This window comes from Peromyscus californicus, unplaced genomic scaffold (genome assembly GCF_007827085.1).
Source record: "Peromyscus californicus insignis strain IS unplaced genomic scaffold, ASM782708v3 Scaffold_24__1_contigs__length_46423439, whole genome shotgun sequence".
Lineage (NCBI taxonomy): Eukaryota > Metazoa > Chordata > Mammalia > Rodentia > Cricetidae > Peromyscus > Peromyscus californicus.
Window position 1 is genome coordinate 11,932,207 of NW_026294535.1, and position 140,711 is coordinate 12,072,917.

The following is a 140,711-nucleotide window of genomic DNA, read 5'->3' on the forward strand; positions in this document are numbered from 1 at the left end:
CACTACATAATAATAGTAGAGGACTCCAATACCCAGCTCTCACCAACAGACAGGTCACCCAGACGAAAAACAATCAGAAATATGGGAGCTAATGCACACCATACAGCAAATGGACCTAATATATCTACAGACTATTCTATCCGAATAATGTGGACTATACATTCTTCTCAGTAGCCCATGGGAGTTCTCTAAAACAGACCACATATTGAGGCACAAAGCAAATCTCAACAACTTTAAGAAAATTGAAATAACCCCATATATTCTATCTAGCAACAATGGATTAACACTCAAAATCAATAGCAAAAGAAATACAAGAAAAAAACTCATAGAGATTAAACAATACACTGTTAAATAATGAATGGGTCATTGTAGAAAAGAACTTGTTGGAGTAAAATGAAAATACAAAGTACTGTCAGTCCCTGCCAGCCGGCAAAGAGGTGAGAGACCTGCCTCCAGGTCTGTACCACCACCCCCGCCACCCACTGGACTCTGTCCCTCCAAGACCCACTCTGCCACACAACCCCACACACCTGGACATCCTCCCCCTGGCCAGTCGCAACCCCAGCGACTACATAGGCACAGGTGCAACCCACACCAGTTGGAAGAACAGGTACAGGAATGAGCCACACCAGTTGGAAGAACAGACACAGGCATGAGCCAGCCACACCAGTTGGAAGAACAGACACAGGCATGAGCCACACCAATTGGAAGAACAGATGAGTAAATGCCAGTGTAAATACATTCAACAACCAAAAGAGCAAGATGGCACCACCAGAACCCAGTGATCCTACAACAGCAAGAACTGAACATTCCAATGCAGCTCAAACACAAGAAAATGACCGTAAAAATAACTTTATGAGGATGATAGAGGCCCTTGAAAAGGAAGTGAAAAATTCCCTTAAAGAAATCGAGGGAAAGAGAAACAAAAACTGGAAGAAGTCGATAAATCCCTTCAAGAAAGCCAACACATGCGTGGTCATGGGGGCATGGCTAAAATTCCTATCAATGGCTAATGATGTTCTGAACAGAACCCTGGAAATAAGGCCAACAATTGACAAATGGGACCTCATGAAACTCAAAGTCTTCTGTACAGCAAAGGAAACTGTCAATCAAATGGAGTGAAGAGGCAACCTACAGAAAAATCTTTGCTAGGTATATATCTGACAGAGACTGGATAGCAGCAATACACGAAGAACTAAAAATCCTTAAACACCAGAGAACAAACAACCTCCCCCGCAAAAGAGCTGTAGAACTTAACCACAAATTCTCAAAAGAAAAAAAAAGAATGGTTAATAAACACTTCTAAAAATACTCAACATCCTTAGCTGCTAAGAAAATGCAAATTAAAGCTGCCTTGAGATTCCATTTTACCCCAGTCAGAATGACTATCATGGAGAAATCAAATGAAGACACATGCCGGCCAGGATGCAGGGAAAGAGGAAGTCTTTTTCGCTGTTGGTGGGAGTGTAAACTGGTGTACCCACTGTGGACATCAGTGTGATGATACCTCAGATAGCATGAAATAGAGCTGCTATACGACCCAGCTATTCCACTGGGCATAAACCCAAAGGCCTGTATAGTCTAATAGGCACTTTCTCATCCATATTCATTGCCATTCTATTCACAATAGTCAGGAAATAGAATCAGCCTATATGTCCATCCATTGATGAATGGGTATTGTAGACGTGATACATACATCTGTGAAGATAAAAGAAGTGATGTAATTTGAAGGATATGGTTGGAAGTGGAAAAAAAATATTGAGTGAGGTAACCCAGGAACAGAAAAACAAATGCTGTGTGTTCTCCCTCCCCTGTGGATCCTAACTGCTCATTGTTAATTTTGTGTGCTCAACTTGGGGTTCCTGTAAGAGCTAGGGGAGTAGAACAAGGCCATTGAGAGGGACTATCTTAAGGGAAGGGAGATCATGGGATGTAGGTTGTCTGAAAGTAGAGCGGGGGATAGTGAGGATGTAAAGGTTTAAGAAGGGGTGAGTGAGGGGGAAGGGAGAAGGGGGAAGGAGGGAAGGTCGACTAAAAATAGAGAGGGTATTAAAAAAAAAAACATGTGGGAAATTTTGCAACCAAATCAAAAAAATATAATTTGGAAGTAGGGAGATGACTCATTGGTTACAAGCACTTCTCATTCTTCCAGATGATCCAAGTTCAGTTTCGGGCAGCCATGTTGGGTGGCTCACAAACACTTGTACATCAAGCTCCTGGGGACCACATAACCTCTTCTGGCCTCTGTGAGCAGTTGCACACAAGTGGCACACACTCACCCAAATACACACACACATACACACACACACACACACACACACACACACACACACAAATAAAGCATACATGTATATATGTATATATATAATGTTGTTAGGAAATAGTTTGAAGGGAGATGCCCTGCATGGCTGGAAAAAGCTGATCCGTATAAGCCCTGGGTTAAAAAAAAAAACAAGACCCCAGTGCCAGGCATAGGATACCTCCTTAGGAGTTGTTGGTCAGGAAGGCCCCCCCAAGCCCCCAAAACATTATAGGCTCTTGCCATTCCTCTTGCACACACACACACACACACACACACACACACACACACACACATCTTAGTAGCATAATGTAGAGAATTCTAACTAGAACTGAGCTGGAAGCGTCCTCCCTGCCGAGTAAGTAGCTTCATAATGCTGGAAGGTGCTGTGTAGGCTGCTTGCAGAGAAAAAGCATCAATAGACTTGTCCAGCTGTTTACCTCACAAACAAGAAGCCCAACCTGCCAATGACAATGTGCCCATTTATGCAGTCGTGGCAACTGTGTTATGGGGGTAACCTGCTGCTCTCTAATTGGATTTGAAAGCCACGCCACAAGAGGAAACCGTGCCTGGTTTTAAACCCACGCCCCAAGATGAAATCTATGCCTGGTACCATAAACCTATTCAAAACCCCTGGTGGAGGAGGTCCTAGGTCCTAGAAGGAAACAGAACACTGTGGTTTAGCTAAATTAACTTAGCACCAAACTGCCTTCTGGATATTTACGTTTTTATCCACAGACAAATGCTACTCTCAGCCTCAATCGCGGAAGTCTTTCTTTCTGTGAATGATGGTGAATGCAGAGACTCCCGAGGTGCTGAGAAAAAGTGGCCGATGAGTGCTTGGCCCTAAGTAAAGCATCGGTACCATCTCCATTAAGGGTCTAATGGGACACTGAGGAAGAGGGACAAGGAGAGGGGCTGCAAAGACCATCTTCTGGGCAAGACACATCCATTGCAGTCCTGAACCCATAGCAACTGCGGATGCCTGCACTGCGTCTGCGCATAGGGTCCGTCGAAAGTCAGACGCGGCTGAAAGAGGAGCTGAGGGAGCCGCACCCCTCACGGCTTAACTACTTGTTCCTGATAGACTCAGGAAGAAGGGGAGTCATTGTCTTCAACTGTGTACCCACTGGTGATCCCACCAGGCTCCAATCCACTACTCTCACGGGTGTCCGTCCCCTCGTACACTAAATGGGTCACAAACCCAAACCAAAGGTCAAGAATCTGGGAGAGGAACTAGTAGGGAAAAGGAGGGGTTGATGGAGATGCAGCAGAGGATGTAAGAAAGGGTGTGTGTGGGGGGGGGGGGGCAGAATGTTAATGCATGTATAAAAACCATCAGAAAAGTTAATTGAAAGGTGGGGAAGCAGAAAAAGGAAACACGAAGAATAAGAGAAAACATAAACCAATGACCGGGATTTGGGCATGCTTTAGAGTCTTAAGCTGAATAGCAAACTCAGCCCCCACTTTCCTCATCCAGGAAAGGGGAAGACAGGCTCCCCCAGATTCTCCTGTGAGGCTCAGACGATGGAGAGGAGTCCAGAGCGATGAGGGGCCTCTGAAAGGGCTAACACTTAGAAGTGGGGAAGTCTTCTTATTAGGAGAAGGACTGTGGGGCATTGAACGAGCCACACCGCTGCAGCAGCGAAGATTACCAGCAACAGGAAAGGGATGGCTGGGCTTCCACTTCCGGCTCTGGGTCCAGCCCAGAGGTTCCTCCCTGACCGAGGGCTGGGGGGAGAACAGGGAGGGGAAGGGAGAGGGCCGAGGACTGAGCCTGGTTGAAAGGCACCCAGCCATTCCTTTTCCTGTCAGACGGTACATGGACCCCGCTTGGTGTATGCCTTTTCCGGCCTCTCTCCCAACTTGTTTTTGCGTTCCTTTTTTTTTTTTTGTAGGCCATCGGCAGCCCAGTAGCTAATAGTCACTGAACATTTATCAGCCTTCCCCCACCACCTACCCCCACACCCCTGTGACCACAACTTTTATACATCTCATCTCTACTCAAGCTGTCAAATCCATTCTCCCTACAATGACCTTCACGGCCTTGCTCCAGAGATCTCAGGCGGATCTCCAGCAGCCACGGAAGAGCCAAGAGCAGCCGCAGATAGCTGTAACCCCAGACCTGGGGCCTGGAGACAGCCTGTTTCCAGAGCTCAATGTTGGGCCAGTCTAGCTGAATCAGTGAGCTCCAGCTTCAGTGAGCGATCTTGTCTCCAAAAAACTGGGTAGGAAGTGATTGAGGAGGGTACCCCTTTGTGTTCCTCTAGCTTCCACATACACAGCATAGGCACCCGAATTCACGTGTGCACACCCACACACACACCCACACACTCATATATACACAAGAAATATCTGGCAGAAATAAAAAGAAATTCACCATACAGCATGTATGTAACTTTTATTGCATTTACTGATTTGCCCATGTGAGTGGGCATGCGCACCCTGCAGCACACGCGTGGAGGTCAGAGGACAGCTTTGCGACGTCAGTTCTTTCCTCCCATCGGATGGGTTCCCGGGATCAAAATCAGTTATCAGCCTCGCTGACGCACACCTTTACCTGCCGAGACATCTCTCGGTCCCCAAAATGCATCCTTAAATATGTAAAAACATGCGGGGCCTCAGGATGTAGCTCAGTGGTAGAGCACACACTTAACACATCCAAGGCCCCAAGTTCTATCCTCAGCACCAAGAAAACAAAACAAAAACAAACAAAAAACATTCAGTCACAGCTACACTAGCCAACACAAAGCATCTCCATGAAGTTCAGAAACATCCCCCAGAAGAGGCACGACTCTCTTGAAAATTTTTCCCCTTCTGGGCCGCCCTCCTCTCCTTGACCTACACACAGAACACCGTTCACTTCTCACGCACGAGGCTGCTGCAGCCTCACTGACTTCTGGGTATTTGAGATTCTGAGAGGTGGCTTTGCCTGGGGTCTTTGCAATCAGACAGTCCCCTCCCATGAGTCTTCAGTGTTTTTCTCCAATGTTCCTTTCTCACAGAGGCTGTGTCCCTGATCGCTCTCTTTAGAAGAACAACCAGCCTCCCTCATCCATCCCAACCTTCCCATAAGTATGTATGCCTAGCCCGTATTTTATATGCATACACGTATGCATGTGTGTGTGTACATATGTATGTATGTGTATATCAACTTCTGCAGACAGCCTTCCCTGCCCCATTCTCTGTCCCACTCTTTTCTCTGGACTTGTCTGGTGTTAATCCTATTTTACATATATGGTCTTATCTGGATCTGCTGCATGAGGTCACAGATTTTTCTTGTTTGACCTCTACTGCATCCCTAAATGGGAACCCAACGCAAGGTGACTACGCAGTGGATGCTGGTTGAATGAAAGCAGTGAATGAGGGCATAAGTTGGGAGACGAAACAAGGGACGTCACAGATTCTCCTTGACTTCCATAGGGCTGTGTCCTGGAAAACCTCACCAGTGGCAATATTCTAAGTCAAAACCGCACTTAATCCACACAAGCCTGCCCAAATACACAGCTTGCCCTATCTAGTCTGTATTGAACATGCTCCAAACACAAAGTCCATTTTTATAATGAAATGTTCAGTACCCCCTATAGCTTACCGAATCCTGAAGTGAACATGAAAAATATCATAACTACACAGGTACTGTAAAATCAAAAAACTTGTAAGTCAGAGCCACCACAATAAGTCAGGGATCCTATGTGTTCCAAACTTGCTAGGAACACCATTCTTCTGCCAAAGCATGTCTTCCCTCAGATGCTGCTGCTTTCCTCTGGACACGATACCCCCACCCCCAGCTTCTAGACCTCACATCTGGATTATGGATTTAGTCTCCAGGTATGATAATATTGTGACAGCTTCCTGGAAGCTGTGATCTTTATTCCCCTTCCTGCTCTCTCCCGTGGCTCCTTGACCTCTACCCCCCCAACACTCCAGAGCTTTGTGTACAAACACACTTCCATGAATAGGCTTGTCAAATCCTGCCCATCCCCCAAGGGTGATTCTGATGCCTCCATCTGGAACACTACCTGTGCCCCATGTTTCTAAGTCTCATGCTTCCAAGACCTCACTATTATCTGTAATTCTTACAACCTGCCCCTTCTCCTATGGCGTATAAAAGCTCTGTGTGTTTGTTCACAGAGTTTAGATTGTTTAAGAGATGGCAGTTAGTTACGCACCTTATAATGGATATTTAATGAGATGCCTTTCTATGAATCTCTTTTATTACAGTTCCTTGTGTTGAGTAATACCAATTCGGGCACAATACAGAATTGAGTTTTGTGCAGTTGAAAGTTACAACCTGTGGCGCACGCCTTTAATCCCAGCACTCGGGAGGCAGAGCCAGGCGGATCTCTGTGAGTTCGAGGCCAGCCTGGACTACCAAGTGAGTTCCAGGAAAGGCGCAAAGCTACACAGAGAAACCCTGTCTCGAAAAACCAAAAAAAAAAAAAAAAAAAAAAAAAAAATCTGTGTAATAGAAAGTTACAACCTGTGAACTAGGTTTTGAGAGCATGTGATCCAGGTCCTTATCTGCCGGTTCCTGCGTGCCTCTTCCCACCCATGGGGGCACTTCACGTTCTCTGGCTACACCCGAGTTCTGTAGCTATGGACAAGCTCCTGGAAAAGGAGATTAAGCTTCCCATCCTGCGTGCCTGCATGCGGCTTCTTACGCCTGTCACAAGAGCTTGTTAGACCACATATAATAAACACAGCCCGTAATGATAGAGAAGGTGCCTGATGGTCCTAACGCTAAACTTAGATCAGTCTGGAGTGGAGCCGTTGGATAGCACCCCGGCCTTGCTGTTCTACCTGGCTGTCCAGGAAACCATAACCTGGGCCTGTGCTTTGTTCATCCCCTAACTTACTTGTCCCAGCTCCCTGTTTGTGCTTCCTGGGATTGCTCTCCCAAGTGCCCAAGTCCTGCTTTGGGAAGGAACCATCATCACCCCACATCCCTAATGAAACGGCTACCTCGAGTCTTAGTCCAATAAAGCCGCACGTGCATCCCAGCATTCCTTTCCTACGGCCCATCATTATGAGTCTCCTGGCAACGGATATGTCAATGCAAGAGGCAACAGAAGGAAGGATCCTTGGGTTAACTACAGGATCAGTGACATTTGGAGTTATTCTAGGCTTCCCCGTGTCCTTTCAGATGATTTCCTCAAGGAAATATTACATTGGTCACCAATTAAAAGCAAGGATCAGCCAAGTGGTGGTGTGGTGGTGGTGGCACACTCCTTTAATCCCAGCACTTGAGAGGCAGAGGCAGGCCGAGTTTAAGAGGCAGGCCAGCCTGGTGAGTTCCAGGACAGCCAGGGATGTTATACAGAAAAACCTTATCTCAAAAAAGAAAAGAAAAAAAAATATACAAATAATAAAAAATAAAAACAAGGGTGCTGTGGAATAATCCTTCCGTATGCTGTGAGAATGTGTTGCTCTCATTGTTAATAAAGAGCTGATTGGCCGATAGCTCGACAGTGCTGTGGGATGTTCTGTATGGCAAATGTGTTGCTGATTAGTCAATAAATAAAACACTGATTGGCCATTGGCTAGGCAGGAAGTGTAGGCGGGACAAGGAGGAGAATAAAGCTGGGAAGTGGAAGGCTGAGTCAGAGAGACACTGCCAGCCGCCATGATGACAAACAGCATGTGAAGATGCCAGTAAGCCACGAGCCACATGGCAAGGTATAGATTTATAGAAATGGATTAATTTGAGCTGTGGGAACAGTTAGCAAGAAGCCTGCCACGGCCATACAGTTTGTAACCAATATAAGTCTCTGTGTTTACTTGGTCGGGTCTGAGCGGCTGTGGGACTGGCGGGTGACAGAGATTTGTCCTGACTGTGGGCCAGGCAGGAAAACTCTAGCTACAAGACAGGATTTTCAGGGCAGAGAGAATGCTGGGAAGAAGAAGGGCAGAGTCTGAGGAGTCTGGAGCCAGATGTGGAAGGGGCAACATGGGAAGTTCATAGATGAGGTAAACAAGACCTGCGGCAGCACATAGATGAATAGAAATGGGTTATTTTAAGTTGTAAAGAGCTGGCTGGAGACAAGCCTAAGCTATCGGCTGAGCATTTGTAATTAATAATAAATCTCAATGTGGTTATTTGGGAGCAACCACCGGGACACAGAGAAACTCCACCTACACAAGGACCACTCTCACTCCCAGATGTGATTAAACACTTGGACTTATCAAAGCCCTTACGAAGACCATAGTGCTATGAGTGTGTGACTCAGTGTTCTTGCACTGTATAAATTCATCCAGGAAGTGACTGGAGTTTGCTAATCCTGTCTCCTCTTCTCACTGAGCCCATAACTAGGTTATAGGCTTTGGGCTCCTAGCATTGAAGGAATCAAATGGAATGTGGACAGAATGGGTGTCTGCCTCCTGGATTTTACAAAATGGGACCACAGAGATTGTCAGCTGAAAATATGCACTGTCTATCAAGACAAGGGAAGAATGCCTGTAAAGCTGACTTCGGAGGTCAGAGCCGTCTCTTTGATTTCAAAAGGTGGAGAGTGGAGAGTGGAGACTGTCCCATCAGGCTGAATCAGCCAGAGGGCAGAACCTTGGGGATGTGACACCTGCCTGGAAGAGTTGTGGAGAAAGAGCCCTTCATGGGCCTGGAAATCAAGATCTCTGCCTATTGGCTCCTGCAGCTCTGGTTGATGGTAGCTAAAAAGTGGAGCAGAGAGTCGAAGAGGATGTTTTTTGTACCATGACTTCTCATGGAATTTTCCTTGCTGGAGTTTGAATTCCTTAGACTCCATCATGCCATCCTATCTTGCATGTCCCTCATAGAAGGGGGCCATCTGTCCTACCCCTGTCCCTCACTGCATTTTAGAAGCACACAAGCTATTTGGTTTCATAGCTTCACAACTGGAAAGGATATTGGGACCTCAGACATTAGAGTTCATGGGATGGATTAAGATTCTTATGGCTGTATGGACAGAGTGAATGTATTTCACATATATACATGGCATGAATTGGGTATAGGCAGCCCAGGGGCAGAATGCTGTGTGTGTATCCCAAGTTCATGTGAACTAAACCCCACGGGAATGGGTTTGGCATTCAGAACCTATGAAAGATCCTTAGTTCATGGATGGTCATTAGTTCACTAGTCCAATGAATGGGATTCGGACCCTTACCAGAAGAGACATGAGAAAGATGGCCTGTCTCCACCAGGAGCCGTTTATGAAGAAGGAGAAGGCACCCCTGAGGGTGGAGCTGGATTGGAGAGCTGGGAGAGGCCCACACACATGACACTGTAGCCATGATCCTTTATGGGACATTTACATAGACCTGCCTTCTCCCACATTTACACATCTGGAATTCTTTCTCCCCACTCTGTTTTGTTACTGGTGGTGGTGGTGGTGGTGATGTGTGTGTGTGTGTGTGTGTGTGTGTGTGTGTGTGTGTGTGTGTGTGTGTCTATCGTGTGTATTGTGTATGTCTGTGTGTATTTTTGTGTGTATGTCTGTGCTGTGTGTGTCTGTGTGTATGTCTGTGTCTCTCTGTGTGTGTGTATGTCTGTGTGTGTGTCTCTGTCTCTGTGTGTGTCTGTCTGTGTCTGTCTGTCTGAGTGTGTCTGTCTGTATGTATGTGTCTGTCTGTGTGTGTCTGTGTGTGTGTGTCTGTCTATGTATGTCTCTGTTTCTGTGTGTCTGTGTGTCTGTGTGATGGGCAGTTGCTTTCTTTCTTATGTCAATCCTGATGCTTGTTTTTGTACACTCCACACTGCTGCCGCAATGGTCAGGGTGTGGTCTGGTTGGTCACTCACTGTCATGGCTCTGGTTCTGTGAGGTGATCAAAGGAAGTCCTTATTTCTTGAGGACACAAACTCCTTCTCAAGAGATGTTCCTTGCCCTCATGTATAACTGTCCTCGTGATCAAAGGGAGTCCTTATTTCTTGAGGACACAAGCTCCTTCTCAAGAGATGCTCCTTGCCCTCATATATTACTGACCTCATCTGGAGGGCAGTCTGTCCTTCCAGACTTTCCTGTTCCTGGAGTCAAAAATGACTGCAGCTTTGGCCCAATGGCTGTGGGGTGGAGGGGGCTGGGACAGACCATTGGAAAACACAGTAAGATGCCTCAGTTATCCTTTGTGCTGTCAAAATAAAACTCAGTGAGGTTTAGAAACATGCTCACAAAGCAAATGGGGGCAGAGCTCAACTCACATTGTTTAACTTTAAAATATACACCGTGTTTTTAATGAAGGGCACTAGAATTAGTTATCCATGATGCAGAATTCATTCAATATTCAGGACAGTACAGATATTCCTTGACCTACGATGGAGCTGTGTCCCAATAAATTGATTGCAGGTTGAAAATGCGTTCAATAGTCCTAAGTGCTGAATGTCACTGCTGAGCAATACAATACGCTGTACAGTATTGGTTGTTCAGCTTTATAATCGGATGACTATGAGCTGTGACTTGCTGGGTGCTCAGTACCATGAAGGCGTGTGATATTGACTATCAGAAACCTGAGAAAAGACCAAAATTCAAATGAGGCACAGCAAAAAGATGTCTTCTGGATATAACAATGGCTGTCACACTCCTGGCTCACTGCAGCTGTGAGATTGGGCCTGTCAGCATGTCATCCTAGATGGTGGAGGGGCCCAAGAAGCCCCACCCCTCCCTGAAGGCCTCCTGACAGCTACTACAGCCCGAAGAGGAGATATCATTTTCTTCAGTGGTACATATATAGCCAGTGGTCAGTTGTCCACGCTGCAGGTAATAACTGCAACCCATGCTCATGCGGGCAACTATGTAAGTTTGGTGGGCCCGGCGTGCACAAAAATAATGGAGGTCGAAGTGTGGATTGTTGGGAAAGAGAAGGATTTCTGCAGAAGATGGGGGTGGGAGGGGTCAGAGAGGGCAATGGAGGGTGAAGAAGGCTAAAAATATGAAATGGTCAAAGGATAAAAATAAGTAAGAATTGAAAACTCACAAGAAAAAGATCAAAATTCAATGTACAGTTCCTGTGGCTTGTCCAACACTCTCATATCAGAAAGTGGAAACTATCAAGGAAGACCATGGTAAGTTGGGGCCCACCTTTGCTATACTTGAAATTAGGTCCTTACTTGAGTTTTTTTAGATCAAAATGCCTGTTCTTCAACAAAAAGATTGAGGTTGTAAGTGAAAATGTTTTACTGGTGGGTAGGAGACCAGGAATGGCATCTTCAGGAATTCCTTCCCCTGTTGTCGGGAGACAGGTAAGGAGGGGGCAGAGAATGGCTGTGGGTGGGCCCAGGAGTGGAATCCTCTGTGTACACAGGCAAGCCAATGCAGTCAGCTCAAAAAGTAATGAAGGCATAATTCCCCTCTTGGCATGAGGTATACATAATGGCAACCTTGTGCAGAGTATGGTATTAAAAAAGGGAAGAGGAGAGAGAAAGGGATGAGAAGGGAGGGGAGGACTTTTCCAGTAGAGAACTCAGCAAGCATGACTCCAGCCATGTGATAAAGGTCAACATCTACAGTCAGAAATCAAACCAAATCATAAATCACAAATCCATAATATGGTGCTGTGAAAACACAGTGTCTCAGTGAATTACACACTACAAAAATCCCTGTTCTGGACCAGCGCCAGAGAGAAGAAAGGAATCTTATAAGAAAGTGAATATGACCAAAGTAGACTCGATGTGTGTATGAAAATATAATAATACAACCCATTGTTTTGTACAGTTCATACACGCTAATAAAAAAGGAAAATAACCACTGGCCTGTATTCTTCCAAACTGCCAGGGTCAGCAAAACCTCCCCTGAGCCAAAAGGACCCTGAGCAGGCATAAGACTCTGGTGCACCAGCCATCCAGAAATGAGGTCCTGGGATGGAGGGGGGAAAAAAAGGTCAGGTGGGGAAGCTGGGAAGTTGGCCACACTGATGGGGTCACTCTTGTCACCAGAGCTGAGAGTCCACACCCCCCCTTCTGTCACCTCTGAGGTCTGACAATGGACAAATAGTAAACAATATGATCATTGTAGAATAGTCATGCATATACACAAGTGTATCACACACGCGTGGAAAAAGACGAAGGATAAACTATTCTTTAGTATTAGATTCAATGGGTATAAAATCATTCTGTTGAATTAATATGGAAGTTTTTGAATAGTGCCACTTGAAAGACTGTCTTGTCATGAACTGATAGCAAAGAGCTGGTGAGCAAGCGCTGTGGATCACAGGCTGAGTATCACGAGTCTAGAGACTGGAAGAGTCAGAGCCGATGGGCAGAGGGACCCTGGGTCCCTGAATGGCTATGTGGAGCAGAATCATTTATACATGCCACCTCAATCACACCACCCTCTACAGCCAATACACATGAGACTGTAACACCAGTGACATGATTAAGAGATAAATCTGGCCGGGCGGTGCTGGCACACACCTTTAGTCCCAGCACTTGGGAGGCGGAGGCAGGCTGATCTCTGTGAGTTGGAGGCCAGTCTGGTCTACAGAGTGAGTTCCAGGACAGCCAGAGTTACACAGAGAAACCCTGTCTTGAAGAGAAAATATATATATATATATATATATATATATATATATATATATATATATAAATCTATAGTTTATGAAGTTGCTTAGATGTGGGAGTCACTTGGCATGAAGCCAGCATAGGAAAGAAACTTTACCACCTCCCCTCCTGTAAACCATTTGCGAGCCCTCTCTGCCTTCACTGAACACTTCCTCAACATATTGTCCCCTGTCTCCACCTTTACCCTTCCCCCTGAAACTGTTCTGAGCTGAGGGTGACCGACTGGGGGTGCTGTGTACCAGTTCAAGAGACATCTCTGTCCCTGCCCCTTTTAGGAGGGGGCAGATGGCCTCACATCGGAGGCTCTAGGCCACTGATTTTCTGTTAAACCATATTAAACAAGTGCAGGCAGGGGCCGTTTGTGCAGAGTGAAGGTTCTGTATAATATGAGGGATATTTCTTTGCTAACTCAATAGACCTACGAGGCAAAAGGCCTTGTGGTCCCCTGAAGACAAGAACAGTAGTCCACTCTTCAGACCCTCCCGGACCACTCACACCTGTAACTGTGTCCTGACACTTCTTCCTAAGTGTTACTGGAACACCCACCTGCTTGCTCATTTCCTTCCAAAGAACACACTAAGACATGTTGTATCTGCCACTCTTCTAGTTACTATGACCAAATACCTAACAAAAGAACTGAAGGAAGAAAGGAGGAGTCTTCTTCGGCTCCCAGCTTGAAGATGCAGTCCATCTTGGCAGGGAATTCCCGGCAGCAGGAGTGTGAGGCGGCTGGTCACATTCCATCCACAGTCAGGCAGCCGAGAGACTCGAATGTGGTGCTCGGCTCTCTTTTTCTTTTTAGTTGATTTCATGACCACAGCCCATGGGATGATGTTGCCTGTCAGGGACCAAACATGGACCATGGAAAAGTACTAGCTAGGCCAGAGAACAAGCCACAGGCCCTAAACCAGATGCCCTCAAAGATAAAGAACATTCCTCGGTCAGGTAGGTCAGGTAGCATAGCAACGGAACTATGGACCCTGACCAGTGACCTTATCACCTAGCACAACATCCTGCAGCCTCATGACCTACAGGTCTCCCCTCAGCTGCACGTCCTGCCCCCCTTCCCTCCTTCCTGCCCCCTCCCCCTCCCATGCTATATAAGCCTTGCTGAGGAGAATAAAATTTGCAGCTTGATCAGAACCCTGTCTTGCTGTCTTCTTTCATGTCTCCCCCATCCCTTTCATTCTCTCCCGCAGGTGGGTCACCCCCGTTGAGACCCCGCTGGCCGGGGCCGTTGCCTACATTTAAGATGGGTTTTATTGCTGAACATAGCATGATGGCACACGCCTTTAATATCAGCACTCAGGAGACAGAGGAAGGAAGATTGCTGTGAGTCTGAGGCCATCCTACTCTACATAGCAAGATCAAGGCCAGCAGGGCTACACAGTAAAGCCTTATCTCAAACAATGAAATAATAATAGTAATAACAATAACTAATAATAATAATGGTTTTCTTCCCCACATCAGTTAAACCAATCTAAAAACTCCCTCATAAACAATGCCAAAGATGGTTTCCTAGATTCCGGATTGTACCAAGTTGACAACAACGTTAACTATTGCATATGGTAGCCTTCAAAGTCAGCAGACCTCCTTCAAGCTCTTCCTATTGATCAGTGTCAGGGAAAGGGCAGCCAAGAAAGGGTCTGTTGTTTGTTTTGCTTGCTGTAACTATTTTTCTTAATAGCTATTTAGTTTTAATTTATGTGTATATGTGTATCTGTGTGAGTCCATGTGTACCTTGTGCATGCAAGAATCCACAAGACCAGAAGAGGGCATCAGATCCTCTGGAGCTGGAGTTACAGATGGTTATGAGCCAACACATGAGTGCAAGGAATGGAGCCGTGGCCCTCGGGAAGAGCAGTAAGTATTCCTAAGAGTTGATCTATTGCTCCAGCCCTTTGTTACAGCTTTTAAAAAGGCATTATCCCCTGGAGGAGAAGCATGTCAGTGGACCTCAGGAATCACCGCACCGGAGTGAAATCCTTTGTTTCTCAAAGGTGAGTCTACACGGTTGCTGTCCTCTCGTTTGCCAATGTCTATGGAGCACCTGCTGTGTGCTGGGCCCTGGCTTAGACGCTGAGGATAGAGTGGGGAGCACAGTAGACACCACACCTGCCCTCCCTGACTGCCTATAGCCTGCAGCACAGTTCTGTACAGCCTCATGGTGTTTCAGGCAAGACAAACAGCTTATGAGGAGGGAAGATTTATTTCAGCTCATGGTTCCAGACTATGATCACTCAGCTGTGTTGTCTTTGGACCTGTGCCACAGAGAATTCCATGGCAGGAGCTTGTGGCCAGGAAATAAAGAGGAGGGGATACGGTATATCCCTAATGACCGATTTTCATCTGACTAACCGTGTTGGTGCCACCACCTCCCATAGTGTCACAGGCTGGAGAATCAATCCTCTGCTACTATCCTTTGGGAAAACACTTCAGATACAATCCATAGCAGGGCCCCCTGAAATTATAATGGAGAAAAAAGGAAAGTCATGTCTGCCTAATGACATCGAAGCCAGTCTGACATCATGGCATAATGCATTAGTCACATGTTTGTGGTGAGCCTTGGATGTGCAAATCTATCGCAATGCTACTCAAAGAGAGGCAGGGCCCATGTAATTTTGTATAGCACATTATCCTCAGTGACGATCCTAATCAACTAGGTTACTGGTTCATGTATTTACTGTACTATACTTTTTACTGTTATAATAGCGAGTTCCTTTTACTTGTATATTTAGAAACAGACTGTAAGCCAGATGCTGTGTGGTGCTGACAGCAACTTCATACATCCTGTGTTTGCTGTCTCTCTGGCCTGAAGTGGCTGCCCTAGTCCATCTAAGTCTTTGTGAACACACTTGTGATGCTTACACAGTGAAAACAGCTGTGTGTCTTAGGCAGGCTTCTATTGCTCTGATAAAACACCATGTTCAAAAGCCACTTGGGGAGAAAAGAGTTTATTTGGCTTACAAGTTACAGTCTAATATGGAGGAAACCAAGGCAGGAACTCAAAGAGGGACGTGGAGGCAGGAACTTAAGCATCTGGCTTATTTGCCTGACTTGCTCCGTTCTTAAGCCACCCAGAGCCACCTGTCTAGAGGTAGCACCATCCACAGAGGGCTGCCCCCCCCCACATCAATCATTAATCAAGGAAATACCCTACGGACTTGTCCACAGGCCAATCAAAGGGAGGCGTCTTCTCAGTTGAAGTTTTCTCTTTCCAAATGCCTCCAGCGTGTGGCAAGTTGTGTGTGACTAACCAACACACCATCTGCTCAGACTGTGTTCTCATCACTAAGCGACACATGACCCTATCACAAACGGTAGACATGTGTTGTTTCTAATGGGTTGGGTATCCCAAATCAATATGTGAGCACTGTGCTTCCTGCAGGGAACCCTCTCCTCAAGTCTTGCTAGAGTCTGGTGGCAGTCCTTGATTTGAAGTTCTGTCTCTCCAATATTCGTTATTATGTGGCATTCTCCCTGTGCGTCGATATTTGATGGGTTTTTTTCCACAGCTGTCTTTTAATAAAGCCATCAGTAACACTCCATTCTTGTCCAAAGTGATCTCATCTTACCTAATTGCATCTACAACCACCCTATTTCCAAATAAGATCATATTCAGAGCACTCGGGAGGCAGAGCCAGGCGGATCTCTGTGAGTTCGAGGCCAGCCTAGGCTACCAAGTGAGTTCCAGGAAAAGGCGCAAAGCTACACAGAGAAACCCTGTCTCGAAAAACCAAAAAAAAAAAAGATCGTATTCAGAAGTATCAGAGGTACTTTTACTGCATCTCTTTTTTTTTTAGGGGGATAGGGGTCACAATTCAACTCACACGGAATGGATTGCCTTGAAGCAGTCATGTAGTAAATTGCCTCGTAACTACAGACGTGAGTGCTGTTTGTAAGAAAACACTCAAATGAGAACAGAGCCACGAGAAATGTTAGCAAAAGCTCCCATTTGGAGGTATCCAGAGACATCAGCTGTCTCTCTGAGGGGGACGCTGAGGCAAGGCAGGGGACTAACACAGAAGGGCTGAGAAGTTTGGCAGTAACAGAGAGGACGCACCAGGAGAGAAGGACTGGGGTCTCCCTGACGTCACATCAGTAATTCAAACGTCCCCAAACAGTGTGTGTGGAGGAAAATCCTGCGACTGCAGTGGGTCCCTCGAGGAAGGACGGCTGTGGCTTGCTCGCTAGTTCTTCTGTTATTTAAGAAGTTGTTGTAGTGTTTAGACTTTTATGGGGGTGTGTTTAGTCTTTACGGGACCACGTGGAGGGAAGCCAGAACGCATTTGTGGTCTCCTTCCTGTGGGATTTGGAGCCTCTGAGGAGGTAAATACAACACAGAAGAGTTGAGAACTTGTGGTCGCAGTGTCTCTGGATTAGCGAGCCTCCATCAGAACCCAATTCTCAGACAGTGTCCCTGGGAACTTTCAATATGACATATTTTAAGGGAAGGGAAGGGGAGGGGAGGGGAGGGGAGGGGAGGGGAGGGGAGGGGAGGGGAGGGGAGGGGAGGGGAGGGGAGGGGAGGGGAGGGAAGGGGAGGGGAGGGGAGGGAAGGGAAGGGGAGGGGAGGGAAGGGAAGGGAAGGAAAAAGTCTCCTAGGGGCTCAAAAGATGTCTCAGCTGTTAAGACCCAGAGGACTCGGGTTTGATTCCCAGCACTCACATGGATGCTAACGACTCCAGTTCCAGGCTACCTGACTCTCTCTTCTGGCTTCTGGGGGGCACTAGGCTCACAAGTAGTACACAGACATACATGCAGGCAAAATATCTACACACATAAAATGTATTTTTCTAAGTCTCCAAACTATTTTAAAGTGATTTAAGACCCTTGGGCAGGTTGTGCACTGGCTAGGTGTGGTAGGAAGCGGCCCTCCCTTTTCAGGGACAATGGGTCCCACCCTATGCCGGATGGTGGCATTTCATAGCTCAGCCTCCCAATGTCACCCACTGGCCTCCATTTCCCATGTCGTCTGAGGCCAGAGAGACCCAAGCCAACAGAGGTGACTCCACTGCCCCTCAGGAAGCTAACGCTGTGAGAAGGATATGCCGCCCGGTGCACATCCCTGAGGCGTTGTCGTGGACGGGGCCAGAGCTGCTTCCGGGCCAGCATCCAGCTCTGCTTCAGGAGCAGGTGGTGTTGGGGTTGGCTGACTTAGCCTATCTCCATCACATTTTCCAGGAAGGGGTGGCCAGGGATGGTGGTAGGTAGGGACGTGGTTGGCAATGAGTGTTGGTTGTTTTTCTTTTTTTTGAGCAGAAGCCAATGTATTGTGTGTGTGTGTCAGGGATTCTGGCAGCATGCCTCTGGTGGATGTTTTTGCATTTGTCAGGGTAGACAGGCACAGTGTAGTTATCAAACCCAAATTCAAGTCTGTCAATCTTCTTCATATCATTAAGCTAGTGATGTAGGACTGAGTGTGGACTTGATGAGATAGACGGATGCTCTTTCTTTCTGTAGGTAAGCATCTCTCTCTCTCTCTCTCTGTCTCTGTGCGAGTGCATCCACACTTAGTGTGCAGGTGTGAGAAGATGAACATCCGGTACCCTCCTCATTCACTCTCTGTCTTACTTTTTTTTTTTTTGACATACAGAATTTCACCTGGACCTTGATTCAGCCAGAAGGTCTGGCCAGCAAGCCCCAGGGATCCTCTTGTCTCTGTCTCCTCAGCACCGGGATGACAGATGTGCATGGGTTTCCCTGGCTTTGTATGTTTACTCCAGGAATGGAACTCGGGACCTCGGGCTCAGGCAGCAAGCACCTTGACCACTGAGCCCCTCCTCAGCTGCTTTATCCGGGGGTTAGATGCCAACGGATAGTTCCTTCCTTTCTGTGGAGCACGACTTGAGTGTGGGTTTTCGCTGAGGCAATGGTTGTCTAGCTTCAGCCCAGGGAATATAACCCAGTTGCCTAGAGTTGCTAGCTAGTTACAAAACCTCCCCCACTGTGGTCTGACTTCTCTCTCTCTGAGCTTGCCTTTGTCTGCGAACACCCACAACAAAAAGAGAGAGGAAATGGCAAAATCAGAACGGTCAACCTTTGAGCAGCTGCCCGAGAAGTTCACTAACATAATCCAGTCCCCCACCCACCCCACCCCACCCCTGCCCAGACCCAAGTCTTCTTAACAAGTCAGGTCCCCAGGACTGATCTGAGCTTAGTACCTTCCGCACTGTGGCAGATTGCAGCTTGTTTTCCATCTGGAAGGTTCTGTGAGGCAGATTTTTTGCCACTGTGTGTGTGTCTTTTGCAGAAACTACTGCTGACCCCAGCAGGAGACCGACAACCAAAACCAGGCTCTTGGCCATCGTGACACATTCGAGGCGTTGCGGTATTTGGGAGACTGAGAATTCCACATGGGGCTGATGGAGCAGCACCAGGAGAGACCATTCTCCTAACTCACAACGTTGGCAAAAACCTGGAAGCCCATCGGCCAGAATTTCAGAGACTCCCTTGTGGTGATGACAGACTTGACAAATTAAAACTCATAATTCCATGAAGTTGGAATTCTAAATAAAGGTTGGCCAGCCAGTCTTAGTATACTTAGCATTCTGGATAGTGCATGGGATACAATTGTGCTTTTAAAGTATTAGTTCTTCTCTGCAGACTGTTGGTGGGAACGTAAATTGGTACAGCCGTTAAGGAAAACAGTATAAAAGTTTGCTCCAAGCACTGAACTACAGCTATCTGTTACTATGGTTTGAATGTGTACTTCAAAGTTCCCGTTTAAATGCTTGCAATGCGATTCTGATAACTGAGTCCAATTCCTGGAACCCACCTAGGAAGCTGGATGCAATGGTGCCGACCTGTCCTCCCAGCACTTCCACAGAGAGGTGGGAGATGGAGACGGGAGAGTCGGCCAGAAGTTTCTCCTGGGTGGTGGCAAGAACAAGAGAGACCTCGCCTCAAAAACAAAGTGGAGAGAGAACCCATCCCCAGAAAGTTGTCCTCTTATCTCTATACTTGAGTTCTGACCTGCACCACCCATACTAACACACACACACTTACATACATGCACACATACACACACACACACACACACACACACACACACACACACACACACACACACACAGAGTCAGGACTGGAGAGATGGTCCTGTGCTTAAGGGTACTGGCCACTCTTCCAGAGGACTCAGACTCAGGTTCAATTCCCAGCACCCACATGGTAGCCCACAACTGTGAGTCTGTAACTCCAGTTCCAGGGGATCTGATGCCCTCTTCTGGCCTCCTCAAGCACAAGGCACGCACATGGTTGGTACAATAGACAGACACAAAGGCAAAGTACCCACACATTTAAAAAATTTAAATTTAAACTTAAAAAAAAGGAAAAGGTAAACTCACTAAAGTGGAGTAGAATATTGCTATCAGGGGCCGGATCTGAGGTGGTGTAGGTCAACACACACACTTCAGTTGGACATGAGGGATGTGTTAAAAAGATCTGTTATGCAACATGATGACTAATCGCAGTGATCAACGGTATGCTGCGTGTGCGAAAGCACTTGGGGTGGATTATGAGTGTCCTTACCACAGAGAGAGACAGCGATGTGTACTGACTCACCTGTTAGCTGGATTCAGCCATTCGCTGGGCATACTGATTTCAAAACAACTTGTCAAATGCCGTCAATATAAGTCATTTTGTCCATTTAAAGGACAGAGCATGGGGCTGGAAGGGTGGCTATGTGGTTAAGAGCACTGGCTGCTCCTCCAAAGGACGTGGGCACCCACACAGCTGGTCACAACCATCTGTCACTCCAGTCCCAGGGGATCTGACACCCTCTTCTGGCCCTCCTCCAGCACCAGGCATGCAGGTGGTACACAGACAGACAGACATGCACACAAAATACCCATGCATGTAAATAAAAAAATTTGAGACAAACTAGTTTAGAAGTATTTATTCTTTATCTGAAATTCAAATTTAACACTACATCTTGTATTTTTTTTTACAATCCTAATAAGTACTGATGCTTTGAGAAACTTCTACAGAGAGTAGAAATGAAAGGATCCCTAAGCTAATGCCCTTTCCTTTATATATATATATATATATATATATATATATATATATATATATATATATATATATCTCATTACTCTAGTTTATTTATCTTTCTAATTTGCTATTTATTTCACTTTCTTTTCTTATTTGCAGCCTCTACCTCCAAGCTCCATCCTGGACTTGAGGTGTTTGCTCCAGCTGTAAGGCGGAAAAGCTTAAGACACTCACTGGACAGGGGGTGTGATGGGCGTTTCCCCAAACACACTCTCTGTAGACAGCCCCAGTGGTTACGCAGCAAAGGAAACCCTCACCAAAAGAAGTCGTGCTGTGCTGTAATAATTAAACCTTCAAGTTTCTCTAGCCCAGAGGCGACCCAGTGGCTCGCTGACGGAGCATGGCCGCGGTCCACACAGCCCACAAGTGCAGAACAGTTCACACAGTGAATGTCTCAGCTTGTGTGCCCTTCTGCCCTCCTGGTCTCTCGGTCTCTGCGCTGGGGCTGTGAAAAGAGTAAAACTCAAGCAGCAGATATCTCCTGACATTTCCTCATTCCTCACGCAGAGTGTTTCCCTGAACCTGTTTACCTGCCGTCGGGGGCCAGTATTTGGTGGGGAAAAGTCATTTCCTTTCCTTTCACTGCGATGAAACCCACACACAATTAATCATCTCGAAGTAAACAAGTGAGACCATCGTAACTTCTTGCACTGCCACCTTCCTTTTGTTCTCTGGTCTCCAAAGAAAACTCCTCAGCCATTAAGCAGTCAGTCCCCAGTGATATATGCCTGGTGTCTTCAGAAATGACGAGCATGGGCCCTGTGGGTCACAAGTGGAACAGCAAAGGGAAGGAACTCCGAACACGTGTCTTAAATCAAGGTACATCTTTTGTTGGTTCCTGACATGGAAGGCTGTCCAACCCAAGAGCTCGGGAAAGAGAGTTATGAGGGTAGCAGTTGTCCCAGGTCCACAGAGGAGGGTGCACTGTGTAGCAGAGCTGGCCCGGCATAGTGCAGAAGCCACTGGGCTGTGACTATAACGGCAGGCATGAGAGGGTATGGTGTAGGGTGTGAACTTGGTCACAGAGCACATTCTTGGGGGATATAGTAAGAGAAGAAGTATCAAAAACCCACTCTTCATTGGCCTGGAGTTTCTGGGTTCAGAGGAGGCGAATGAGTCACTTTCGGGAGGTGCCCATCTCTCTCCCTGTCCAGTGAGGGAGTCAATTTCTTCTCAAAGCAACCTGCGACTCAAAGCCAACCTTCCTTATTGTATATAAAATCTGGTACGACCACATTTTTGGAGACCACTGTCGCTTCTTCCAGTGCCCCGCTTAAAGCCATTTCCCTACAATCCGGTGGTTTCAGCTTCCTGTGTTCTTTTCCTGACAAGTGGGGTCATCACAAAGCCAGCAGCTTCGGGGGAGGGAACGAGCCTGCAAGGGTAACCCCGCTTTGTTCAAGACTTGGAAGTCAACTGTGGAGATACCTGTAAGGGATGTGTGAAAAAGATCAAACCAAGAGGGCGGCCCACTGGGAACAGCTGGAGCTGCCTGGGCTGCTCAGAGTTGTCTCTCACTGAGCAGACTTCTGATAAAGATACAGGCCCCGTGGTGGGAGACACAAGAGGTAATATCTGGAATGTAGGTGTCACGTACGAGATGCCAAGCTCTATTCTCTGGGCTTCACCCATGTTAAATCATCCAAGTATGGGCTGCAGAGATGGCTGAGAGATTAAGAGCATTGGCTGCTCTTCCAGAGGTCCTGAGTTCGATTCCCAGCAATCACATGGTGGCTCACAACCATCTGTAATGAGACCTGGTGCCCTCTTCTGGCATGCAGGCATACATGCAGACAGAACATTGTATACACGATTAGTAAACAAATAAATCTTTTTTTAAAAATCACCCAAGTGCAACAGCCCTGATATTTTATGATTTGTGGGCTTTCTTATTTAGAGTGGGGATTGTCTACAATGGAGTTTGATCTGTATCCACCAGACCTCAACAAGACAAATGGAACCTCCTCTTACGGCTTCTCCCCATGTACATACAGTCACCATGGGACACAAAGAAGTTCTGAAAGGAGCAGAGAATGGAGAAACACATGTCCATCCCTTGTACACACTGTGCCCACAATTGTCTTAAAACTCTGTTAGCATGCCCATGCTTCATGAGGTGAAAGGTGGGCACTTTGCTTAGATATCAGCAAAGATACGGCATTCACGTGAGGGCTCTAAATAATCATACCTTCACTGGGCAGGAGCAAACCCTAACACGAATTACAAAGACATAATTGGGGCCCTGAATAAAGACGGAGAGTCTCTGGGGGGCACCTGGAAGGTGAGCGTGTGTCTAACCTTTTGACACTGAGTCATGAAGATGTCACTCACGTTCATGTTGGATAAACACATAGCTGAGGTTTTGAAAATGGGGGTTGTGTCTCATAATGTCTTAAGCGTGTTTTTGTTGGGTCATATTTATAGTCGTCCTTGATATCATGCAATCCACAGCCTGCAGGTTGAGCATGCCCTTGGGAAATACGGAGCTTGCCAGCACAAAGTTACTACCTTTTAGTTTGTAAAATTTTTAAGTTTTGCTGGGCAGTAGGGGCACACGCCTTTAATCCCAGCACTCAGGAGGCAGAGCCAGGTGGATCTCTGTGAGTTCGAGGCCAGCCTGGTCTACAGAGCGAGATCCAGGACAGGCACCAAAACTACACAGAGAAACCCTGTCTCGAAAAACAAAACAAAAAAACAAACAAAACAAATTTAAGTTTTTTTGAAACAAGCTTTCACACATAAGTCCGGGCTGACCTCAGACTCACTACATAGCCCAGGCCCAGAATGGCCTCAAATTTGTGGTAACCTTCCTGACTGAGCCCCTAAAGTACTGGGATTACAGGCGTGATCCACCATCCCTGTCTTTAAAAAAATAAGGCTCTTTTTAAGCAAAATGATAGATGCTGAGCTGTCTCCCCCTTATCTCCTGTGTGTGTGTGTGTGTGTGTGTGTGTGTGTGTGTGTGTGTACATGTGAGCCTGCATGTCTGTGCATGAGACCCTGCGTGTATACATGCATCCTTCAAGGAAGGATTAAACAGCCGTGTGCAAACGAGTGACTGTCTCAAGGGGGCACTTAGAGTCGCAGGGCTTAGAAGAGGAATAATGAGGGGCTGCTGGCTATATTATTACTTCCCTGAAATGCTTCCGGAAGGATGAGGAGCTTAGCTGTTACGGTGAATGATCCGAGATGAGTCCAAAAGCAGGAAGCAGCTGCAGGCAGGAAGTAAGTGGAGAGTTACCTCTGCCTGGCCCTTCCATAGCGGACGGGCAGAAAAGGAGAGGAGAGCAAGGGAGAAAGATGGTGGGGATGGGTGCATCTGCTCTTGCTCCACGGAGTAGCCTTGCTGTCATTTCAAGGTCATCTAAAGAGCTTTCTGGCTTCACAAACTGGTTGGCATGAACTTAGTGGTTTCGGGGAGTGCCCCGGGAACATACCTGGGTAGGGCTGGGGTGAGGCTTTCGTGGAAGCGATGGGGAAGACATTGTTTTAAGGACTGGACACCGGCTTCTATCTGGAATGACCTCAGATAGTCATGCAGGTGAAGCCTTACGGACACTAGAGGGCGCCATTGGCACACAAATGGTCTTCCAGGCCCACCCACCCCATTCCCCTGTGCAGCTCACACACCACACAACTTAAACTACTAAAAAAAAAAAAATGCTCCCCCAGAAAAGTACTCCATATAAGAACACAACTTGAACTACTTAAAAAAAAAAAGCAACTAAAAACCAATGACTCAAAAAATAAAGCATGTATTTTCTTCACGTGAATCACCCTCGATACATGGAAGGTCTCCATCATGCTATCTTGCAATTTTTTTCCCAGGAGTCACGGACCTGTTTAGAGTTGGATTACCAATAATCCATCCCAGCGATTCATTCATTAAAATAGGATCTGGACATGAGACTCGGTATTTTCTTTCATTTCCCACCAGCCGAAATCTATATTCATCTACCAGACCCTACAGCAAGAGAGGCTGGGAATGGCCATCTGTACCTGGGCACACAGACAAGCAGACACATTTGAGTTCCTCTCTAAGTCAGGCGTTAGCACAGTCTGTCATCTGCATTTGGGGATCCAATCAGCAAGAGTTGAAAAATATTCAAGAAAAAAGTTACTACACACAGAGACCCTTTTCTTCCACTCCATAAACAGTGCTCTTCTAATATTAACACTATGGCGGGTGTGATGAGACATCTAGAAATGACTGAAGAACACCTGAGGATGCACATTGCATGAAAACACTGTACCACTATATCCTAGGACCTGCTCCATCTCTGGATTCTGTTTTGACAGGATTTTGCTCTGTAACCCAGGCTGCCCTTGTACTCAAGATCCTCCTGCCTCAGCCTCCCAGACACTGGGGTGATTGTATACATACCGGGGCCATCTGTGGATTCTACTGTCCACCTCTACCCAGGGGCAACTCTGAGTAAGGAACTTATTGTAACTTTTAGGAACAGAATTTTTGTTTGTTTTGCTTTTCAAGACAGGGTTCCTCTTTGTAACAGCTCTGGCTGTCCTAGAACTCACTCTGTAGGCCAGGCTGGCCTCGAACTCACAGAGATCAGGCCGCCTCTGCCTCCCGAGTGCTGGGATTAAAGGCGTGCGCCACCACCGCCAGAGGAATAGAAGATTTTTTTTATAAAGAATTCTTCCCCACCAGTGTTTTGTGTACATAACAGCCCCTTGAGGAATTTCTTCAATGCAGAGTTTGCCTTTTCAGAGGAAAAAAAGACACCCCCTTTCATGCCTCTGCCAGGAGCCCTCTGTACTCCAGTTCCCATGGGTCCCCAGAATCCCACCTCTTTCTCTTTGTCCCCCAGGCCTCAGGTTGGTGACGGCTCTTCCTGATGTGATTTCCTTAGTGATGCCTTTGTGACCCAGACTCCCCACAGCCCTGGGAAAGACTCTTACTAAGCTTTCATCAGTTAAATCCCATGTGCCACCCATTTCCCGCAGGAACCCGGGCCATCACATGACTTATACCATTTTTTTTTTCTTGCTTCTCCAACGAATGTCCACAAACGTGGACTTCGAAAAGCCATAAGCTCATGATCTTAGGGTTCTGGGGGGGATGCACGCACAAAGCGGTTGTAACTTGGTTGGTCAGATGGTTCAGAGAAAACAGAAGAGCATTCCTCATTTGCTCCATTTGAGGGTAGATTTTAGGGCGGGCACAGAGCTTTGCCCTTAAGTCCTTCAGGGACCAGGTTTCCTGTTTCTCTGCAGTTCCCTGACCTGCATGCAGCTCATGGTCAAAGCTGGCCTGCTGTTGCAGTATCCACAGTCCAGACTGGAGAAAGGAAAGAGTGTGGGAAGTGAGTAGCGTCTTGCTAAGGGCACAATCCTAAGTTGTAGACGTCATCTCCATCCACTCTTCTCCAAGTGGATAGAACTGAACCACATGGTCACATGAAACTGTGAGGGAGGCTGGGAAATGGAGACTGAGGCCAGATAAAAGGAAGGGACTTCCAGTAATTAAAGGAAAGAAGGAAAAAAAATGGAAACCAGGGAACAAAGGGGAATTTCTGCCACATTCTTTGCAGCTTCCTTTTCTCATCTGGAAAACGAGAAGGCTGTTTTAACAATTGAATGTAACACACAGCAGGGGACAGAACCGCGCACCTGTGTTCATAGAGAACAGCTGTCACATTGCCTCTCCTCTCCCGGGACCCTAGCAGCTGCCCTTAGGTTAAGATGGAGCTGGAATGACCCAAGGAGGGTGAATGGTCCTTCCATTGCGGTGGTTCTCAGCCTTCCTAATGCTGCGACCCTGTAGTATACAGTTCCTCAAGTGGTGGCGGTCCCCGAACCATAACATTATTTTCCTTGCTACTTCATAGCTGTAATTTTGCTCCTGTTATGAATCGGAATGGAAACATCTGATCTGTGACCCGCAAAGGGGCCGTGACCCACAGGTTGAGGATTGCTGGTTTTTTAATTACTTAGCTAGGGACTAACAGGTCCCAGGCTCAACACAGGCATTGGGTTGACTGTCCTTTGTCAGGAAAGGTGATAAAATACTCCCGTATAGCACACTGTGACTATTGACGTGTTAGGTAGTATTACTACTCATATGATCACTTATAACAGTGGTCCCCACCTTCCTAACGCTGCGACCCTTTAATACAGTTCCCCATGGTGTGGTGACCCCCCAACCATAAAATTACTTTCGTTGCTACTTCATGACTGTAATTTTGCTACCGTTAGGAATCATAATGTGCCTATCGGATGCTTCCGATGGTCTTCGGCAACTCACGTGAAAGGGATGTTCACGTCCCCAAAGGGGTCACAGCTCAGGTTAAGACCCACTCACAGTTCTGTTGCATGCTGAGAAACTGAAGATAGAGCGCCCGGGGAGGAGGAAGGGAAAGGGACTCAGAGAATGCAGGGGCCAACACCATGGTGTGGGTTCGCCGTCTCCCCTCCTCATGACGGGGTACTGCCGTCTGCCTTGACATTATCAGAACACGTGAATCTACGTTACTGCTACATGGCGGTTTTCTTAGGCTTTCTCTGTTGACGACCAATACAACTAATTGGGAAAGTCACACGAAGATTGAGAGGTTGGCAGGACGGGACTCACGGGGATTAACTCAGAGGAAGGACATTGTCAGGAGGTGGGAGAAACCAAGGACTAGGTTTACATGGCCACTAAGACTGGCTCTGAGGGGTCCTATGTGGATGTCTCAGTCTAATAGGACCCTCTGGGAAGGCGTGAGGGTTAACTGAGGTCAGAGGGCATGCCCTAAGCCCCTAGAGCTGGCGCTCTCTCAGAAGAGCAAGAAAACCTAGAAATGGTCTCTTTCTCTCCCGGTGTAGCTGAGGAAGCCTGTGAGGAGCGTGGCAAAGGTGATTCTAAAGCAAGGAGGGAGGCCTTGCCAGACACTGCTCGCCCTTTGAACGTGGGTGGTTGTTGTTGTTGTTGTTAACACAAACGGGAGTCGTCTGGAAAAAAGAGAACCTCAATTACGAAGATGTCTCCATCAGGCTGACCTGTGGGCATGTCTGCGGGGCATTTTCTTGATTAATGACTGATGTCATTAATCGAGGATCCAGCACACTGTGGGCAGCGCCACCGCGGGGTAAGGTGGCCTTGGCTTCAGATTCTGCCCTCAGCTTCCTGCCTGGGGTTCCTGCCCTGACTTCCCTTCACGGTGGACCTGAAGCGGTGAGTAGAAATAAACCGTTTTCTCTGCAAGCTGCTTTTATTATGGCGTTCATCAGAGCAGACTAGGACAATGGACTTCCAGCCTCTAGCACTGAGAGAAAACTTAGACTGGTGTATTGTCATAGCAGCCCACATGGAGAAATATGTCCATGACAGGAAAGAGAGGGCAGGGACAGGAGTGAGTGGGGAGTGGCCTGAACGGGTCAGCTCCCTTATCTGCCCTTCAGGAACAATCGCTGGTTGTTTTAGTTCAGTCCTTACAAGTGAGGCTCTACCGCCATCTAGTGGCCACATACTTATTCATTCATTCCTTCGTTCTTTCATTCATTCAGGGACAGTTTTGGACCGGCAAGGACTCTGTTAAGTAACTAATATCGGTGAATACAGATTAACGCCCATTGACTTCATCTTTTTTTCTCCACACCCACCCCTGCCTTTTTCTTTCTGACCAGATCTCATTATGTAACCCAGGATGGCCAGGAATTTGCAATCCCATCCCCGCCTCCCAAGTGCTGGGCTTCCAGGCCTGGGCTCCTCCATGCTTTGCACGGAGAAATTATTTAAGCTCTGGTACAAGCCTCTGGCATAAGTACGATTACTTCTGTCTCACAGAGGCGAAAACCAAGCTCCTGAGAGGTTAACGAGCCAACCAGTTGACAAGCCGACTGCCAGGCAGCCAGCCAGTCAGTGGGAGACTTGGCCCTGACCACGGAGCCTGGCTCCAGGACGCTTCACAAGCGTGTTCTTTGCCCCTGAGGCTCTTAGAGTTTCTTTTTATGACAGACTAACTGCTTTAAAGGAGTTGTGTAAAAAAAAAAACCAGTGAGGACAGCATGATTTTTTGTTTGTTTATTTGGTTGGTTGGTTTTTCAAGACAGAGTTTCTCTGTGTAGATGGATTTCTGGTTTTGTTTCACCATCAAGAGCTAACGGAGGCCACAGTTGGCTGATGCTGTATATCCGTGGAGCCTGCAGGCCAGTGATATGGCCCGAGGGCTGAAGCACAGGAATCTCAGAGCCAAGCATCTGGGACTCCCTTTTCTGCCTCTGAGACAGGCTCGGGGCAGCTGTCTAGAGCTTAAATAAGGTCTGGCTGCCTTTGGGGGGATGTGCAGGAGACTAGGAAGGCCCCTGCTCCTTCCTCCCTGCCACAGTCCTGGAGCTGGCGGGTGGGTGCTGAGCTGGCGGGTCTCCTGAGGGATACCACCTTGGCTGGTGCTTCGAGAAGGCGAGGACGCTGTTTGGCCTGGTGCCTTCGCTACGGCTGGTGTTCCGTTATGCTCTGCCCCTGCAGACCCCCCCCCCACACACACACACTCCCTTCACTGTGAGCTGACTTAAGGCCGCAGCCCTAGCCCTGGGATGAAGGCCTGAACTGACAATGTCACAGAAAGCTTTTGGCTTTGTTATCTTGCTTACTTGAACATGCATGAGCCCCTAATTCACTAACAGTAATTTTTGCCTTGGTGATAAATTAACAAAAATGGGTGGTTTGGACAGGTCACAATCAGCTAGCAAAACAAAATTTGGATTTATGCTGGCTTCCAAAGAGAAACTTACCAAAATTAACACACACACACACACACACACACACACACACACACACACACACACACATACACACACTCAGAATAGTGCCTCACTTTAATCTAATCATTGCCCCGCCCAGCCCCTTCTCTTCAGTCCCACACTTCAATCGGACTACGTCATTTGATCACGTTTTGAACTAAGTTTATGAGACTCCTTAAGGATGTCTACCATCAGTTCAATGCCCTGTGAATGCCACCCACACCCACACCCTTCCCAGTTAAATTCACTCCAAAAAAAAAAAAAGTCCCTACCATCCTCTGCCTATAAAGAACTGTAGTCTGTGAGGTAGATGGTAGGTAGATAGAGAATACAAATCTATCAATACCTAATACTCCTTTGGTTGCAAATGCTAGGGGAAAAACCCGTGTGTGTGTGTGTGTGTGTGTGTGTGTGTACATCACATATGAAGGTCAGAGGATGACCTTTGGTATCACTCCGCCTGAGGCACAGCCTATCGGGTATTCTCACCGGAACCCCAGGCTCACCAATTCGGCTAGGGTGGCTGTCGAGGGGTCCTTCTGTCCATGCCTCCCCCGGTGCTGGGATTCCAAGCATGCCCCGCCACATCCAGTTTTTTACAGGAGTGCTGGAGGTTGAACTCAGATCCTCACACATGCACAGCAAAGCACTTTACTGATAAGCCATCTCCTCGGCCTACACTGGTTTTTGTTAGTGAATAAAACACTAAGCTAAGGGGTTGGGGATTTAGCTCAGTGGTAGAGTGCTTGCCTGGCAAGTGCAAGGCCCTGGGTTCGGTCCTCAGCTCTGAAAAAAAAAAAGACAAAATGCGAGACTATATCTTAGATGTAGGTAGCACCCTATCGAGAGGATCGAGAGGATCGAGTATCTCACTGGCAGGCTCTGCCATGCTCTCCTTCCCCTCAGGGCTCGGTGGATTCGGCTTCATTCTCAGCAGCCCACGAAGACAGGTCTGCTGGCAGCTTCCGGCCGGCTCTCTTCTGCTCTGTCTCCCACTCAGGAGTCACCACAGTTAGCCGGCCCTGGGTCACATGGTCACTTCTGAACTGTGGCTGGTCCTTGTTCTCCTTGGCCTGACTTGAATCACTCGAGCTGCCTCCCAAGTAGGGATGTGGGTCACGGAACTGTTACCAGACAAGGGAGGCTGGAAGCCAGATTGGAAGCTACTGTTGAAAACTTCAGGCAAATTCGATTCAATATTGTTTATTTGAGCGAAGAATGCTCCATGAATCAGGCAACAGTGAAAGAAGAACTTTGGGGAGAGCCTGGCCAACCAGCTCTACAAACAGCGGGCTTTCAGACACTAACAAAGAAGAAACGTCTGTCTTACTTGGGCACGGCAAAGTGAGAATTCTGCCAGGCACTGGCTTATGACTAGCTGTTACAAAAATATATTCCTAAATTAGGTTTCGGTGTATTTAAATACCTTAGGTTGCTGTTTGTTGTAGAGAAACTCGGAGTACAGAGACAGCCTCGGGCCAATGACATCTTGATTGCTTTATTTAATACTAGAAAGAAAAAAAAAGAGTAAAAAAAAAAAGTCTCTACAGTGAGAACAAAGTACAGACAAGAGAGCACACAGGGCCCAAGTCTGTACCCAGGTCATAGACGTTGTCCTCCCAGAAGGGAAATCTGAGATGACTCAGAAGCTTGCCCAGTAGTGAGAGTTCAGGGTGAAAATGAGAAGGAGTAGGTCTCAGGGCAGAGTCACAGAAGAGAGGGACTTCTGCCTTTCTGTGCCTAGTGAGGCCTGATTTAAAGCAAGGCTCTGAGCCAGGCTGGGGAGGCGGCTCATTTGGTAAAAGTGCTGAAGCATTAAGGACCTGTGTCCCGGACCTGAGTTCAGAACCCAGAACCCATGAAAAAAGCCTAGCCCCGCTAGCACGGGGGAGTGGAGATATGAGGGTTTCCTGGGGCTTGCTGGCCAGTCTGTTTAGCCAAAAAGTGAGATCCTGGTTCACTGAGAGACCTTGTCTCAAAAAAAAGGTGAAGAGTAATTGAGGAAGACATCAAACATCAACGCCTGACCTCCACGTGCACACACATCCACCTACACACATCCATGCACACACACACACACACACACACACACACACACACACACACACACACACACACCGCCTACCCCTTCTCACACAAAGCTGGCTTCCCACCTGGTAGTCTCAGCACTTGAGCCACTGAGGCAGGAGGATTACTCCAAGTCCTAGGCCAGCTTGGGCTGCATACCGAGTTCCTGGCTGTGAGTAACTGAGTAACCTGATCTGACTGTTAATTCTCCTGCCTCAGCCACAGTGTTGAATTTACAGGAGCACGCCTATTCCTACGGTCCTTACCAGGCTTAACTGAATGATATTGATGTGTCCAGAGCACCTAGAACAGGCCCTGGCACACAGAAAGTGCCAAAAATGTTAACTGTATATAATAAAGCAAATAAGTATTGCTTGTTAAACAATGCACTGCTCTGACCTCCTCTAAAATTATGGCCTACAATAATTTGGTGCAACACACAACAAATTTGGCTAGAGGTATCCAAACAAATGAGGAGCATAGTTTTACTCTTTAACGGTTACTGTAACACAGGTAATATCATATGTAGTTTATACTCCAGTTCCTCCATTGTGCCGTGTGTGTGTGTGTATGTGTGTGTGTGTGTGTGTGTGTGTGTGTGTGTGTGTGTGTGTGTGAACAGCCATGCAGATATATCACAGTAACACAGCTTCCAAAACTATCATTTCTCTTTCTGGCCCCGGTTTCCCAAGGTCTACTCTTACAGACTTCATTGAGCAAAGTGTTGCTCTACGTGGCCTACGGGTTTTCATGTGACGAAACAACCCAAAGAGTCCCACACAGAGTGACAGACTGTGCATACGGACTCTTGGGCCTTATATTCATGTTAGGAGTGTCAAGCGCTGAGATGGGGTCGATGGTCTTCCTCTTCCTGGTGTGTTCCTAAGTGTGTATGTGTGAGAGACCACGGCCAGATGTTCTCTGGATATTTCAGTCTTTGGAAACCCTCCAACCTCCTCCCTTAAGGAACAATGGCTTTTGAAACGGTCTAAGTGAAAGGAAATCCATCTCATTTTCAATTTTCCATGCAGTAGGGAGGAAAGGAAGTCAGGGGGAAAACAAAAGCCTGCGGTGAGGTCAGGGCACAGGGCTGTGCAAAAAAAAAAAAAAAGGATGTGGTCTGGGGTCCCTTTGTCTGACTTTCAGCCCTACCTAGCTCTGCCTGTTCAAGTTGAGTGATCTGAGATAATTATTCATTTATTGGAGCCTTAGTTTCTTCCCCTCTGAAATAAGGTTGTTGATGATGATGATAATAATAATAATAATACTTCACGGTACAAGTTTCCAAGTACTTCTAATGACTATCTCGGTCCTTCTGTGTCGTTGTGAAGTTTCCACCTATCAAATCGGAATTGGTCGATGTAACTAAAGATCTGATGGAAGTGGTCACAAGGCTAGAAAGATCACTTTCCAGTGGCTTCCATTTCCTCCACTTCTGGGGTCAGGAAACCCCAGGGCCTCCTTGTACAGATCACCAGCCACAGTAGACTCAAGAGCCGCAGTGTGGACAGCCGTCTTGTGTACCATGTGATGGATCCACCCTCCAATATGCCTGGGAGGTTAAAGTGTGTCAGCATCCATCTGGGCTTCCAAAACCAAATGGCATGTGCTACATGCCTTGGGAAACACAGAAATGTATTTCTTATCATTCCAGAGGCTGGGGAGTCCGAGCTCCAGCTGCCAGCAGAACTAGTCCATTTCCACGCTCTTAGCTGGTGCAATCTCACTGTATCCTCACACGATGGAGGGACAGGGAAGGCTTCTTCAGAAGGATGCTAACCTCAATGATGAGGGCCCCACCCTGCTGACTTAGTGATTTCCCAAAGGTACCACCCTATCAGTACCTAACCCTGGGGTCAGGAGTTCAGTGGATAAATCTGGGAAGGACAAAACACTCAGACCAGAACAAAGTGTGAGTTCTTCTGAATTTGCCCTTTGTTTCCAAAGTTCGCTATCTGCCATCAACCGCATTGGAAACATTTTCCCTGGCCATCACTCACCCAGACTTCACACATTTGTTCAGGAGTGGGTCCCACTGTGTGATAGACACATGTATGCAGCAAGCACCCAAGGGCTTGCTCGAGATGCAAAGTCCAGAGTGTTATCTGTGTACCCGGCCTGTTGCACAGGCATGGCTTATGAGATGTCCACACAACTGTATTTTGTTCACCATCCCTTTATCTTCTCTCAAGGGGCCAGCTCTTCCCAGGCCCCCAGATAAAACCATGTGTAGGCTCATAATCATCTATGGATACTTGGGAAACTCAGAATTCTATGATCGTGCTTCACAATTGAAACCCCAATTTAGTGTCCGGAACACAAGCATAAGAGAGTATCTCAGTCCACGCAGGCTTGTCATGATAGAACTACAAACGATTATTCTCAGTGTTCTGGAGCCTGGGAGGGCAAAGATCCAAGCAGATGTGTTATCTGCTGAGGGGCCCCTTCCTGGCTAGAGTCTTCTTGCTGCATTTTCATTAAGCGGAGAGGAAGCTCAGGTCTCTCTTCCTTTTCTCATAAGGGAACCGATGCAGGGTACCACCTTTCTGACACCATAGAGACATAATTAGCATTCCCGCATCCTTATGCCATCATCTTAAAACTCCAACATACAAAATCGGGGTGCGGAGCTCATTTAGTCCGTATCATTCTGCCCACGGGACTCTCAGATCCATGATTTCCTTGTATGCAAAATATATATATATATTTTTTTTCTGCCCCAACAGTCTCCAAATCCTGCTCTCAGGTCTCGTCAAAATGTGACCTCAGGGGTTGGGGATTTAGCTCAGTGGTAGAATGCTTGCCTAGTAAGCGCAAGGCCCTGGGTTCGGTCCTCAGCTAAAAAAAAAATGTGACCGCAATCAAACATGTGTGAGACTTGAGACTCGTCTGGAAACAAACTCCTTTCCAGCTGCTCAAACGTTCTCTGCAGTCTTCCAGCTGTGCACCCAGACGAGTTCTGTTCTCCCTAAATAAAACGGCAGAGAAGACCCGGGCCTTTCCTCTATTCTAAGTATGAGAAATGGGAAGGGAAAGGGGGTCAGGGGTGAGTCCAGTAGACCATAAATAACTCGAGAATAACCGTTTCTGACTTCGTAGATGCTCTAAGGCATTGGTCCCATCTTCCGGAGGCGCTGGTACATTAGCATCCTTTGGGCTGGCCCTGTCCCTTCAGCTCTCTGTGAGGGTTCCTCCCCCAAGACTCTGCTACCTAGCAGAGTCCTCTGAAGCTGGGGCACCCAGGGGTGCACGCACTCTGGATCTGTTGTGGGAGTGGCGGTCACAGTTGCTTTTGGGTCCTTCCCAAGGGTCCTTCCCCCCTTGTCTTGAAGAGGTCTTTTCTTTTGTTCACCAACTTGCCTCCTCCTGTTTGGGTTTCTCTGCTCCCTTTGGTCCCAGCTGGTACTGTTTTTGCTGGTATTTTCCCGTTGCCTTTCCTGGCTTCTGTTGAGATGTCTGAGTGAAACAATGTTTCTCTTTCACAGTAACCTCCTTATCAAGCCACACCCACAGCTGTTTCTTCAAAACATGCTTTCTGAGTTTGCATTATACAAAGTTGAGTTGTTTTTTTTTCACCTGCAAGTCCTGGCTCCTTTTTTGCTTAATAATTTCTTCTTTAACTCACCTTTTCTTTTTCTATTTTCTTGTCAGGAGGAACCAAACTGCTCTTTCAACACGGTTTAGACATTGCCTCAGTCCACCACACAATTTCGTGGCTGACAGGTCTTACCTTCCACAGAACAGTAGCGTCTACACACAACTCAGTAAGCAGCGGGCTCTTTCCCACTTATAATACGATTTTTATCCATCCCCCCAATGCTACGTCCCCCATTCCCACCTGAAGCCTTCCCTAGCACTTGCTTATAATTGAAGATGGGGAGGCTTGCTCTCCGACTTTCTCCTCTTCATTCAGGACCATTATCATCTCTCCCCCCCCCCCCAGCCGAGGACCGAACCCAGGGCCTTGCGCGTGCTAGGCAATCCCCACCCCCACCCCATTATCATCTTTACCAATCCACTTATGTCAATCTTCGCTGTTGCTCACTTCTGCCTCAGAACATCTCCCCCAGCACCAAACCCGCATCCGCAAATGTATGCATTTGTTCGAGTGGCCCTGCTCCTGGCGTCCCTTTCTGTCCCAGTCAACAGAGGCTTCTGTAACAGGAAGGGAGCAACAAGCCAACCGTAGGGGCCGATCATTCTGCTCCAAGGCAAGGTCGGCAAAGTAACAAGCAAAGCAGTGTTGACAAACCTCAGCTCATCTGACCAAAGAGTTGTGAGTCTGAGGCCAGTCTGGGTCTTTAAAATAACTCTTTTTAAGCTCCCAGCCGAGCGAACACCAGGTTAAATAACTGACTGTCCACAGCATACTGTGTTACAAGGCTGGGCGTTTGTTGCGTTACGTGTATTGTCCGTTATTTGTATTGATGCATTTTTTTCCTTATATGATTTTTTAACTCGTGATGGGGTTATCTGCTGTGGGATGGTCTGTATGTCAAGTGTGTTGCTGATTGGTCAATAAATAAATCACTGATTGGCCATTGGCTAGGCAGGAAGTATAGGCGGGACAAGGAGGAGAATAAAGCTGGGAAGTGGAAGGCTGAGTCAGAGAGACACCGCCAGCCGCCATGATGACAAACAGCATGTGAAGATGCCGGTAAGCCACGAGCCATGTGGCAAGGTATAGATTAATAGAAATGGATTAATTTAAGATATAAGAACAGTTAGCAAGAAGCCTGCCACGGCCATACAGTTTGTAACCAATATAAGTCTCTGTGTTTACTTGGTTGGGTCTGAGCAGCTGTGGGACTGGCAGGTGAGAGAGATTTGTCCTGACTGTGGGCCAGGCAGGAAAACTCGAGCTACAGTTATCTCTCTGGATAAGTGACACAGTCTCCCATACTGGTCATTACTGCTTTCACACTGTGGTCCTCATTTCCCGGGAAGCTTATAAATGTTCAGAGAACAAGTGGACATCCAGACTGCTTAATAAACGCTAAGGATGTCTGATTCTTAGTGAATCTCACTAGGGTATGCTTACCCTGTCACGAATGCCCAACTTTTTGTCCTAGAGTTTGAGGGTTCTAGAGCTAGCCCTCGCCAAATAAAAACCAAGGGGTGAGGGAAGAGGGAAAAGTTGAAAACCTCAAAGGAATCTGGGAGGTTGCTGAGTTGGGGCCATTACGAACAGACAAATGGATCATGAACGATCAGTTAATTTCTGATTTCGTAATTTTTTTTCCTAATCCAGTGATTTTCCTTAGAAATAAAGAAGAGATGGGAGAGCTGGCCCCGCCCCTCACGAGATGTGATACTAGGGAGAGCTGGCCCCGCCCCTCACGAGATGTGATACTAGGGAGAGCTGGCCCCGCCCCTCACGAGATGTGATACTAGGGAGAGCTGGCCACGCCCCTCACTAGATGTGATACTAGGGAGAGCTGGCCACGCCCCTCACCAGATGTGTTACTAGGGAGAGCTGGCCCCGCCCCTCACTAGATGTGATACTAGGGAGAGCTGGCCCCGCCCCTCACCAGATGTGTTACTAGGGAGAGCTGGCCCCGCCCCTCACCAGATGTGGCATTAGGGAGAGGTTCCCCCCCTCATCCCTTGCCTGGGCAGGGCGGGAGAGCTGGCAAGCTGACCAACTCAGCTACCAGCCATGCCCAGATCCAGGGCTTTGAGTTGGCTCACCCCAACATCTACTCCAGCCAAGAACTCCTGGGACATGTGAAGGGGCCAGTCCTGCAGATCTTCAGGATCTCCACGACACAGGGCAACAGCAGGATGTCTGAGAGGAGCCTTGGTGAAGATCCAATATTGATGGCATTGCAGAAGGCAGAGGCCTTGAACCAAACAAACCAAGGACTCATTGCAATGACCATTTGCAAATAAACTTGTCTCAGCACCCCGTGACACACCACCGTTTCTACGGCAAGACTTGTTTTGTTTTTTTAATTTTAATTTTCCATTTTCTTTTGGGGGAAGCTAGGAGGTTGGAGGGAAGGGATGGACGGACTAGGAAATAAGTGAGATTGGGGTGCATGATGTGAAACTCACGAAGAATCAATAAAAAATTATGGGAAGAAAGTCGCTGTGAACACAGTTAAAAATAAATTTGCAGAAGTTAAGATTATGGCTCATACAAATATAAAATGAGCACATGTTAAAAAAGGAAGGAAATAAAGAAGAGAGTGTGCTGGAGAGATGTCTCAACAGTTAAGAGCACATCCCGCTCTCCCACACAGCCTGAGTTTGGTTCCCAGCACTCCTGTAGGGCAGTTCACAACCACCTGTAAACTCCAGCTCCAAGAGGCCTCTTCTGACCTCCATGGGCACTTGCACTAACATGCACACACTCCCAAAGTTAAAAAATAAAAAACTTTAAAAAAAAAAAAAAAAAAAAGAGGAGCCTGAAAAAATTACTTGTGGACGTTTCCAGGAAGTTGTCCTCTTCCGAAAAACCACCACTTCTGTTTTTGGGGTGTTTTTATTTTCCTGCCATCCTCCCCTCCTTTGTCCCTCCCTCTTTCCACCCCTACTTCCTTTTATTCATCTTCTGGTGAGGGTCTACTGTGCTGTTTGCATCAAGCTAGACGCTGTGAGAGGATTAAAGCACCTCTAACTATGTAGCTCCACTCTCATTATTCACAGTCGCTATGGTTGGTAAAGCTGCACTAAATGCTAAATTAGTGGACACTGAGCCATGGCTCTCAAGGGACATACAGGCTCCTGTCACAATATTTTCACCAGCTAATCCATACATACTCTCATTTTATATGTGTTTTTGTTTAAAGATGCATTCTGCAATAGAGCGCCGGCTCGTTAACATTGGACTCACAACCAACAGACTAAGTTACGCCTGACCCCAGCTTATGGAACACATGCGTGTCCTCTCTAAAGCACTTTCTAGTCTTGAACAGATGAGCACCAGACAGCAGGTTGGCACCCACCATCCAGCCCTGGCTGGCTTAGAACTCTCAGTGTAGAATAGGCTGGACTTGAACTCAGAGATCCACCTGCCTCAACCTCCAAGGGCTGGGATTAAAGGCGTGTGCCACCATGCCAAGCTATTGTGGGATATTTTAAACAGTGAAATCACCAACTAAAAGCATAAAATTGGGATGTGACATAAAATTATGGGGGGGGGGGGTGACATAAAATGAGGGGTGGCATAAAATTGAGAGGGTAACATAATACTGAACTGAAAAAAAAAAAAAAAAAGACACTTGCTCACAGTAAGAGAGCAGAAACAAACAGGTCAAGTGTACCTGTGTGACCGTGGTTGAAACTACGACTCTGGTGGTTCCATTTTTCGATTGTCAGTCTGGAGCGTCTAACTGTGAAAGCTCTGTGAGTGTTGGCTTGGGAGAGTAAGCTCTAACGAGTAGGTGCATCTGCAAAGGCGGAATTGGTGAACAGCGGGGAATAAATATTTATGCACGCAGGGGTCCATAAAGGTCACAATCCGGATATTAAGGAACAAGGCTGGGAAGATGCTTACGGAGAAAGAGCTTGGGGACAGAGGAGAGACAATGGGCTGCTGGGAGCCTTCTCAGGAAATGGCCCTTGTGGAGGCAGCAGAGAGGTTCGGTGTCCCGAGACAAAGGAAGTAGAATTTGCCTGCAGGAACAGCTTCTCTATTAAAAACTCATAGCCTCCATTTGCACCCCGTCATTGTGAGCGGCTATAATTGGTCAGTGGGTAAAGGAGAGACAGAGACACGTATTGTGAGAAGGAGAAAGGCCAGGCCACTGAGGGCTGGGGAGGTAGGGTTCAGCCAGGTATGAGCTTGCCGGATCTGTGGATCTGTGAGAGGACCTGAGCTCAGACCCGGAATTCCCATCCAAAGGCTAGGCACTGTGACACATACTTGTCATTCCAGTACTGCAGAGGCACAAATCCCTGGGATTCACTGGCCAGCAGGCCTCGCCCATTTGACAAGCTCCAGACTAGTGAGCAAGATAGATGGCATTTGGAGGGACACCAGCGGTTGACCCCTGGCCTTGACATTGCATGCACACAGGCATGCCTGCATGCAGCATGTGTACCCCCCCCACACACACACACACACAGAGCCAACTGGATTAAGTGTTTTGTTTGTTTTTCTGGATTGAACCCAGGGCCTCACAATTTCTGGGCAAGTTCTCTGCCACTCAGCTGTAGCCTAGCCCCCATGGGTTCCTTGCGTGGGTTTGTTCAACTCTGAATCAAGGAAGACTGGCCCCGGGTGAGAAATAACAAAATCGTGCTTCCTCAGATGTGGATTTGCGGACGAGAACATGCAGGAGGAAAGGCTTCCACAGTGGGTCCTTCACCCGTACAAACATGTCATGAGCAAGTAGGAAGAAACTACCCTGAGGACAAGAGAAGCCGAGCTCAAAGCCCACAGAAATCCTGCCCTTGCTTGCCACACTCTCCTCAGATTTCAGGTGCTTGGGACAAAGGCGTAAGTTCCTGTTCTGATGAAACAGCCCTGGATAGTTACAAGGAAAAATGTAAGCAGAGCTGAAATCTCTGAGTCAGACCAATACGGGTAGAGCTGAGCTTGCAACCCGGCACACCTAGATAAGAGACAAAAGCAACAGGTAAGCCTGGAATCCCAGCGCTGCAAAGACCTTTTCCCTGTAACTCGACAGTAGCTGCTTCCCATACTGTCGCCTCTCCCCAAGCCAGGCAGCTGCTGGGTGTGTAGAAAAACCACACCAACTCGAGTATCCTTGCTGCATTCAGTGTTCTTGTGTGGTGAAGTAGGCCCACAGGAAAATTCCCAGATGCAGCTGCAGCTGTCCCTTCTCCAAAACACCACAGCAAAATCTGGCTATGGTCCGTTCACCAACCAACATACAGGAGAATGGCCATAGAGACACCAGTCATAATAGCCGAGTCTGAAACTTTCTCAGAGGCCATCCGCTGTGGAATAGACGAACTGTGGTGTGTCCGCACGGGAAACACTGGACAGCAGTGAGAATACACAATCTAGAACTATACACAGCAATGTGGAGGAATCCCACAGACAGCATTCAGCCGAAGGAGCTAAGGAAAAGGAAAGTATACACTGTGCACTTTCACTTAGATATAAGAAATATCAACCGCAAAATAGGTCAAAGTGATACACAAATCTCAGACAGTAGTTAGCCTCAGGGAGTGAGGTTTAAGGAGACCAGAAAGGAATATCAGGGGTGGATCTAGTAGGTGGTAGGGATATTTTTTTTTCCCCCTATGGAGTGCTAATCGCTCGGTTATAGCCAACTTCAAGTTCAGGGGGCAATCCTGAGCAATGAAATCTCATTCATCCGTCCACTCACTGATTTGTTTATTTATTGGACAGCCATGCAAGGGGAAGGGAAAGATGTGGTTTGGGACTCTCTAGGAGGGGAGAATGTTTCAGTGTCTGGTTCTGGAGTGCACATTAGTGTGACAAGGGAATACTGATGTAGGTGTCCGGCACAATGGGTGGGTCCTGACGTAGCTGATGAACTCCCCCAACTAAATACTCCTCAGACTCCAAAAGTAACCTTTGAGCCTCTAACTTCATTTGCACATGAGTCACCTGGGGATCTGGTGACATGCAATTCCAGTTTTCTGAGATCTACATTTTTCTTTCTTTCTTCCCCCCCCCTCCCCCTTTTTGGTTTGTCCAGACAGGGTTTCTCTGTGTAGCACTGGCTGTCCTGGAACTCACTCTGTAGACCAGGCTGGCCTCCAACTCTGAACTCACAGAGATCTGCCTGCCTCTGCCTCCGGAGTGCTGCGGCTAAAGGCGTGCGCCACCACTGCCTGGCTGAGATTCAAATTTCTAATGAGACTTCTTTTTTTATATATATATATATAGCATTTTTATTTTATAATTAACTTAATTTCCCATATCAGCCGTGGATTCCCCCAGGATCCCCTCCCACCCACCCCCACTTCTTGAAGGCGATGCTGGTGGTCCTCTCACACACTTTCTGTGGGAAAGAAAGTCACCGGATCAACAGAGAGAGATTCTCTGGCTCCACCAAGCACAGCTTGACAGTCTATTTTGTTCAGGTCAGCTCCTCGGGAGCACACAGGCAGAGAACAAGAGCAAGCCCATGTGGGAGACACTCTGCAAACCCTGGCTGCTGTGAGCTCTGGTGTGGGAAGCAGATGGGAGCTGGGAGGACGCCATTTAGACTGTTTTACAAAGATGGAGAATGTCATCTCGGGTGCATTTTTTGCTGGCTTCCTCAATTTCCCGGGCCTTCTCTTCACATGAAGAGACCAGAGACGTGAATATAAGCGCAGAATCCCCGCATAAAGCCACACAAGGGGGAAAAAATGATAGTACAAAATGGAGGAAATGGGTCAGGATGGCCTTAACTATTTTGTAAGTTAAACACAAATATGGTAGTTGAAATAGTTTCTTCTCCTTTCTCACTTATCCCAGGGAGGAAGCAAAGTTCACACTCTAGATCAGTGGTTTTCAACCTTCCTGATGCTGCGACCCTTTCATACAGTTCCTCTTGTTGTGGTGAGCCCCAACCATAAAATTATTTTTGTTGCTACTTCATAAGTGTCATTTTGCTAGTGCTCCTAATTGCAATGTAAACATCTGTGTTTTCTGACGGTCTTCGGCGACCCCTGTGAAAGGGTCTTTTGACCCCCAAAGGGGTGGCGACCCATAGGGTGAGGACCACTTCTCTAGCTCAAATTGGAGGGATCCAAGGCCTGGTGGGGGAGGAGGAGAGCCTTGCTAAGGCTGGAAGGAAGGACTATCAGGTCGTGGACGCTGAAATATCTAGGCTTAAGGAAGCCCAAGGCAGGGGCCTGAGGCCACTTCACTTCAGCCAGGTCAGCTGTGGGAAGGGGTGGCCGCAGAGGTAGGTGGGTAAACAGGAAGCCACAGAAGGCTGTGCTTGTTTCCCTTTTCTGGTTTTGAGTGGAGTGACCCTGTTTTTTTTTTTTTTTTTTTTTTTTTTTCTCCACATCAGTACATTTTTGGAACTGAGCCGGTTAATGCATTAATTCCCATGAAAATTCAAAAGGCTTCGGAGGTTTCCTGCTGGAGTATCTACCCCTTGGCTCTGTTCTTTTAGCCAGAGAAAGACTCCTCTTGCTCCCAGGCACATGCTGCTGTGAGTCTCTTGAGACTCTTTCCAGCAATATTTTTGTAGGTGTATGGGCACGTTTCAAGTGTCTTTTCCTCTTGCCTGGCACACAGAACAGCACACCATCCATAACGGTTTGGGCGCCCTCCGTCCACACCGCTCTCCTGTCTTTCCAGGTTACGAATTCTGACTCTGTCTCTGGTCCTCTTGTGGACTCAGCCTTAGACTATTTGTTCCTACCTCCCCCAGCCGGCACACTCCCCTGCCAAACCGCTCCCAGGCAACTGTAGCTAACAACATCGTCTGACGCTGGCCTGGCCTGCTGGAAACCTGTGACTAAGGCCCTGGGGGGGGGGGGGGGGCCTTAGAGGCGCCCTGACTGTGAACTATCCGCTCAGTCTCTCTTCCTCCTTGACACAGACATCTTATCACCTCTTCTTCCTCGTAACCGGCTCAGCCTCCCTGGTCTCCCCCCTCATTCTTGACCCCTGTCTGCTTCCTTCTTCAGACAAGGAGGTCCTCAGATGCTCCCCAGTTCATTTCCTCCTCTCCACCCCTACCTGCCTCTGCACCACGCTCTGCCTCTCTTCCCCGTGGCTATGGGTAAAGCCCGGCTAAAGCCTGCTTCTGCACTTGTAGCCTGGATCCCAGCCTCTGGCAGCCAGGGAGATGTTATCCCAGCCCCCTCCCCACAACCTCCCCCCTCCCCCGCCCCGTCCTCCTAGCCTAGATCTCCAGTAACCCTATCTCTATGATCAAATATTTCTAACAACAAATACGCTTTATTTATTTATTTTTTTCTGATCTCCTTTACAACAGAGTTCTTCGACACCAACAGATCTGTTGGTTCCTGTTGCCTCCCAGTCTTTCCGAACCCTTCTTTCAGTTAGGTGTTCAAGGCCCAACACTTCTGACGATGCATCGAACTATCCTGGTTGGGCAACTTCAATGACTTTGCCGTTGCTCAACCCAGCAGCCGAGGCTTAGCCCTTATTTAACGAGGAACAGCATTGGACAGGGCTGATACTTCTTTTCTCCAAATGCTTTCCCCATTTCTCCTCGGAGACGCTTATTCCATTGCCTTGCCTCCTACAGGAGGGGCTGTTGTCCCCAAGTCTCCGTGGCTAGCTTTTCCTCTTGTACCATCTCCACGCTGAGCCCCCCAATTCCCCTCTACAGTCCACCCCCCCTTCCTCAGGACTCCACACAGTCTGTGCAGAAACGACTACAAAGTTACCATGTAAAAAAATGGAACACCACCCCCACCCCCCACCCCCCCACCCCCCCACCCCCCCACCTCCCCACCTCCCCACCCCCGCCTACTTCTCCCCACAGCCCCCTCGTCCATCTTTGTTTGTTTGTTTTTCGAGACAGGGTTTCTCTGTGTAGCTTTGCGCCTTTCCTGGAACTCACTTGGTAGCCCAGGCTGGCCTTGAACTCACAGAGATCCGCCTGGCTCTGCCTCCTGAGTGCTGGGATTAAAGGCCTGCGCCACCGCCCGGCTCCCTACCTGCATCTTGGTTAATCGAATTACAAATTACGGTCTCCTGGTTTCTTAGGCCAATGTCTTGACATCATCCCTGACTCCTCCAATTGTCTGATGTCCCATCTCTGCTCTGAGCAGAAACCCCATCAGCTCTCCTTTCAAAACTCACACTGGGCCGGGCGGTGGTGGCGCACGCCTTTAATCCCAGCACTCGGGAGGCAGAGCCAGGCGGATCTCTGTGAGTTCGAGGCCAGCCTGGGCTACCAAGTGAGTTCCAGGACAGGCGCAAAGCTACACAGAGAAACCCTGTCTCGAAAAACGAAAAAAAAAAAAAAACAACTCACACTGGAGTTGATTGTACTTTCTCGAGGCTACTCGTGACTGTTGGCCAACCCACCACGTTTCCCACCTCAGAACTCTTCCCTCTACTCTAGTTATCAGTAAAATGCTACAAAATTTGACATAGGAGACAAGTTTGTCTTTAAAAAAAAAAAAGGCCAAAAAAAAAAAAGAGGGCAATAGGGAAGGTAGACTTGAAATAGGTTCTTTTTCTTGCCTATACATCTCAATGCATATCCTCTTCAATCTGTCTTAAATGGTGCCAGAAAAAAATATTTTGTAAAACATGGTAGAAGAAAAATTCTGAGACGAACTAAATTTAACAACAAAGGCTGATGGTGAGGGGAATGGGGAGAGACCAGGGAGACACTCGGGTAACACTTGGTTCCCGTGAAAGAAGAAAGACTGTCCCATACTCCTGAGTAAGTGTTAGAGCATTGCTTAAATATCTTCCTCTTGTCTCCAGGGAAACTTGTCAGAACGTTGACTGAGGCCAATCCGGAAGTCCAGGCCCTTCAACCTGTGGATAGCAGTGACCTCAGTATCCTTTAGGTCTTACCCCAAAGCATCCTCATAATATCTTGTCCTACCCTTTCTGTCTACAGCTGATAGTAGTTGAGCGTGAACTTAAGCTTGCCTTATTGAAATGCTCTCATCTCTTGGGTCTGTTTGATCGGATTTCCAACTGCACGCCTTCTTGCTGCTGGAAGTTGTGAATCTGTCTCTCAGGACCCGGCCCATTTCTTGCTAACAGCTATTGACCATGAACCCCTGTCATTTCAGAGATGCCTCCGTGAGTCTGGATTTAAGAGCAGGCGCTCCTAGTTATGCCCATGAGACGAATCCCTTGGCACCACCTCCCAGGCAGGTCTGCCTCACAAAGTCTCGTAAACTAACTACTCAGAGTTGCGAGCCAGGGGATTTCCAGGAAGGATTTGGAGACAGGAAAGAGTGGGAGCTGTTCTTGGAAAGCTAAAGCGTGAGGACGAATAAATGTGTGCTACAGCCTGGCAGGAAGAAAGTAACAAGTAGGGACAATCGGAGCCCAGAGGGCTTTGGAGGTAAGGGAGAAGGCTGGAACCGGAAAGGCAAGCAGGAACTGGATCCAAAGGTCTCTGGCCAGTGTTTCTGTCATCCAGCCATCAGCACCTTTCAACTGAACAACCAGCAGAATGTTGCGGAATATTACTTTAACTAGGCAACGATGGGTTACATTTGCTTATGCTGCAGACTATTACTTTAACCGTGTAAAGGTGTGTTACACTTATGTCTGCTGCCTTTGTTACCGATGTAAAGATGTGTTGCATGTGTTTAATCATGTAAAGATGTGTTGCTGTTGCACCTTGTCTGCCTAAGGCACCTGATTGGTCTAATAAAAAGCTAAGTGGCCAATAGCTAGACAGAGAAAGGATAGGTGGGGGTGGGCAGAGAGAATAAGGAGGAGAAATCTAGGCTCTAAAGAATGAAGAAAATGAGAGGGATACACCTGGGTCAGCCACACATGCAGCCACCAGCCAGGAGACACAGAATAGGACATACAGAAAGAAAGGTAAAAAGCCTTGATGCAAACGTAAAGAGAAACAGATTAAAGTAAGAGCGAAGGCCGAACATTCAGAAATAATAAGAAGTCTCACTATCATGATTTGGGAGTTGGTTGGTGGCCCCAAAGAAAAAGCCTGGCCCAGTAGAGTTAGGTTGCGTCTCAACCTGCAGGTTTCTATTGTTTGCTCAATCTCTGTCATGTAGAGTACGAAACTGAGTTACTTAAATAGTATGGTGTAAAGCAGGGAATGCATTTCTGCAAGAAAGAGGCAGGAGGCGTCCCAATGAGAAGATTTCAGCGGAGGACCAGACTATATAAGGCAGAAAGCCACTGTGTTCAAATGCTGACCCAATCCTGAAGAATGTCCAACTGAGAAATCCAGATGGACTGGTACATTTTTTTTCCAAGTCAAATCTAAGCAAACTAAGATTCTCTGAAAAAAAAAATGAAAAAATAGCAACCCATCCCACTACAGAACAGTGAACTTATATGAAACAAGACTCATCTTTTATTCCTTTAATATAATTTTCATTTTAAAAATCACACAATATATTAGCTGTATATTATTGTAGATTGTGAATGATAGGTCATTTTTGTTTAAATGCCAAAGCTTTCTTTCAAAACAAATATTGCTTTCATCTGCCAAATCTCTTGGGTTGTGTTAAGATAGGAAGTGTCTCTCCAAAATGCTCCTATGTTGGCAGCTTGTTTTCTAGCTGGTGAAACTATTTGGGGGAGCTATGGTGACTTTAGGTCCCTGGTTGTGGGTACATGGGGTGTCTTGTCCTGCCTGCCTTTCTGTTTCCTGCTGGCAGTGAGATAAACAGGCCCCCCCCACCCCCAACACCCCCACCCCACCCCCTGCCACGTGTGTCTGCTGCCTCCATGTTCTGTGTGTGTCAAGCACCCCAAGACTGAACCCTTTGAAGCCATGAAATAAAATCTCTCCTCCAAGTTGTCCTCAGGTTTTACAGCCACGGTGACGAAGAGAAACTAATGGAAATTGCATGCTAAAACATTACGGCATGTCAACATTGGTGAGATCTTGGAAAGTTGTTATTATCGTTGCTGTTGGGTTTTTTTTCTTCCGATATGAATGCATTTATTTTGATCAACTCTATCCCTCAGTCCACTTCCAGCTCCTCCCAAGTCTCTCCTTCCTCCTCCTCTCCCAACTTCATATCCTTCATAAAAAAAACTCCACTGAGTCCGACTAGAGCTGCCCATATGCAAGTGGGTATAAGGCTGTTCATCGAAGCACTGGAGACCCTGAAGAAAACCAGCTCTCTGACTTTCTCTCCCTGGGATCTCGAAAGATTTAAGCAAGGAAGTGAGATGACTAAATGTCGAAGAATGCTCAGACAGATAACACATGGAAGAATAAAGACTAGTCTGATCAACAAGTTTTCAGACTTTCCCACTAGCCCACGATAAAATGACAGCAAACTGATACCGGTTGCCACGTGGGAAAATCAGTTTTCTCCAGAAGTATCCACACTTTGGGACAGGCCCCATCCCCAGGAATAGTCGGTCAAAACAAACTCAGTGGTATTTTTTTTGTTTGTTTCATTTTGCTTTGTTTGGGCTTTTTTTTTTTTTTTTTTTTTTTTTTTTTTTTTGGTCTTATTGGTCTTTTGTTTTTCCTTTTGGTGGAGTTTCTTGTGTTTTGTGTTTCTTTGTCGTCGTTTAAAAGTGAGAGAAAACGACATGAAGTTGGGCGACTAAAGAGGTTGGGAGGAACTGGGGGAGGGGAAAACGATCAAAATATATTGTATGAAAATTTTTTTCAGATAAAGAAAATTAGTACGTCCCACTCCTAAATAACGGCAGACTGACAGACATGGGCAAGGGCTGGGCTGAAACTGACGCACGTACAGCTAGGACCAGCTCCTAGCAAAGACTGAAAACATCCAAAAATAACGCTGTCTTCAACAAATTTATTTCTCTTTCAAAAGACACCTGAAGCAGTGAACAGAGGGGTTCCATGGTCCCAGTGATGTGGGCCATTTCTGGCTAGTGGCTCCTCCTATTTTGCTTATCTCTTTCTCAGCACACAGTTCCAAGTCGACGCTGTAATGCGCGGTTAGATTTGTAGCTCTTAAATCTTACCTTCTGGAGAACAGAAGAGCGGTTTGGTTTTGCTTATTGCTATTGTGAAGGATACTTCACAGAAGCCATACTCGACACTCTGCTTCCGTTGCCTTGGTCAGAACTTAATTGCTTGGCCTAAATGTAAGGAAGATGCTCTGTCAAGCCAGCCCCATCTCAGGAGCTCTCCCCGCGGTTATGTTACCCCTGACCCTCCCCGAAGAGGTGACACGTGTCCCTCCAGAACTGAATGTACTGTGCTGCATGGCCCTGCCTTGAAGCCAAGCACCACGCTGGGTAGGTCATTGGAGCATCTGGGAGTCGAGTGCACATTAACCACTGGTTTGGTTAGAGATACCCACTCCCCACGAGCCCTTTCCTAGGCAGCCCCGTGTGGCAGAATGCACTTAACATCTGCAAATTACGTTGAGCATTTGCAGTCTGTGTGAAGCAAGAGGGAACTAGGATTAAAAAAACGTCTTTGTAACCTTTTAGGGAAGTGGTTAGAAGAGAGGTGAATTTTCCTGTCTTTCAAAATATGCAATGTTTGCCAGTGTTACAACCCCTTTTCAGGGACTTAATCTGGTGGGACCCGCTTTGCTGAATAACACAGGTCGTTCCTCATTTCTCAGGCCTTCTTAAAAGTTGCTTAAAATGAAAGTACCTGGCATCTTCTTTAACCCTCCTTTGCTTTTTACAGGAGGCGGAGCCGCGCTAGACGTGCTCCTGTGGCCAGCGTACATACCACCGTTTGTTTTTTTTTGTGTGTGTGGTAATACTGTTTTATTCCGGTTTAGGTACTTAGGACTTGGAAATATCCAAGAGAACCCGGGAAAAGCCCGTAAAAATAAAACAACATATGCCTCCCCGTCGGGGAATCGAACCCCGGTCTCCCGCGTGACAGGCGGGGATACTCACCACTATACTAACGAGGAACTGCATGGGGTTGGGCTTTCTGAGAGACCTTTTATCTATTCTAGACCGCCCCGCCCTCAGGAAGTGTACGCCAATAGCCCTCGCATTTCGTGGTGCCATCGTGGCTTCTCCCGCAATTGAACCGAGCTAAAATGGAAGTGTTCCATTCGCTGTCTCCACTCCACTCATCGTTTCCCTTAACCCCCGCTTCCCCTGCTTGCAGACGCTCCCCCCCCCCATCGGTCCCCCCTCTCACCGCCCCCCAATCCCAGGCTGTCTAGCGCTGGCCTGCTCGCGCGGCACCATGGGATTGGTAGTTCCGCCCCGCCCTCCGCCCAGCCTCCCGCAGGCTCGGAGCCTCCCTTTCCCGGCGTGCACCGCGCCGCCTCCCCTCGGCGCTTCCCTCCGTGCTGCTCCGGCTGGCGGTGGGGAAGTCTGGCCGGCAGTCGAGCGTCTTGGGTGCTGGCCGACCGACGTGCGCGCCGCGCCTCCCAGAACCATGCCCGAGGTCGCCGACACTTGCTCCTTGGCCTCTCCGGCCTCGGTCTGCCGAACCCGGCACCTCCATCTGCGCTGCAGCGTCGACTTCGCCCGCCGGGCGCTGACCGGGACGGCCGCGCTCACCGTCCAGTCTCAGGAGGATAATCTGCGCAGCCTGGTACTACGGGGGGCGCGCCTGGGCAGCGAGCGCCGCGCCGGGCCGCGCCGCTGCTCCCGGGGCCGCTCTCCTCCCGCTCCTCGCCCCTGCTCCCCCCCGGGCGCGGGCGGGCGCGCGCGAGAGCCCCGCGATCGCTGATCGCTGGCTCTCCCCGCCCGGCCCCTCTTCGGGGCTGCCGCACCTCTTTGTCAGGTCCCCCCTCACCCCTTCCTCAGCCCCGCTTTTGCATCTGCAGCCTCTTGCTTCACCCTCCTCGTAGGAGGGCCTCCTCCTCCTCCTCCTCCTCCTCCTCCTCCTCCCGCTCCCTCCCTTCTTCCTGGGCCCCCTCCACGCTTCACCCCTCACCCACTCCTGAGATACTCCATCCTCCCCCACCCCCATCATCCCGGTTCCCAGCGCTTACTACCCCTACACCCTCTGCCCCCCCCCCACTTCTTCCTTGGCCCACGTCTCAGAACCCCGTCCCACGTCCCCGACTTTTCCAGCCCCTAGGGTACTGTCCTTACTCCACAGTCTCACCCAGCTCTCAGATCTCCCATCCTGTGCTTCAAGCCCCTTAGTGGTGCCTGCCCTCCCACTTGGGGTTCCCTGCCCTCCCCTTTGGGGTTCCCTGCCCTCCCCTTAGGGTTCCCTGCCCCCTCCCCCTAGGATTCCTTGCCCTCCCCCTTAGGGTTCCCTGCCCACCCCTTAGGGTTCCCTGCCCCCTCCCCCTAGGATTCCTTGCCCTCCCCCTTAGGGTTCCCTGCCCACCCCTTAGGGTTCCCTGCCCCCTCCCCCTAGGATTCCCTGCCCGCCCCTTAGGGTTCCCTGCCCCCTCCCCCTAGGATTCCCTGCCCACCCCTTAGGGTTCCCTGCCCACCCCTTAGGGTTCCTGGCCCTTTCCACCCTGCTTTGAGGTGTCCAGTCTCTGTTGCATAAGCAACCTCTGCTCTTCAGGGCCCCTTCCTGCTTTTGCTTCTTATCACCACTGTCTTCTAATAGTTTAAGAACCCGTGGGACCCTCCCGTCTTCTAAGGATGACTCAATACAATTTTTTTTTTATGAGTAGTTCCAAGGAGCAAGTCATTATTGCACTTTCTATAAAATGTGTCCTTCTATAAACTCTCTAACCCTTTGAATAAACGTTTGTTTAGAATCGTGAACTATTCCATAGTTTGATCTGTTCCGTATAATCTGTAGTCAGTGTTCTTATCTTATCTGATGGTCTCGGGATCGAACTTTTTCCTTGAGTCATAGAAGAGTATTTTAGAAATAAATGAGAGGAACAGGAAAGGACCAGCAATATTCAGCCTGCTAGCTAGACGATGTCTTTTGCGGCGCTGTTTGGTCGTCTTTACGGACCCACAACAGGAAGCAACCAGGGCTGAAATTTAGGAGTGAAATTAATGGGGGTCCATGATTGGGCGAATTGGAAGTGCAAATAACCAGTGATTTTGCCCTTAAAATCTTTTTATTATTTGTTTGTTAATAAAGCACTTAACTCTTATATTGGCATATAATTACTGAAAATACTGTAAGAAAGAAGAATGAAAGCTTTACAGGCGAAGAAGATAGTTCTATTTCCTTATAGACTGCACTTTGGTCTTGAAGTCCCGGCTTGCTATCTCTTACTGCAAGGGCAGCTTTGCCCCAGCCGGGCAGAAGTTCAGTCTTCTTGGGATTCAATTTCCTTTTATTAAAAGAAAGTGACTTTGGCTGGCCTATCGCTGCTTCATAGGACCTTATGCCACCCTTTATTGTGTAGCTAGAAAGCTCCACCTCTGCTCAGAAAGTCAGTAAGAGTTGGAGGCTTAAGTATTTAACACAATGTCTCAATCTTACAACTGATCTGGTATCGTTTTCCCAATCTTCAGAAAAGTAAGACTTTAAAATTTTTTATTTCTGGTTGGCATATCTGTTGAAGGGAGTAGCTGAAGTTTTAATGTTCAGTTTTCTGCAAAAGAGGTTATTATAGTACAAAGTAACATCTGTTGGTAATTGTTTTGCTTGTTTATGACAACAGTCTTGAGACCAAATGCTTGGCGCTAGTTATATTTATTTGAAGTTAACTTATTTCTTCCTCAGTAGATTAGGAATTCCTTTCTTGAGACAGTGTTTCTCTGTAGCTCGGATTGGCCTTGAACTCAGTATGTAGCCCAGGCTGGCCTCAAACTTTTGATCCTCCTATCTCAAGATCCTGAGTGTCGGGATTACAGGCATGAGCCGCAATTTTTGGCTTAGATTTAAGGGAGGAAGAAAGTGTCTTTTCGATCTGCCTCTGAAATTCCTGGTTTATCACTTGGCCTGCAGAGAATAGTGAAGAGTTTGATTAATAGAACAGATTCAATTAGAAAGCAGTACCTAAACTGAAGATGGCTAACAGTGCTGTCTATGTCCCAAAAGTGTCATTGCACCATGCCTTTCCACTTGCCCAGAAGTTGGGTCTTTTTTACTACTCTGTTCTTGAAGTTTGTGGGGGTGTCTAACGGTCTCTCTAAGAGGACCAATTCCCTCCTTTCTAAAATCCTTTCCCAGGTTTAGGTTAGTTACCCTGAACCTCGCTACTCAGAATTTGTAACTTCCAAGCATTTGTTTCTTATCCTAAAATTTTCCATTTCATTGAGGTATTCTTCAGTTAGTGGCCCCGAGGGTTTTGTCTTATGGCCAAGGTCAGCCACCAGGAATGGAGGGAGCCAGGCAGTGAGTCTTTCTGCATGCTGCACAGCCTCCGGGCTCCACCGAGTACAGTGGCTGAGCTGAAAATCATATCAGGGTAGTTTGGTTTTTGATTTTGGCTTTGTTTTGTGTCCCCCCCCTCCCCCCGCCCCCAGACAGGGTTTCTCTTTGTAGTTTTGGTGCTTGTTCTGGATCTCACTCTGTAGACCAGGCTGGCCTCGAACTCACAGAGATCTGCCTGGCTGTGCCTCCCCAGTGCCAGGATTAAAGGCGTGCACCATCATGCCCAGCCTCAAACCTGCTATTATTTAGAAAAAAGCTTGAGATTGATTAACATATTGCAAAGACTGGCCGTGTAGCTTTGTTTGCCTAGCATGTGTGACACCTTGGCTTTCATCCTTAGGACCAGGAAAAATAAAATTAAAATAACATACACAGTATAATAAGATTTAAAAAAGGAATCTAGAGGAAGAGAATAAATGTAAGAGAATCAAGACGTGGCATTAGAGCCCAACCAGACACAAAAAGAAGTGTACTGTGTAAAGTTGACGTGGAGCTTCCCAGCAGTCTGTGCAAAAGGCAAAGTGACTTACTTATGTTGCACGTCACCTGTTTGGGAATGCAGAGCCTTTTTGTGTGTTGTCTAAAGAGGGACACTGACATATAGTAAATCATTTCCTTAGGACCTTCTATCATATGCAAGGCAGTGTCTTAATGTCTATGTAGATAGCTTGGCTTTGGGACTAGTTGGTGTGCAGTGAATGTTTGCTGGAAGGTCCAATTCTAACTCTTCAGTTACCAGTTTCCTTCCCCCTGTTTTAGATGACAGTGATGGTCAATAACCGGAGTGAAATTTGAAAGAGAATTTCTTACAATCTTTGGAAAGAAAGGTTGAGGTTTGGGATGGGCTCTGTAGCTAAAAATCGCGTTTTCTGTCTTGTCTTGGTCTAGAAGTTGCTTCATGGGAAAATTGCCATCTGATAATTTTCAGGTACTGAGCTAAACCATGGGGGTGCAGACCTGGATAACATTCTCTTTAAACCACCTCAGTCATAATGGAATAGTGCAGCGGGTGTCACTGGAGAGGGCAGAGCCAGCCAGCTATTAGAACAGTCAGGAGATCTAAAAGTGGCTTCTTCGCAACAGGTAGTCATTAGAATAACTAACTCCTCTGATGCTGACCAGATTTGAAAAGTTCAGGCAATACGGAAAATAGAATGTGTTCCATTGGGAAATGACCCAATTTAATCCATCTTTTTTGTTTTAAGGTGTGCTATAAACACAGATAGTCAAGTGATATCTTTAAAACCAAGCTGATGTTCAGAAAGAAGCTTTAGATCACGGAGAGACAGAAAGGAGTGACTGCTGATGAAGTATTTATGAAGATAGAAATCATATATTCTGAATGTGCAAGCGTGAGAGAAGATGAGCCAGCTCTAGTTGAAGTAATAGTTGGGGTCAAACATTTGGTACCTTGAGGAGTTCTAGGAAGAGAATCTAGATGTCAGAGGAAGGAGCTGCCTGAGGGGGTACAGGGGTGGTGTCAGTTTTAGAAGCCTACTGAATGTGAGGTGGTACTGCCTGGGGTTGTGTTGACCAGGCAGTTACAGATGTCCAGTTAACACATGGGAAATGACAGCTGGCGGAGACTAGTAGAGCAGGGTGTGGCGGCACGTCCCTGTAACCTCCCTGCACACAGTAGGAGTGCTGAGACAGGAAGATTGAGGGTTCAAGGCCAGTCTGGAACCGAGATGAGACCCTATCTCAAAAAGCAAACAAAAGCACCTGGTACAGTCTGGCTGGCTATTCGAGCATGCGGAAGAGCGAGAAGGATAAAGAATATGGCAAGAAAAGCAAAGGGCTGAGGCTCGCATTGGCGTGTGTTTGTGTTCAGGAGTGACAGAGAAGAGAGGGGCAGAAGTATTAAGTCAGAGAACCATTTCTACAGAAAGTCGGAATCCAGGGTGGGGTTCCCACCAAGTGGCAAAGCCCACAAGAGCTAGAGTGAGCCAGGCAGTGGCGGCGCACGCCTGCAATCCCAGCACTCGGGGGGCAGAGCCAGGCGGATCTCTGTGAGTTCGAGACCAGCCTGAACTACAGAGTGAGTTCCAGGACAGGCACCAAAACTACACAAGAGAAACCCTGTTTCAAACAAAACAAAACAAAAAAGAGCTAGAGTGAACGGAGGTCAGCTTACCAGGAAAGATCTCGTGGACCAGGGAGACTTCCCTTCTAGTAGCCAAGGTGCTAAAAGCCAGAGGAAGAGGAGAAAAAAAAGTCACTGAGGGACAGTGGCAGCAGCCATCTTAGAGTGCCCTCGATTTTTAAACTAGAAAGGAAGGAAGGTAGCCCAGTTAGTATCTGGAAGGACAGAGAGAGTCTAAGGTACTGTGAGAGGCTTGTTCAGGCTCTTGGGAAACAGTTTGGTGGTATACAACAAGAGCCTAACTGAGAGATGGTGAAACCATGTGGTTTCTGGGGAGATTGTGGGGCAGAAATTCTCAGACTTGCAGTGGCCCTGCTCGTGCCCAAGGCAGGTGGTCTGAACTGGCCACAGTAAGTGCCTAGGGTCGCTCAGCCACCTGCAGGCTTGGCTAGGCGGCATTGCCTTCCAGGGTTGACCTTTGTTTAGCTATTCAACAGTAGTTGTGTGTGGTCTGCCTAAGGAGTGCCAACGTTTGCTTTAATGGGGGGGGGGTTTACTAAAGTATATCGTCGGAGTGTATGCTTTCTAGGAGAGACTATATAGTGAGACATTAATATGTTAAATTGAATCAGAGTGAAAGAAATTTAAAACACAGGTGAAGATTTCTATAACAGAAGTTAACATTTAACAGAGTGAAAGGCATTTTAACTTAAGATTGGCTTTTATTCAGAGTCCAAAATATATGAGTATCCCAGAGTTAATTATATACAAGTCCTAAAACTCTAACGTTTTCAGGTTGCTTAGAGTGTTGAGAAATAAAGGGTCCTTCAGTTCTGTTGACTCTGTGCTTTAGTTTGGTTTCTCTTGCTGTGATAAAACACCTTGACAAAGCAGCTGTAAAGGAAAGGGGGGTTACCTGGCTTACAATGTGAGGTTAGAGTCCATCATCACTGGGAGTGAAGGCAGGGATTTGAAGCAGCGGTTACACCCACAGCCAAGGGCAGAGAGAATGAAAGCATGCTGCATGCTTGTGCTCAGCCCCTCTACATTATTCAGTTCTGGACCCACACCCAGGGAAATGGTGCCACCCACCGTGGGTGACTCTTCACCACAGTTAACACAGTCAAGACAGTTCCCCACAGGCTACACTCATCTAGACAGTCCCCCATGGAGATTCTCTTCCTAGGCAATTCTAGGTTGTGTTAAGCTGACAAAACTTACCATACGCCTTTTATTCTTAGTTCCGCTCTGCATTTTATGCTCTATAAGTAGCTAGTTTTACATTCACCGTAGTAAACCTATGTCTAATATTTGTTTCTTTTGATGCATAAAACTATTTTCTTCTTATCTGATTTTAGACTTTGGATACAAAAGACCTCACAATAGAAAAAGTGGTGATCAATGGCCAAGAAGTCAAATACACTCTTGGAGAAAGACAGGGTTACAAAGGGTCACCGATGGAGATCTCTCTTCCCATCGCTCTGAGCAAGTATGACCGCCCTCCGCTTTTTATGACTGAATAATGGCAAAGTATGCTTTAAAATAATTCAGACGCCTTTCCTGTGTTTCTAATGTTTGTTTATATGTAGTGATTGGCAGTCGCTTCTGTAATCTGTTCACATTGGTGTGGACAGTGAAAAATGGTATGTTTGCCAGGCAGTGGTGGCACACACCTTTAATCCCAGCACTCGGGAGGCAGAGCCAGGCGGATCTCTGTGAGTTCGAGGCCCAGCTTGGCCTACAGCGTGAGATCCAGGAGTCTCAAAACAACAACAACAACAACAAAAAAAAAACCCCAAAAAACAAAAAGAAAAATGATATGTTCTTAAAACACTGAAGTGATGAAGTGCATGAAACACTGGTGACTAGGACCCTGGGTAACGACTTCTGTAGCTGCTCAGCATTTCACCGGTGTGTGGGGGTGGTGGGGAGCATGCCATTTCAGGATGACTTGGGGAGTATGTGAAGCCACACACTCTTTGCCTGTATCCCAGAGGGCAGCTACTGGTACTGATGGAGTGGTAGTCCTATGGCCAAGTGACTGACTCTGACCCACTCTTAGTATCAGTGATTACACAGCGTCTTTAATTCTTTAAGCCTAGGAGCGGCCCTTCTAGATGAGGGAGGAGACTGGAAGAGAAATAAAGTTACTCATTTAAGAAAACAGTAGGCAGAGTCATTAGGCAGGGAGTATACCCCACCCCTTGATACTCAGGGCAGGGAGAAAGTAGAAACTATTAGCCTGAAGTAAGGATGATCTGCTTCACCTTCCAGGATCTCTATGCCTCCTCCTCCTTTCAAGAAAGAGAAGGAAGGGGCTGGAGAGATGGCCCAGTGGTTAAGAGCTCTGACTGCTCTTCCAGAGGACCCTGGTTCAATTCCCAGCACCCACATGGCAGCTCACAGCTGTCTGTAACTCCAGTTCCTGAGACCCAACACCCATGGCAAAACACCAATGTATGTGAAATAAAAATAAATAAATTTAAAATATTAAAGAAAAAAGGAAGAGAAGGAAGCCACCAGCATAGCTTGGGAGACAACCTCATTAACCCCATTCTGCAGGGGAAGAAACGGGTGTGTTGAGGTGCAGTCATTGCCCCAGTGTTCACCATCTGTGAGTGATGGAGTCAGGATTTCGGTCCAGGTTGGGCTGCCAGTCTCCAGAGTTCTTGCTCATCCCTCGTTATCCGTGTTCTGGGGTGAAGAACCAGTGTTTGTTTCCTCTAGTCTGTCACAGAGAGATACTTCAAAAATCATTAAGTATGAATCTCTATGAGAAAGAGATTTTGTAACTATTAGATTCTACATGTTTCTCTCTCTCTCTCTCTCTCTCTCTCTCTCTCTCTCTCTCTCTCTCTCTGTTTGTTTTTTGTCTTTTTTTTTTCGAGACAGGGTTTCTCTGTGTAGCTTTGGTGCCTGTCCTGGATCTCACTCTGTAGTCCAGGCTGGCCTCGAACTCACAGAGATCCTCCTGGCTCTGCCTGCCGGGTGCTGGGATTACAGGCGTGCGCCACCACTGCCCGGCCTACGTTTCTTTCTCTTGATGTGACTTACCATGTCATAGAGCAACCCTGGTCACGTGCTGGCACCCACCGCTGAGGTAGCCAGAGTGACGAAATTGATTCTTCCACATCCCCACTGTCACAGAAGACAAATCGATGTCACGGATGTAAAGTAGGTAACACACTGTGGGCCACCTGGCTGATATTAGTTCCCGTCATGTGTTCATGAGTACCACAGAGTGAGAAGAAACTCCGGGCTGACATTCAGGCAGCCAAGTCAGCCAGATTTACGTAAGCTGCCGCGTCTCTAGAACTCACTCTCCATCAGTGAGACCGCAGGATAGTTGCTTATGCTATTGTTCCCTGTGTATATTCTGAAGTCAACTTCTGGGAAGTGTAATTATACTGGATTAATTTCTGTCTCTGTTTCGTGCAGAAATCAAGAGGTGGTTATAGAAATTTCCTATGAGACCTCTCCCAAATCCTCTGCGCTTCAGTGGCTCACTCCCGAGCAGACTTCTGGGAAGCAACACCCATACCTCTTCAGTCAGTGCCAGGTAAAAAGGGTGTCCCGGGACTGACGGAAGGTTCCCGGCACATGCAGGCCTTATACAGCACACTGCTTTTGTTTCAAAGTATATAAGACAACGTATACTCTCGTTTGTAAGTGGCTATTAATACAGTGTTTTGAAGTCAGAATTTCTTTGATTTGGAAACAACTTACCTAAACTGAAGTATTTAAGGATTATTTGTACTTACTTCCCAAGCAGCTAGAATACACCCTGTCCTTGAGTAGGGGCGTAATGAATGGCCCTAAAACACTAGAAAAATTTAATCAACAAAAGTCATGTGTGGTGGTTGCAGAAATTGTACCAGTGAGAAAGAGGACTCTGAAAGATTGAATTCCTAGTTGTGAAATATACTAAGTATACTTTTAGAATGACATGATTTCAAATACTTCTTCCCATTTTAAAGCTAGAGTTAAAATACTGTACAATTAGAGATACTTTATTACAAGGATAAATAGAAATCTTTTCTGAAGAAAAAGTCCTAATTCTGTTAATAATCAAATCACTTTGATTAGAGAAAGCCCTTCATGCCAGGTAGTGGTGGCGCACACCTTTAAACCCAGCACTCGGGAGGCAGAGGCAGGCGGATCTCCGTTAGTTCGAGGCCAGCCTGGGCTACCAAATGAGTTCCAGGACAGCCAGGGCTGTTCTGTAGAGAAACCTTGTCTCTGAAAACAAACAACAAAAGCCCCTCATTAAACATTTACTATATTTCCAGGCATCATGTCAGATACTTTGCATTGTTTAATCTTAATACCCCTGTGTGGTAGCTATCATGTTGAGCTCAGGTTCAATTTAAAATGTATAAAGCAACAGAGCGTGATTTAAACATATTTACTTTGTGTGGCACTACTTGAGATATCTTTCTCATGTAAGAAAATTATCTGGAAAAGGGCTGGGGTGGTGCGTGCTCCTGTCCCCAGCTCTTGAGTAGAGGCAGGAGGTTCGGAAGTACGAGGCTGCCCTTGGTTACAAAGCTGATCAGAGGCCAGCTTGGGGTACATGAGACCCTGTCTCAAAAAACAGACAAACACGCATGCGCGCGCGCACACACACACACACACACACACACACACACACACCACACACACCACACACACACAGACACACAAAACAAACACGGAAAATGACTCGAAATAAGATAAAACGTTTTAGGCAAGAATATACAAATCATGTACCCCGTGTCACTTCCTAATTGCTGATTTTCAGTCAGTGTTTCTCATAGAATGTTCATAAGGTAAAGTTAACAAGAAATGTAATGCGGGTAGATCCCAAGAATGTAAATTTGAAGTATTTTGTTCCAGGCTTTTCCTGGCAGCGTTTTAAAGTACAGGAAGCAGATTCCAGGTAGATTAAGAATTGGTTGCGGTTGACTGGCCGTGGGCAGATGTGACTTGATTGATGCTTCCAGCTGTTGCCTGGGGCATGCATGTAAAATGCTGCAGTGTTGCCAGACCACCTGGCCGCAGCCTGGGGAGACGCTCGAGCAGTGTGTTCTGGGAACCTGCTTCAGGAGAGAGACCCAGTTAGTTCGTCTGGTTGGACTTGATCCCACTGTTCTGTATTTTTAAAGATTGGTTTTTATTTGATGTGGATGGGTGTTTTGCCTGCGTGTGTGCCTGTGTACCACATGTGTGTCCATGGAGGCTGGGAGAGAGTGTTTGATCTTCTGGAACTGTAGTTATAGACGGTTGTTAGTTGACATGTAGCTGCTGACATTTGAACCTGCGTCCTCTGCAGGAGTGACAGGTGCTTCTTAATGCATCTCTCAGTCCCTCCAGGTTGGGTTTGTTTTTTTGAGACAGGGTTTCTCTGTGTAGCTTTGGTGCCTGTCCTGGATCTTGCTCTGTAGACCGGGCTGGCCTCGAACTCACAGAGATCCTCCTGCCTCTGCCTCCGGAGTGCTGGGTTAAAGGGGTGCACCACCACCACCGCCCGGCAAGATTGGGTTTTTAAGGAATCCTTTAGATGTGAAGTGAGAGACTTGAAGTCTGTTTGCCCTTGTTGTGGTTATGTGTTCAGGCACGCCCGTGTGTGTGTGTGTGTGTGTGTGTGTGTGTGTGTGTGTGTGTGTGTAATTTACTTTGATTTTTAAAATTAACGTGCCAAGTATTAGCTATGACATTCTCTTTTCTTTTGGTTTTTCAAGATAGCTTCAGAGAGGGGTGTTAGTATGAATACTGTGGTAAGCACAGTGCAGTGTCCTGAGCAGTAATAGATCAAACACAGGCAGCGTATAAAGTTGCAGATCCTGTGGCCATTCTTTGTTGGAATCGTGTTTCTGATTGATGTGGGTGCCGAGGGAGATTCCAGAGCGTGTAAGAATGGGCCTGTCTAGATGGGCCTGAGCGATGCTGTTCTCCCGACTTTTCCTCGTTTTTACTCCCCAAATGTGCTGCAAATGGAAACGTAGAGACGATAACTTTCCCCAAGTTGTTTTCTTGAAGATGCTGCACCCTATTAGATGTCAAGTAGAGAAAATGGTTTTCTTGATAAAATGAGTGTGAGGAGTCCAACAGCTCGTTGTAGGTCTTTCAGAGCCTTGGGGAGGCTGATGTTCCTCGTGACACACCGTACATGGTGTGATGAGTTTACAAGTTTGGCTCCTGTGAGCCTCTCTATCCACGTGACTGTCAACAGTGCTAAACAGTTCATGTCATGTTTCAACAGAACTGTGAAGGTTGACCAGACATAAAGAAGAGGGGTGTGTGTGTGTGTGTGTGTGTGTGTGTGTGTGTGTGTGTGTGTGTATTTGTGTACATGTGGGGGGTGTTGCATACATGTGGATGGGGTGTTACATACATGTGGATGGTTTGTGTGTGTATACATGTGGAGGTATTGTATACATGTGTATAGTGTATGTGTGTACATGTTAGGGGTTCTGTACGCATGTGTATGGTGTGTGTGTGTGTATTTGTGTACATGTGGGGGGTGTTATATACATGTATATGGTGTGTGTGTACATGGGGGTGTTGTGTACATGTGGATGGTGTGTATATGTACATGTGGGGTTATTGCATATATGTGTATGGTGTGTATGGTGTGTGTGTGTACATGGGGGTGTTGTGTACATGTGGATGGTGTGTATATGTACATGTGGGGTTATTGCATATATGTGTATGGTGTGTATGTGTGTGTGTACATGGGGGTGTTGTGTACATGTGTATGATGTGGGGGGTGCTGTGCACATGTGTACAGGAACCAGAGGTTGTCATCAGGTGTCTTCAGTCTCTGCCATCTTATTATTCCTTTTTTGATATTTTGTGTCTGGTTGAACCCAGAACTCACCAGCTAGACTGACAAGCCAGTGAGGTCCAGTGATCCTCCTGCCTCCACCTACCCAGCAGAGGGTTACAGGAGTGTGCAGCAGGACGGGCTTTATAAAAACAAAACAATAACCAGAACAGACAGACAGACAGACAGACACGGGTGCTGGGATCCAGATCCAGGTCCCCAGGCTTCCCAGCCCTGAGATCTGATTATTTTAAACCCACGGATCTAGGTTTGCTTCTTGCTACTCTAAAAGATTTCATGAGATACAAAAACTGTATTCGTCTTTAGAAAGGTTATGCCAGACCAATGCATAATCTTCGTTGCTTCTGTAGAAGTTGATCTGTGAGAAGAGGGAGCAGCCGTTCCTTTCTCTTCCTCCCTCCAGGCCATCCACTGCAGAGCAGTCCTCCCGTGCCAGGACACCCCTTCGGTGAAGCTAACCTACACGGCGGAGGTAAGCGTCACAACTGGTAACTGAATTAACTAAAGGTGGTGTGGATGACAAACGGAGCCGCTCCGAGCTTCAGAGGTAGGAATGGTGTTGATATTTACTTCATATGAGTGTTCCTTAATTAATCTCTTAATAGTTAGTGTAATAGTTACATTTTAATAGGATCCTACTGGGTCTGTGGACATCATTTTGAATCTCTAATAAAAAGGTAGTTTTAAACATTGTAAGTGTGAAAAAGGGAAATCATATTATCCTCATGTTAAAAAAGAAATTAAAATTCTGGATCTGAAGTAAGAATTGAAGACGATTTTTCCTAAGAATGTTTTCTGCAGCCCTGGTGCCCACGTGTAGATGCCCCAGGCAGCATCTACCGATTGTATGTGTGTGTGTGTGTGTGTGTGTGTGTGTGTGTGTGTGTGTGTGTGTGCTCTTCTCCGTCACTGGTCCTGCTAATCCTTTGGGGGGTTGGATTATAGTTCATGAACACCATTCCAGAGGCTGGCCTCCGTAGACCAAGCAAATAAAAGAAAGACCAGTGTTCACTCATGGGAGCTGCTCATTCCCCAGTCTCTCCAGGGCCGAACATACTTTTCTAGTGCTGTAGAATATTATGCTTGGAGGCATGGGACCTCCAAGTTCTGGAATCTTCTCTACCACCAAACTGTGTGACCTTGAACAGGTCCGAATGACGGTCATGAACTGCCTGTCAGTGAGTGCCACTGTTGGCCCACGAACGTGTCATGACCTAGATGGTAGAGGAGGTGAAACTGACCCCTGCTGATCGACTCCGTCTTCGTTATAGTAGGGAGGCCTGATCCGTGCAAAAAACAAGCAGATCACACTTGTGCTAGGGTGTGTACTTGCTAGATCACTAACACTTGGGGTGTTCAGTGACCCTCTGTTTTGTGATTTCCAGAGAAAACGATTCCATGGTTTTCAGCCAAAGTTGTAGTTACCCCCCCCCCCCTCAGAAAATACTGATCGTATCTCCAAGTTCTAAATGTAAGATGGCCAAAGCCACATCCTCTGCCCTGCCATGAGTATATCGTCTTTTGAGTTTGTTTGGGGGCGTAGAAGGGAACAGTTTTTGACCTCCATTTTCACTCATGGAGCTGCTGGTCAGTCCCAACCTGGGACATTTTGCCCATATTTGGTGGGGAAACTGAGGCTCGGGGAGGTTACCCACCCAAATCCCTGCAGTTAGTAGCTAGCAAACTGATGTTCTAATATAGTTTCTCCCCAAACCCTGCCCTTACTATTCCTGGTAAAGGGAAAGACTCATCCCATTTCATTGCTAAGATGCGTTCCCATGTTGCTGATCCCATTTACAAGACTAGGTGGTGAGAAAATCATTTTATATGTTTAGTTTAAGATGCATAGACCCAAGCCGGGCGGTGGTGGCGCACGCCTTTAATCCCAGCACTCGGGAGGCAGAGCCAGGAGGATCTCTGTGAGTTCAAGGCCAGCCTGGGCTACCAAGTGAGTTCCAGGAAAAGGCGCAAAGCTACACAGAGAAACCCTGTCTCGAAAAACCAAAAAAAAAAAAAAAAAAAAAAAAGATGCATAGACCCTCAACTTTAGAAGTGATTCTCTCCCTGCTTCGGACTAGGTGTCTGTCCCAAAAGAATTGGTGGCTCTCATGAGTGCAATCCGCGACGGAGAAGCACCTGACCCAGAAGACCCCAGCAGGAAGATATACAGATTCAACCAGAGGGTAAGATCAGATGAGCGGCTACGGTCTGCCTGGGTTGGTAGTGAACTTCAAGGAACCGGCATCTGTCCTGGGAATCTGGCACAGGGTGGACTTTCAAGAGCAGCCCTCTGCCCTCTTGATGCACTTACAGAGAGGTTGCTCAGTAGGCATGGCTGGGAGTACCTGACTGCGCTTCCTGGATCCAGTCCTGTTCTTATATGTCCTTACTCTTAGACTTCGTCCTCACCTCCTGTATGCGCTGTAACCGGCAGGAGTGTCTGTACATGGGGGCGTTACCAGAGAAGAGCAGTGTTGCCGCCCTGGAAGTTAAAATTCTGACGCAGCTGGGAATGGACCTAGCTTGTGTCTCTGACCTTGAGCGGACAGAAGGGACTATCTGTATATACTTGTGAGACATGTTAATTGTCTTCACAGTGGACGGTGTTGCTTCCTTTCGGGGCCTGTGTTATCACAGCTTTGGCATCTACTTATTGCTGGTTTAAAACATAAAGGAATTTAGGGGGAAAATGTTTTAAAAGTTGGAAGGAAAAAAACATCTGAAAATATAAGGGAAAAGTGCCTGTGTACTTAGCGGTTACTTTTTGGGAAACGCCTAATGTCCCGTTTAAACTTGTTCCGTCCTGGTTTTTGCATGTCATTGGCCTTCCCTTTTGTAGAATAAAAGGGAAACGGATGTTTTGAAGTGTTTTTGTAGCATATGTTTGAACTATCTGCCCCTCAAAAGTAGTTCTATTTGAGAAGGACCACAGGAGAGTGCTTTATAGTGACACTTGGAGATTTAAAGGAGAATTGCATCATTTTACATCTGAACTGTCCGACCTGCACCATTTCTACTCACTGATGCAGCGTGTGTTTGTCTCTTCTAGGTTCCCATACCATGCTATCTGATCGCGTTAGTCGTCGGAGCTTTAGAAAGCAGGTGAGCTTTTGCGCAAATTCTGTGGTTTGTGAAAAGATCAAACCATAGACAAGTTGACCTCCCAGGCAGGGTTGATGGGTAGACAGGCATTGTGTATTGCCCAAGATGTCGGGCTGACAGCTTTAGAGAAGTTCAAATAGAATTATAAATTGTAGACGAGTTATTTTGATGACAGAGTCTTTACTGTTACACCTTCAATTTTCCAAATGAAAAATGAGCACACTCTTGCCTTTAGACTGAGACAGGAATCAGATGTGAGCTTGAAAATGCATGTCTCATGTTCTCCATTTCCTTCTCCTTGAAATTATAAGCTGCCTCTCCAGCCCCCTAGGCAGCTACGTGAAACAGGGAAGATCTATAAAGCCATTGGAATCCTAGAAAGAGTACAGAGATAGGGTATTTTTGATTAAAGTTTTATCAATAGCCAAAGTGCTCTTTTGTTTGGTTGGTTGTTTTGTTTTGTACACAGTTTCAATCTATAGCTCTGACAGGCCTGGAACCCACTATGTAGGCCAGGCTGGCTTTGAACTCAGAGATCTACCTGCCTCTGCATTCCAAGTGCTGTGATTAAAGGCGTGCGCCACCACACCCAGTTTATTTCAAATTTTTATCTGTATGTATATGTGGCAGGTGCACGTGCGTGCGTGCGTGTATGTACTTGTGCATGTGTGTGGAGATCAGTGGATGACTTCAGCTGTCATACTCAGACGCTGTCCACCTCCTTGAGTCTACTTATTGGCCTGAAGCTGTACAGTTAGGCTGAGCTAGCTGGCTAGCAAGCGTCACGTGATCCTCTGTCTCCACCTCTCCAGTGGTGGGGTTACAAACACGCAATACCATACTCAGCACTTTTACATGGGTTCTAGGATTTGAATTTAGGTCCTTGTACTTGCTAAGCAAGCACTTTACTGCCTGAACCCTCCTCCCGACTCTGTTCTTACTTCTAAACAACTGAAAATTGGAATGTTTTTAACAGCCATCGTCTTTTAGTTGCTAAGAATGTGGACATGATAGAGAAGTCAGGCAAGCCAGAGCCAGGTTGGATAGCTCGTCTGTGGATCGCTCACTGCCTCTGAGTTCCATTTCCTTCTTCTGGAAAAGGGAAGATATACACTTCTAAGGATGGAAAGCTCCAGGCCTGTAGGAAGCGTTCAATAAACGACAATATGATTGTTACAGCAGCTGTCGATGAATGCTCATTCCAATGCATTTATCTCGTTGACTCTTCAGCTCGGGTACCTGTGACTGTTGTTCTCATTTTACCAAGAAGAAACTGATACTCAGAGTTTTTAGGAACTTGCTCGGTCATACAGTTAGACCTGTCCAAGCCAGGGCCTATGTCTTGTTCCTTTTAAGCCCATGTAGAATAGCGCTGTGTTGTCTGTAAGCTGTGGTTGCATGAAGCCATTGAGCGTTTGAAACACAACTCATCCAAACTGCCATGCTCTATAAATAAAAATACAGTCTGGATTTCAGAAGACTGTATGGAAACGTAAAATGTTTCCTTAATAATTTGTATACTGACTGTGTTTAAATAATACTTTGGATCTACTGGGTCAAATAAATATTATTGAAATTAATTTAGTTTTGCTTTTTAAACAAAATATGGCTGTCAAAAAATTCCAGCTTTCATCATAATGTGTGTGTTTTTGTGACCCTTGCTAAATTTTTGTTGGGTCGCACTCACAGCTTGGTCTACAGACCACAGCCTGGTAGTTCACAGAAATGCAAATCTGGGTGAAGACTCTTGGAGGCAAGCCTTGCACTGTTGAGGTTGATCCCTGGAGTAAGGGTGGACAAAGAAATCTAGTTCTACAGAGTAGTCCTCTGATCTCCACGTGTGCATTGTGACACACACACATACACACACACACATCATACACATACATAATATAATTTTAAAAGTGAAAAAATGCAAGTGTTTGGGCCCTTTCTCAAGCCTTCTAAACCAAAATTTATATTTTAATGAATTCTCCAGATACTCCCCAGTCTGCACAATAAATGTCTGGAGAATAAAGTTTAGAAGGAATGTTCTAGAGACTGTTTTCAACTGTGGCAGAGTACCATGGTAAAATCTTCTTTGGGGACTTGGTGTAACCACATTTTAAGCTGAAGTGATAATGCATGGTTATAAAGTATGATTTCTTTTTGTTTTTATAATTATGGTGAAAAATCACATGGATGTTAGTCTTAGCCATTTTTAAATGGGGTTGGGTAGTGTGAAATATAGCTACCTTGTTGCGAAACAGATCTGTTGAACGTCATCTTGCAGAACTGAAACCCTGTTCCCCACGTAAGCATCCCCATCCTGCAACTGTCCTGTTTCCATGCCTGCAATGTGACTGTTAGTTACTTCATATAAATAGAATGCAGCAGGTGCCCTTTGCTGGCCAGTTTGTTTCTTTTGAATGACGTCCGTGAGGGTCATCTGTTACTTGCTTTACCTGCTGATTTCTTAACATGGTGTCCAGTATAACCAAGTATGTAATCTCTTCCTATTCTAGGATTATTATTATTGTTGTTGTTATTGTTGTTGTTCAATCTCTGACTGGGCTTCTGAATTCTTGAGATTGAGAGAGTAGCCCATATCCTCAGAGGTCTTAGCACGGAGCCCGGAAGCTATAACAGAGCCCGGAAGCTGACCTCCATGTCGTGCCTCGGTTTTCCTTGAACCTGGACTGTGCCTCACAGAGAGTTAACAGATAAAGCTATTGCTGTATGTTTAACAGCGGGTTTGTTATCTCAGGGTGCTTGGCCCTACCGCTCTTGGTGAGCACATGGTCAGTCTGGTTTTATTTTGTAAGGGTTTGTTATTACAAGATGTCTAGGCCCTTCTTAGAACCAGGTGAGTAATTGACTTGACTTTTTTTTTTTTTTTTTTTTTTTTTTTTTTTTTTTGACGAAGCTTTTCCATTTTGCAGGCAAATTGGCCCAAGAACTCTGGTGTGGTCCGAGAAGGAGCAGGTGGAAAAATCTGCTTATGAATTTTCTGAGGTTGGTCGTAGGAAACCTTCCCAATGATTGTGATAGACAGGAGATTTAAGGTTTGAGTGCTAGGTCAAGCATCTGTGGTTGCTACTTTCTATTTATCATTTATCATTTCAGTCAAGATTCCTAGCTTGCAAACTTCACAGAAAGCTATTTGCAAAATTTCAAGGAATTACTGTTGTGACCATTAAGAGGAGATACGTATGCATTCGTTTTTCAGACTGAATCTATGCTTCAGATCGCAGAAGATCTGGGAGGTCCCTATGTGTGGGGGCAGTACGATCTATTGGTCCTGCCCCCGTCCTTCCCTTACGGCGGCATGGAGAACCCTTGTCTCACATTTGTAACTCCTACTCTACTGGTAAGAAGTATTTCTTCATCCGAAATGGAGATCTCAAATATAAACCTTGGTGAGGGGCTGGGGCGTAGCTCAGTGGATAATGTGCTTGCTGTACAATTGGAGGACTTGATTTGACTTCCCGGAAGCCATGTATAAAGGCTGGGCGTGGTTGTACATACTCGTAATCCTGGACCAGGGAGGTAGGGACAGGCAGATCCTTGAGGTTCAGTGGCCAGTCACCCTAGCCTTCTTGATGAGCCCTGGGCCAGTGAGAGACGCTGTCTCAAAATCCAAGGTAGGTAGTGCTTGAGTAATGGCAGCTAAGGTTGTCCTCTGGCTTCCACATGCTCACATATGAACACACACACACACACACACACACACACACACACACACACACACACAGATGGGAAAGATCCTTAGACTCCTAGTAATATTTTTTCATCTATTTCTCTTGTTTATATAACCCTGTTTGTAATTTTATTACTGGTTGTGGTTATCGAAATTTCACTTTTCAAAGGAGAATGATTTAGCCTTTGCGGAAAGGGAATATTATATTTGGGCTATTTTGAAACATTGAGGGGGCAGTGCCATGCAGCAGCAATCCTTTGATGAATTATGTTTCTAGACAAAGGAGCCACATCATTTATACTTTGCAGTCAGGTACTAGTCAAACAAAAACTCATTGCCCAGCATCTAGGAGAAGATCAGCCTACCACACATGGCTGTTTTATAGACCTGTAAGCTGCTTTGAATCCTACTGAGAATCAAGCAAGGACTTAATTAGCAACTAAGTAAGTAGACTGGGATACACCATAGAACACATTGGACTGTATAAGTTTTCTTTACTGTGTTGTGAGTTATAAGAAAGGAGGGATTAGGGGGTTGTTCAGTGCTTATAGTCCTTGTGAGGACCAGAGCTCAGACTTGCAGAAACCCACGTCAGTACTGCTTGGCCATAGTTCCAGCCTCAGAAGACAGAGTTGAGATCCCCTGAGCAAGCTGCCTAGCAAGCCTCTCCATAACAGAGCTCTGGTTTGATTGAGAGACCCTGACTCACTTTAAATAAAACAGTGGAAGAGCCTTGGGCCTGCACAGGCATGTACATGTGACATATACACATGCACCCATAGACATGTACACACGCTAGAAAAAAGGACAGGGAAAGTGATTAGGAATACAAGATGGACATGGGAAGTATATTCTGGAATTAGAAGCCTATTAGCCCTACTGGTATTGAAAAGTTTTCTGTGGTTAGGGAAAGAAGAAAGCTACTTTTTGCTTTATCTATTTTTTGGATGTTTTTAGAGACAGGATTTCTCTGTGTAGTCCTGGCTGTCCTGGAACTCACTCTGTAGACCAGGCAGGCCCCAAAGTCACAGAGATCCACTGCCTCTGCCTCCCGAGTGCTGGGATTAAAGGCATGCACCACCATGCCCGGTTACTTCTGCTTTCTCAATCCCTGTCTCTGGAACCCATTAAGTACCACAGTAAACATACAGTGGCCCATCAGGCCAGTGTCTGAGATGTAAAGCTGGTGGCATTCAGCTGCAGTCTGTTGTCTGATGATGGAAATACTAAGATTTTTTTTTTCTTTCTTACAGGCAGGTGACAAGTCACTCTCCAATGTAAGTGAAAACTTGTTACAATCTTAACCCTCCAGAAGGTTTTAAATACAAACTGTATCACTAGGAAGCTATTACTGTAAAATAAAACTGGGGTGGTCCTCTTCTTTAGTAATTAGGGTTAGTAGATTAAAGGAAAGTGTGGCCAGATATGATTGATACATGATCATAAAAACAAATATTGTTATTTCCTGTGCATGAAATACTTTAATTGACTTACGTGTTTGATTTAATATTTTCTAGGTTGTTTTTTTTTTCCTTGGTGGTAGTTGTTTCTAATCCTTTAAAGTATTCTATACATTGTTGGTTTTCAGTTAAATTCCATTTTTCCCCTGAAATGAGTAATTCCCTGAATATATTTTTAAAAACATGAAGTCATGTGAATTTAAAAGCAATTTTAAAGTATTTAAATAAGGACTTGTTCTCGGGCGAGGTGATAGATCTGACCACTCATCACTTAATGCTGTCCCCTCAGGTTATTGCCCACGAAATATCTCACAGCTGGACAGGAAACCTAGTAACCAACAAGACGTGGGATCACTTTTGGTATGATTTCTTTTCCTTTTTTTTTTTTTGTTTTGGTCGCTATGGTTCATTTCCCTCTGGCTGCCACTGTTTCCTGTGTACATCTTGTTTCTTTTCCTTACGGTCACCCTGATACACAGCGTTTTCAAACATTCTGCAACACCTGTCACGGTGGTAGATCCAATCTAGGTGTCCCTTTCATTCTTGCTACTTACTTTCTGATGTTGCCTCATTTTAACACGTGAACTTGTTAAAAACAAAATTACCGCTTAATGTTCTGTACTGCCGGCTGCTTGGCTGGGCTTGTTACTGTCTCCGGCTGCTTGGCTGGGCTTGTTACTGTCTCCGGTGACTGCTGGGCTCCTCCAGGCAGCAGGGGCTGAGATGTGCGGGCCATGCCTCATGCTCTCCTCCCTAAGAGGAGCAAATGGAAAACACCTGCTCGGTTAAAATGCTGTGTCCTCTCGGCTGGGACAGTGCCCATTTTTCGTTCCTTTTCAGGTTAAACGAAGGACATACTGTCTATTTAGAGCGCCACATTTGTGGACGATTGTTTGGGGAGAAGTTCAGACACTTCCATGCTTTGGGAGGATGGGGAGAATTGCAGAATACGGTGAGTGAGACGGGCTTTTAGAAGCGTTCACCTAACGTTGAATAGTCCTTGCAGACCGGGTTTATAAAGTGTCCTTGTTAGCAACAAGGAAGCCATAGTACAGGTGTGCAAAAGGAAGCAGCTACCCTATGATAAGTCTGTTGACACACGCCATTCATGACTTGGTCCAAACTGGGAGCTGAGGAACACATCATAAGTTCTTTGCTGTTAACGTAGCTGATTATTTCATTGAAATTTATGTGAACTACTTGCGAATTTTTGAATGCTCTCTCCCAAATCTAAATTTGTAGCTCAAGCTTTGAATCTCTCTAGTTATCTCATCAAAGTAAAACCTGTTATTAGCGAGAAATAGCAGAGACACATCTTGTCCTCCTTATAGTTAGATTCTACCAGTGATAGCAATGTTCTGTGTTTCCAGTCGCTAAGTGCAAGTTCTTAGAAGCCTGTTAACGGCCCTGAGTGAAGCAATACTTCTTGCCAGCTTGCTGGCACAGTTACGTCCCTCTTCCTATGAGAACACTCGTTTTATTTATTGGGTTGCAGATAAAAACTTTTGGGGAGTCCCATCCCTTCACCAAGCTCGTGGTTGATCTGAAGGATGTGGACCCCGACGTAGCCTACTCCTCCATCCCCTATGAGAAGGGCTTCGCCTTGCTCTTCTACCTTGAGCAGCTTCTTGGTGGACCAGGTAAGTAGTTGGCCTTGTCAGGCTGGTGTTTTTGACTTTGTTTTGTTTTGTTTCGTGTTTTTTCTTGTGGAGGGTGATGTGAAGACTAGAGATGAATTGTAAACGGTGTCTCTTTATTTTGTACTTCCAGTTCATTCTGCTGGAGACCTCTGTATTGCTTTCTGTTACTGCCTATATTCATAAAACTCCACACAACCCCTTAATCTGTATAATGTGGCTTGACTTTTTTATTTTTAATCCCATTATACTTGAAGAATTAGGGGAATAGTGTCTACCCATTGACAAACTTCTATAATCCAGAAGTTTATGAGTGATAAATGAGAACTCTCGCACCCCTCCCTAGCCCCGGGGTCACCCCGTTAGCAGTTTGATGTGTGGCTCCACTATAGAGTATCTGAATCGCCAATGTCGTTCATCTTGTTCCCTGTGGCCTCCAGTAAACAGAACAAGGATTCCTTGAACTCAAGTGTGTGATACCTCAGCAGGGCTCCTGAGAAACCCGGGTGGCTTAGAGTGTTTGGAGAGAGGTACCATCCATGTGACTTTCATCACAGTGTATTGTAATGATTCTGCTTCATGACTAGCTAGGTATTGTTCTTAACCCTTCCCATGCCACATGGATGAATTCAGTTTGTCCGTAGGTCTGTCCGTATGGAAAACAGTAGTGCAGTAGGGTCTGGTACTGTGTGCAGTTTTATCCATCTGCTGGAGCCTTGCAACATAAGCCCCTCAGGCAAGAGTTTGACTGTATCCATTTTTTTTGTTTGTTTGTTTTTCTAGATAGGGTTTCTCTGTGAAACAATCCTGGCTGTCCTGGAACTCGCTTGATAGACCAGGCTGGCCTCGAACTCACAGAAATCCACCTGCCTCTGCCTCCCGAGTGCTGGGATTAAAGGTGTGCACCACCGCCAGGCCCTGTATCTGTCTTTTTAATTTTTAAGGCTCAGTGCACGTGATTCCATCTCATATTTTTGTTTGTTTGTTTGTTTTTCGAGACAGGGTTTCTTTGTGTAGTTTTGGTGCCTGTCCTGGATCTCCCTCTGTAGACCAGGCTGGCCTCGAACTCACAGAGATCCGCCTGGCTCTGCCTCCCGAGTGCTGGGATTAAAGGTGTGCACCACCACCGACCGCCTGGCTCCATCTCATATTTTTAATGCTATCATGATATTGTCTTACATAACTGTGATGACTTTACGTGACCTCATACTGATGGCCTGAGAGGGGTTCCCTCTGTTGATGGACTTTGAAGGTGCTCCCCTTCCGTTCTGCCTGTCGGCTCTTACTCTCCTCCTTTCTCATCATATGAGGGTTATTTTCAGAACGTGGATTATTCTTGCGCTGTGTCTTCATTATGTTATCCCGGCCTGGGAAGAGTTTCTCTTCTCCCCTGCGCTGACTCGCATCGACTTCACAGGCCCAGCTTGAGACCTACCTCCTTTCTTGAACATCCTTTCACGGTCGAAGCTCTCCATGGCCCTCTTGAGTGATCTCTGTTGTTCTTTGGTTACTAGAACAATGCCAACCACAAAAGAGAGCAGGGATTGCCTTTCTGTGCATGGATTTCTTCTAAATTTTTTTCCTCTTTTCCTCCTAGAGGTGTTTCTAGGATTCTTAAAGGCTTATGTTGAGAAATTTTCCTACAAGAGTGTGACCACCGACGACTGGAAGGGCTTCCTGTATTCCCACTTTAAAGATAAGGTTGGTTTTAAATTCCTCTTATTTTTAATGCCCAGTGTATCTCTATAAACTATTTGCTAGGCCACGTGAGTTACTTAATCATAGTATTGGTTCAGAATTTGCCGTGAGACTTGGTTGATCTGTTTTAATTCTCTTTCAGAACACTAGTAATGGCTGTAAGTTTATGTTAATGAGCTAGATTTGACTCCACATTATTTACAGATGTCAGAATGTCACATTGTGTTCCAGAAGTAGACGCGATGGTGATGATCTGTTGCTTGGTATTAATTTTAAGAAGTAGTGAGATGGAGAAGTTACCGTGATGTGGCGAAGTAGAGTTGATTGTATGTCTGATTCCTCACAGCTTTGTTTGCCGTCCCTCATCTGTTTGTTTTGACCCGAGGAAAAGTCATCCTGTCACAAACTGGGTGTTCTTCCTCTTCACAGGTGGATCTTCTCAATCAAGTTGATTGGAATGCCTGGCTCTATTCTCCTGGCCTGCCTCCAGTCAAACCAAAGTAAGCACTCGCCTGCGAACACGTTGCCTTGGTTTTCCTAATCCAAGGGTATCCAACCTTTGGTTATTGCCACACAGCCTACTCGTCTACAGATGTCTTAGGCTGCAGGCATAACCATAATCTTGGGGCATGTGGCCTGAGGGCTGCAGGCTGGACACACCTAACCCTAGCGCTTTCGGAGTATCTGGAAGGACCGTATGCTTTTCTTAAACTGTTACCAGTCAGCAAAAAGAACAAGGGGCTTAGGTTTCTAGACCTTTCCCCTGAAGCCCAAAGCCATTTCCGTAGTTTACAAACAGATCTGTTGAACAGATTGGGAGTGTTACTGGGTGCCAAGTTTCCACATGAGGGTGGTGAGGGCTGTCGGAAAGAGCAAGCTGTTTTCCTAAAGCTTCTGTGAAAGTTAGGTATGATGGCTGCCTTTGACCCCAGCCCCAGGAGGAGGAGGAGGCAGGAGGATTATGAGCCCAGGGCCAGTTGGGGTTGTATAGCAAGACCTGTTCTAAAACCACACACACACACACACACACACACACACACACACACACTTGCAGTAAGGAAAATAGCAAGTATTATATTCTTATATTATTACAAGTTATCATCCCTATTTCCAGAAGTGACAACTTAGAGTAGGCTAACCTAAGTGCTTTGTCCAGAATTGCGTGACTCTTAGTAAGCACTGAAACCCTGGAGTCTTGCCTCCCCTGTCTTTTACTAAACACTTCCCTGGAGTCAGGGAGCTGCACCCTAGACTTCAGGAGTTGTGTGAGGAAGTTTCAGCCCTTGGTTGCCCTTCCTTTGAATCATGGAGAGTCCTACCAGCTACTCTCCCAGTGAACAACCCAGTTTAATTGAGGCACGGGGCTGAGCATCCGAAGTTGAGGTAGAAAACAGATGTCACGGTCATGTGTGTTTGAAGAGCCTCTTGAGAGCTGAGGTTGAGAAGGAAGTGGTTAGGCGGGTACTGAGAGTGTGGTCGGAAGAGATGGGCTGACTCCGCATCCTCTGATTCGGATGTCAGCGCTCCTGACGTCCGCGTGTGTTTAAATGTCTCTCGGGTCATCCGTTCCTCTCCGCTTCTCCTACCTTCACTGACATTCACTGACACATCAGCTCTCCGTCCTGGAAGAGAGACTCCTGTGCTCTCTAAGCTGTGTATCTTGATGTTTTCTGGCCTCGTTCTGTACCGGTGTGTACAGAGAGCTGGAGTAAACATTTAAAAACATAAGCAGAGGCAGGCCGGTCTCTGTGCGTTGGAGGCTAGCTTGGTCTATGTGATGAGTTCCAGGACAGCCAAGGCTGCATAACAGAGACCCTTTCATAGTAAACAATGGTGCACACCTGCAACTGTGCCCATCTGGTCTCTTGTTAGCTGTCTTCTCTGGTGCTCTTCTCTCCTTGGGCTGAGGCCAAATCCTTTCTTTCACAGGGACTCCATGGCTCCCAACATTCCACACCCTCTGCTTCGGTCAGGCTGCTAGTCTAGGGTCTCTCAGACTCGCCACACGCCTTCAAGCTTCGTACCCAGACACTCGCACTTCCTTCTACGTAGATAATTCCAGCGTCCGCTTAGGAAGCACTTCCTCATGGAGGTGTCTCTTGACCTCTGCGCAGGTCAGATCTTGCGCTTGAGAGTGTCTTGGTGCTGCTGTGTGCAAAGTCACACAGCTTTGCGTTTGCTTGTGTGACTAAACATTGTTCCTTTGGCTGCACCGTACACGCTGTGAGAGCAAGGCTCGAGGCTGGTTTGCACATCACTTTCCCCAGGGCGTTGTCTTGAGTAGGATTTACTTCCTCTTCCTGAGCTAATAACTTTTCATTCAACCAACCATACCAAGAAGGAAGTTTCAGAACACTAAGAAAGACACCAACCAAACCTGTCCCGCTGTCTTGGTGTTGAAGAAATCTATGCTGGGGGCTGGAGAGATGGCTCAGAGGTTAAGAGCACTGGCTGCTCTTCCAGAGGTCCTGAGTTCAATTCCCAGCAACCACATGGTGGCTCACACCCATCTGTAATGAGATCTGGTGCCAGTATACATAATAAATAAATCTTAAAGAACTCTGTGCTGAGGAGAAGGTGTCTTGCAGCCTGGGGAGTGGATGACCTCTGATCTCACTTGCCTCCATCCACAGCCTGACTGCCGTATGACAGTAGAGTGACTGCTTAGCCCTGGTGTTACCCAGCTGCCTTTGCTGGACAAAATTCCTGACATGATCTGAGAAGACCTGGTTTGGCTCCTGCTTTTGTCTGGGGCCATGGTTCTCTCTGTGGTGAAGTAGAACACAAGAGAAGGTGGTCCTGGGGGCAGAGAGAGAGACAGAGAGACAGAGACAGAGACAGAGATCCACTTCCACATTGGCCTCCCCTCCTAACAGCCCATTCGTTTGTGGACGAAGTTAGTATCCTCATAATCCGGTTACTTCTAAATAGCACACCAGCCAAGGACCAAGCCTTCAACCCATGAGGCTTTGGAGGACATTTCAGATTCAAACTCAGAGCACTCAGGATGTACTTGCTTCCTACCAGAGTCCAGGGGCAGCAAATTGCAATTATTATTTACTGCTGACGAGGAAGAATTGTGAATGGACTCCCCGCTCGTTCCCGAGAAAAGAGCAGAAGAATAGAGAATCCCTCAGCAGGAGGTGTATCTCTTGTCGCTGATCACCTTTTCCCAGCAGAGGCTTGATGTTTAGATAAAGAGGGCTGTTTGCAAGAATGGCATTCAAGACGGGAGCGCACACATTCCGGCACTGCTTGTTTTGCTTACTGGTTAATCTACCATCCATAAAGGAATGAATTTCTCACATGGTGACTTGGGACTCTCAAGTCTGGTCTCTCAAGGAGCAGTGCCTGTTACCTGGCCTGCTTGTAGATTTACTGGGTGATGAAAAGTTTGGAACAACCCAAAAGTAAAAGCCCTGGGAATGGGGACCTGGTGTTCCGTGTGCTGTCCTGGGTGCCCGGAGCTGTGGATGTGCCAAGTGTGCTCCGCTGACCCCCATCCCAAGTCCTTCTTGGGTGTGTGACGGCCGCGTTGAGGTGCTTTTGTGTTCTCTGTGAAGGACAGCCAGGGCTTTCTTCATGTGCTGTCCAGTGGGGTACCCCATTTGGATTTGGGAATTCTCAGATGAGTCAGGTGGACTTCCTTCTTCTAACACTCAGGAGCTCTTTATCTTTAAAGAAATTTTAAGTTTTTGGCATTTTATATGGCATAAAACCGCATTTATGCAAAAGGGTGTGTTTGTTTACAAAATGTAATCTTTAATATGTTTTTCATTCTTGCAGTTATGATATGACTCTGACAAATGCCTGCATTGCCTTAAGTCAAAGATGGGTCACTGTAAGTAGTGATGGGTGATTTTCGGATCTTTTCTGAATTATCTTTTGGGGGCGGGGCGGGGCAGGCACTTTACACTGTGAGTGACTGTGTTTGTAAGTTGTTTACCTGGGCCGATAATGTCTTCCCATACACACACACACACCCCCCCCCCATCACTCATGAGATGTGCTTCAAATGCCTGTGGGTAAATCTGAATGATCTTGGGCGAGTGTTGAATGCCAACTGTGGAACGGGAGGAACTGCTGAGGGGTCCTGCTGGTTGCGAGCTGTTCATTTCTACAAAACTTCCTGAAGAGGAGTTTCTTCGTATGTGTGCTAAAATATACGTCCAGGGAGACCAGACTGAGTATGTACCCTGGTATATGTACCCAAACATGCCTTGGGAGACCAGACTGAGCATATACCCTGGTATATGTACCCAAACATGCCATGCCTCGGGAGACCAGACTGAGCATGTACCCCGGGTGACTCTGGAATGGCAAATCAGAGAAAACGGAACTGTCGCTTTATCTTGAGGATTGCAGCAAGTGTTGAGGCTGCTCTCTGAAATTTATCTTTAAAGTTTATGTGGCAGGCGTTTCTTGGCAACCTTCCACGTACAGAATTCTGGGCTTCACACTGCGAAAGAAACAGATGGACCTGCCTTTAGGTTGGCTGTAGCTTAATGAAAGACAATCGATTTCTGCACGAATTACTTTTAAGCCGAGCAATGAGCAGCGTGTGAAAGAGGCAGGTGGAGTCATGGACTCAACAGAGGGATCCCCCCACCCTGTGGGATACTGAGATGCCCCCATCCATATCAAGGAGTGTGTGTGTGGGGGGGAACAGACGGACATTCTGCGGTTCAGGAGGGGTGTTTCAACATAGGTTTTTGTTAAAAAGCCGCATCAAAACAGCACTGTACACAGCAGTCTTCTACTTTGGCCCCCTTCTTTCATACACTTTAGCTGTGTGGTGAGGGTTTATAAAGCCAGCACAGCGGGCAGAAGTATTTAGGAGTGTGTCTGGCTGGCTTAGTCTAGGGACGCGTAGGAAGAGCAAGGACCAATGATGGGGATGGCTCACGCCATGAATGTTTGTTCCCATGGCCTGGACAAGGGCAGTTCACTTCACAGAGAGAATGGTAGGTGCTGGTTACTTGACGCCAAAGAGAGCTTTTGCTGTGTTCATTTGTTTTGCCTGTTTCTTCCGCCAGACTGTCGGCTCCTCAAGAGCAGGAATTCTATTTACTTTTCCTATGTCCCCAGGACCATTCTCCTTTATTCACTGTTGGATAAATGTAGGAACCGAGAGAGGGGAACAAGATTGGAAGATAAATATGCTTATCAGGCTAGGGATTGAAGATGTAACCTGTAGGCAGCGGTGGGATCTTTGAAGATTTGGAATTGTAAATGAAAGGACCGGGGTCTGACATTGAGACCATGAGTCTGTCAGTGTGGTGGGACAGGAGACGCTAAGATGGAGAAGGCAGCTTCAGGAAGAAAGCCAGCTGGGGGGCGAGCAGGAGTCGTACACATACATTGATGGGTTCTGCATTTAGAACAGTGCAGAGGAGAACACTCACATTGAAGAGCGCTTGGAGGTTTGATTTTCTTTTCTTTTTTTTTTTTTGGTTTTTCGAGACAGGGTTTCTCTGTGTAGCTTTGTGCTTTTTTTTGGTTTTTTGAGACAGGGTTTCTCTGTGTAGCTTTGCTCCTTTCCTGGAACTCACTCCGTAGCCCAGGCTGGCCTCAAACTGGGATTAAAGGCGTGCGCCACCACCGCCCGGTGAGGTTTGATTTTGTAACTAGCTAAGAAGTCAGTGGACGGAAAATGCAGTCCAGTGGCAGACCACGTCCTTAGCATGCACAAGCCCTGGGTTCAGTGGCCAGGACCCCCACCCCAGCAAAGTAACTGGGAGCAGATTAGATGTTGAATATTAGACAAGGGAGTCGGGCATTTCAGGCACTGGGAGAAAACCCTTAGAGACACACGGGGAAAACAAAGCAAGAGCATAAGACGGGGAAACGTACCCAGAGACCAGTGGAAGCTTCCCTCTCACTTAGCCCAGCTCTGTGACTCGCCTGTGGCCTCGGCGTGCAGGAGGCAGGCAGGGCGGTTGTGAATTCAGGGCCAGCTACATCAGGAGACCTTTGTCAGAAAAGGAAGGAAGGAAAGACGGATGGAAGGAAGGAGACAGAAGGGAGAGGAGGAAGGGATGGGGTCTCATTTAAAATCCTGTAAACCGTAAGCTTTGTGGAGACTCCAGTCAGAGCAGAGGTAGAGGAGTGAGTTTCAATCCACCGGCGTGTGTCTTGGGTGGTGTTTGGGGCCCTCTGACTCCTGCTGCTCACAAGGAAGTGATAGGAATGGAGTGTCTAAGTAGCTGTCTTTCGGAGAATTGGCCGGCTGTGCGCATGTGTGCCTTGGCTGTGGCCATTTTACCTGGACTGGTGTTGAATTCGGCTGGCAGGAGTTTAATAATGAGCTTTCTTTAGTGTGTCAGAAGGCCTAATTATTTGCATTCCGGGAGAGAAAGCTGGTTGCACACTTTGGCACACGAGCTTTGCTCTTTTGGCTCCACCTGTGTCAGCTCACAGACGTGCCGGACTGAGAAGAGTGAGGGCCGTCTGTGGGAAACCAGAGCCTCTCCATGAGTCTCCAGGAACCCCTTAGTCCATTTGAAAAGTCCGTCCCGCTTGCCTGCTGCTGGAGAAGCTGCTGCTCACTTCCGCTCTGCTATTGCTCCGGGCCCAGCAGGGAAAGGCAGATGGTTTATTACAAACATTTCAGTCGTCATGGGGACAGGGTTTGTCACAGTGAGGACGTTAACCTTGAGGGTCCTGTCCTCAGGTGCTTTCACGGCTGCTTTGCCCAACTATTAAAGGACTGTACACAGACATACAAATAGGGGCTCTGGTGGCCCAGTGGCTAAAGTGTGATCAGGTGTGAGGGCTGGTATCTGGATGCCCAGCACCCGCATAAAAGGCAGGCAGACATGGCAGCCTGCTCCTGTAATCTCAGTGCTCAGCAGGCAGAGACAGGGGGACCCCCAGGGTAAGCTGGCTGCCTCGACTGCCGAATCGGGGCCTCTGCAAGCTCAGTGAAAGAACACGCCTCAGGAAAGTGGAGAGTGAGTGGGAAGACACTCGGAGCCAACCTCTGGCCTCTTCATGTGTGTGCACACAGGTTCAGACTCAGTGAGCGCAAGCATGCACACACACATACACACACATACATATACACCTGCATGCACACACACACAAACACATATACACCCAAATGCATGCATACACACACACACATACACACACACACACATATACACCCGCATGCACACACACACAAACACATACACCAGCATGCATACACATGCACATGCACACACACGCACACACACGCGCACACACACACACGCGCGTAAAAATAAAAAGGAATATGTATGAAGGAAACAAGTGGTAGGTCATAAGAACCAACTGGAAAGCAGTGGCCGTGGGCCACCACAAGTGTGACCATCTTGGTCCGTGGAGCGCCCACCAGGCTCTCATTTGGCCTATAAGGTGTCTCCTCTGTACCAGATTGGCTTATAAACGAGTTGACATGCTGTATGTAATGTCTCTTTGCTTTGGAAATCATGGTACTTCTGATGGTTCAGTGTCTGAAAAGCAAAGGGTGACAGTTCCTGAATTCCTGCTGTGAATACCTTTCCCTAAGTACTGTGGATTTTAGGAATCAACCGCCTTTTGGGTTGTAGTAACTTAATGTTGGATTATGTAAACTCAGATGTGAATATATTTGTTTTTCTTCATTTTTACTTTCACGTCAGGCTAAAATATTATGAAATTACACCTGAGCAGAAATAACCTGGTAACGCTTGTTTCAGGCCAAAGAGGAGGATTTAAATTCGTTCAGCATCGCGGATCTGAAGGATCTCTCATCCCATCAGCTGAATGAGTTCCTGGCCCAAGTGCTTCAGAAGGTAGTGCTCCTAGTGTGACCTAGGATGGAGAAGAGGAAAGCCCGAGGAGCTGATGGGAAGGGGTGTGGAAATGAGAGTCGGGGTGTCTGGGAGGTGACTTTCATTGGCTGGCCTAGCAGCGTGGATTGGGAACTGAATTATGTCCATGTGGGAGTTAATGTACTAACTTGGAATAGGCCTAGCGGTTAGTTGAGATTGGAGGTGGCTGACGCCTAGATAGTCCTGTCAGGTAAGGAGACCACAGTGCGGGGAGGGGAGGGAGGGGGGCAGTGTTTCTCTAGGGACCTCAGCCTGTCCTCTGTAGGCATCTCAAATTCTGTCTGTCCCAAATGAACTCAACTCTTTTCCTTCTTTGAAGCTTGTTTCCCCTTTTAGTGTGGGTTAACATGAATGCAGGAGGGTCAGGCGTCCCTGAAGTTCTATCTAGGCATTTGCATTTCCACGGTAAATGCACCCCACCCCACCCTGCCAAGGACAGAGTCTCTTACCCATCTCAAAGGGGTCTAGGATATGGAAGGTTAAGGGCTGCCATTTTAAAAGGATATAATCTGAAAGTGCTCTTAAAGGACTAGACAGACATAAAGCCGACCAGCAAAGGCAGCCAGCGATGGAAACGTAAGGAAACGTGATTTATCTGAAGAATGGGAAAACTTTATGTAGGATGTGGGGAGAACCCAAAGGATTCTGGAACCGTCTAGGAAGTGTGAGGAGAGTAACCCACCGTGGTTTCTCTTATGTTCTCCACAAAGTAGCTTGTCCCCGTGTCCCCAGGAGAACATCCTTTTCAGGAATTAGTTGCTAGAGATTTGCGTTAGTGCACATCCAGCGTATTTCTCTGTTATAAGGTACTTAGGACTTTAATGTGGCTAAGACTTTCTCTCCAGCTCCTTTCTTCCAGGGAATCCTGTTGAAATGATCCGTCACATTTCTTCATCTTGCCCTTAGGCACCTCTTCCATTGGGGCACATAAAGCGAATGCAAGAGGTATACAACTTCAATGCCATTAACAATTCTGAAATACGATTCAGGTACATCATTTTAACTTGTCTCTGTGGAAGAAAGCAGAATGCTAGCTTAAACCGTGGAGAAAGGGAAAGAGAGTCTGAGAGGCCATGAATCTTGAGACCCTCGTCATGTCCGTCTGCGTAGCTAGACATAGGGCATCACAGGGATAGTGGTGGTGTATAACATGATGATATTAACCTTTTTGCTAGACTGTGTTCTAAGCTACCCTCAACTTTAAAAAAAAAATAGAATGGAGAGTTCAGTAGTAAATAGGCTTCCTTTTCCAGTAGCCAGATCAACTTTGAATGGGCCCGGCTAGAAACCTTTGATTCTGTAATATGTTAACTATCCTTAACTCCGGCTTGTAGTGTAAGGTTTAGATCAAAGTTACTTCCTTCAGAAACTGACTTTATAAGACACACGAACACTTCTATAGTCCAAGCCTAACACCTGATCTTTCCCAAGAACCAGCTCCTCCTCCTTCTCTTCTCCAGTTGTTAGCTGTGTATGTGCAGATGTGCATGGATGACGTAAAGGTGCACGATGCAATTTTAATGGGATTGTTAGCTGTGTGCAGATGTGCATTGATGACATAAAAGTGCACGCTGCGATTATAATGCGATTGTTAGCTGTGTGTGTGCAGATGTGCACGGATGACGTAAAGGTGCATGATGCGATTATAATGGGATTGTTCGTCTCTGTAGCATAAGTGTTTAGGAATACTGTTCATTTCCTTCCCTCCTCATCCTCTCTCCCACGCCCCTAAAACATCCTTCTTTCAGATGGTTACGGCTCTGCATTCAATCGAAATGGGAGGAAGCAATTCCTTTGGCTCTAAAAATGGCAACTGAACAGGGAAGGATGAAGTTCACGCGACCTTTGTTCAAGTAAGGCCAAAGCGGACCGTGCCTCACAGTCAGGGAGGGATAGTAAGCAGATCCGGAAGACAGGGCTTGTTAAATCTGTATTTCTGCCTGTAGCTCCCTGGTAGAGTTTTTTGAATGCCCGAGGCCCTAGATTCAATACTGGTCCTGCCTGATGGGAAAAGTAACTCTGTAAAATGCCATCGGCAGCATAATTTCAAATGTATTTCGAGTTTAAATTTAAATTTTAAAATAATGTCCTGAGCTGTTTCGGGAGCATGATGTGTGGTTAGCTGCTGCAGGGCCAGGCAAGAGGAAAAGGGAGTAAACACAAGACAGTCTTAGATACACAGAAAGATTCTGGAAAGTAGAAAATTTGGCATGTGGGAGCAAGGAAGAGTCTAAAAACTAAATACAAAGAGAAATTTGCACATAAAGCAAGCTCTCTGAGACAAATGTCGCTTGATGTACAGTAGAGGAATGCTCAGGAAGTAGGGGGGGAATGTATTTTAGCAACAAGATGCAATTTAAGAATATCTCCATTAAATTCCCTGATTAGGTATTTGCTCCATATTATTAAAAAATTATAATCAGTGGCATAAAATTTCATAATTAGTGTGTTGGCCTTGCATTACTTCCTAAGTATAATAAAATTTTGTCAATGCAAGCCATTGCCCGATTTTTAAAATATGGCCACAAAACTACTTTTGAAGGTATTTTGATGCAGTCTTCACATGCTTTCTGTAATTAAAACCCAGCTATTATGGTCATATTTTATTTGTGCTGAAATGTGATTTTATTTGTATGTTAATAAATAAAGTTGCTGCATAGCAAGCCATAGCAGAAGCAGAGTCTGTGTGTTCAAGGCCAGCTTGGAGACACACGCCTTTAATCTCCATACCAACCATAGAGACCTGGAGGTCTATATAGACAGGCAGTGACGAGGAGGTCAGAAGGCAGAACAGAAAGCCAATAAAAAGACAGGCACACAGGAAGTAGGTCTCTTTCTGAGGGGAAGGACAGCAGCGGCAGCAGGTGGTAAGAAGGCGGTTTTAGCCTCATGCTCTACCAACCGAGCTGGCCGGGCTCTTAACTCTGCATTTGGCTCTGTGTTTCTTATTTAATAAAACCGTTACATCGACAATCTGTTGTTTTAAGCGAGTGGCGTCTACTTCAGATAAGACTGTATATACCCTTTGGTGCCGGCAGGATGGCTCAGCAGGCAAGACACATGCTGCCAGCCCTATGACCTGCGTCCAGTCCCTGGGATTCACATGGTGGAAGAGAAGCAACTTCCACAGGCTGTCCTCTGACCACACCTGTGCTATCACACACACACACACACACACACACACACACACCATAAAGAAAGAAATGAACGGAAAAATTTAAGAACATGCTTTCTATGGGAAGAATAAATGTTCTGTCTTGTACCATAAAACTCCTAGCCAGCCGGGCGGTGGTGGCGCACGCCTTTAATCCCAGCACTCGGGAGGCAGAGCCAGGCGGATCTCTGTGAGTTCGAGGCCAGCCTGGACTACCAAGTGAGTTCCAGGAAAGGCGCAAAGCTACACAGAGAAACCCTGTCTCGAAAAACCAAAAAAAAAAAAAAAAAAAAAACTCCTAGCCATACTTAAAATGACTAATCCTGCATTTTATATATTCACCCCCAGCTTGCCATTATTGTTTAATAACTATGGTTGGTATTTCCACTCTCACTGTATGAAGCTTTCAGAAAGTCTTTAGAAGTTGGAATGTTTATACTCTTAAATGGTTGATTAAAATAAGCTTGGAAAGCACTTAAAAAAAAAAGAAGACCAAGTAATTGAAGTTCACGTTCTCATACGAGGCCAATATTTAGTCAGTCATACCTGCATACTGCTTGGTAATGGCTCCTATCCCTCCACCCAAGTCCCTCCATATAACGCCCTCCAAATAGCTATGACCTGCTCTTTGATGGGCCAGAATCGGATACGGAGTTTGTACGGGGCCATCTGGTTTTAGTCGGGTGATACTCTGCTGTGATCTTTAATTTAACCTCGGTGTTGACATGATTTTTCTGCCTCCCCCCCCCCCCCCATCTCTCCCTGTCTCTCTTCATTTTCTCTGCAGGGATCTGGCGGCCTTCGACAAATCTCACGACCAAGCTGTCCGCGCCTACCAGGAGCATAAAGCCAGTATGCATCCCGTGACGGCGATGCTGGTGGGGAAGGATCTGAAAGTGGATTAAGGACCTGTTGGTTGCTGATTTTACATTTCCCTTTTTCTTTTTTTAAATTGAACCTATGAAGAAATACAAAATTTTAACTCTCATTGTAATTAAAAATGTCTTTTTTTTAATTTTCTCATGATTTCACTAAAATTCTGTACCTTTTAAAAATAATGTGCTATAGTCTTTGTGAACTTTACTGAACTTTACTCTTTTGACTTACAAGTTTTATTTATTTATTTATTCATTCATTTATTTATTTATTTATTTATTTATTTATGGTTTTTCGAGACAGGGTTTCTCTGTGTAGCTTTGTGCCTTTCCTGGAACTCACTCTGTAGACCAGGCTGGCCTTGAACTCACAGAGATCCGCCTGGCTCTGCCTCCCGAGTGTTGGGATTAAAGGCGTGCGCCACCACTGCCCGGCTGACTTACAAGTTTTAATATTTCTTCAGAGGCAGGATCTCACTGCATAGCTTAGGCTGACTTTGAACTTACCATTCCCTTTCTCACCTTTCCATATACAAGAATTACAGGGGTATGCTACCACGCCCAATGGAAGTTTCAGATTTTTATATTAGGTTTTTTTTTTTCAGTGTAATTACAAAATATTTTGACACATTACTTAACTAATGTTTTATTTGTTTAAAGATGTATTTATTTATTATGTATACAGTGTTCTGCCTGCATGTATACTTGCATGCCAGAAGAGGGCACCAGATCTCATTATAGATGGTTGTGAGCCACCATGTGGTTGCTGGGAATTGAACTCAGGACCTCTGGAAGAACAGCCAGTGCTCTTAACCTCTGAGCCATCTCTCCAGCCCCCAACTAATGTTTTATTAATGTTTTCTTGCCATACTGATCATTTTTATATTTGAATTTGCCAGCAGGCCAAAAATTTAGCATGATCAGTGTTTTGCTTTTTATTTTACTTTTTATTTTTATTTTTATTTTTTATTTTTTAAAGATTTATTTATTATGTATACAGCATGTTTGCCTGCAGGCCAGAAGAGGATGCCAGATCTCATTATAGGTGGTTGTGAGCCACCATGTGGTTGCTGGGAATTGAACTCAAGACCTCTGGAAGAGCAGTCAGTGCTCTTAATCGCTGAGCCATCTCTCCAGCCCCTATTTTACTTTTTAAAATGTGTGTGTGTGTGGAGTGCATGTGTCCTGAGTACAGATGTACACGGGTACACATGCACAGAGGCCAGAGGACATCTCCACAGGCACTGTCCACGTTTATTTTTAGAGAGGGTCTCTCACTGGTAACTGGACAAGTAGGCTAGGCTCGCTGGCCAGCAAACCCCAGAATCAGCCTACCTTCGCCTCAGTAGCTCTGAGATGACAAGCATGTGACTGACTTTTTTAGTGTGGGTTCTGGGATCAAACTTAGGTCTTTGAAAGGTAAACACTCTATCAACTGTGTTCTTTCCCCAGTCCAGAGTTCTGCTTTTTAAATAACTTAAGCATGAACCCTTGGATTTGCTTGTCACCAGGGATAGATTCTCCTTCCAGAGTTGTGTGAGCCCTGGCGGGACGCTGTGCTCCCAGCCCTGGATCCATGCTGCTGGTCCAGCAGGCTTGTCCAGGTCTTCTGTTCATCACAGGTCAGATGACCACCCTGGACACCAATACCTCCCAGTGTTCCCTCACTCCATTCAGCCTCCTTCATCACCTCAGTAGCCAGCAGGATTCTTCACCCTCACAGAGCATATGGCATGTGAAGACACATACTGAAAATGATTGAATTTGAACCAAATAAAAGGCAGGCCTAATGGAGCATCCTGTAATGCCCAGTGGTGCCCCCAGGGCATTTCCACACTCGGTTTGAGACTCTCTGGGGCATTAGGATTATTCGGTTGCCTCGTACAGAACCCAAGTTGGTAAGGGCAGAGGAGTATTATTTAAGACTCGCAGATAGACAGACTGCAGAGCTATCAGTGCTCCTGTTTCATGTGCTTCCCTTGCCCACACTGCACTCTGGACCCCTCCCACCTCTGTGTAAACATGAACAGACCACCACAATTCCAGATTCTCCAGTTGAGCCCATTCCTGATCAAATAAAGTCCAGCCAAGGGAAGGAGTGTTGTCTTAGAGTATGTGTGTCATCACTGGGTACCCTGACAGTTGTGGTCCCTTGGTGGATTACAGTGGTCCCCTTTCCCAGCACACAGCTCTCACTTGTATTTCCTCCCTGGAACGGGCAGGGGGCGCCAAAGACACATCCCGCTACAGGTTTACCTAGGACCAAGGACTGGCTCAAGTTCAGTTATGTCCAGAGTTGTCTCTGTGTCGGAGCAAATGCACACGATCGATCACCAGAGGAAGTAAGAGAGGAAATTTCTAAATGATGCAAAAAACCAAACTGGATGTCCTAATACAGTCTGAGAACGAATGCCACCCACCTAGCCTTAGGTGGTTTAAGAAAAGTCTTGGGGTTGGGGATTTAGCTCAGTAGTAGAGCGCTTGCCTAGCAAGCACAAGGCCCTGGGTTTGGTCCTCAGCTCTGGGAAAAAAAAGTCTCAAGAGAGACAGCAGCGTAACAGTCACCCACCGAGCAAAGAAAATGAGAATATAGGGACAAAATGACGATTGGCTACATGATGCCTGGGGCCTGTGTGTAGAGTCCTCACGTGGCTGAGTGTGACATCACCAGAAACTGGTATCATCTTGGAATTCCTCAAAAGCCGGGCCCACCTGAGGTGTCAGCAAGGGCACCCAGTTGTTGGATGACCTGAGGGGTAGTTGGGCATCTCCGTCTTTATGAGACTGTTCATCTCCGGACACCAAGCCCAGGAACGTGCCTGAGTGGGAATGGACCTTGTTTCGTCTTCGACACCCAGCACAGAGAGCTAGACACCTACCAGGTGTTCAGAAAGGGCTTGGTGAATGAATGAATGAATGAATGAATGAGGACCGAATGAAGGTGGTTCACACCCGAGGGCCACAGCTTTCCCAGAAGTATAGAAGGTGAGACCTGTGTCTGGGAGTTGGGCGCAGGTTGAGGAGAGGGGGAGATGTGGGCAGTTCCCTTTGGGGAGGCATGAGTCAAAGGGTGGGGCTATCTATCACCCACAGGACCACAGGACTTGTTGCAACAGTCTGCTGGGGTAAGCAGATGTCAGTCCAGCGTAAGGGCTTGGGGCATGGGTTCCGCCCCAAATACAGGCACAGATTCAGGCTAAGCATCACCGTCTGAACAACTAGGGCAGCTTCATAAGCACTGGGGTTCAGGAGAAGAAAGAATCCAGAAGTTTGGGTTCATGGGCAGAAATGAATTCAGGTGTGTCCAGGTTGGATACTGGAATAGAAGATAACATCTCTATCAAACTGCTGTTGTCAAAATGCAGGGCACGGTCGGGGTGTGGCTGTCTGATGAACATACTTCCATTAGACCCTGAGAGTGAGCCCCTGGATTCGGATATGGGTGTTGGCAGAAGTGACTGTACCTGTTCTAAAGCAGAAACAGGCTTTCTGTTGGAATGATCAATTTCTCAGAACTGACGTGCGACTAAAGCACACGCGTTTCTTTGAATCCCCTTTCACTCCCTCAGTGTCCTTAACACGAGTGGGAGAGGGTTGGGGGAGGGGAGGGCTTGGCAGTTATTGGCAGCGAAGAAGCTTAGGTGAATTGGGGATATCCAGGTGCCAAGATAAGGAATAGTCACAAAACGACTGAGGTCATGTGGAGTGTTAGAAACCCAAGTCCCAGTGAGTGTAATCCTAAACACTTCTGTAGCGTCCCCATCCAGCAGACTCTGACCCAACACATGAGTTCATTTTATCTTTCCAGCTGCCCATTGGGATAGGCACTAGTGATATCTCCGTTTTGTAGGCGAGAAAGCTGAAGCCCGGAGGAATCAAATAAATCACAGAGCCAGGATTTATTCCAGCTAGATGCTGCAAAACACACAGGTAAACAGTTTGCCTTTGGATGAGGAAACAGACGGGTAATTCACTCACCCCAGGGCCATAAGCTGTTGTTCATACTCTAGACACACAACCTTGAGTTGTGAAAATGATCTCTGGGCTGAGCATTCTTCTGGTGGAGTGGCAGCTTCAGAGGCACAAATCAGGGTCGGGGAGGCATTGCTCAACATGTGTTTGTAGAATGAGTTTGTAGAATAAATAATGAATGAGGATTGCCACACTCCGGGGTGTCACAATTGACCGAGGGGATGCGTTTTACCAGTTGAGTAATTCCCTACAGGGGGCAGGGGGTGGGACATGGTGTTTATGAGCAGCTTTCTGGAAAGAACTCAAGAAAGGGAGAGAGAACTGGGGACCCTGAGCAGGAGGGGTACCAGCAGGGGTCAGACCTCCAGAGGAAGAGACCCTTGGTCTTTCTGTCTGCAAGGCTGCCTCGAGGGTGGGCTCACCTACCCATACCTCTCTCCCCAGCCCCTAGTTCGGCTTCCAAAAAGGCCAAAGGAACACCAGAGCCGGCAATAAATATTTGTTCAAAGTGTGAATGAGTGAAGGCTAGGGAAGGGGTGTGTTTTGAAAATCCATTTTCCGTCTCCCTGCCAACCACACCCCGGTAGGCACTCCCCTCCCTGGTGAAGGATAAAGGCTCTCCAGTCTGGGACGGTAGGTAGGTAGGTAGGTAGGTAGGGAAGGAGCCAGCGCTGGGTTCGCAGTGGCCTGTTGCTTTAGAGGGACTGTCACGGTAACCGGGCCATGCCGAGGTACACGGTGCACGTGCGTGGGGAATGGCTGGCGGTGCCCTGCCAGGACGGGAAGCTCACGGTAGGCTGGCTGGGCCGCGAGGCCGTGCGGCGCTACATGAAGAACAAACCGGACAACGGTGGCTTCGCCTCGGTGGATGAAGTGCGCTTCCTCGTACGCCGGTGCAAGGGCCTGGGCCTGCTGGATAACGAGGACCTGCTGGAGGTGGCCTTGGAGGACAATGAGTTCGTCGAAGTGGGTGAGTGGCCCCGCAGGGGAACGGGATGGACTGCCCTGGGATGGCCTGGAGGAAGCCACCCTCGTGTCAGGGGAAAGGATTTGAGAAAAAGCGGTTTGAGCACTTGACCTGTGGGTGCGGGGGTTTCCCAAGCTAAACTTTTCACCCACCTTTCCCTCAGCCTGCTGCAACAGATGCAGAGAGGCAGGTCCTAAGTGACAAGATTCTGCCCTTGAACCCAACCAAGGCTGCAGAGCTGAATGCCCTTGCAATTATAGACTCCTTCAGCCATCGGATAAACCTCAGCCGACCTAAGGCCGGCAGCACAGGGGTGCTGAGTTTTCAGATTTAAAAGAAGTGACCGCCAGAGTAGAACTTAGGTCCCGCGCCTACCTTCCTGCTTTTTGCTTTCCTGTATAAAGACGCTGAGGCCGTGGGGAAATGCAGGAGGTCCCGTTCCAGCAGCCATGGCTAGACCATGCAAGCTCAGTGTATGGAGGGGCCGTTCCCGGGTCTGGCAGCAGCCCAAAGGTGGCACCCTGTGGTCTGCAAGGCCCTCTCTCTCCTCTTCTTGTTTCAGTCATCGAAGGCGATGTCATGTCTCCTGACTTCATTCCCTCACAGCCGGAAGGAGTTTTCCTGTATCCTTTCTGCAGCCTCTTTGGTCAGCCCTGGAGGCCGGGCCTGATGTGGTGGGGCTGGGGCTTTTCCACACTGCCAGTCTGTTCCTTTACCTGGCTTCAGATACAGCAAATATCGGGAGCCTGAAAAGGTAAGCTGCAAGCCGCTGTTCTTTTTTGTGGGGAAAAATGAAGTCCTGTCATGTCTGGTGACATGATAACTGTCCCCTTTAAAGAGGAAGGGGTGCGTACCTGGGCGAATACCATACCTAAGGACAGGTTCAGCCAGCTCTGAGTGGTACTGCAGGGGACCTGGCCTCGATTTCCTGACTTTTCTTGTCCCGTTTCCTTGTAAGCCAGGCATGTTATTAGCACGCTAATGCCTCGTAACCATAATAAAACATCTTTGGCATCAGGCTGTGTCCAAGGCTAGCCCTCAGAAGGTTCCCCGACTCACTGAGATTCACTCCTTTTGTGCAGTACATTGCCTTAGATGGGGACAGTCTGAGCACGGAGGATCTGGTCAACTTGGGAAAGGGACGTTACAAGATAAAGGTATGTGGGGAGGGGGGAAAGAAGGGACGGTTCCACTTCCACTGTTCACGGAAGACTTTCATGTGCTCGCTCTGGCCCGTGCTTTCCTAGCTCACTTCAACTGCTGAGAAGAAGGTGCAGCAGTCGAGGGAAGTCATAGACAGCATCATAAAAGAAAAAACAGGTACCTCTTTCTCCGGCGGTCCTGACGTTATTTTTACGGACACACGTAAGAGTGAAAGCTCCTTTGAGTCTAATCACGAGGGTGTCGGCTTATTTTGTGTTCCAGTTGTTTACGGCATCACCACAGGCTTTGGGAAATTTGCCAGAACGGTAATCCCCGTCCACAAGCTACAGTAAGTCTCAGGTGCACGCGCTCGCGGCCCATCTGCCCCAACTTTGAGAGTTCGCCTCCAGGGAGGTCGTTCACGTTTGCCACGTGGACATTGATTGACCACTTGCTTTAGACCAGTGGTTCTCACCCTTCCTCACGCCGCGATTCTACAACACAGCTCCTCACGTCGTGGTGACCCCCAACCATACAATTATTTCGTTGCTACTCCATGACTGTAATTTTGCTACCGTTCTGAATCATAATATAAACATCTGATATGCAGGATGTCGGATATGCGACCCCCGAAGGAGTCGCAACCCATACGTTGAGAACCACTGTTTCAGACCAAGCCTTGGGTGGCAAACTCTCACACAACCCTGGAAGATAGCCAAGCTTCTCATGTATCTTGGTGAACAGTGTGAAGCTTGAGTTGACTTGTACCCAACTCATCACGAGAGAACAAGACCTGCTGTTTCCATTCACGGCCTGCGGCTGCCCATCTAAAATCTTACGGTTGTCCCCTTTATATTCCCAGCTGGAGGGAGCATGCTCATGCAAGGTGTCTAAGAGGGTTCTCATCTTTCTCTTTCAGGGAGCTCCAGGTCAACTTAGTTCGTTCCCATTCTTCAGGTAAATTGTTCCTAGCATTGGGTGCCTCCTAAATCACATTAGACCACGTGATTGACTAGATAGTGCTACCAGCCGCATCAGCTGATGTGTTCCAAGTGCATTCAAGGGCTGGGTACCGGGGACCCAGGAGTGTGAACAGATGGCATTAGACCAGACCAACCTTCTGCTGCAGCTTAGAACGGGCCTGGTGGAGGGATGGGCTTGAGATAGGAGCATGTATCCAATCCTATGAAGAGAGGAATGCATTTAGGAGAGAAAACAAGGCTAGCATTCAGGGCATGAGCTAGGTAGGATGAGCCCTGGGCCCAGCACACTGATGAAGCCATGTCAAAGCCGCCCTGCAGGTGAGGTCCACTGAAGGACTTTAAGGAAGGGATTGAGAAGGAGAACCTGGGCCTCCAGCTTGGTCTGGACAAGGCTTGGAGGAGAAAGACAGGCAACCGGCACCGCTGTCCACTCAGCTCAGAAAGCCAGGGGGAGACCGTCAGAAGGGGGGAAGGACCCAAGAGGTGGGGGCAGGCAGGAGGTGAGGGATTTGTCTTTGTTTTGTTTTCCTTCTTGAAGAAAAATGACAATTCTGCTCTGTAGGTGTCGGGAAACCACTCAGCCCCGAGAGGTGCCGGATGCTCTTGGCTTTGAGGATCAATGTTCTAGCCAAAGGATACAGCGGAATCTCCTTGGAGACCCTGAAACAAGTTATTGAAGTATTTAATGGTAAGGCCATGGATCCTTAGTTTGACTTTTCGGAGAAGTTGGCCACACCCCCAAAAGTAGATTTGGATGACTAGATGCCAAGGTTAAAAGGAAAATGATCAAGACGAGTGTAAAACAGGTTTGGCAAGGAGGAGAGTCAGGTAGCAGGAATGGCAGCTCGAGTTATTTCCATAAATGTCAACCCATCTTGTGGTATCTTTCATCTAGCGTTTAAGATAAGTGTGAGCCCTGCCAGTAAGTTCAGGCCTACACAGAGCTTTCTATTCAATGGTGCCCATATATGATCAGAGAAATTGCACCAAGTCATCCATGAACAAACATAATTCCTGGATTATGTCCATCCCAGAGACAGTGGTACCCAGGAATCTGAACTCTTAGTGTTTCCCAGATGATGGACAAGTTGCACTTGCACATGGAAATCTAACATTTTTAAAAGGTAGGTCAAAATGTGAAGAGGTTAACAACTGACTTGGCCATGAAGCCGTTGTGGGATAGGACATGATGCAGCACAACTCAGGCCTTAAAGGGGAGACCAGATTCTCAAGGCTCAGGAAGCCGTCCCTTCCCACAGCTCAGGATAAAACATCAGGTCACTGGGAATCCCAGGGATCTTTGGGGGAAAGGAAGAGGAAAAGAAATAAGGTCTCATGTCCTGCAGAGAAGACCAGATGCTTGAGTTGCTATGTAGAGGGGACAGGGGACTCATAAATGTGACACACTGACCAGTGAAGGTCACAGTCTACTGGCCATAGGGCTGTCTACACAGATCCATAGTGATCACAACACCCATCTGCAAGCTCTGCTCCACCACAAACCTCAAACCCAAGACAGTAGAACTCCAGCTCTGAATGCACCTATGCTCTGGTGGATGTGTTTAAGGCATCCCTGGGTCCCTGCTGCTCTGAGAATCCCCCAGGTCAGCTATAGTCTGGAAGCTGGCCTATGGTTGGCACTGATGTGTCTAACTGATATTATTTAGCAACAGCTGTGGAAACAATCACCACCATCAGGACTTTATTTTAGGAAACAGAAGCCTCCTTTTGGGGGGGGGGGGGGCGTTAACTCTTGGGGAAATTTCTAAAAAAACAGCACATGTGTATGCATAAATGGTCATAGTGTATGAGGTGATAACTGAATGACGAGAGAGAGAGAGAGAGAGAGAGAGAGAGAGAGAGAGAGAGAGAGAGAGAGAGAGAGAGAGAGAGAGAGGAGTTTTGCCTGCAAACTTATTGCCCTAAAGAACTGTGTTAATAATACTTTGGTGTGCCATGTCCTTCTAGAACAATCCATGGTTTTTAAAGTAAACATTTACAGTTTTTAAGCATTCTCCAACAGCTTTTAGTGACTGCATATAATCTGATCACATGAATGTCCCTTAATTCTGTATTTCGATTATTTCTAACTTTTTTTTTGTTGTTGTTGTTTTTTTGGTTTTTTTTTGAGACAGGGTTTCTCTGTGTAGCTTTGCGCCTATCCTGGATCTCACTCTGTAGACCAGGCTGGCCTCGAACTCACAAAGATTCACCTGCCTCTGCCTCCCGAGTGCTGGGATTAAAGGCGTGCGCCACCACCGCCCGGCTATTTCTAACTTTTTGCTCTTATAAACCAGGACATGATGAGCAACAGCTAGTTTATAATTGTGTTTCTGAGATATTACTAGAATCCCAAGAGTGGAGTCACGACAGCCTGAGCACCATGTCCTTCCTTCTGGATACCTGCCCGCCCCACATACACACATACACACATTTTCTCTCCCTCCTCCTTCCTCCCTCCCTCCCTCCCTCCCTCCCTTCCTTCTTCCCTCTTTTCTTCTTCCCTCCACACTCTCCTCTTTTATAACACCTCAGCTGGTCTCTCTCTCTCTCTCTCTCTCTCTCTCTCTCTGTGTGTGTGTGTGTGTGTGTGTGTGTGTGTGTGTGTGTGTGTGTGTGAGACATGGTTTCTCTGTGTAGCCCTGGCTGTCCTGGAACTTGCTCTGTAGACCAGGCTGGCCTTGAACTCAGAGATCCACCTGCCTCTGCTTCCCGAGTGCTGGGATTAAAGGCGTGCGCCACCACCGCCCAGCTAAACTGCTTCTCTTACACATTAGTTGTGCCTGAGAATTGATCCTCCTTGGCTATGTATGCCACAAAAGGACTCTAGACCCTGTTGGGAGTGAGGGTTGTCTTCACTGGCAGAGGAAAGATAACCACAATGGCGTAAGCGCTCTCGAGGTAACCGGTGCCTCCTTCTCACGCAGCCTCCTGCCTATCCTACGTTCCAGAGAAAGGAACTGTTGGTGCCAGTGGAGACCTCGCGCCCCTCTCTCATCTTGCTCTGGGACTCATTGGAGAAGGAAAGATGTGGTCCCCAAAGAGTGGCTGGGCTGATGCTAAATATGTAAGCCTCACATAACAGCTTCATCCGTAGCGATGCTCCTGAGCTGGAGCCAGGAGACTCTTGCGTGTGTGATGCCACTCTGTCTTTATGGCAGACAAGTTACAGGTAGTCAACTCCAGCCTAGGAGGCACACCAGGAAAGGAGACTGGCTTCCATATTCCCCTGCCAGCACCCAAGATGTGTGGATCTAGATGGGAACGCAGTCTTAATTTCAGGAATGTATTCCGCACTCATAAGACTGCTGGTGCCCACTGGGGAGGTCACACTAGGTCACAATTGTTTTGGGGAGCTCATCTTACAGGTGAGAGTTCTGAAAGACAGAAGAGTTTGCTCTGTGGCCTCTAGAAAGCACAATCTGTTCCCCTTGATGAGCTCACCAGAACAGTGTGTTTTACACAAAGCTTTTAATGTTTTCTTCATAAACAAATCTCAACTGAGCAGCCTACCGCATCATTTAAAGTGTCCTCTATGAGCAGGTATGAGAGGTACCCGAACAGTAAGTTAAAGAGACAGAGGACCAAGGAGGAAGAAGAAACTAGCTCACCCTTTGGGGGATCCGGGTTCCAGGTCATCTTTCTTCCATGCAGCCTATCTTGGTTCTACCTCTATGGACAATGTTTCCTCAACCACCTTCACATTGCAGCCAGCCTGAGCTTGGTCAACAGCAAATCCAAACACATCCTGGTTAAACTTCTAGCATGTCCCTCATCTTGAGGATAAAGTTCAGACATGATGTGGCTTCAAGAGTGTTGTTTTCCATGTGATCCCCACAGTCCCTTCTACCCAAGGCTCTCCATGGCAGAAACTAGAGTTAGCCTACAGCTCAAATATACTCTGGGCTAAGCAGATCGCTCAACACTTTGTCCCCATTTTTTTTTTCTTCTGAAAAGTCCTCTAGGAATCTACCCGCTCTGCTCCTCTGATCCTTTCCAGGTCACCCACACGTATGTGGTTATGTGTTATTTCTTCCCTATATATGCTCGCAAGCATTCAGCCTATGAGTGACCTGGTTGTCCTGAGCTTGGCAGTCTCTACTGTTCACACCCTCAGCTCAGCACAACACTGTACTTCAGTGAGAAGTCCTCAGACCCTGAGAAATAGACAGAGTTAAGTGACACTGGTCAGTCTTTCTCCTACTTTAACTCTATCCCCCCACCCTCCAGGAGAACCTCAATGTAGCAGCATCTTGTACTTTTATTATTTGAGAGAAAGCATATTCTGTCCCTCTCCTCTTGGGATTCTAGTTCTCCCTTGTTGAGGGGATTCCATAATCTCCTCTTCATTAGTGTGCACACATTTGCTCCCAAGTCCTGCTCTGAGGTTCTGTCGGTGACAGAGGTTGCAGAAACAAGGGCTGAGGACTATTTGGGGGTCCTGCTTTGGATGCAGAAGCATGCATATAGACAGCTAGCCCAGAGCCCAGCCTTATCTGAGAGCAGGTATATCTGGGTGAGTCTCAAACTTGATGCCCAACACAGAAGAACTTGAAAACAAAATGTATTCTGTAAGCAACCAAATTGCCTTGGTTCAAAAGTCCACAAGTTATTGAAAAACTAAGCCTGATTTCCAACTAAATAGACATAGACGCTGGCCCCAAGAATCTGGCCAGAACCAGTTTATGTAGGCATAATCTTTTATAAGACAAACTTTGGCACTGAAAGTACTTCACTGGGCTCCATATGAAATAAAAAAAAATTAAGCTGATATTTCAAATAATAACCACGTTTGTGCTTTTAATCATTCAACAGGTCCTAGAAGCCCATGGGTTGAAACCAGTTGTTTTGAAACCAAAAGAGGTAAGTCAAGAAAAACGTGTTTGTATTAACAAATCTTCACATATGCCCTGTCTTCATCCTCAATACCAGCCTCAGTGGTTCCTTAAAATAAACACAACTGATGTGTTGATTCACAGCTGCTCACTGGAGAAAGGGCTCCTCTGTGAATATTAAGATTAGTCATGACACAAGTCCCTGAGGGTTCTCTGAGAACATAAATTTCAAATCCAGTTTTTAAGGAGCTCGATAAGATCTGCTCAGTCAACCCCTGAAGATGCTCTCAGCCCCAGCCTTGGAGCAGGACAGTCTTCAGATGTCTTGTCTCTATGATGGTGAGAAAGTTAATAAAAACATAACACAGAGGGCTGACGGCGCTGCACATATTCTTCACTGCTGGGTCCCATGGCTGCCTTGACAGGGGAACGGTCATCGGGTACCCTTGGGCCAGCGCTGTGCTAATGATTCCAGCTGTGCTGCCGCTCAAGCCTGTGGATCTGCCCGACTGGCCCACACTTGTGAAAACACACCCACGGCACAGAGCTCAGCCGACTGGCCGGTTTCTCTCCTGCCGAAGCAGACGATATCAGATCTGCTCGTCTGTGGGTTCCTTACGGTGAACACAATAAGAAACTTTTCTTCCTTCCCACGCAGGGCCTGGCACTCATTAATGGGACACAGATGATCACTTCCCTGGGCTGTGAAGCTGTGGAGCGGGCCATTGCCATCGCCAGGCAGGCTGACATTGTGGCTGCCTTAACCCTTGAGGTGCTGAAGGGCACCACCAAAGCCTTCGATACCGGTCAGCAGGTTCTGTTTGCTTACTCATTCAACCAGGGCGACCTGGTTGACTTTTTAGGCTTGGAGGTGGAGGGGGTGGGTGGCAGGGAAGGGCGAGAAGCCCCACATGCTCCTAGTAGACCCAGGACTGCACAGCGTCACTGAGTCCTGTAGCAGTTCCACTCTGAAGACAGACACTGGCCTGGAGAGCCAAAGCAATCTGCTCCAGGTCACCCGGTAATCTGGGTGTTGCCAAACTAGGTATTGCTTTAAGAGTCAGTTTGTAAGACTCGAACATCCGGTAAAAAAGGGTCGGGGAGAGCGCAGTAGGTGAAGATCTTGTTTTGCAAATCCAAGGACCTAAGTTCAGTCCCCAGAACTGACTTTTTAAAAATTGGACGTGGTGGTGTGTGCTTGTCATCCGAGAGCTCAGGAGATGGAGACAGCATATCCCTAGGGCTCACTGGCCAGCCTAGCTTACTTGATGAGTTTCAGGCCAGTCAGGGACTCTGTCTCAAAGTGAAAATTTACAGGGAAGGTGAAGGTGGACAGTGCCTAAGGAATGGGACCCACACTTGTTCTCTGGCTTCCACACATACATTCATATACACTCGGCATTCATGTGCTCATGTATGTATAGACAGACAGAAACACACACACACACACACACACACACACACACACACACACACACACAGAGAGAGAGAGAGAGAGAGAGAGAGAGAGAGAGAGAGATTACAATTGCCCTGATAAGAAAATTGGGAAGGCAAAATGATATAAGTATCTGTATCTTCTCTAGAAATTAATGAATGTCAAGGGCTCCATGCTAATAATAAGTAAAGCAGAAAATGTCCAAAAATGACTCGGTCAAATTAAGCCACGATACGTGCTCTCTGTTACCTTCAGTCTGGTACCTTTGAGGGTGGGCCTGGAGTTAAGTTTCTAAGTGTAGTCTGCAAACAGTCTGTACTCCAACACGTGCAATAGAGACAACCAAGTAAAGGAAGATTTAACCTTTGGGTTGAAGCATTTAATTCTGCATGATGGATGAGACCCCCCAGGACTTTAGAGGACTCTGCCAGCACCGTGGATGGTCCTGCCCCCTCTGTGGCTCATTCTAATATCAGAATTGCTCAGACTTTTTTTTTTTTTTTTGCCTCCTTCAACTCTAGACATTCATGCTGTCCGCCCTCACCGAGGGCAAATTGAAGTTGCTTTCCGGTTCCGGTCACTCTTGGACTCGGACCACCACCCATCAGAAATTGCAGGTCTGGACACGTTTGGTTGGAGTGAGCTCTTTGGTGTTGTGTGTCCTGGGGAGACCAGTAATGTGTCGTCTGTTTTCTTCCCCGCCACCCCACCCACCCACCCCCCCGCCCTTCCTTGCACAGAAAGCCACAGGTTCTGTGACCGTGTCCAAGACGCGTACACCTTACGCTGCTGTCCACAGGTAAAGTCAAGAGACAGGAGGAGATCAGCAAAGGCTCTCGCCACAAATTCAGAGGGAAAACAATAGAAAAGAGAAGAGGAAGGTTTTAGAAAACCATGTCATGGCGGAATGTAATCCAAATCTCTCTACTGCTACTGTTAAAAATAGTGTCTTTTATATTTCCATTTCTCCCATCTAATCAATTTCTTACTGGGTCGGCTAAGCCTCCCATATCCTTTTTTTTTTTTTTTTGAGGGGTTTTTTGTTGTTGTTGTTTTGTTTTGTTTTTGTTTTTCGAGACAGGGTTTCTCTGTGTAGCTTTGCGCCTTTCCTGGATTTCGCTCTATAGACCAGGCTGGCCTCGAACTCACAGAGATCCTCCCGCCTCTGCCTCCCGCATGCTGGGATTAAAGGCGTGCGCCACCACCGCCCAGCAAACCTCCCATATCTTGGCCTCCTGTGTTGATGTACCACGACAGCTAAGTAGCATTGAAGAGTCTCACTGACTCTTCCTGTAGGGAAAAACTGAAGTCAGCCAGTCAGGACTGTTTACAAGCAAGTGTCATTCTGTCTTTCAGAATTCAAGTGCCTATGTGGCATGCCTTATCTTCATCTTATAAAATATAAACAATCATAAATGAATCTCTTACACAACTTTCAGTAAGAAATGTGTGCAGCTTTTTTTTAACATAATCTGACTGATGAGCAATTACGATCATCTCAAGAAACGATTTGTCAGTCACGTTCTGGTAGAGAGAAGAAAAAGGTGTTTTCCCTAGAATAACTACCCTCATTTACTGTGACTCAACAAGTCCTATTTGACTAGTTTATTAAGTAATAGTTTAGAAACTTCTATGGGAAAGAAGTTTGCCAATTTAACTAAAGCGTAGGAATAAGTCCTGACTTAAGAGCCTCTGCTCCTCTAAGAAAGATGACTGTCTCCAAATGATGGGCTCCGCTATCAGTGTCTCCCAAATACTAATTCATTGAATTTTCCCAACTGTGAAATTGGTACTGTCTCCCATTTTGCATTCAGGACCTGATGATCAGGCTTCGGTACCTTCCTTGCCCAAGATCCAAGATCATAGTACTAGATCTTTATCTCCTAGACTTCTGGGAGAAGCCAGGAAGTACACCATGGCTGTCCTGGGGCAAGGTGCAGGGTGACTGCTTTCCTTATGAGCATCTTTTTTTTTTTTTTTTTTTTTTTGGTTTTTTTCGAGACAGGGTTCCTCTGTGTAGTTTTGTGCCTTTCCTGGAACTCACGCTGTAGCCCAGGCTGGCCTCGAACTCACAAAGATCTGCCTGGCTCTGCCTCCCGAGTGCTGGGATTAAAGGTGAGCGCCGCCGCCGCCGCCGCCGCCGCCGCCGCCGCCACCACCACCACCTGGCACGAGCATCTTTAGTGTGATGTTTTATGATTCATGACATCAGGCCCTTGATGGCGACCGTCTGGGTGATCTCTGTGAGTTATGTCCAAGACATGCCTATAGTATCTTATTTACTTCTTATGAACAGAAAGGAGGCTCCCACCATCTACTTTCCAAGTCTCTGTTTCAACCAGAAACCTAACTTGCCTACATCCTACCACTGGAAATGCAATTCTTTGTGGCCAGAGCTGGCACTTTTTCCCATACCACAACATTTTGCCTATTAGTCTAATTATTTTTATATTTATTTTATGTATTATCTTACTGTGTTCTAATTTGTTTAGCTGAAAACTTACCAGTTGTCCTCATATCCTCAAGGAGCCAATTATACTTGGTATGATCATAACTGCAAAGCAGTTACAAGGAAAAGTCTGAAGATGCCATCTTTCAAGAATATTGGCTTTTTTTTTTTTTTTCTTTCCGAGACAGAGTTTCTCTGTGTAGCTTTGGAGCCTGTCCTGGAACTCACTCTGTAGACCAACCAGGCTGGCCTCGAACTCACAGAGATCCACCTGCCTCTGCCTCCCAAGTGCTGGGATTAAAGGCGTGTGCCACCACTGCCCGGCTGGAATATTGGCATTCTCACTGGGATATTAATCATAGACTTTATTTTTATTGTGCTTTAGGTCCACGGTGTGGTGAATGACACCATAGCGTTTGTGAAGGACATCATCACTACAGAGCTCAACAGTGCCACAGACAACCCTGTATCTTTTGCATGTTCTACGCATGTGCTGTTTTCTCTAGCTGGCTGTGTGAGGGGCTCTCTGTGTCGAATGATCCCATCTCACAGGGAGATGAGTAAGTCCCTGAAGCCGAGCACTCAGTGGCTTCTTCTAGGTCAGAGTCAGTAAGTGGCAGAAGCAGACATGTGAACCTGCTCTTAGGTTTTGAGTCTAGCATGCTGCGCTTTTAAAATTGGCCCACAAAAGATCAAGGCAGCGCCTGCAGCCTTGGCGGATACGTTTCACCGAGGCACTGATTGAAAACCCGCTGCTGAGGTTGTTGCAGATCTGATCAGAGCCTTCTTGACTGGCCTTTCCTTCTGCAGCCTGGTTCTAGTGATGCAGGGTGCTTATTTCCGGTGATGTAAGACATCCCCATCCCCAGACTTCTTTCTGGCGTGGGCTTGACTCGGGCCAGAGTATCTGTATCCGTACACACAGTAAGAATGCTTTCATTCCTTGTGGAGGATGCTTTTCTTCCCTTAACGGGATCCCTTCCCCCTAGAGAATCTGTTTTCTTTCTTTGAAGCTGAGATAATTAGTCGGGGTCGAGTCTTCACAGGCAGTCAGTCCTCTTAAGAACCCTTTCTTCCCGTTCCACGGCTGCCTCCTTTCTCCATACAGGAGAGACGGCTGAGGGAGGCTCACAGCCCTGGTGAACAGATGGTGGGTTACCCCACAGCTGGGGGAGGCTTCCCAGCCGAGGTCGGAGTGTGCTTTTGCTGTAAGCCTGCTTTAAGATTTCACTTTATGTTCTCTGAGATCGCCTCGCGGTGAGTTCAAACCGGCAGTCGATAATCCTTGGGATCGTTAATCTCTCACTCACTGTCCCAGAAGGAACAGTGGTTCTCACGCCTGTCGTGTGGCCTGATCTCGTGGGTTTGTTCTTCTTCAAAAGACCCTTGGTTGTGGATGAATTTTCAGGTAGCTGAGAGCGCCTCTAGTACTGATGTTCCCAGAGGGAACAGGCTTCTCCGTGCTGTACTGCAGGGAAAGAGCGCTGATTGCAAAATGCCACGTAGTTAGGGAAGCCACAAGTTGCTGGAACGCTAATGACCAACACAGTTGGGAAACAAGAGAATAATACAACATGTTGTGTTTTTAAAATAGAGCAGCAGTCGATGCAGGGATGCGGAGGACGGAGAGAAGACTGTATCTGTGTGGGGGATTGGCTGTAGGACTCTCTTCCCATTGCAAAATCTTTGTGTGCTCAAGTCTCTAATCTACCGCGGATGGCGTACACGCTTCTTCCTGTATACGTTTACGTCCTCTCTAGATTACCTGTGACACTTAATACAACGGAAACACTACAGAAGTAGTTGTTTTATTGTATTATTTAGGGAATAATGACAAGAAAATATCTGCACACACTCAGTATAGACAATTTTTTCTTCCAAATATTGTCATTCGGAGGTTGGCTCATACCACAGTTGCAAACTCTGATAATGAATAGCTAAATAGATTGTTTATAAAGCCCAGAGGGAAGACATGATCTTTGGGAACCAGGATGAAGGGTATTTTATTATATTTGCCCTTGTGCCTGTGGGCTTAAGCAAAGTGTGTGATAGACTGGAACAATTCCTGGGGGTAATCACATTCCGGGAGTCCAAAGTTCCCTCCCGCTGAAATAGGTCTGTAGGGCCTGTTGACTGTTGAACACTCACACAGGATCTCCTAGGACAGAGTGGGAAAACAGTCCCAGAGTTGATTACTCCAGATGTTTTGATCTGTGTTCTATCAGCCAAATCGTCTGATTCAACAGCTTCTTCTATGGAGCATGGGTCCACAGCTCCACAGAGGAAACAGAATTTGGTTTCAAGCCAGTGGCTACTGTTTTAGGTTTTGACTACAAGTGTTAATTAAATTGGCAGATTAGTTAAGTTATGGGAGTCAACATCACTGATCTCAAGAGAAAACATCTCATGCCCCATGCTTTTGGGCTCCAATTACCTGCACACAATTTACCTTCAGTGTGTGTGTGTGTGTGTGTGTGTGTGTGTGTGTGTGTGTGTGTGTGTGTGTGTCTGTGTCTGTGGTATGTGTGTGTTGTTTGTGTGTGTGTGTGTGTCTGTGTCTGTGGTGTGTGGTGTGTGTGTGTGTGTGTGTGTATCTGTGTATATGTGTGTGTGTGTGTGTGTGTGTGTGTGTTCCTGTCAACAACTGCTCATGGGAAGACTTGTCTTTCCCTATATCTGTACGATGACTGCCACTTCACTACTAAAAACAAGTGGATGGGGGGTAGGAAGTTACCTTTGAAGTGGCCAACAATGTTATGTTTAAGCCTTAACCTGTTTTTGAAAGATGGTTTTTGCCAGTCGAGGAGAGACAATTTCAGGAGGCAACTTCCACGGTGAATACCCAGCCAAAGTAAGCTTTCTGAGTGTGCTCCTGACCCCGGAAGTCCGTGCCGGTGCAGGCCAGCTGAACTGAGGTGTTTTTTTAGGCCCTGGACTATTTGGCCATTGGCATCCACGAACTTGCGGCAATCAGTGAACGAAGAATCGAAAGGCTGTGTAACCCCTCCCTCAGCGAGCTGCCTGCCTTCCTGGTGGCTGAAGGAGGTCTGAACTCGGGGTTCATGATAGCCCACTGCACGGCAGCAGCCCTGGGTAAGCACACTACCGTTCGTCAGCACATAAGCCGCCCGTGGGCCTCCCAGGTTCCCCGAAAGTGGCAGCATTTGCCTTGGAATGAGCTCTGATGTTGCTCCACTTCCTTGGACTTCCTGCCTCTCACATTTAGCACAGCAAGCAGATTGAATCTTCACATTTCCTTAGAGAAAATAAAACCTAAACAAGAGAATGCTGGAGGGTAATAATGTAACCTTGAGGCATAAATGGAAAATTGCCCCAGAGAAAGCAATCCTGACATTGCATTTGAACATCTATGTAGCTTTGCCCCCCCCCCCAGCCCAAAGACTATCAGAGGGGAAAAAAAAGACAGACGATTATAGTTGATGGCAAAACTTGAGCCAGACCAAATGCTTAAACTCTGCAGATCTTCTATTAGATCGACTACCCACTAAAAGATTAAGATGCTCTCAAAATATATAAAAATACTTCCAGGAAGCAATATGCCTCCTGGAGACTAGGCTTCCGTGAAGCCGGTTTCTGATTTGAGTTTGCAAGGAGCAGATAACTAAGGCACCAGAACAATGCCTGTCACAGAGTTAGTGCCAGTGGCCTTGCATATTTCCCCTCACTTAACCGGAACACTACCAGGAGGGAGCGAGGCCCTGTTCTCTTCTCCATTGGCCAGGTGAATAATCAGAGATTCCAGAAGCTGAGTGGCTTTTCCAATATCGCACAGTAGTTGGATGCAGAGCAGAACTCAAGTACAGCCATATTGGTACCCAACTTCGTGCACTCGCTGCCTCGATCTCTTTTTATCATCATCACCACCATCACCACCACCACCACCACCATCACCACCACCACCACCACCATCATCACCACCACCACCACCACCACCACCACCACCACCACCACCACCACCACTACCACCACCACCATCATTTAAGCACTTTAGTAACAGGTACTTTCAGTTGGTTGACTTAAATCAATGGTAAGCTTGTTACAAATTAAAAATGAAATTAAAAAAAAATCCCAACCAGATTATGAAACAACTTAAAAATCTTCAATGGCAGCTGGGCGGCAATGGCACATGCCTTTAATCCCCAGCACTATGAGGCAGAGCCAGGTGGATCTCTGTGAGTTCGAGGCCAGCTTGGTCTACAGGGCAAGATCCAGGACAGGCACTAAAACTACACAGAGAAACCCTGTCTCTAAAAACAAAAACAACAACAAAAAAAATCTTCAGTGTCATATTGAGGAAAACCAGACATAGATAGATAAATAGATAGATAGATAGATAGATAGATAGATAGATAGATAGATAGAGGTAATAAGCAACAAAACCTGTTTGTCATTATCCAAAAGAGACATCTTTAGGTAAAAGTATTTATTCTAACCACATGCTTTGTGGACAATGCAGATAGCTCCATCTTATGTGGCCAAGTGACAAAAGACAAGTCCTTAGGGTCTTCAGCTGCCATCTTTGTATTTCCTGTTGCTGGAATGCCATGCCCTGTGTCCCTGATTGGATGACTAAATGCTTGATGGAATGGCCGATACCCTGCCATTTACTCAGGTCCGCCCTGCTCAGCATAAGCAGATGAGTCCTCCGTGGGTGGATGGCCTGCTTGCATCTTGTGGTTTAAGATTCTCTGGGTATTTGGGTTGTGATTGAAGTTGCAACACTTTGAGGTGGCTACTGACCTTGGGTCTTATCTCCTTGGTTCTCATTACCCTCGCCATCACTGTCATCTCTAGGCTGTCTTCCAGGATGAGGAACCCTGTGGAATCATGGCCTGTAACCCCAAACACAGCCTGGCTCACTGGTCTGTCTTGCTGTCTCTCTCTCCAGCTGTCAGCACCCTCTCTATCTAGTCTCCCTGCACGAGAGGGTTAGAATAGGGTGGTCCCAGGATGTAGAAAGTGGGGAACCTCTGTCTAAAATAGCGTGGGCATTGTTGGGCCTGGCCTTCTGGTCCCTCGGTCTTTCCTAACTCTTATAATTCTGGTAACCCTGATGGTAACTGCATGGAGGACCTCTACCACATAAAGACGGTCTACAATGGTTGTAGTAGGCTATGTCTTTACTGCCTTGGGCTTGAATTCCACCAGGGCCTGCAGCCTTTACCGCCTCCGCACATCTTTCCTGGTATCATTCCTCTCAATCAAACCATACCCATTTCTTACAATGAAACCACTTTACTGTTCTGAAAAACCTTCTTTCCCCGGCAGGTGCTGTGGGTATGAGGCTGCCTGGGGTCCTGGCCTACATGCTGTTGGTTGCTGTGATGGTGGCTGGGATGCATTGCGGGAGCTGTGGCTCCTCCAAGGGTGTGATAGTCACTAGGCTGCTGGGACAGTGGGGTTGCTCTGGATTCTCAGGAATCCACTCTCTCTGTTCCCGCTGCTGTTCCATACCAACCATCTTGGGTTCATCAGTACATCATCTTAAAGTAGAGTAGCCAGATTCAACAACAACCAAAAATGTAGGATGCCCAGTTCTATTTGGATTACTTGGGATCTACTTGTGCTTGAAACAAAACAAAACAAAACAAAAACAACCAAACACTGGTTTTTATCCAAAAATCCCAGTTCAGCTGAGCATCCTGTATTTTCTTTAGCAGTCTTACCTCAGAGGACTAGGTACCATGATGGTTAATTGAAAGCATCCAGTGGCTTCTAAACCCCAGATCTGCCATTACAATCAGTGTGGTGTCAGGCCTCTTTATCTTGGTGATAATTCCTCAGCTCTCCGTGGTGTAGACTACATGATGGTAACTGTACCTTAAATCGGGCTGTCTTGAGTATTAAATGGACTAATTATACTTATAAAGTCTTGGGGCTCTGCTTGGCCTCAGGAGCACTAACTAAACAGTAATTTCTATTTTAATAATAGTCCCCCCCCTTTTTTGGGGGGGGGGGGGGAGACAGCCCTAGCTAGCAGAGAACTCAGAGGTAGACCAGGCTGACCTGGATCTTTTAAGAGATTCGTCTGCCTCTGACTTCCCAGTGCTGGACTTAAAGGCATGGGGGACACCATGCCGAACAATAAGATACTCAGAAGCTCTTCCCCACTCATACTTCTCACTCAAACTCAATACAAGCCACTTAGCGAGAACCACCTAGTTCACCTTCTTCTCTGGCGCGGTATTGTCTACTTGCTCACTTCGTGGTTTCTAAAGCACATCCTAACACAGAGACTTCTCACTTTATGGAGGTCGTGGGGCAACAGGACTTGAGTTCTAGGCAAGACTATGGGCCTTGGGGAGACTGGCTTGAATGAGTTCATCCTCATGAGCTGCCCACTGAAAATGGACTTTCTTATTTAATTCAGTCATTCATTTATTTTTGGGTACTTGGAAGTCTGTACTTCCTACAAAGGTCCTTGTCAACACAACCCTCATTTCATACGGTACCAGGGTACAATTTTGAGTGCCAGAACTTGAGAGATCTTGTACAAACCAGGACAAAGTTGGTCACCCTAGTTTAAACCTGGACCCTTGAGGGGTGGGATTCCTTCTATCAGTGGTCCTCAACCTCCCAAATGCTGTGACCCTTTGATACAGTTCTTCACGGTGCGGTGACCCCCCCACCATAAAATTACCTTCATTGCTAGTTCATAGCTGTAACTTTGTTACTTTTATGACTCATAATGTAAACAGCTGTGTTTTCTGATGGTGTTAGCCAAGCCCTGTGAAAGAATTGTTTGAGCCCAGGGGTCATGACCCACAGGTTGAGAACCAGTGTCTTACATCATCGGAAAGAGAAGCTGTTTTCTAGATCCGTAGAAGAGGAGGAAAGACTTTGAGTTTGACCTTTTCTAACATCCAGAACTGAGAACAAGGTTTGGGTCTTTGCTCCTTAAGGTATAGTCTTCAGTATGGCGTATGAAGGATGCCGTATGGCAACAATATGGCATCACATGGGAGTTTATTAAAGTAATGGGAACTCAGAGCCTATCCCAAACTCAGTATCTGCACTGTAGCATGTAACGTGGGAACTCAGGTTTGAGAGACCCCAGTATAGATGCCCCTCACTTCCTAGACATCACTGGTTATCACGAAGTCCTTGTTCAAGCCCCAAACACCTACTTACATGGTCTTGGAACTGTCTCAGCAATTCATTGTTGCCCAAGGTCTGCAGACCCAGCATCGGTTTTCAGTGCCAGCCCTAAATGCTAATCTGGCTTTTCTCCCAACATAAGCAAATCACTCTTGAGTAGCTAGACTCATCCATCATGCTCCCCACCCCATCCCCACCCATCTCGAGGGCATGCTAAATGCTTCTAGCATTTTTGGCATGGTTTTGTAATGTGAGCATGCCCACATTCTCATCTCCTCCTTATCTCCGAACTCACCAGGATCGTAGGACCCTCCCCACTTTGGGAGAACACTGACCCGTGTGTTTTCCACTGTGGCTGTGCGCCATCTGGTCAAGGGCCCCTGGAGAGGTCCTTCCATGCTGTGGAGACTTTGAAGGGAGCTGTGTATTATTTTAGCAGCATTTCTTTTAGGGATGCTCCTTCACTTGCACTGGTCTCTTGCAGTTTCGGAGAACAAGGCTCTCTGTCATCCTTCATCTGTGGACTCACTCTCGACCAGCGCCGCCACGGAGGACCACGTCTCCATGGGAGGATGGGCAGCCAGGAAGGCCCTCAGGGTCGTCGAGCATGTAGAACAAGGTAAAGCCAGCACTGGGAGGCGGGTCTTTCTCGGAATGGAATCACTGCCCACAGAATCAGTATTCTTTGGAAACTCATTTGAAATACAGATCCTCTGACCCCTCCCAGAAACACTAGGGAGAGGAGAGGAGTGTAGCTAAAGAGCTTTCCGGGTGATTCTGTCCCTCACTGAAGACTAAGAACTAAGGATCTATGCAGAGATAATCTGGTTCCTTGTATAGCTTTGTTTTAATGAGGTGGGGTTTTTCTTTGTTTGTTTTGATATCTGAAAGTGGAGAGAAGAGGACCATGAACCCTAGCAAGCCTCAACTTGATTCAAAAGCCCAAATATTTGCTTCCTGTTTTTTTGTTTTCCCAAATTATCTGCAAGCAAATCTCTATGTTGTTCATATATACTTTCTCTCTTTAATATGAATAGTTCCAGGCTGGAGAGATGGCTCAGTGAGTAAGAGCACATAATACTCTTGTAGAGAACTTTTTTTTTTTTTTTTTTTTGGTTTTGGTTTTTCGAGACAGGGTTTCTCTGTGTAGCTTTGGAGCCTTTCCTGGAACTCACTCTGTAGACCAGGCTGGCCTGGAACTCACAGAGATCCACCTGGCTCTGCCTCCTGAGTGCTGGGATTAAAGGTGTGCGCCACCACCGCCCGGCTCTTGTAGAGAACTTAAGTTCAGTCACCAGAATCCATGTCAGGTAACTGCCTGTAACTCCAACTCTGGAGTCATCTGGCCACCTCTGGCCTCCAGGAGTCCCAACATTTATGCGCATGCACGCTCACAGCGCGCACGCGCGCGCGCGCGCGCGCGCACACACACACACACACACACACGTATATATGCATATATTTCTAAGTATAACCCGCCAGGTCTGTATAACGTAAACTGGATGTTTGGTATTGGACAACCACTTAGTGTGTTTCTCAGAGGGGAAGACTTCATTCTCCTGTTCTCGGCATTCCTCAGTTGCCTGTAGTTCTTTGCTTGGGCTTCCCCCATCCACATTAACATGTCTACTGGTATTGCCCTCATTCAACTCCTGTTATCAGACCTTTCCTCTCAGCCAGGACGCCGTTCCACACCCAACAAAATTAAACAGCTGAGCCCTGGTATCATCAGCACCAAATACACATTCAAAATCCCCCAGCCGCAGCGCCTCAGCCTGTCCGTTGGGTTTATTCAAACGGGGATTCCAGGCCCCTGTTTTAAATTCTGCTGTCAGGATTCCAAGCTGCTTCTCCTCCAGGGTCATCCTGTGCCCCTTGCTTTTCTTCTGGCTTTTGACTCAGCAACACACCAGACTAGTTTTCCAGCAATAAGATTGATGTTCTGGATTTTCCGGTAGCTTCTTTGTGATATCAGTTTCATGTTTTCTTTCCCCTAGGCATTTCTGATGTAGTGACATTGATTTGAGTTTTTGTTTGGGCAAATGTTTTCATTTGCCTGGACTGGAATGGCTGGGGCCATACAGTAGCTCTCCACCCATCTTTATGGGAGCCGGCCGGAGATGTATTGCCATCCGGAGTGGATGCACAATGTTATGTGCCTACTGGCAGAGTTTAAAGACACCCATTTCTCCATATCCTCAGCTGCACTTGCTATCTGTCTATCATAGTGTTTATCTGAATGTTCACACGTCGGATGGTTCCCCTCTAGATACACAGCCCCGACCAAAGTGTGAAGAGTTGCCCTTATCTATCCCCACCTCTTCTATCTAATCCATCGACACACCAACGCTGTCTTCCAAACACATCAAGTCAAGCCCATCACCTCCTTCTCCTTAATCTCCTATGCAGTCACCACCCATCACGAAACAGGGCAAGCATCCGCAAACGTAATCGAGACCACACCATGCCCCAGCTGGAAATGTGCCGGTTACTTTTCAGCACTCAAAACTTCCTTATCCACCCCACTTCCTTCGGCCTAGAAGCCCGGCACGATCTGGTATCTGCCTCTTGCTGCCCCTTCTCTCACTCTCTCTCCATCCCGGAACCACAGTGATGGCCTGCGGTGACAGGGAACACATCACCTGCAGCTCCGACTCCAAGGACGTCTGGTCCCTTCTCACTCCATCCATGTCGCTGCTCAAACTTCTCACACATCTCCCTTGGCTTCAGCCAGAACAGTAGCTGGCATTTTTTCCTTCCTTTTTTGTTTTGTTTTGTTCTGATAGCACTTGGTGCCTCTAGTACAGTTAGACATGTTTGTCTTTCCATAATGGCAAGGCTCTCGTCCGCCTTGGCCATATCACTAGATGGACCTGGTTCAGATTTAGTGCTCAAATGTTTGCATGGTGGCAAATGGCCACCTGGTTCATCCGTGCTGTGCTCTCTGTTCATAACATGTAAGAGAACTCAGCCACAGGTCAGTAAGAACCAGCTGTATGACAAGCCTGTAGGTGATGGGCTTGTGACTTAAGTTTGTTTTGATTACAAGTGTTCGGCAAACATCTTCAAATTCTGGAATCCAGCAGTGCTGGCTCTAAGTAGGAGATCTGGGCCTGCTTGTCACCGTGCCCACTCACCGTCCTTGCTTACGTCACTAGCAGGGGAGGATGGAAAGTATAGACAGGCACCTGCCACCTGAGCGGAGTACGGAACAGAGTGGGCGAGAGGCACCCATCTCCTGCCCTTACAGAAACCAAGTCTGTTCGGAGGAGCAAACCCTGGCCAACCTGCCAGCTCTTTGTGGTAATTAACAAAATGCTGAAGGGGAGAGAGTTACAGCAGGAAAAGGCAGAACCTGATGAGATCTGAAGGGATCAGAAATGGCATCTTCAAAGGAGAACCCATGAGTAAGACCTGGGTTCTTAGTATGAACATATGGTTCTCTCTCTCTCTCTCTCTCTCTCTCTCTCTCTCTCTCTCTCTCTCTCTCTCTCTCTCTCTCTGTGTGTGTGTGTCTCTCTCTCTCTCTCTCTCTGTCTCTCTCTCTCTCTCTGTCTCTCTGTCTCTGTCTCTCTCTGTGTGTGTGTGTGTGTCTGTGTGTGTGTGTGTGTGTGTGAAGTGAATTACTGTTATGAGGGAAAGGGAAGAGGTATGCAAAAAGTAAGTTGTTTTTGGATGCATTACAGTGACGCCATGGGGCATCCAAGAACAGAGGCCAAAGCCTGGGGAAGTGCTGCTGGGTGATTGATGGTCAGTGCTCTGTGTCTAGAGGTAGCCGGAGGTGACCAGGGGTATGAGGTGCAGGAGCATGGCCTTGATGAAGCAGTTGCAGGGGGATGAAAGGGGACTTGAAGGATAACGGCTGACTGGAAGAAGGGAAGAAACTGGGTCAAAGGGAACACCTCGTAGAACAGGGCGGCAGAGCTCTGAAGGGAGTATGGGGGGGGGTATGAAGTCAAGACAGTTCTAGAGACAAGGTCATGCATTCAAATTGGCCCCGTGGTAGGTAAAAGCACCAGACATGTTTTCAATGCATCTAAGTAACATATACATTTGCAAGATAGCTGAGGAGTGCTGTTATTTATTTGCTTAGGATAGTTTTATTTCTTTTTAATTTGAAGTAAATGTTTTTTTTAATAGAGTATATTCTGGTCACAGTTTCCATTCCAATCACAGTTTTCCCTCCCCCATCACCTCCTAGGTCCTCAGAAAGGCCAATAAAACAAATAAACCAGAATAAAACAAAGCAAACAAAAGAAAAAAGGAAAAGCACACACACACACACACACACACACACACACACACACACACATATACACACACAGAGAGAGAAATATACATACCCATGCACACACACAAAACCCATGGAAACACAAAATCAGCTCCAACAATAACACTGAATTCACTTTGTTTTGGCTGTCTAGTGCTGGGCACGGGACCTCCCTTAAGTGTGTTTTGTCTACCCAGTGATGCTCCCTTGAAGAAAACTAATTTTTCCTTTGCAAGCAGTTGTCACTTGGAGATAGCTTCTGGGTTAGGGATGGGATGGGGGCTTGTGTCTACTTCTTTTCTCACTTCTGGGGCCCCATCTGGCTTGAACCTGTGCTGGCCCTGTGCATGCTGCCATAGTCTGTGTGAGTTCATATGCATGTCAGTCCTGGTGTGTCTGGAAGGCACGGTTTCCTTGGTCTCTTCCATCCCCTCTGGCTCCTACAATCTCTCTTCCCTAAGACCTGAGGGGAGAGGTTCCACGAAGACATCCCATTTAGAACTGAGTGTTCCAAGGTCTCTCGCTCGCTGCCCAGTGCCCAGCTGTGAGTCTCTCTACATTAGTTCCCATCTACTCCAGGAGGAATCTTCTCTGATGATGGCTGAGTGAGACACTGATCTATGGGTATAGCAGAATGTCGTTAGGAGTGATTTTATTGCTGTGTCCCTTTATTAGAGCAATAGTATTTGGTTTCTTTTCTTCTAGGTCCATGGCCAATCTAGTCTCAGGTTCATGGCCCCCTGAGCAGTGTCAGGCACAGGGTTCATCTCATGGAGTGGGCTTTAAATCCAATCAGAGAGTGGTTGGTGACTCCCACAACTTTTGTACCGCTACTGTACCAGTGTATCATGCAGACAGGTCACCATTGTAGGTGGAGGGGTTTATACCTTGGTTGGGGTTTAGCTTTCTCTTCTGGTAGCGTACAGAGAACCGTCCAGTGCAGTGAATACCAGTCAGCAGGGGTGAAGGCTCCAGTTAGGCACCGGCGTGGCTCCTCCATGTTCAACGAGATATGTAGATGTTGTCTTCAGCCACAGGGCCTTACTGTCAGCTTATGGAAAGCTACCAGCAGGCTTGGAAATAGCCTGAGTGCTGGGAATAAAGGTGTGTGCCACCACCACCACCACCTCTCAGCTAGAATCTTTAACATAGGCTTTTTTCCCCCCTTGAGAACTTCAGTTCAGAGTGGTTAACCCAGATGGTAGATTAAAAATATTTGACTTCTTGCTTTTGAGTTTATAAAGCACATTACACATTCAGGTGAGTACAGAAAGGTCACAAAGGAGACAGGGTAAATAATCCACTGTGGACCTAGAAGAGCTGCATCATTATTTAGTGAAATTGGGACTCCAAGCAGGGATGGGGGTTCTCATGTAGCGCCCCCTCCCCATCCACATGACATAACCACTGGCCGGCAAACCTTGGTGAAAGGGGGACTGGCAGATTGTGCCAATGGAGCCTAATGGGCAGCTCCCTTTGTGGGTTAGGAACACGACTAATCTCTCCCGGTAAATCTTTCAATTCTCCAGCTCATCAATGAAGATATAACCAAGAGCTTAGAAAAAAGAGGTTTAAGCTGGATGGTGGTGGCTCATGCTTTGAATCCCAGTACTTGGGAGGCAGAAGCAGGCAGATCTTTGTGAGTTCAAGACCAGCCTGTTCTACAGAGTGAGTTCCAGGACAGCCAAGGCTGTTCACAGTAAAACACTGTCTCAAAAAAACCAAGAGGAAAAAAAAAAAGAGGCTTAAATTAAAACTAACTTAGGCCTGGAGCTGTGTGTATGTAGCTCAGTTGGTATAGTGTTTGCTTCCTAGCATGCACAGGCCCTGGATTCAATCCAGGCACCGCATAAACTGGTTGTAATAGGTGCATACCTGTAATACCAGCACTTTAAGGCAATTTCATTCTTTCACTACACAGAAAGCCAGCTGCCCATTGCAGTTGGCTCCTGATAGTTCCAATTCTGCATGATTTCGGCCCCATGAGGATGAAGCCAGACTTGAACTGACCATTAACTGCTTCCACGTCTTTGTTTCAGTCCTGGCCATCGAGCTTCTCGCTGCCTGCCAGGGCATAGAGTTTCTACGGCCCCTGAAAACAACCACTCCGCTGGAGAAGGTGTATGACCTGGTGCGCTCTGTGGTCAGGTAAAGTCAACGGGTCTCCGGGACTGACCCCATTTCAGAGCGGTGGGTCTGTGCAGAGGCAGGTGTGCAGCGGCTGATGGCTTGATCTGCTTTCTCTGTAGGCCCTGGATCAAAGATCGCTTCATGGCCCCGGACATCGAAGCAGCCCACAGGCTGCTTCTGGAGCAAAAGGCAAGCTGACCACTTGATGGGCGTGAGGAAGGGAAATGGGAGCTGAGGGTGGAGAGACACTGTCTTAGCCTGTCTCTCCTGGCTGTCCCTAGGAAGAGAACACAAAAGTAGAGAGCTGATTTGCAAGATGACGAAAAGCTGTTGATAGTTCCCCCAAGGACCCAGCTTGGACGCAGATACTGACTATGGAAGGTTTAGACGTGGTTTTAAGTGGAGGGTGGAGACAGTATTCATGAGGAGACTATGAGGGTGGTAGCTCTTTAGCCTTCTGTAAGCCGTCCTCTGCCGTGCTAACACACTTTCTCCAGCTGAGGTTAGCACAGCTCCCACCACCGAGTGAAGAAGACACTGTGAAGGCCCAGGGTTCCACTGTGTCCCTGCACCTGCCTGCTCGGCAAGATAGTTTTCTTTACCGCTCATCTCCTCTGGTTATATTGGCCATAGACTTGGGAACTTGATACAGATGCCTAAAAGACTGGGTCATCTTTTAAAATACATACACACAAAACAAAAGCATGCATCCTATGCAAATTAATACACATGTGTATTTTATATGTGTATTATATATCTTTATATATATAAGATGTATGCATATGTATGTAAACATATATCTTTTATATATATGCCATACACACACACATACACACACACACACACACTTTTTAAAAAATGCTTTAATGCCGGGCGGTGGTGGCGCACGCCTTTAATCCCAGCACTCGGGAGGCAGAGCCAGGCGGATCTCTGTGAGTTCGAGGCCAGTCTGGGCTACCAAGTGAGTTCCAGGAGAGGCGCAAAGCTACACAGAGAAACCCTGTCTCGAAAAACCAAAAAAAAAAAAAAATGCTTTAAAACTTTTGAGTCATTGGTGTCACATTCCCTAGAATCATTTGATTTCCCTTAGAGCTCTGACTGTTCTGGGGGAACAAACGTTCCCTTTAAACTTCACAACTCTGATTTCTATATCCTTTGAGGGAACACATCTCCCATGAGGGGGTTAGCTTGTAAAGAATACATGTTCTTTTCCAGGGTGTTTTAGATAGTAGCTCAGACTGTGTAGCTCAGGCTGGCTCAGGACTCATTGAGCAGCCCAGGCTGGCCTCAAGCTTAGGCCAATCTTCTTCCCTTGGTATATTCCAGAACCAGAGAGTGTTAGGATTCAGGTAGGAGCCACCACACTCGCTAAGAGTATATCTTGTGAGGTCATAGGATGGGAAAGATTCCTTGGCTATCAGGGGCCACAAGCAGAAAGAAAGGAAACTACAAACCAAAAATGGAGCCTTAAGAAAATAGGTAGGCAGATGGAGAGGAAAGCCTAGCCATGGAGGTGACAGTCTTATCATTGAATACCAATTCAGCTTCCATTCCCGGTGAAGGGTGGAAGCTGACGCTGACTTGTCCCTGGTGATGCTTATGGGGCTGGGATGACACGGGCTGTGTTTGCATACTTCTGGCCATAGAAACACAACGTTGGGGGAATTCCCTGTACCACCTTTCAGCTTCCAAGCCTTGTGCGCTGCTCTATCTACCAGATTCCCAAGTAAGCATGCAGAGTTTCGCTCTGAGCTGCCAAGGTTCTGTTTGGGTTTTGTGGATTTGCTTGCTTTGCTCCGAAGTAGGAAGCCGCTTCAACACCTTTACAGCGTGAGCTTGGTTCTGGACTTTGTATTTTAAAATCCTTTAAAGTATCAAGCAGCTAATTGACACGGACTCTGTGTCAAATGGCTCAAAATACAAGCAAGTGAGCTGCTATGTGTTTGGCCAGGTACAGAGGGTGCTTTGATTTGGGGCGAAGCTCACGTTTCATCACAGCATGTGGAAACAACCTTGTCCGTAATTGGACTTTGTCCCCTCCTTGCCTCTCAGGTTTGGGAAGTTGCTGCACCGTACATTGAGAAATACAGAATGGAACACATCCCAGAATCCAGGCCGCTTTCTCCAACCGCGTTTTCATTAGAATCCCTGCGAAAGAATTCAGTCACAATCCCAGAGTCTGACGATCTTTAATGGGCTTCCTCGTGGTCGGGCACATCAGACATGCCTGAGCCCAACACAGCAGTGGTGTGCTGCAGGAGGGGCCCAGGGGGACCGCCCATGACGCGAAGAACTCATCTCTTTTCAAACATGCTCTGGTTAGGTCGGCAGCGGCGGTAGCCAAGCAGTTGCGGAACGGAGAGCCTTGTCCTTGTTGTCACGGTTTGCGGAGTCCTGGCTGTCTTTGGGTCACGGCGTTTTCTTTTTTGACAATACAAACAGGCTACTTACTCTTAAGAATGGCCACAGTTCCATAGGTCTATTTTTACTCTTAGTATTAGGAAACTCAATTCAGAGCACTCTTTAAAGTGTCAGATTTTTGTGAACCTATTAAAGAAAAATTTGTCTCGAGAAACTCTCCTCGTTGACTTTCTTGGGCTGGCTGGACTGTACCATAACCTGACAAATATGCTCCAAGTCAGAATTTGTTCCTAAGCCCCTCCTCCTGCTGCTCATTGAATCACAGAAAAGAGTCTTGAGCGAGGGGAGCTAATTCAGGGGGTGCATAATTGAGTTCCATAATTGGGTGCATGATGAGGATCCAAATTGAGTTCAGATCTCAAGCATCTGTGTAAAAAAAAAAAAGCCTGGTGTGGTGGTGGGCACCTGAACCCCAGGGCTGGAGGGCAGACGGGTAGCTCCTGGGGGATCACTGCTCAGCCAGTCTGGCAGAAGTGGTGAATTCCAGGTTCAGGGAGAGACCCTGCCTCAGGAAAAAAAAAATGGTGCAGACAGTGATAAGAAAAGACATCTTAACATTTATCTCTGGGCTCTGCATGTGCCCACAGGAGCAAGTACACCTTACACACACACACACACACACACACACACACACACACACACACACACACGGGGGGGGGGGGAGATGAACAGGTCTGAAGCCATTAACTACAAAGGTTAACAGTCCCTTTTTTTGGTTGTTTCTGGTTGTTATCTGTGTCCTACTAAGTACAGGGGTGTTTAAACCACCCCACCAAGAATGAAAGGAGTTGGGGGCGGGGTGAATATAAAGACTGCCCTTGCCTAGCCATGCCCTTCATGTTTCTCCAATCACGGCACATATCTCCTAACCGCTTGGTGATGTGCTCCAGCTGAAGTTCGAAGTTAGTCCTGCCATTTCCCACAACTTAGTACCTCCATTCACCTGTTGGTAGTAAGTTTAGCGAGCAGCCTCCTGTTGCGCAGATGAGGCATTTGGGGGTCGGGGCGGGAGCCGCCCCACTGCCTGCAGTAGGTAATCATTAAAACGAGCTTTGTTAACACAGGTCAGATGGGGCCCTGCAGATGATTGCCCAATCTCTGTTTCTCCCCCAAGCAGATAAAGAATTTTGTGGGCAGGCTTTGTGTAATTGTTCAGAAAGGTCATGTGACCTCTCGACAGCCCAAGGCTGAGATGGATGACTTTGCAGCCATTGCTGTACACACGTGCAAAACACCACATGTGCAAGAGTCTGAAAGCGTGGCTAGAAAGACTGTAGCTGGTTAACGAACGCCCTTGCCAGCATCCCTCGCTGGTCACAGACTACAGGGGCCCAAGATATATTCCCCAGTACACTGTCCTCACCCTTCTGAGCATGCCTTGTCCACAGTCTTTGCCTTCAGCAACTCAAGAGGTGAAAATGGACCCAGGAACAGGCTTCACTGCAGGATATTCTTCCTGCTAGTTCTTGCTGAATGCCAGCACACACACACACACACACACACACACACACACACACACACACACACACCACGGAGTTTACCCATTCCTCTACCCAAGCTGCAGCAGAGGCAGCGGGGCCCCAGCAGACGGCTGCTCCCACTCCTGGTTTGGAGATGTCGGCTTCCTGTCCACCTCCGTCTTCCTTTGGACAGGTTTCCCCCCTAGGTTTTGTATCTTGCTCTGTTAGTTCCCACCTTCAAGAGTCTCGGGTAGGTGGGGGGGGGGCAGACTGTGTCAATGGCTTGCTATCATGGTGTTCTTTGGGGAGAAACTGAGCCTGGGGTCCTGTGTGTGTTAAACACATGCTCTGGCACCGAGGTGCCCTCCTACCTTCCACTTTTATTTATTTGGAACGAAGTTTAACACCTAATATTTGCTTTTCTGTTGCTGTGAGAAAACACTGGGAGCAAAAGCTGCTTGGTGGAGGAAAAGGTTTCTTCCAGCTCGCACTCCCGTGGACAGCCCATCACTGCAGCAATCTGGAGGAACACTGCCTGCTAGCTATTGACTGGCTCACTAACACCTTCTACAGCCCAGACCCACCTGCCTAGGGCTGGTGCCATCCACAGTGGGTTGGGCCTTCCCACGTCAATCATCAGCCATGATAATCCTTCACAAACAGGGCCGCAGGCCAATCTGAAGAGGGCAGTCCCAGAGTTGAGATGTCCCAGTTGACTCTAGGCTGTGTCAACCTGACAACTGGAGCTCACCGGGACACCTCCCCCTCTTCAGAAAAAAAACCGCCTCTTCCGAGCGTAGCTGGTCAAGTTTCTGAACAATTCAGTCAGAGAAAGATAACAGATCTGAGACAAGGTGACGAACCCCGTGCCTTTCCTGCGGAGGCGTGGCACACGAGTTGGCATATCAGGGTTCCCTTCCCCGGGGTGCTTGCCTGGGCCCCTTCACTTAGGGCGGTAGGAGAGGATGAGGCCTCAAGTGTGGGGTCCACCCACAACTTCTGCTGTTCTATTTGCTGATTCTCTAGTGGCCAGTACAAGCCACGTGGCAAGCCAGAAACTATAGAGGATGGACATATGACTTAGTATACTTGTGGCTATTATCAAACAATCTACCCAATTTATAAAATCTAATAAATAACTTGAAAAGAGATACTTTTCATACTATTATACTTGGCGTTTTATTTTGGGGTCTGGACATTCATCCTTCGGGGGCTGAACCACTCTTTCACAGGGGTCACTTAAGACCATCAGAGACCACAAATATTTACATTATGTTATATTCATAACAGTAGCAAAATTACAGTTATGAAGTAGCAATGAAAATAATTTTATGTTTGGGGGTCACTACGACATGAGGAACTGTATTAAAGGGTTGCAGCATTAGGAAGGTTGAAAATGGCTGTCATAAACAATTGATCAAAAATAAATAAACAATCATTTTGCCCTTTTTGGTTACCTTTGTTAAAGGCACCAATTTATTAGGTGTGAGCATTGAAAACAAACAAAAAAATAGAGAGAGCATTCCCTCAGCCTAGAGGTAGACCTGCTTAGTGTAAACGACCCTGTGCTTTCTGCTTCCTGCTGAGTTCAAGAAAGGCCTGGGGTTGCAAGGGAGCTAATGACATGGAAAATCTTATTGGCGACTTCCGAGAGAGCGTTTTTTCTCTCCCTGGAGCCAGGGAAGTCATCTTTCTCTCCTGCTTGACCTGGATGAGGAAAGTGACTGACAGTCAGATGGGGCATTGCTGGGTGGCGGAGCAGAGGCAGGAAGGTATCTATCTGGGTCATCGCATGGCTGAGTTGTTGTGTATACCAAAGGGGGCTGGCCCTGCTTCTGAACTTCCAGTGGTGAGCTGAAAAGGCTGCTTTTCCCTACATCTCTATCTCTTTACTTCCTAAATTTAGGGCCCCACACATTGTAGACAAGTGCTCTACCACTGAGTTATATACTCCCAACTATCATTTTTTTTTAAACTGTTAGGTAAGGGAGGAATGAGCTGGAGTTCTGGTTTGGCTACAGACTCGCACTAAGATGTGTGAGAGGTAGGTATTTGGGTCCTTTCATAGTACCATGTCCAACAGCAGAAGCTAGGGTGGGAGATTAAAAAACAGCCACAGAACAAAAGGAATTCTTCACTTTTACAGACTCGAGCAGGGAGAAGTCTCCGAGTCTAGTATCTTAGACAAGGAGAGGGATAGGATACAGGTGTGCTGGTCCCCTCTCCAGGGGCAGCATCTCTGGTTTGACCACGACAGGGTATCGCTAAGTTATCCAGACTGGTCTTGAATGTACTCCACAGGATAGGCAGCCTTCAACTCAAGATCCTCCTGCCTCAGCTTGCCAAGGAACTGGGATTACAAGCATGGACCGTCAGGCCTCACTTCCTTCCCCCTTACTTAAAAAAAAATACATATATTATTTTTTATTTTCTGTGTATAGGTGTTTTGCCTGTATGTATGTCTGTGCACCACATGCCTGGTGCCTGTGGAGGCCAGAAGAGGGCATCAGATTCGCTTACCGACAGTTGTGTCCTTGGGAAGAGCAGCCAGTGCTCTTAGCCACTGAGCCATCTCTGAAGTACACCCCCCCACACACACACACACTTTTAAAGCCACATCTGGTCAAGTTTTTGACACCTGTCATGAGTATTATGCCTTCTAGCCCAGTGTGTGGGACTGAGCCAGGGCTGTCGTGCATCACCTGACCAGTGCAGTCTGCTATTTCAGGACTTTTCTGGCACAGCCACATCTGAATGGAATGGTAGAAGTCATAAAGCCAGCACAGCTGCTTGACAAAGATCCAGCAGAGCTGAGCCGCATGATGGCTGCCATGTCACCTTTGGTTCTCATCTCCACCTGTTACATACTTGGGGCACTTTTAATATTTGTACAATTTGAGGATATTGGGTTGATGGAAAATTCCTTATGAATCATTTATGCCTTCTCCCAGGAATGCTGCTTCTAAGCTTCCCCAGGAAAGTCCTGAACATACTATTCCCCCCCACACACACTTTGAGGGAGATACCCTTATCTACTTGAAGGTCTTCCTTACACCTTGGAGGTTGTGACACATAAAGAAGCCAGAGGTCTCTTCATGAGGCTGTGAGACACTCTTGAAACATCTGTCCCTATACTTACACTGGAACAAGATATTCAAAACAAAGTAAATTCAAAAAGGTCAACAAGATCTGGTGGGCTAGAGGAGTTGGCCACAGGTCAGATTACAAGGCTCTTCCCACTGTACACTCAGACAATTACATGGCATACAACTCTGCCCTACATAGAGACATATTGATGAGCAAAGTGTGGAGTGGAAAGATGATAAAAAGTATGAGGTGTCAGGACTTCCCTCTCTTAGAAGTTAGCTCATGCAGAGCCACTATAATGTCATATGACCAAGGAACAATGGAATGCCAGAATTAGACATATAGACAAATTCTATAAAGATATAAATGTGAAAATTGATTGTATTATGCCAGAATTTGAATAATAACTACAGCAGCTTTGGCCTGAGGATTTTTTGGGGGGGCACTCTGACCACTAAGCATTAATAATACACTGCTTGGGACATGGCAAAATGCCCAGAGTGGTTGAAGGTTTTTGTTTTGGTCTAGTGTCCTTGAAGCAACCAAAGCTACCAGCCTGAGAACAGGCTGTCATATGCCTCTAGATTCTCAAAAATTGGGTAATGGGGTTAATGAGTAAGAATGATAACTGTTTATTAATGATGTCAAAACTTGAGGGAAAATGATTGGAAATGATAATTCTGTTCTGTCAAAGTTTATTAATGATGACTAAAAGATGAGCAAAAGGAAGTGAAACACATGACCAAAAACAAAAATGATATGATCTATGTTTTGGAACATCATGAATGTATTCCTGCTTACTAAATTCTGTATAAATAAAGAAACACTCCAGCCAGGCAGCAGTGGCGCACACCTTTAATCCCAGCACTTGGGAGGCAGAGGCAGGCAGATCTCTGTGAGTTCAAGGTCAGCCTGGGCTACAGAGTGAGTTCTAGGAAAGGCGCAAAGCTACACAGAGAAACCCTTTCTCAAAATTCCCCAGTCCTTTTCCTCTAGCAGAGGACATACGATAATGACTGCATCAGGCATGTCCTAGAGGTTGATGGAACAATGGTCATGTGACTTGATTGTCAGAGAGGCCTGGAGGAGGTGGCTGGACTGGCCTTGGCCAGAGGGAGTTAGAGAAGGGAGAAAAAAAAAGAGACATTCGAGGCAATATGAATTTCAGGAAATCACTCCTTTGGTTGGTCAATTTCTGTTTTTTGTTTGTTTGTTTGTTTTAATTATTATTTGGCGCGAAGTTGGAACACTGGCTTGGCAGTTAAGAGCACTGGCTGTGCATGCAGAGGACCTGGTTCAGTTCCCAGCACCACACAGCAGCTCACAACTGTTGGTAACTCCGGTTCCAAAGGATCCAATATCCCTTTGTCACGTTACACATTCACCCATTGTGCACACAGTCAGGAAAAACATTCATCCACATAACCTATAAATAAATGTAAAAAGAAATATTTTTGATAAGCTCTCATGTAGCCCAGGCTGGCCTTGAACTCACTGTGTAGCTGAAGCTGGCCCTCCTGTCCATTTATCTTTAGTGCTAGGATTACAGGCATGAGACACCACACCTAACTTGGCGGATGAATTTGTAAATAAGTGGGAACTAGGATCTGAGTCTTTGCACTTCCAACCTGGGCAGTGGGCCAGGTTAGAAAACAAATGATCGTAAAGTGTCGAAATACCGTGGGGGAAGTACTGGGAAGAACCAATCAGAAACCAGGGCACGGAAAGCAAAACTCATGCTAACCGTGTAGCTGGGGTGGGGTGGGGGGTGGGGTCTCTGAGCTCCCGAGAGTGTCAGAGTAGGGCCAGGCTGGCACAGGATGGTTTCCACCACGTGAGTTCCAGGTGACCCCTGCCCACCACAGCTTCTATAGAACCAACCAGAAAACATGTGGCTTCATATTTCAAACTGTAAAATTTAGAGTAACTTCCCATCACGGTGGGGCAGGGGGAGTTCTTGCTAAGTGACTGGCATTGCCTTTACTTTTCAATGGCTTATTCTTAGACCAAGAGTTGGACATCTCAGCTTCCAGTAAAATTAATCTAAATATGAAATTAGTATGTTTTACCAGTGAGTTATTCTCTCTCTCTCTCTCTCTCTCTCTCTCTCTCTCTCTCTCTCTCTCTCTCTCTCTCTCTCTTCCCCCACCCCCTCTGTTCTGGAACTCACTCAGTAGATCAAGCCAGTCTTGTACTCAGAGACCCGCCTGCCTCTACCTCCCGAGGATTTGTGGGTTATTTTTTTTAAGGGAGCAAGCTTTTAAGGCTGTCTGGCATCGGCTTTACTTTCTAATGTCCGTCTTAGCCCTAGCAGGATCGTAAGTTCCCTGAAGGCAATGCCCAGCCCAGAATCAGAACTTCAGACAGAGAGGGAACAACCTCTACATTTTTGAGGCAGATAAACACAGTGATCAAAGCCTCGTGTGTGTCTTTGTTCAAATACATTAGCTCGCCTGTCCTACACAGCACCCAGCGCACACACTCCATCTCAGAAGGGTGATACTGCCTCCCAAAGGCGAAGACTTCTTGGCAGGCAAAAGGTCAAACTGCATTGAACTAAGATGACCCATAAGTCTCTGCGGTTCCTTTTCTTTCTCCTTCCTGTGCTGTTTTGTTTTGTTTGTGTTTGAGACAGGGTCTCACAATCCTCCTGCCTCCACCAGCCCAGTGCTAGAATTTCAGGTGTCTGTCACCACCCTGGCTCACAGGTGGTGAAGGGTTGTCTTTGAAAGGGGCTAAGGTGCCAGCTGGTGGTGGCACACACCTTTAATCCCAGCATTTGGGAGGCAGAGGCAGGCGGATCATTGTGAGTTTGAGGCCAGCCTGGTCTACAGAGTGAGTTCCAGGACAGCCAGGGCTACACCGAGAAACCGGCAGGTGGGGCGGGGCAGAGGGGGGGGGCGTGTAGGGAGGGGGGAGATGGGGAAACACTAAGGTTTGTCTCCTTGGACTGTGAATAGTTTAGAGGCCTTTCTTATAAAAGCCTGGATTTGGCCTCACCTAGTCTCTCTGTCTTCTGTGGGGTTGATGCAGCACCGGAGTTTGGAGGGGGAGTGGGGGGTGGTAGTGGGGGGTTTGGCTGCTCTCCAGAGCTTGTACCACACCATTTGGAACTTGAACCGACACCACTGTGAGCTAAATAAACCTCTTTACTCCACAAGTAGCATGTCTCAGGTATATTATTCCAGCAGCCAAAACTGACTAATGCAGTGTCCTGACTTGATTTCTGCTGGACATCACAGCATCTCACTAACTCAGGCTCTGAATTTGATGGGGGTCTGGCAACTGATGTTTATTTGTGAAATGACTACTTTGTAAATAGGACAGTGTTTGATGATGTTGTGATTGCAACAATCACAGAAACATTTTACAAGTTTCCAAGTAAGGTGGCGGTAGCGTTAGACTCACCAGTTTATACAAATAATCATTCACTCTGCAAATGAGTCTGTGATTTGTTCTTTGAACATTTCAAAACACTCTGTAGACAATGCTGCTGATCTACTTCCGGGGCTGTCGGGAAGCAACAATGGTAATAACGGCAAATATTTACACAATAAAACACTTTCCATGGCTTTGTGATATGAAAAAATTGTAAAGATTTTCTTTTAAAGCTACCTCATTGGTGTTGATTAAAATGCATTCGTCTAAGAGAGTGTCCATGTCTGTGCAAGATATCAAGTCTTGAACTCTGTGGTGAAGCTTCATTTCAAAGGCCGACAAGATGTTAAAAGTGAAAGGCCACCGCTGCCCCAGAAGGCCCTCGCTGACCAGAAGGCATCTCAAAAGACAAACTCTGCAGAGAGATTGTTCTGTTTGCTCGTTAGGAAATGGTACCATTGGCCTCGGTGGGCAGATCGCTTGCAGAAATAAAACAGAACTCTCGGGCCAAGTTTGTTTCTCCCACAGAGGCACTTCTGAGCGACCTCATCATGCTTATCCCAGACTCTCTGTAGCCAATCTTTGGAAAACAACTCTACATTTCATCACAATAGGTTTACCTGTGCGCACATCCAGGTACACATGTTTGAGTCGAATAAACTAACCCCTTGAGTTTTCAAGTGAACAGCAGAGCGATGACGCATGAGGAGGCTGAAGTGACATAGGCCTGGTAAACCCTGGAAGCGCTTTAACTTACGTGGACTTAGTGGATACAGAGAAAGTGTCTTCTCATTCCTTCCAGATCTGTCACTTATGAAATATATTTTTATCTTTCTACATTTAGCTATGTGGAGGTGTGTGCGTGCGTGTGCGTGCGTGCGTGCGTGCGTGCGTGTGTGAGATCGGGTGCATACCACAGTGAGTATGTGGAGACCAGAGAGTGACCCTCAGGCATTCTCTCCTTCCACCAGCTGAGTCCCAGAGGCCGGACTCCGGTGACCGGGTTTGGTGACAGGAGACTTCGCCCACTGAGCCGTCTCATGAGCCCAGACCTGTCACTTTTTATAGATGACTTTTCCTTTAACTATAACATAGTCAATCAATTCATGATGGCCGCCGAACTGGTAAATCAAATGTTCCCATCTAGAAAGAAATCAAAGAGCTGCTTCAGTGTATGTAAGTCAAAAGCATCAAGGCGTCAGTGCACGATGATTTAAAGTGAATTCTGGCCGGGCGGTGGTGGTGCACGCCTTTAATCCCAGCACTCGGGAGGCAGAGCCAGGCGGATCTCTGTGAGTTCGAGGCCAGCCTGGTCTCCAAAGCGAGTTCCAGGAAAGGCGCAAAGCTACACAGAGAAACCCTGTCTCGAAAAACAAAAAAAAACAAAAACAATAAAGTGAATTCTGTCGCGTGTGCGTGTGAGCGAGCGTGTACGCCTGTGTATATGAGTACATGTGGGGTATGCCTGCTCACTTACGTGGGTGCACATGGTGGCCAATAGGCCACATCGGGTGTCTTCCTGAATCACTGCCCACCTTACTTTTGGAGGCAGGTCTGTCACTGAACCTGGAGTCCCTCCGTCTGACTAGACTGGCTCTGTTTCCCCAGTGCTGAGTGCCCAGGCCCACCGTGCCAAGCCTGGCTCTTTACGGGGGCACTGGGGCTAAACTTCAGGTCCTCATGATCATACATCAGCCAGTGTTGTATGAACTGAGCCAGTTCTGCAGACCCTGAACTTTTAAAAACCGATTCATGAGTGGCCCGTCCATAGGATCTTTGATGGAAGGATTCTTCCAGAAGGAGTGAAATTACGGAGCTGCTCTCCTCTAGAGAACACGGGGCCCAAGGGCTGTGACAGGCTCGTGAGAGTCAATGAGACATAACCTTGCCAGCATCTAGATTTAGACACTAGGAGCCAACTTGCAGCATTGGAGGCCCAGGTCGTAGACCTCAGGGGGAGAACTAAGAACTCAGGAAGAGAGCAGCCGAGTGGAGGCGTTGAGGATCATTTGATTCCGTGAGTCAGAGAAAGAACCAGTCAGAGCCAGAGTGACAAACAGAGCTGCGAACGAGCAAAAGGTCGGGAGGTAAAGCACAAACTCAAACACACAGACCCGAGAACGAGTCCAAAGTCCAGGGAAACAGCAGGAGTCAGAGGCCCGTGACAGACGCAAAGCCGGCGAAGAGACCTGAAGACTTGGTTTTCCGTGTAGTTGAGGAGCTCAAGGGAGACTTTCTGGTTGGAAGCGGGTAAAGATAGAGGGGCCTGGGTAGCGTGGAGTCTACACAGAGCCTGATACTAATACCATGTGGGAAGGGATCTAAAACTTGCCTATATGGGCATCAAATAAGACAGCTAACAGTTACCACGGTTAGCTTGGGAGGCCCCTCACCTGGATGCATTGATGATGACGAGATCGCCCTGCTTGCCAACTTCCAGAGATCCGTGTGTGTGGGATTTCCCCAGCGCATAAGCCGCATTGATGGTGGCAGCGGCCAAGGCCTCTGGCATGGACATTCTCATGTTCACACAGGCCAGGTGCATGACCATCGGCTAAGGCAAGAAGAGAAAGCATTGGAGAACAAGGGAGCAGCCATTGCTAAATTAGGAAGCTTCTCCACAGAGCACCAGTAAAGACAGTTAAATGTGTGTCTGGAAAGAATAGCTCAGAAATAGTTCGTGTTTAGTATGCAAAAGGCCCCAGGTTTTATTCCACTCCTCTTCCCCCAAAAAGTGTGTGTATGTATATATATATATATATATATATATATATATATATATATATATATATATTATTATATTATATATTACACGCATATAAGTTATATATATCTATATCTAAGTTGCTATGGGAAAATGCAAATTTACACATAAGATTCTTAAACTTTATTATTGAATAGTACTGTATAGTTAATACTACAATTTTTCAAGATTCATTCCTGTGCAGGCAATTTGCCTCCACCCTTACCCACTAAAGCCTCACTGTTTCTGTTACGCCCCAGAGAAGGAAAACAGCTCATTACAAAACCTGACGTCTCAAAGCTGAATCAGAAGATAATTCAAATCGAGATTTCTCTCTTCAGTCCTGGAGGCATTTGCGTGTGCAGAAAAATTCAGCTAACCCACCGACTATCCTCTTTCTTCTCAGAGACATATTTTTTATTTTTATTTTTATTTTTTATTTTTTTTTTTGGTTTTTCGAGACAGGGTTTCTCTGTGTAGCTTTGCGCCTTTCCTGGTACTCGCTTTGGAGACCAGGCTGGCCTCGAACTCACAGAATTTTTAAATCACTTTCACAACTAATGAAAAATTCAAACATTTATCTATTCCATGGTTTACTCTGTTCAGAAAAATATCTGAGAAGTAATTACCATTGAAAAGCAGTACGCATTGGGGTTGAAATCGCTGCCCAGGGCAACTATGACTCCCTCGTCCAGCATCTTCCTGGCTCGAGGCTGCTTCAACCTAAGGGGAGGGGGGAAAGCTGTCAGTCCAGTCTCCAGCTGGAACTTTTGTGTTGTTATTATTTAAGGTATGTTGCTTTTGTTTACGTTGCATTTGTTTAACTCAGTGAAGCTGTGTTACTGTGCCTGTCTAAAACACCTGATGGTCTAATAAAGAGCTGAACGGTCAAATAGCAAGGCAGGAGAAAGGAGAGGTGGGGCTGGCAGGCAGGGAGGATATATAGGAGAATCTGAGATGAGAAAAAAAAAATCAAGGAACGAGAGAGGAAAGAGGAGGACATCAGGGGCCACCAGCCACCCAGCTACACAGCAAGCCACGGAGTAAGATTTACAGAAGTAAGAGAATGGGAAAAGCCCAGAGGCAAAGGTAGATGGGATAATTTAAGGAAAGTTGGCTAGAAACAAGCCAAGCTAAGGCTGGGCATTTATAATTAAGAATAAGCCTCTGTGTGTGATTTATTTGGGAGCTGGGTGGCGGGGCCCCCAAAAGAGAAAAAAACAAACAACAACACTTTTGCCAGAACAAAGGGAACATTTCTAGAAGAGGAAAGAAAGCTCCAGGGCAAGTGGTGGAGTAGAAGAGAGCATTAGCATCCCCCAACGTTGTATGGGTTTATCTATGGTTTGCACCTTTAAGATGATGACCTTGTACCCCTGTTGCTGCAGCTCTTGGCATTTAAGTTTCTACCATCAGCATCCTCGGGAGTTTGTGTGGAACGGTGCCTAGGCGCCCTGGACGTCTGTGACCTCCCAACCTGTACTTGAAGGCAATGTGTCAGGGTGCGAAAGGTCCTTACCTCAGCATGTAGGCCGTGGTGGGCAGGAGGATGGCGGAACACCTGGCCGCAGCCATGGCAGAGATGCCTTCGTCACTGACCTCCTCCAGGTGACTGATCGCCTGCGCTCCTAGTTCAGCCCCGAGCTAGGCAGGATGGGCAGAAAGGGAAAGGTTTACCGTACAACAGTTCAACACGTTACCGTGACGCTGCTTCCCCAGCTCTGAGAAGAAGAATTCTTGTCAACTACTTCTGATGAGCACAGGCCCCCAAACAGATACAGGTTTTGTCACAGACAGCCATTTGAATATTAGTGTGTTGCTAAAAACTAGTCTTATGGTGGGGTATGGTGGCTCACATATGTGATCCAAGCACTTGGAAGACTGAGGCAGGAGAATTGCCAGCCTAGGCTAGCTATATAGTGAGCTCCAGGCCAGCCAAAACAATAGAGAGAGATCTTATTTTTTTTTTTTTAAAAAGGAAACACATTAAAAATTAATCTTAAACACAATTGGTATTTTCTGAATCTTAATTTCATGACTGTTAGGAATCAGAATAAAAACTGAGAATAATATTGGTAATAAAATCTAATTAGCATTCACAGAAACAACAAATGTGGCTGTCTTGGAATGCCATCCACTCTGGGAGAAAAGTTCAATCAAAAAAAAGAACAAAAAAACTTTAAATAATTTGAGGCTATCAACTTGAAAGTGGTTTTTTTTCTCCAGAAGAAACATCGAGACTTGATTGGCAGAACCGACTCAGGGATGACTGAGTAATGACTGGGGAAACTTCAGAGTGGCCTCTTCTCAGTGTGGTCTGCCATATGCTTTATTCCCGACGGGACGCGTTTCACACACATACATACATACACACACACACACACACACACACACACACACACACACACACACACACAATTCCAAGCTGAGGACTGGCATGTTAAACAACCCAAGGGGAAGAATCCAGGCCGTCATTTGCTGTTACACCATGGCCGTGGAAGGCTGTCATGTCCTAACCAGAGGGAGGAGCTGACCCCCTGTATCAGCAGCATGCTCCTGTGTGAAGATGTCTGGGTGGGACTGATGACTGGGAAGTCTGGTGATCCTCAGGAAACTCCTTGGGGGGTGTTTCCTTTCTGACTTTGGAATCACCCTTGGTTTCTGAATCTGATGTACTTATTATGGGTATTGGGTTCTCTCAGTTTTATCTGCTAGTTGCTCTCTCTGGCCAGTAGTAACTCATTGACCACGCAGATCACATTCATTCAAGAAACTCAGCAAACACTTACATGCAAACATTACATGCCTGTACCCCAGGCACTGTACTGACCTCCAGGGAGAGGGAGTTTCAAGTGGTGGGTGCAAGCTTAGCCAGAGGGGGGAAAGGCACAGTCTCTAACATTTAGGAGATTTGGGATGGGGTCCCAGAGAAGAGGCAGCTAACGTGAAACATGGGTGAGAGTATGAATTATCCACATTAGAGAAACAGCATGTTCGAAGCATAGGACGCTAAAAGTAGTCTGTTGTGGTTGGTTCGTGACAGAGAGGCAGAGGAGGTAAAAGACAGGAGGGAGAAAAGGGGAGAGATAAGGAAGGTCCAGATCCTGGTACCCACGTACCAAGGTCAGAATTTATATGAAGAGCAAAATTCTAAGTCTTGTCTTAGATGGGTTTACTATTGCTGTGATGAAACACCATGACCAAAGCAAATTGGGGGGGGGGCAATAATTTGGCTTGAACTTCTATATCACTGTTCATCATCAAAGGAAGTCAGGACAGGATCTCAAACAGGGCAGGAACCTGGAGGCAGGAGCTGATGCAGAGGCCATGGAGGGGTGCTGCTTACTGGCTGGCTCATCATGGCTTGTTCAGCCTGCTTTCCTATAGAACCCAGGACCACCAGCCCAGGGATGGTACCACGATGGGCTAGGCCCTCCCCCATCCATCATTATTTAAGAAAATGCTCTGCAGTTGGATCTTATGGAGGCTTTTTCTCAACTGAGGTTCCCTCCTTTCAGATGACTCTAGCTTGTGTCAAGTGGACATAAGACTAGCCACCACAGCTGACCCCTAGTCAATCTGACCCACAAACATGACTGTTAAGTCATAACCTTTCCTTTCTTGTTCATCCCAGAGATCACACATTAATACGCACATTACAATATAAACAGTCCAATTGTTAGAAGTCCCACGGTCTTTAAAACTTCCAACATTCAAAGCCTGTAAGAGGGGAAGGATGGGCTGCCCAGGGGAAGTGGGTCAGAAGGCTGCATTAAAATGGAGTTGAGAATGAAAGGGCAAGAGAGCAGGGCAGAAATCCTAGTAAGCTGCTGGAGGTTTGAGTCACCCAGTGACGTGAGAGACAGGGACATAGAGATTCATGGGAATAGAACTGGGCAGACTTGGTGATTGGCTGACATAGTGGGGGAAAGGGAAGGAGGGAGGGTTCTGATTGGTGCCCACGTTTTTTTTTTTGTTTTTTTTTGTTTGTTTGTTTGTTTTTTTTTGGTTTTTCGAGACAGGGTTTCTCTGTGTAGCTTTGCGCCTTTCCTGGAACTCACTTGGTAGTCCAGGTTGGCCTCGAACTCACAGAGATCCGCCTGGCTCTGCCTCCCGAGTGCTGGGATTAAAGGCGTGAGCCACCACCGCCCAGCTGGTGCCCACGTTTTTGACGTAGCAGACAGACAAAAGGATGGTGTTGTTCATGGAGGCACGAGACACGGGCCAAGGTTTGAAAATGACATTAAGACGGCCAGTCAGATCCGTTGAACTTGAGACCCAGGTGGACCATCTGCAACTGTTTATGTCTCTCTCAAGGGTGGTTGTTTCATCCAGCTCTAAGTTTACAGGAAAAACACCTAGACTCAGCTGGGCCTGACGGCACACCTTTAATCCCGGCACTGGGGAGGCAGAAGCAGGTGGAGCTCTATGAATGTGGGTGACACTGTCCCATAGAGGCGGGGCTTAGGTCGAATAAAAAGGAAAAAGCAAGTGGGTTCCCTGTTGCTGAAGTTTTCTCCAGTCCTGCCTGGCCCACAGTCAGGACAAATCTCTCTCAGACCCAACTGAGTAAACACACAGAGACTTATATTGCTTATAAACTGTATGGCCGCGGCAGGCTTCTTGCTAACTAGTCTTATATCTTAAGTTAAACCATTTCTATTAATCTCTAAGTTGCCACGTGGCTCCTGGCTTACCAGTATCTTACATGTTGGTACTCATGGCGGCGGCTGGCAGCGTCTCTCTGCCTCAGCCTTCCACTTCCAAGAATTCTCTTCTCTCCTTGTCCTGCCTACACTTCCTGCCAGGCTACTGGCCAATCAGCACTTTATTTATCTATCAATCATCCACAGCAGTTCCCAGCATTCCTCTGCTTCCTGACTGTGACAGCAAGGTGACAACCCCACATCTTCCCCACCATAACAGACTGTGTTCCTAAACCATGAGACAAAATAAGCTCTTCAGCTGGCTATTTGTCACTGTGACAGAAAAGTAGCTAATTCACGTGCCAACCAGAACATGACATCACAGGGATGCTTCTCTTCACTGTGTCTATAATAAACGTCACAGGAGACGATAAAAGAAATAACCATGCTGGGGGTAGCACAGTGCTCAAGCACCTGCTTAGCAAGCACAGGGCAGGAGCCACCACGGGAAGCGATGGACAGACAGAAGTAAGTTGTATGTCCAAGCCTGTGTGTAAATACAAATGCACATGTGCCTGTGTGGACCCTTCTGTGTGGGTAGGTCTGTGTGTGCAAGTGTGCGTGTGGATGGATGTGTGTCTGTATGTGCCCTGTGTGTCTGTGTCTGTGTGTATGGCTTATGTGCATGTCTCTGTGTGAGAGAGCGTGTGTGTGTGTATGTATGTGTATGAGTGTCTCTGTGTGTATCTGTTGTGAACATGTATAAATGTGCGTGTGTGTTTGTCTCTGTGCGTATGTGTGTGTGCCACTGTGTGTTTGTGACTGTATGTGTGTGTGTGACTGTGTGGAGGTCAGAAGACAACCTCAAGGATTGTCCTTCCTTCCTTCTCACAGAGCCTTTTTTTTTTTTAAGAATTATTTATTTATTTATTTATTTTATTTATTTATTTATTTATTTTGGTTTTTCGAGACAGGGTTTCTCTGTGTAGCTTTGCGCCTGTCCTGGAACTCACTTGGTAGCCCAGGCTGGCCTCGAACTCACAGATATCCACCTGCCTCTGCCTCCCGAGTGCTGGAATTAAAGGCGTGCGCCACCAATGCCCGGCCTAAGATTTATTAACTATGTATGCAGTGTTCTGCCTGCATGTGTCCCTGCAGGCCAGAAGAGGGCACCAGATCTCATTACAGATGGTTGTGAGCCACCATGTGGGTGCTGGGAATTGAACTCAGAACCTCTGGAAGAGCAGCCAGTGCTCTTAACCACTGAGCCATCTCTCCAGCCCTTGTTTTTGTTTTTTGGCAGGTCTGGAATTCATCAAGTACTCTATTCTAGAGCCCCGGGATCTGCTTATCTCTCCCTCTCCATGGTTGGGATTAGAAGCACATATCATACCACCATGCCTAGACTGCCTTACATGGGACTTGGGGAATCAGCCCTGAGTCTTTGTACTTCCAAGGCCAGCATTTTACTGAAGGAGCCATCCCCCGGTTCCTCAAGAAAGTTCCTACAGAGGTCAGGGGTCCCCAGGCCCAGCCAGACCAGAAACTGCCCATTCTCTACCTTTTCAGAAGGGTACTCCTAACTCTGAACAAATGGGTCACTTATATTCTGCAGCACCGGTGTGCAGGACAGAACCAACTGTCAGCCATACCTCGGCAGCCTTCATCGGGTGGAGCTCATCCCCGTGAAAGTTGATCTGTAACCCCATCTTTTTCCCACCTTCAAGAATCCTTCTGGTGGTATCCAGATCAAAGACACCTTTCTCGCAGAACACATCTATGTTGTCAACGTGCAGTTCCCCGTTTTTTCTGAGTTCTTTCAGCCTTGGCAGGTGGTTACTGATGATGTCATCAGCAGCTTCAATGGCGGTTTTTCCTCTAGTGGAAAGAAACGAGATAATCGTGGGCATATTCTTTATACATGTTTTATATATTCTTTAATATGCATATTCTTTAATTTCGTGATATGTAATGCACTGCTTAATACATGTACTTATTATGTGCACTATATATACATTAAAGACTATGTATAGTTTAATAAAGGAAGACTAATAAACAGTATAGGCAAGTGAGCTTAGGCTTCAGAAAGGAAGAGGAAAAGTCCAGAAAAGAAGCCAGCGCATTTGGCAGACATGCCGTGCTCACACAGCAGGGGTGGTGACGAACGAGGCTTCCGTTTGAAAGACCTTGTTATACATTATACGCAGAGATATAAACTGCCCTGCCTCACGAGGCTGGGTGGCCTTCGGGGATGCCAGCAAGGCTGAATTTCTCTCTCAAGGACACTTAGAGGACCCTCTGAGCCCCAGCTGTGGTGCTTCCTCTTTTCTTTTTCCTCTCTATTCATAAGTATTCCTGGAGCCTTCACCTAAGGCATCCTGCCTCACTAACAGGAGTGGGGCAGGGAGAAAGTCTTGAAACGTTCTGTAGAACTTGGGAGTAGTTGTAGCTGGGCGGTGGTGGCGCACGCCTTTAATCCCAGCACTCGGGAGGCAGAGGCAGGCAGATCTCTGTGAGTTCAAGGCCAGCCTGGTCTACAGAGGGAGATCCAGGAAAGGCACCAAAGCTACCCAGAGAAACCCTGTCTCAAAAAACCAAAAAAAAAAAAAAAAAAAAAAAAAGAACTTGGGAGTTGTGAGCCACAAGCAAGGGCAGAGCTTCTGGAGTCAGACAGACATGGAGAGCCCCAACCAGCCCATGCTCCATAACTGTAGTCACATGGCTGTGATCTGCGTATCGGGGTAAGTCGGTGGGAGTCAGGATGCAGGCTTCAGAGGCTCATTGGCAGCTGGAGACAGTTTCTATAGAACTCCAGCCCTGGCCGGGCGGTGGTGGCGCACACCTTTAATCCCAGTACTTGGGAGGCAGAGGCAGGCGGATCTCTGTGAGTTCGAGTCCAGCCTGGGCTACCAAGTGAGTTCCAGGAAAGGAGCAAAACTACACAGAGAAACCCTGTCTCGAAAAACCAAAAAACAACAACAACAACAAAACCTCCAGCCCTGTATTTGGCACGGCGGCTCTCACTCAGCAAAACACGCAGGTGGACCAGCAGAGGTCAACAAGCAGGGTATTTACACAAGCTACTCCTACTTCTCACAGCCGTGACATAGAGCAAGGTGTACACAATCCTTTATGACATGTGTGCTGTTCGCGTTTGAAACAGTTAAGAAACGCCCTTTAAAAATCGCCTAGCTAACAGTTAAGCCGCATTTAAACTCAGGTTTCAATACTTAAAAAATCAAAAAGCAGGCTGTCTCACGCTTTACACTTGAAACCATCTACAACGTTCGACAGACAGGCTCTTTCAAAAGTCTCAGTTCAAACTTCAGTAATTTCAAAAATAGAAATGCTGAAAGTTTAAAACAAGGATAAATGGAAATAACAAGTATTTTTATTTCTCTCCTGGATGATCAGGATTTTTTTTTTTTTTCAGACAAAAATCTCACAGTGTAGCTCTGGCTGGCCTGAAACTTCCTATGTAGACCAGGCTAGCCTCAAACTCACAGAGATCAGCCAGCTTCTGCCTTCTGGGCGCTGGCATTAAAGGCGTGCACCATCATGCCTCGGGTGTGTTTTTAATACAAAACTTTAGTGTTACTTTTTTGGTTCTTCTGATTGTAAGTGAATATCAATATTAGCAACTATATTCCTATAAAACACAGTGATGTAGTGATTCTCAGTATACTGTATTCCTTCAAACCACTCCAAAAAAGATTTGAAGGCTTTCCCCCACAAAGAGTGGTAAACGAAGTCATGCATGTTAGTGTGATTCAGCCACTTCACAATGTATGTGCATTTCCAAACTGCATCTCGTATATAATAAACATACACAGTTTTAAATAATCAAATAATAGTTTGAAATTCATAAAAAGCAAAAAAAAGCTAAAAATGAATTGAAATGATTTAAGTTTAGATACTGTTTGTAACATAAGTCTATGGCGGGTGTATGCTCCAGTCATCAAGCTGTAGACTGGGCAAGGAGTCTGGAGACAGCCACTCAGACGACCTTTGAGACCAGGACCGTGTACCTTCCTGTCTGGAAGTTCTGGGATAGAGAGGAACTGAGCAGCTAGGCTATAGGAGACAGAGTTCTCTTTATAAAGCCAAGGAGCAGAGATTCTTCAGATAAAGGCAGAGGCTAACAAAAAAAAATCACATTAATAAAGTGAAAATATTTGCTACGGAGTAAACAGATTAACGAAAGCCTTCTGCAGACACCGAGACGACACAAATTTGATCTCCTAGAGGAAATAACTAGTGATTTTTTTTTTTTTTTTTTGCAGGGCGGTGGTGGTGCACGCCTTTAATCCCAGCACTCGGGAGGCAGAGGCAGGTGAATCTCTGTGAGTTCGAGGCTAGCCTGGGCTACAGAGCGAAATCCAGGATAGGGGCAAAACTACACAGAGAAACTGTGTCTCGGAAAATAGATAGATAGATAGATAGATAGATAGATAGATAGATAAAAAGAAAAAAGAACTAGTGATTTTTACAGTGGTTTAAGCTAATTGATTATCCTGGGAAATTATTTGAATTAGTAGCTGTAATTGGAAAGGACTCGCGAGGGGCCATTCTTTATACTAATGAAAAGAAGGCTTGAAGCAAGGCCCTGGGTTCGATCCTCAGCTCCAGAAAAAAAAAAAAAGAAAAAAAGAAAAAAAAAACCCATCTCCCAGAAGTTTCTCCCGATGGTCTCCCGGCAAGAGATGAAGTGCTAGCGAGCCTCCACCCTCCAGAGAACACAGCCCTGGCCCGGTTCCCAACGCCTGAGTGACAGCTGCGCCCCACCCGGAGATTACTTGGGGACCGAGTGAGCCCCGCAGTACGTGGCCGAGAGGCCGAGGTGCAGCTCCCGCCGGGCGCGCTCGATGACGCGCAGCATCTTGAGCTCGGCGTCCAGGTTCAGGCCGTAGCCGCTCTTGCACTCCACCAGGGTGCTGCCGGCCCTCATCATGCTCTGCAGCCGCCGCCGGAAGGAGCGGAACAATTCCTCCTCCGAGGCGCGGCGGGTGTGCTCCACCGTGAAGTTGATCCCGCCTCCGGCCTGGTGGATGTCCATGTACGTGGCCCCTGCCAACTGAACGGGACGCGTGGCTCACTCAGGGAGGGTACAAGGAGCTCTCCAGAACCTACCTCCAGGGGTGACAGTAGAAGATGATGAAGGGGTTCGTTGGGCAGGAAAGAGCAAGCGCGCTGTTGCAGAGGACTGGGGTTCAGTTCCCAGCATCCACGTGGCCGTGCACAATCAGCTGTAACTCCAGGGAACTCTGTCACTCTCTCTCTGTCTCTCTCTGTCTCTGTCTCTCTGTCTCTCTCTGTCTCTCTCTCTCTCTCTCTCTCTCTCTCTCTCTCTCTCTCTCTCTCACACACACACGCACACGCACACGCACATAAAAATAAAGCTTAATAAAAATCAATTTTACAAGACGGTTAAGAAGCAGCGAGGCACGGTGCAGGCCTGTGATGCCAGCCCTCGGCAAGTACAGGCAGGGGGGGATCAGCAGTTCAAGGCCTGCTTCAGCGATGTAGGCGAGCTACAGGTCAGCCTGGGCGACAAGAGACCCTACTTCAATCAATCAATTAGTTTAAGAAGCGATAGGGCACAGGCACCAACAGCCAGATCAGAAAGAGGGGCTCGTAGTCCTTAAAGACACCACCCCCGCCCCCCGGGGGTGTGCAGAAGGGAGTCCCAAAAAGTACTTGAGAGGTAGAGATGGGTGATGTGGTGGGCGGGCAAATGGACCCCCCAAGGCAGTAACAACTAATCTCACTCATCTCTAGGAGTATTTCAGTGTTTTAACGGTGAAGTCGGTCCCGGTGCATAAGCAGCCAACTCTCAGTCTACATCCCTCAGCACGCTTGAGAAAACAAAGCTTAGGGGCTTTTGCAGCTCTGTACCAACCAAGACCAAGGGCTGGGCACCAGAGTCGGAGCCTAATTTCTGTCACTCAAGCAAATAAAGAGGATCTTTCTACAACCCCTGTATCCCACTAGTTATCTGGACAGTAGGAAGAGTCTCCACACAAGCATGCACGTGGGGTGCCATGCTCAGTCTACGCCTTCCCTTCCCCAGACTTCAGTTTCTCCATCATCTTAGGATTGGACCACAATCTCTAAGGTGACTTTTAGCTCTGAAATTCAGTCCAATAATAAAATTGCCTTAAAAGCAGTTCCAGTTTGTTGAGGAAGGTATGTGGTAGCTGAGGAAAAGGATTCTTCTCCTGTTTTCCAAAATAATTTGTCATGGTTGGGCTGAGTTTTGTTTTTGTTTTTTCTTTTGTTTGTTTTGTTTTGTTTTTCCCCCTTAACAATATGATAATGGCTCCATTTAGGAGCTAGCTATGGCTCCTGTAACTAATACAATTACATTTTATGTTCTTCGTAAGTCTTATTTTTCTGAGAGAGAGAGAGAGAGAGAGAGAGAGAGAGAGAATAATGTAAGACTGTTTTTTTTCTTTTTCTTTCTTTCTTTCTTTTTTTTTTTCAGAGCTGAGGACCGAACCCAGGGCCTTGCACTTGCTAGGCAAGCGCTCTACCATTGAGCTAAATCCCCAACCCCAAGACTGGGTTGTTTTTTTTTTTTTTAATAGTAATATACTTTTCCACTAGGAGGTGGTGGCGCACCCCTTTAATCTCAGCACTCGGGAGGCAGAGGCAGGTGGATCTCTGTGAGTTCGAGGCCAGCCTGGTTTACAGAGCAAGTTCCAGGACAGGCTCCAAAGCTACACAGAGAAACCTTGTCTCAAAACCGCCCTCCCCCGCCAAAAAAAATTCCAAGTTCATCTGCAGTATACAGTGATTTTTTTCAAACTGTTTCTTGAAACTCGTTCAAAATCGCAAATAATGATTTAGAATACAGGAAGAGGGTGTGGAATCAGCCACCACATTGCTGAGCTCTGTTCTTAAAAAAAAAACAGTCCATAGCTGAAAACCTTCCAATGCTCCTTCTCTTAAACTGGTTGCAGACAAGGAAAGACATCCATTAAAAAGATATGCAGCAGGACTAGATATAATTTCCTTAGTTATGATAAAAGATAAGTTAGATATAAAACCTTAGACTCACAAATATAAGATAGATAGGATATCTTCTTTAATTTTGCCAAATATAAATAGACTAGATATTGTAACTGTAATTCTTGCTTGATAATTGTTCTGTTATATGTAATTTTACTATGTGAAAGTTAAAACCTTCCTTTTTGGAAAAAAAAAGGGGGGGGAAGTGCTGTGGATATGGCTCTGTATAAATAAAATGCTGATTGGCCAGTAGCCAGGCAGGAAGTGTAGGCGGGACAAGCAGAGAAGAGAATTCTGGGAACAGGAAGGCTGAGTCAGGAGTCGCCAGCCAGACACAGAGGAAGCGGGATGTAAAAGTACCGGTAAGCCACGAGTCACGTGGCAACTTATAGATTAATAGAAATGGGTTAATTTAAGATATAAGAACAGATAGCAAGGAGCCTGCCATGGCCATACAGTTTGTAAGTAATGTAAGTCTTGTGTGTTTACTTGGGTCCAAGCAGCTGGCCGCAGGGCTGCAGGAGCTGAACAGAACCAGGAAAACTTTAGCTACACCTATTCATCATTAGAAGGGACACCCCGTCTGAGCTGTTGAGTTGCTGGCCTTCAATCTGCCGTTACCTTCATTGCAAACTCGTGGACTCTTTCACCAGCCCACACGGGATGTGTATGCGCATCCACGAAACCTGCAACCAGAGTTGAGAAACAAAAGGCGCTTAGACGGTGCCTGACCCACAACGGTATCCAGCGCTCTGAGCACGTGGTGGGAGCCACCTGCTTAGAGAAGGTATGAGCACAGGACTTTGTGAGGTTCCCTCTACGCGGCTGGTCTAGAAAGTTCTGATAGAGAGAGAATAACTCAGCACCACACAAGTGCCCCTCAGAGAGATCCAGCTCGATTGTTTAGTAACCCCTCAGAGAGATCCAGCTCTTACTGTTCAGTAACTGCGCCCACCCCAAACAAACCCTGAAGCTAGGATGGCAAAACTATTCACTGAGCAAAACTGAGACCACGAACTAGAAAATACACACTCTGCTACTTTGAGAAGGAACTGTCGGGAAGGTACAAGCAGCTTCAAGAAATACTTAAAGAGATCTGTAGTCACTTTACAAGGATGCAACAAGAAATCACACTGGCAAAGCAGAACTTCAATACCTGGAGCCCCAGGTACTTTGGAACACTGTGGTTAAGACTCTTTTTAAAACAAACCGACTGCCTTCCTCTTCACTGCCCTAGAGCCACGGTTAAATTCTTGTCAGAGTTTTAAGAAACAGAGCGTCAGTACCTGGTAAGACGCATTTCCCAGAGCAATCAATTCTTTCTTCAAAGGTGTCTCCAGAAAACTGTCTTTGGATTGCGTCAGCAGGGCCGATCGCTTTTATAAACCCATCACTGGAAAAAAAACCAAAACAAAACAAACAAGAAATAGTTACTGAGTTTGGGAAAAATTTTCTGAAAACTCTGACTAATGATTTGAACGAGCTTTTGGTTGGCCCTGGTGTTGGCCAACACTTACTGTAGTTCCCTCTTGACCTGGGTTTTTAGGAAAGAGATGGTAGCGATAGAGAAGACGAAAGTCAAACTATGTATAGAAGAGGTTGCTAGTTTCTTTTCTAAGATCAGTGTTCCACAGGACTAGATCCCTAAATGATGCCTGAACACACAACTCCTCTAACTATCAGAGGCATGCCCAGGTGGCATGAAGCTGAATTAACCAGGCGCCACAGGGCACAGAGTTTGACAAGGGGCCCTGCAGGGAGCAGACTGTTGAAGCCCGCGGCTTCGATGCTTCCGGAATGCTGTTGTGT

General features: G+C 46.9%; 3 protein-coding genes and 1 non-coding gene across 6 annotated transcripts in view; 2 read left to right on the forward strand and 2 right to left on the reverse strand.

The window, feature by feature from the left end:
• Positions 1–49,073: 49,073 nt before the first annotated feature.
• On the reverse strand, positions 49,074–49,145 carry Trnad-guc (transfer RNA aspartic acid (anticodon GUC)). The gene has a single exon. It is a non-coding gene; the product is annotated as a tRNA-Asp (tRNA).
• A 342-nt stretch (positions 49,146–49,487) lies between these two features.
• On the forward strand, positions 49,488–85,036 carry Lta4h (leukotriene A4 hydrolase). Of its 3 annotated transcripts, none has more exons than XM_052753129.1 (19): positions 49,488–49,783; positions 55,943–56,073; positions 58,023–58,143; positions 61,814–61,882; positions 63,489–63,593; positions 64,460–64,512; positions 67,434–67,506; positions 67,721–67,861; positions 69,445–69,468; positions 69,941–70,011; positions 70,492–70,603; positions 71,147–71,291; positions 72,886–72,989; positions 73,416–73,486; positions 76,773–76,827; positions 80,690–80,785; positions 81,731–81,769; positions 82,573–82,677; positions 84,766–84,966. In XM_052753129.1, exons 1-18 carry the CDS (start codon positions 49,625–49,627, stop codon positions 82,639–82,641), a joined length of 1,638 nt encoding a protein of 545 aa, XP_052609089.1. In that variant the 5' UTR covers positions 49,488–49,624; the 3' UTR covers positions 82,642–82,677; positions 84,766–84,966. The 3 variants fall into 3 exon arrangements, with proteins under 3 accessions (XP_052609089.1, XP_052609088.1, XP_052609090.1); XM_052753128.1 differs by having other exon boundaries at positions 49,489–49,783; positions 81,731–81,813; positions 84,766–85,036; XM_052753130.1 differs by lacking the exon at positions 81,731–81,769 and having other exon boundaries at positions 49,489–49,783.
• Positions 85,037–89,548: 4,512 nt separating this feature from the next.
• On the forward strand, positions 89,549–116,666 carry Hal (histidine ammonia-lyase). The gene is made up of 20 exons (XM_052753762.1): positions 89,549–89,795; positions 90,355–90,415; positions 90,519–90,546; positions 90,875–90,949; positions 91,040–91,112; positions 91,218–91,284; positions 91,855–91,892; positions 92,481–92,606; positions 94,846–94,985; positions 96,734–96,781; positions 97,412–97,559; positions 98,710–98,805; positions 98,929–98,987; positions 101,023–101,103; positions 103,423–103,488; positions 103,565–103,730; positions 108,241–108,375; positions 114,066–114,174; positions 114,276–114,345; positions 116,209–116,666. The coding sequence occupies exons 1-20, from the start codon at positions 89,549–89,551 to the stop codon at positions 116,347–116,349; spliced, it is 1,974 nt and encodes a 657-aa protein (XP_052609722.1). The 3' UTR covers positions 116,350–116,666.
• Positions 116,667–125,309: 8,643 nt separating this feature from the next.
• Amdhd1 (amidohydrolase domain containing 1) overlaps positions 125,310–140,711 on the reverse strand; it is a 16,492-nt gene continuing 1,090 nt past the window's right edge. The window contains exons 2-9 of the mRNA XM_052753763.1: positions 140,189–140,295; positions 139,524–139,588; positions 136,688–136,965; positions 133,544–133,769; positions 128,765–128,889; positions 127,875–127,968; positions 126,896–127,056; positions 125,310–125,645 (exon numbers count right to left, since the gene is read on the reverse strand). Coding sequence (XP_052609723.1) covers positions 125,558–125,645; positions 126,896–127,056; positions 127,875–127,968; positions 128,765–128,889; positions 133,544–133,769; positions 136,688–136,965; positions 139,524–139,588; positions 140,189–140,295 — 1,144 coding nt within the window. The 3' untranslated portion in view covers positions 125,310–125,557. The remainder of the gene's footprint in view (positions 125,646–126,895; positions 127,057–127,874; positions 127,969–128,764; positions 128,890–133,543; positions 133,770–136,687; positions 136,966–139,523; positions 139,589–140,188; positions 140,296–140,711) is intronic.

Bases quoted from the DNA above. Each gene is read 5' to 3' on its own strand.
- Hal (XM_052753762.1), top strand. From the start codon at position 89,549: ATGCCGAGGTACACGGTGCACGTGCGTGGGGAATGGCTGGCGGTGCCC. The intron at 89,796-90,354 runs GTGAGTGGCCCC...TTCTTGTTTCAG, and splicing joins CAATGAGTTCGTCGAAGTGG to TCATCGAAGGCGATGTCATG. The intron at 96,782-97,411 runs GTAAGTCAAGAA...CTTCCCACGCAG, and splicing joins TTGTTTTGAAACCAAAAGAG to GGCCTGGCACTCATTAATGG.
- Lta4h (XM_052753128.1), top strand. From the start codon at position 49,625: ATGCCCGAGGTCGCCGACACTTGCTCCTTGGCCTCTCCGGCCTCGGTC. The intron at 61,883-63,488 runs GTAAGCGTCACA...GCTTCGGACTAG, and splicing joins AGCTAACCTACACGGCGGAG to GTGTCTGTCCCAAAAGAATT. The intron at 67,507-67,720 runs GTTGGTCGTAGG...TTCGTTTTTCAG, and splicing joins CTGCTTATGAATTTTCTGAG to ACTGAATCTATGCTTCAGAT.